The sequence below is a fragment of the Bos taurus genome, chromosome 22, assembly GCF_002263795.3.
Source record: "Bos taurus isolate L1 Dominette 01449 registration number 42190680 breed Hereford chromosome 22, ARS-UCD2.0, whole genome shotgun sequence".
Taxonomy (NCBI): domain Eukaryota; kingdom Metazoa; phylum Chordata; class Mammalia; order Artiodactyla; family Bovidae; genus Bos; species Bos taurus.
Window position 1 is genome coordinate 29094805 of NC_037349.1, and position 102723 is coordinate 29197527.

At 43.5% G+C, this 102723-nt stretch overlaps 2 long non-coding RNA genes across 3 annotated transcripts; one reads left to right on the forward strand and one right to left on the reverse strand.

The window, feature by feature from the left end:
• The first annotated feature begins 12269 nt into the window (after window positions 1-12269).
• LOC132343495 (uncharacterized) lies at window positions 12270-88165 on the forward strand. Of its 2 annotated transcripts, none has more exons than XR_009492362.1 (4): window positions 12270-14559; window positions 39188-39298; window positions 45502-45652; window positions 88076-88165. It is a non-coding gene; the product is annotated as an uncharacterized lncRNA (long non-coding RNA). The 2 variants fall into 2 exon arrangements; XR_009492361.1 differs by lacking the exon at window positions 12270-14559 and adding an exon at window positions 34530-35286.
• Window positions 88166-88377: 212 nt separating this feature from the next.
• Window positions 88378-93406, reverse strand: LOC132343496 (uncharacterized). Its single transcript, XR_009492363.1, has 3 exons — window positions 92709-93406; window positions 91001-91098; window positions 88378-89038 (listed from the first exon to the last, which is right to left on the reverse strand). It is a non-coding gene; the product is annotated as an uncharacterized lncRNA (long non-coding RNA).
• Between the last annotated feature and the right edge of the window lie 9317 nt (window positions 93407-102723).

Here is a 102723-nt window from a genome sequence, read left to right on the forward strand (position 1 = left end):
CACCTGGGACTCTGGCTGCCTTGGTGAGCCCAGAGGAGATCAGCTGAGCCAGGCCCAGACCAGTGGACACACCTAGTTTGACAAACAGCCCAGAGAGCAGTAAGAAAGGCTTATTGTTTCAACTCCTGTGTGTTAAGGTAGTTTCTTACAGTACATCTTGGAATTTTTCCTAGTAGCTGACCTCAAGTGACACTATCTCCATCCAATAGACAGGTTAATACTTTGAAGTCTCCGGAAAGGAAGAATCAGTCTGGTCTTCTTTTTCTCTAGCAGCTTGGGGTACAGATTCTAAATCTGTTTTTAAGGACAGAATTATAACGTGTACCCACATTCTTAGGTGACCAAAGTTGTCTTATATCCTTCTCATTTCCACTCTACTACTTCCAGAATTTTTATCCTAAAAATGAAACAAAATTAAATTCTTATTCCTCAACTGTACCTAAAGTATCCATATTTTTGTGTGCACTGAGAGCCTTTTTTTTAAAAAAATGGAAATATAGTTAATTTAAAATGTTGTGTTAGTTTCGAGCGTACAGCAAAGTGATCCAGTTAAATATACATATTCCTTTTCAGATTATTTTCCCTTATATGTTATTACAAGGTCTTTGAGTATAGTTCCCTGTGCTATACAGGAGGCCCTTGTTGTTGACCTGTTTTATATTTAGTAGTATGCATCTGTCAGTCTCATCCTCCTAGTCTGTCTCTCCCCTCTTTCCCCTTCGATAACCGTAAGTCTGTTTTTGATGTCTGTGAGTGTTTCTGTTCGGGAGATAAGTTCATTTGTGTCGTATTTTAGATTCCACATGTAACTGATGTCATATGATATTTGTTTTTCTCTGACTTACCTCACTTAGTATGATAATCTCTAGGTTCATACATGTTACTGCAAATGGCATTATTTCATTCTGTTAAATGGCTGAATAGTACTCCATTGTATAATGTACCACATCTTCTTTATCTGTTCATCTGTCAATGGACATTTAGGTTGCTTCCATGTCTTGGCTATTGTACATAGTGCTGCTGTGAACATTGGGGTGTGTGTATCTTTTCTGAATTAGAGTTTTCTAATATGCCCTGGAGTGGCATTGTGGGATCCTTTGAACAAGCCCAGTGACTGACTCTAAAGCCTGTGTGCCCTGGTGCTAATAACTGACTCTTGCATGACCTCCTGCCCCTGAGTTGGAGTTCTTTGTCTGTAAAATGGGCACTATAACTCTACCAACCTCCAGACGTCTTAAAAATTCATTCATTCTGTGAATATTTACTGAGGACCTCCGTGCTGCAGGCACTGTTCTAGGCACTAGGGACATACCCATGAGCAAATGGAAGAGGAAAGTTGTCTATTTTGCTCCAAAGTTTATATTCTACCAGAGGGAGACAGACAATAAGGAATAACGAGAATAAAGAGGAAAAGTATGTGGTGTGGTAGAAGGCAAATTCAGTTGCAAAAAAACAGAACAAGATAAGGTGGGTGGAGAGGGAGCTGGCAGCATGGGTCCTGGTTCTAATTTTAAACAAAACTGCTACCATAGGTCTCAAAGCGAAGACAATATTTGAGGCAAGAATTGACGGAGGTGGGAGTTAGTCTTGCTGGTGTCTGGGGGTAAAGCACCAGGACAGGGAACAGGCAGGGCAAAGACTCTGGGATAAGAGTGCCTTGTGTGTCAGAGGAGCTGGCATACCTGGTGTGGAGGGGACAGAGGTAGGGCAGGGAGAGAGAAGAGCCCCGAGAGAGGTGGGCAGAGAGAAAGTGGCCACACGGCAGATTGCTTGGGAGCCTGTAGGCCTTGGGTTTTACTCTGAGTGAAATGGGCAGTTGGGAAGGCTGTGGGCAGAGAGATAAAGCCTGCAGTTTGACCAACATGATGCTGGCATGGAGTACGGCTACCTCAAAACTCTGTAGTTAGTTTTGGAACAGGGGGTGACTTTTCAAGTTGCCAACAATGCATGGGTCTAGAAGAAAGCTACAAGGACTCTCTGAGAAACAGAAGATGGGGGCCCCTTGGCCCTGCCAGAGGCACACCAGGCCTTTGTATGGCTAATAATCCCCATCTGTCCCCTTCTGTGCCTCCTGGTATACAAACTCTGGGACAGGGTAGGCAAATTTGCATGAAGGCCATGAAACCTCTTGGGAGAACCAGGGGACCCTCATGAGGTTAAGCAATGCTAAACTCTTGTATTGATGGCATTGGTGTCATCTCAGGTCAGCTACCAGGATAGATACCAATGACTACCCGCCCCCCACACCCTGGCTAGGGGAGCTCACCTTGGGATAAGAGCTCCTTCTTGTCAGCTACTCTAAGTTTAAGGTTCAGCTCCATGAATACAGAACCCAGCTTGGGGTGCTGTGGTCAAGGGTGGCTGCACAGAGACTGTGAGATTCCCTCTTAAGACCCTGGGAGGCTGGAGCAGGCACCTGGATCATCAGGGGCTCTATCTGGGCAGCAGTCAGATGTAACACTTTGGGCAGGATGGACTTCCTCCATCAACTTTGAGAGGGAAAGCAACCCTAAACTGGGCTCTGAGTCAACCCATCAGTTTCTCCATTCTTGGGAACAGGTTTGATCCCTCTGGAGAGGTAAGGACCTGCAGTTTTTGTAAAACAGGGGTGCAGGGAGGGAAAAGGAGAGAGAGAGGCAGTGAGTATGCTGCTAGTTAGACAGGTGGGAGCTTAGGACCAACGATGTGTATAATAAGAATGGATGTGACCTTGTTTGTGCCCGAAGTCAGGACGATCCCCTTGAGTAGGAAATGGCAACCGACTCCAGTATTCTTGCCTGGGAAATCCCATGCACAGAGGAGCCTGGTGGGCTATAGTCCATGGAATCACAAAAAGTCAGACATTACTAAGCAACTGAGAACACACACTCACAAACTGCCAAATATGGTCAAACCCATTAAATTGATCAATGTTGTTTTTATTCTCATGTACCTTGTGAAGAGTGTATGTTCAGTTCAGTTCAGTCGCTCATTCGTGTCCTACTCTTTGGGACCCCATGAACCACAGCACGCCAGGCCTCCCTGTCCATCACCAACTCCCGGGGTTTACCCAAACTCATGTCCATCAAGTCAGAGATGCCATCCAACCATCTCATCCTCTGTCGTCCCCTTCTCCTCCTGCCCTCAATCTTTCCCAGCAGGGTCTTTTCAAATGAGTCAGCTCTTCACATGAGGTGGCCAAAGTATTGGAGTTTCAGCTTCAGCATCAGTCCTTCCAATGAATATTCAGGACTAATCTCCTTTAGGATGGACTGGTTGGATCTCCTTGCAGTCCGAGGGACTCAAGAGTCTTCTCCAACACCACAGTTCAAAAGCATCAATTCTTCGGTGCTCAGCTTTCTTTAGAGTCCAACTCTCACATCTATGCATAACTACTGGCAAAAACATAGTCTTGACTAGATGGACCTTTATGGCAAAGTAATGTCTCTGCTTTTTAATATGCTGTCTAGGTTGGTCATAACTTTCCTTCCAAGGAGTAAGCGTCTCTTAATTTCATGGCTGCAGTCACCATCTGCAGTGATTTTGGAGCCCAGAAAAATAAAGTCAGTCACTGTTTCTACTGTTTCCCCATCTATTTTCCATGAAATGATGGGGCCAGATGCCATGATCTTACTTTTCTGAATGTTGAGCTTTAAGCCAACTTTTTTACTCTCCTCTTTCACTTTCATCAAGAGGCTCTTTAGTTCTTCTTCACTTTCTGCCATAAGGGTGGTGTCATCTGCATATCTGAGGTTATTGATATTTCTCCTGGCAATCTTGATTCCAGCTTGTGCTTCTTCCAGCCCAGCATTTCTCATGATGTACTCTGCATATATGAGGCAGCCTTTTTAATCCCTTTATCACACCTAGCCCCCTATTTCACCCTGCATTTTATGGTATCTCCAAGTGTTAACCTGCATGGTTAGCTAGGACATCCACCATGGGGAGCTACTGAGGCGACACAAGACTGGGAGGCCCTGCTGGGGCTCTCATCAGCCAAGTTATATTGGCCAAGTGATTTAGAAGCAGTCAACTTCACAAACTTGACTTGCAGGTGGATCCCTGGGGGATATTGAGCAAATGAAGTTCTGATTCAGTCAGTAGGGCTCAGATGGAAGGAGTGCATCCTCAGTGGAACAAGCTCCCAGGTGATGCTGATGCAGAATGAGAGCATCTGTCACTGGTCGCAGCCCTGACTGCACTTAAAATCACCTAAGAAGCTCCAACCAAATACAATGCCTGGTCCCACCCCTGCAAATATTCTGATCTATTTGGTTTGGGCAGTGCCTGAGCTTTGGAAGCTTAAATAATCTCCCTCAGTGATTCTGTTGTGCAACCACGATTGCAACCTGGTGGTTTGGTCCATGCTCCTCACGTTCTAGGGCTTTTGAACTGTATAATTTATCATTCAAGCTGGAACACATTTTTAGAGTGAAATGATAATTACACAGGTTAACAGGTGCAAACTGGGATTGTCCTGGATAATTCTAATGTGCAGTCAACTTAACTGTAGCCTGGTGGGGCCCCAGCACTGCCCAAGGTCATAAAGATGTAGTAGAAACTGGGCTTGGAAGTCAGTCTCCTAAGTCTTGAACTCTCATTTCACTTCCTTATAACCTAAACTACTCAGTCTGTGAAATGGGGATAAGAATGCCTGTCAGCCCTAATCTAGGGTGACTATGAAGTTAAAAGGAGGCCACAATCCACACATATGCGCTTTAAAAGTTTGAGCTACTGTGTGGAATTGGAAGGCATTTTTATTATTGTGAGTCTGTGGTTACCAGAGCCAGTCTGGGATCTACCCATCTTGAGTTAGAGTGATCAGAGTTATTTGAATAATAAATGATACATGGGCCTTATTAGCTAAAATAATCTTGACAAAGTAGAAAAATAAGGAGACAGGAATCAGAAAGGCATTTAATAGTGTCATTCCCTGGATGGAGGCTGAGCCAAGGCAGGCTCTTAGGGTGAGTGGAGATAAGAATCTCAGAGTGGCCCACAAGCTAAATGGTAATCAATAATATTGTCTCTGGAAACAGTGAAGTTAGTGTGATACATACACAGAAGCATGGTTTGTCTAAACCATCAGGTCCCCGTTCTACACCTCTTGGATTTCAGGAGGGTGTCAGCTTGGAACTGACATTGTCAGGGTGCTGGGGGTAGGAGGTGGGAGGCTGCAGATGAAACCTCTTCCATCCTGCACATTTTTCAAACGAAGATGCTGAGGCTGAGCCATGCCGAGTGCAATACCTGACAACCAGTGATGTACTGGTGGAGCCCACACTGGGACCAAGATCTCGGGTTGCTTCTGAGTCTGTCCTGTGTGTTGAGGTCAAAAGAAATGCTTTTTTGGTTGTTTTTATCATTGTTGTTTAGTTGCTCAATCATGTCCAACTTTTTCAACGCCATGGACTACAGCCCGCCAGGCTCCTCTGTCCATGGGATTTCCCAGGCAGGAATGCTGGAGTGGAAACAGAAACGCTGGTGAGGCCCTAAATGATAATAATGACCACCATGCCATTATAAACTACCCCCCTAGACTAACAATAATCCTCTATTATCATTTAATGCCCAATATCTCTGTCTTTATGATTGGGTTATTCCCAATAAAAATTTAACTTTTCTCCTGACCCCCACATTACATTTGGTTGATAGGTCTCATTAGTCTGTTTTAATCTATAGCAGTTTTCCTTTCTTTTTTATGGTATTCATTAGTTAAAAGAGAAAACTGGGTTATCTGGCCTGTAGAATGTTCTCCCTTATAGATTTAACTATTTCTCGGTGGTGATTTTGAACATACCCTGCCCCCACCATTCCCTGTAGTTGCTGTAAACTCTAGAGCTTACCTCAGTTCAGGCTCAGCATTTGTGGCAATACTCCTTTGTAGGTGGTGCCCAGTGCTTTCCACAACATCCCATCAGAAGGCTCATGTCATGGCAGGTGGCATCTGTCAGAAATACACACTGTGGCATTTAAAAGGAGAACAGTTACATGTCACTATACAGTTGTCCAAATCCACAGAGTGCACAACACTAAGAATGAACCCTAGTGAACTATGGACTCTGGGTGATAAAAATATGTGGATGTCGTTTCATTGATTGTACAAATGAACCCCTCAGGTGGGGGTTGTTGATAGTGGGGGAGGTTATGTATACAGGAGACAGGGGTTATAGGGAAATCTCTGCATTCCCTTCAATTTTAGCATGAACCTATAAGTGCTCTAAGAAACAAAGGATACTTAAGAAATAAAAAACAAAAGTGGAACAATTGATTTATACTACTCCCAGGTTGTGGGTGCCAAAGGTGGTGAGGAGGAGAAAGAAACAAAATATGAATGGCGAAAGATGGTTGTTGCAGCTGGGCCGTGGTCCGTGGGGCTCACTGTGCTACTCTCTCAACTTGCAAATCTTAAACAAAAATTAAGGACGTCCCTGATGGCTCAGATGGTAAAGAATCTGCCGGTAATGCAGGAGACCTGGGTTCGATCCCTGGGTCAGGAAGATCCCCTGGAGAAGAGAATGGCTACCCACTCCAGTATTCTTGCCCAGAGAAATAAACAAAGCACTCTGAGATGCCTGAAGATGTGGCAGGCATGGTTTCTTCTAACCCAGTATTCATCCCTTGCCACCCACTCTTTCTCTTCCCTCAGAGAATCTCAATTCTGTGCAGGTAAGTCTCATTTGGCTACCTGGCCGGCTGTAGTCACTGTTCCAACCCCAGGGATGAGGTCCTTCATTCTCTGCCACAGCCTCCACCTGCAGTGCTGGCTGCTTTGGGAGAGGTCCAGCTTGAGCATTCAACAGAGGGAGTGCTCAAAAAAATCTCTAATGTTTACACGTGTCTTTAATCTTCACAACAAACCAATGAGACTATTACTATCCCCACTTTACAGATGATTGTGAGGCTTAGATAAGTCACAGAGCCCCCGGGTCACCAGCCAGAAGGCTCAGGTCTGTGCAGTAGCACTAAAGCCCACATTCTTAACTACACAGATGCCACACTCCCAGTCTGGCATTGCACAATTTCACTAAATTTTCTCTTTAGGTTGGTCAAGGAAATTTGTGCTTAGGGGACAGACTTTGGGGGAATAAGAGAATTTTTGACATTGGAGACACTGTACCCTATGGTGATATTTTCCACAATTTACTGACTGTAAGAATCTTCTAGAGTGTCAAAATGCAGATTCTAGAGAAGGCACCCGATCATCTACATTTTTAGCAAAACATCTTCCTTCCCTACATGAGTCTTAAAGTCAAGCAAGTTAGAAAAGCTACACCTCCTGGCATTAAAATATAGCCCCAGAAAGAGTGGGTTTCCAGACAGAGTGGATTTATTAAATCCAAGCAAGAGAGAGGGATCTTGAAATTCTGTTGATGCCCCGTTAGCCACAGGCACTGGACAGACAGTTCTGATGACACATACACTGGATCCATTTAGAGGCAGGTCCATCAGGGCACCACAGCCTTCCATGGGGGCCAGGTCGTTCTGCCTCTACCTGGTAACTAACCATCTGGTGATGAACTTTGCCTCTCAGCCCACATCTGATTGGCCACCTGACTAGGCTGTCCCAGGCAAATCCTTTTTCCCAAGAATTTTTTAATTAAAAATTCTAGACTAGCTGTTGCTGGATATCAGCTCTATAAAGTTACATGACGTTGTGGTCAGTAGAGAGATGAGGGGAGAGAGTGGTGGAGGGAAGGAAGGAGGGAGAGAAGGGGAAGGGAGAGGCAAAGGAAGGAAAAGGTGGGGAAAGGGCATGGAAATAAAAACTGGGCCAGTGGAGAGAAAAGGGAGAGTTTAGTGGGTTAAGTAGCACACCCCCCAAAAAGATATATACTCACCCAGAACCTCAAAACAACCTTATTTGGAAAAGGAGTTTTTGTCAATGTAATTATGTTAAAGATCTAAAGATGAGATAATCCTGAGATTAGGCAGGGCACTAAATCTGATGACTGGTGGAGGGAGACTTGACACACAGAGGGGAAGGCCATGTGAAGGCAGAGCAGCAGATTGAGGTGATGTGCTCTGAAGCCAAGGAATGCCCAGGATTGGCCACCAGAAACTGGGAGGAAAGGGAGGAGTGAATTATCCTTCAGACCTTCCAGGAGGAACCACCCCTGTAGACACTTTGATTTCAGACTTCCAGACTCCATAACTGTGAGGGCATCAATTGCTATTTATTTTAACCATCAAGTTTGTAGTGACTTGTTATAGCTGTCCAAGGAAACCAACTCATCTTTGGAGATTCAGACTACTAATCACCCTGGGAGGGTAAGGGAGGAAGGTAGGGGTCTGGGAGGGGAGGGAAGAGGAGGGAGAACCAAGCAGGGATGCGGGGAGCAGAGGGAAAGAGATTGTACCCCCCAACCCTTAGCCCATCCCCAGTGTCCATGCCTTTGGATGTCCTGGTTCACCTGAGGATCCAGCCTCAGAGTCCCGAGGTGTCCCCTGCATCCTGACATAACACACCTCACCCCAAGTGTCTTCGAGAGGGTGTCTGGTCCCCACAGCCTGATTCCACGATGGGTGCACAGCTGCAGCTGAGCCATCACCCAGGCACCCTAGGCTGACCCTGGGAGCAGGAACAGGGAGGCCCACAGTGGCCAGGTGCCCAGGATCAGGGTCTGTACATGTGGGATGGGTGGGAAGAGGTGAGGGTGGGGACCAGCTGCTCTTTGCCAGATGACGCAGCCCCAGGAAGGCCCACATCTCTCCCCCAACACTCCAGTGGCCTCTTGGCAAGGTGGCTTCCCTGGGACAGTTTCAGATGATGATGAGTCCCCTCCTCCTGCTACTCAGCCCCACCGAGGGCTCAGTGGTTGCCTCTGCAGCTCGTGCTGTCCGGGTTAGCGTCCTCGGTAGCGCAGTCAGTGGGAATTTCTTCCACACCTGCTGGAACGGTCTCCAGCAAAGGCCACAGGGCACACACTCGAGGGGTTTTCAGAGCTGAAGGTCCACTCTCATTCTCTCATGCAGTGTTTTTTTTTTTTACTGATGATTAAAAAAAAATAAATTAGTAAAAAAAAAAATTAATGAAACCCCTCCTGAGCGCCAGGCACTGTGCTGAATGCTTTACATGCATCATCTCAATGGATTCTCCCAACAGCTCCAGGAGCAGTGGGTGCTGTCACCACCACCCTTCTCCCCACCATTAAAGGGAGAAACTGAGGCAGATCAGGGCAGTAGAGACCCTGCCCAAGGTCCTTGGAAGGAGAGGGACACATTCGGAATTTGAACCACTGTCTGCCGTTTTCCTGCTAAGCTCCATGCGTGTACCCCTGACTGAGGAGAATCTTTAACTCCCAAGGTGTTTTCACATGCTTCTTTTTGGTTAGTAAAACTTTAGATTTTTCTCAGGGTTTTCGTTAGGAAGAATGAGGAGCTGAATGGTTCTGACCTGGGGTCCTAAGCCCCAGGTGCTTCCATCCACTCTGCACCTGCGTGTGGAGGGCTGGACAGATCAAAAGAGCTGCGAGAATAGAAGGAGGAGGCTAGAGTTTGCTTCACTCTGACTTGAAAGCCTGGGAAACAAACCCAAATGTAAGCTGATTTCTTCCCTTCCCTCTGTCCCCACAGACTTCCTGGGATCCAGGTTGGAGCCCACCGCTGTCACCCCAAGCCCTCCTGACAGACTGTACCTCCCCCATCCCAGCCTTGCTGGGGCTACAGTGGTGTCGCCTAGGGTTTCCCACATGCAGGTCGGAAATAGTGGAGTGGGGGGACCAGGCTGGAGCCCTGGAGGCTGAACCTCCTTCCAGTGTGTGTTTGTGGGAGAGGGAGGGTGGGACCCACTCTGAACTTCTCAGTAGAATTTTCCTCACCCTCCTACCAAAGCTCCTGTTCATCACAGGACCAGGAAGCCCATTTCTGCCCAATTCTGAGAGACAAAACTGGCACTGTCAGGGCCTCATGGATGAAAAGTCTTGGAGGATTGGGGACTTTCAGTGTTGGTGCAAGGAATTCACCTACAGCATCTGGCCCAGTGCCTTTTATAAAGCAGGAACTCAAATAAATGCTTGCCGATGAGCTGCTGAGACTGCCTCTACCTTGCTTTGAAAGTGAAAGTCGCTCAGTTGTGTCTGACTCTTTGTGACCCAATGGACTATACAGTCCATGGAATTCTCAAGGCCACAATACTGGAGTGGGCAGCCTTTTCCTTCTCCAGGGGATCTTCCCAACTCAGGGATCAAACCCAGGTCTCCCACATTGCAGGTGGATTCTTTACCAGCTGAGCCACAAGGGAAGCCCAAGAAAACTGGAGTGAGTAGCTTATTCCTTCTCCAGCAGATTTTCCTGCCCCAGGAATTAAACGGGTTTCCTGCATTGCAGGCGGATTCTTTACCAACTGAGCTATCAGGGAAGCCCATCTACCTGAGCTAACTTGCTTTAGTTTTCCTTAATTTCTAGGACTGTGACAGACTGAGGAATTAAGATTCATATGTATGCTGTACTCTCTCTGCTCTCTGCTAAGTCACTTCAGTCGTATCTGACTCTGTGTGACCCCATTGACGGCAGCCCACCAGGCTTCCCCGCCCCTGGGATTCTCCAGGCAAGAGCACTGGAGTGGGTTGCCATTTCCTTCTCCAATGCATGAATGTGAAAAGTGAAAGTGAAGTCGCTCAGTCGTGTCCAACTCTTCATGACCCCATGGACTGCAGCCCACCAGGCTCCTCCATCCATGGGGTTTTCCAGGCAAGAGTACTACTGAAACCTAAAACTCTAAATGTCTATTTTGTGGGCAGCATTCATCTCTCAAGCTGATAAAAGCCTCACTTCCCAAAGAGGATTCTTTGCTCAGATGTTATTCATGAGAATGAGGGTCTCACAGGGAGCATGTTAAAATGCAGATTGCTAGGATCCACTGTCTCCTCTGGAAATTTTTATTCGGTAGGTGTATTAGGCAGCTTTGGCTTGGTTATGGTGCAGTAACAAATAACTCCCCATATCTCAATGGCTTATAACAAGAAAAAGTTATTTCTCACTCACATTACATGTTGACCATAATGTGAAACAGTAATATTTTTTATTGTATCAGTCAGTCTGCCATACTTTCTTCACTTAAGGACACAGAAGAAATAGCCCCATTAGGGGACACACCACTCATATCAAAGGTGAATAATTATCTTAGAGGAAAGAAGGAGCAAATAATCATCTTAGAGGAGAGAAGGAACAGTAATACTTTCTGCCAGAGGTGGTCTAGGATGGGGCCAGGACTGTGCATTTTTAGTAGTATATGCCGGTGAATCTGTTGCAGGAGGTCTGAGGGTCACATTTTGAGGACCTCTGGGTGATCACACATTAGGATAACAAAAGACATTAGTCTGGAATAGTTTCCCAAAGCTCAGAGTTGGGCAGTTTCCTGCCTTTCTTCCTGACACCTTAATCTCTCACTGCTCCCTTTCTCCTTTGCCTATTTTATCTTAGAAGCCTTCTAGAAGCTCCATATTTAAGTCTTTCGTCTTTTATCTCATACCCCCAGCTTTGTTTTCTGCCAAATAACACAAATAAATCTGGTTTCAAAAAGTAATGCATGTAAATGGGCATGCATGCATTTATGTGTTCTCCCTGCCTGAATAGGAATTTGCATTTTAACCAGGTTATTTTCATGATGCAGAACTCCTGAGATGATGAGAATTTCATGAATGATGAGAACATCAGAGACCTTAACCAGTTGTAATGGATGGTGATATTAGGGCCCTGTTCTCCAGCCTTCTTCTCCAGAGGATGGTGCATCTCTCTGTTCCCTTGTGATTGTCTCTGGCACTACATCTGCCACCTGATGTTATAATAATTCATTCAGGTCTTGCTCTCTTGCTAGATGATGAGGTCCTTGAGGGCAGAGTTCTTCTTTCTGTCCTCTGCATGCAAAAATTATTTAATAAATGAATGCATGTTTGCTTCTTGCATATCATTACAACCCACTCTTGGAGAATTTTTTAAATTGGATTTTTTTTTTTTTTTTGCTTATGTCCTGGCATCTCTTCTTGATTCTTTAAAACTTCATTTTCCTACATGGTAGCCATTAACCACATATGCTTCTGAGATGTTGAAATGTGACTACTCTGAACTGACGTGTAAAATACTAGACTTAAAGCACTGGATTTTAGAGATTTAGTGCAAAAAAAAAAGGTAAAATATTTCATTGCTTTTCAATATCAACATCCCATTCATAATTTCATACTGATTATAGGTTATAATGATATCATTCATGTTGTGTTTAATTAAAATATTGAAATTAAATTATTAATTAATATTTAATTATTAAAATGGTTAAATCTTATTTACTCTTTGTTTCATGCAGCTACCAGAAATTTTTAATATTTCTGTATTTTTGGTTACACTGGGTCTTCACTGCTGCTCATGGGCCTTCCCTAGCTGCACAAGCACGGACTGCTCTTCATTGTGGTGCACAGGCTTCTCGTTGCAGTGGCTTCTCTTTGTTACCGAGCATGGACTCTGGGCACACAGACTTCAGTAGCTGCAGCATGTGGGCTCAATCGTTGTGGCTTATGGGCTTAGTTACTCCGAGGCATGTGAAATCTTCCCAGATCAGGGATCGAACCGACGTCCCCTGCGTTGGCAGGAGGATTCTTACCCACTGTACCACCAGGGAAGTCCCAGAAAAATTTAAATTGCATAATGTGCTTGCATTATATTTCTATTGGAGAGTGCTGCTTTAGAGAATTCTGAGTTTCCCAATCGCATCTGCAGGTTTTCTTTACATCCCTGGGGAGTGATTCACTTGAGTCCAGAAGCAGAGACTTATTTCAGGGAGCAAAGGAGCACCAGGCAGCAGCTTTTCCTTTCTTAGCCTTCGAGTCCCTTGAACACGGGTTTTTTCTTCCAATTATCTTGTGGAGAGGATGCCATCAAGCTGCAAATTCCAGCAGCTCAATCCTGTTTGAGCCAGAGCATCATTTCTATCAGTACCAGGTCTGTAGCGGACACGACTGAAGCGACTTAACAGCAGCAGCCGCAGCCGCAGCAGCAGAGGTTCCTGTCAGTCCTGGTTGGCTGAGCAGGTCTTGTTCCTAAGCCTAAAAATCCCTGTTGGGGGATGATTTCATAAGTGAGGCCGGCAGGCATGAAAAAGTTAGAGGAGAAGACAAGTGCAGCTCTGCCAGTAGAGTGGGCACCTTTAGTGGGTGGGGTGCACAATGACTGCCAGGAAGCAGGAGGGGGCTTCCTGGGAATGTGCTGATCTGAGTCCTGGTAAGGTGGATATGAAAAGTCATCTAACAGTATATGCATTTATGATTTGTTCTCTTCTCTGTAGGTGTATTTATACATCATTAAAAATTTTATATTGTAAAATAAATATAATATGAGTAAAAGTCTCAAAACATTAAAAAAAAAAAAAAGAATTAAAGCCCTGTGAAAATAAGTCTCTAGGAGAGAATAGGAAAAAAAATCTTCCATTATTTCATTTTTTAAAATGTGTCACATATGATAAATAAAATTAAATACAGTGTTTGTGACCAATGCTTAAGGTGGCCCTGCAATTCACCTCTGGTTGTGTCCTGTGTGATGCTCTCTCTTGAATGTGGGCAGAACTTGTGACTTGCTTCTAACCAATAGAACACAGCCCGGTGACAGAATGTACATGATTACAGTACATAGATGTTGCTACAATCTCTGCATCCCTTACTTGCTTGGAGGAAACAAGAATCCAGGTTGGGGAACCCTGTGTGGGAATGACACCCCATGATACCTCATGTAGTCCTCTAGGAGCTGAGGGTGGCCTCTGGCCAACAGTTAGCAAGAAACTGAAACCTTTACTTCTATTGATAAATGACAAGAAACTGATTTCTGCCAACAACCTGAAGAAGCACGAAAGCAGATCCTTCCCCAGTCAAACCTCTAATGAAACCTCAGCCCTGGCTAACATATTGTTTGCACCCTGGCAAGACCCAGACATAGGACCCAGCTAAGTCAGGTCAGGACTCCCGACACATGGAAACTGGGAGCCAAGTGTACGTTGTTTTAAGCTGAAAAATTTGTCACAAGATTGTTATACAAATAGAAAACTATTACTGCACTAAAGAAAAAAATTTAGCCCAGCACCAGACCTCAGTGGTTTCTCAGTTACAGTTTGTTGAGAGAATTCTAAAATATGAGGTCTCTCTCCTTCTCTCTCTCACACACTCACACATATGTGCACCCACACACACACACACACACAAAACTTCATGCATTCATATGGTTGATTTCGCATGGAGGGGGACAATCTCTTTGAAATTGTCAAAATATAAAATGAAACTATAAAACTATAAAAATGAAATTAATATATACTTGTAGAATTTTAGGAAGTACAGGTTAGCAAAAGGAATATAAAACCATTAATTTCTTCGGTGAAAGTGAAAGTCGCTCAGTCGTGTCCGACTCTTTGCGACTCCATGGACTGTCTGGAGAGAGACCTCATATTTTAGAATTCTCTCAACAAACTGTAACTTAGAAACCACTGCATGTCTGGTGCTGGTGCCAGGCTCCTCTGTTTATGGAATTCTCCAGGCCAGAATACTGGAGTGGGTAGCCATTTCCTTCTTCAGGGGATCTTCCCAATCCAAGGATTGAACCCAGGTAGGTCTCCTGCATTGCAGGCAGATTCTTTACCATCTGAGCCACCAGGGAAGTCCATTCCTTCACTTCTGTTCAATTCAGTCACTTAGTCATGTCCGACTCTTTGAGACCCCATGGACTGCAGCATGCCAGGCCTCCCTGTCCATCACCAACTCCCAGAGTTTACTCAAACTCATGTCCATTGAGTCAGTGATGCCATCCAACCCTCTCATCCTCTTTCGTCCCCTTCTCCTGCCTTCAGTATTTCCCAGCATCAGGGTCTTTTCATATAAAGATAACGTTGGTTTTATGCATTAATAAAAATAGATCTGGTTCATTGTAACAAAGTCTAGAAAACATTTAAAGAAAAAACTAAAGTCATCAGTAATCCTCTTCACAGAGATAATCTCTGTTAACATTGTCTTATGTCATCTATGTATATGTGCATATTAGTCTTCTCAGGCTGTTGAAACAAAATGCCATATACTCAGTGGCTTTAAGAACAGAAGTGTATTTTCTCATAGTTTTGGAGGCTAGGATTCTGAGATCAGGATAGTTGGGTTCTAATAAGAGCCCTGTACTGGGCTTGTAGACAGACAGCTACCATCTCACTGTGTGGTCGCCTGGTGGAGAGAAAATGAATTCTCTGGTTGCTCTTTTCAGGAGGAATTAATCCTGTTGTGTCAGAGTCCCAGTCCTATGACCTCAGTTAACCTTAATTACCTCCTTGCAGGCCCTGTCGTCCAATTTAGTAAATATTAGGGGTTAGGCCTTCAACATAAATTTTGGAGAGACAGTTCAGACTATAGCAGTGTGTGTACAAATTTTTTTTAATTAAAAATAGGATTTTACTATGTTCAGTTCAGTTCAGTTCAGTCGCTCAGTTGTGTCCGACTCTGTGACCCTATGAATCGCAGCATGCCAGGCCTCCCTGTCCATCATCAACTCCCAGAGTTCACCCAAACTCATGTGCATTGAGTTGATGATGCCATCCAGCCATCTCATGCTCTGTTGTCCCCCTTTCCTCCTGCCCCCAATCCCTCCTAGTATCAGGGTCTTTTCCAATGAGTCAACTCTTGGCATGAGGTGGCCAAAGTATTGGAGTTTCAGCCTCAGCACCAGTCCTTCCAATGAACACCCAGGACTGGTCTCCTTTAGGATGGACTGGTTGGATCTCCTTGCAGTCCAAGGGACTCTCAAGAGTCTTCTCCAACACCACAGTTCAAAAGCATCAGTTCTTTGGCGCTCAGCTTTCTTCACAGTCCAACTCTCGCATCTAATCATGACCACTGGAAAAACTGTAGCCTTGACTAAGCGGACCTTTGTTGGCAAAGTAATATTTCTGCTTTTGAATATGCTGTCTAGGTTGGTCATAACTTTCCTTCCAAGGAGTAAGCGTCTTTTAATTTCATGGCTGCAGTCACCATTTGCAGTGATTTTGGAGACCCCCAAAATAAAGTCTGACACTATTTTCCACTGTTTCCCCATCTAATTGCCATGAAGTGATGGGACCAGATGCCATGATCTTCGTTTTCTGAATGTTGAGCTTTAAGCCAACTTTTTCACTCTCCTCTTTCACTTTCATCAAGAGGCTCTTTAGTTCCTCTTCACTTTCTGCCATTAGGGTGGTGTCATCTGCATGTCTGAGGTTATTGATATTTCTCCTGGCAATCTTGATTCCAGCTTGTGCTTCTTCCAGCCCAGTGTTTCTCATGATGTACTCTGCATAGAAGTTGAATAAGCAGGGTGACAATATACAGCCTTGACGTACTCCTTTTCCTATTTGGAACCAGTCTGTTGTTCCGTGTCCAGTTCTAACTGTTGCTTCCTGACCTGCATATAGGTTTCTCAAGAGGCAGATCAGGTGGTCTGGTATTCCCATCTCTTTCAGAATTTTCCACAGTTTATTGTGATCCACACAGTCAAAGGCTTTGGCATAGTCAATAAAGCAGAAATAGATGTTTTTCTGGAACTCTCTTGCTTTTTTGATGATCTAGTGGATGTTGGCAATTTGATCCCTGGTTCCTCTGCCTTTTCTAAAACCAGCTTGATGTTACCCCTTAGCAATATATCTTATTTTCTCCCATCGTTCAATATTTTTCTCTACTATTTTTCTTGCTTGCATAGTAATTCCTGCATAAGAGCTGCATAATGGCTATATGTATATACCATTAATTGTTTAACCAATGTCATATTGATATTTAGATGGTTTCTAACTCTTTTCCATCATAAATGACTTAGGAGTTAATATGCTTGTACCTTAATATGCTTCATGTGGCTATACATGATTAATTCATTCAGGGTAGACAGAAGACATCACCTTGAGGCATTTATCAAAAAGGAACCACCATGCCTTTGTCTTTGTTCTTGTTGTTCAGTCACTAAGTCATGTCCGACTCTTTGTAACCTCATGGACTGCAACACACCAGGCTTCCCTGTCCTTCACTATCTCTCAGAGTTTGCTCAAACTCATATCCATTGAGTCTTTGTTCTAAGCTAAGTGATAACAGAAAGGCAGGTATTATTTGGAATTTGGATCTTGGTGTTTTCCTATAGCTTCAGAAGCCCTGAGGTTCAAGGAAGCAGTGCTATCAAGGAGCCAAGGAATTATCCAGGAGGCTCTACATGTGTGTATGTCTGCTTAGTTGTGTCCAACTCTTTGTGACCCCATGGACGATAGACCACCAGGCTCGTCTTGTACATGCAACTTTTCAGGCAAGTATACTGAAGCAGGTTAACATCTCCTCCCCCAGGGGACCTTCCCAACCCTGGAATTGAAACTGCATCTGAGTCTCCTGCATTGGCAGGAGTGGGTTCTTTACCACTAATGCCACCTGGGAAGCACCCCCAACCCTCTAGCTTCCATAAAATTCTTGACAGGTAGCTGCTTTGTGCCCTGAGGCCGTATGTGTGGAGTATGTCATAGAGCAATGCCATTGAGTTTGAGCCTCATCTTACAAATTAGAGAAGAAACTGTCAAAGATATGGTAGGGCCTTGAGCTGTGTTCTAAATATGGGAAGAAGTAAAGGTAGAAGGGAAACTATGCCAGCAAGCATGTGCCAGGCACAGGTAACCTATAGTGTTGGATGGTGTTGAGGAGATGGTTTTAGGCCAAGACTACCCTGTCATGTATGGATGTGAGAGTTGGATTGTGAAGAAGACTGAGCGCTGAAGAATTGATGCTTTTGAACTGTGGTGTTGGAGAAGACTCTTGAGAGTCCCTTGGACTGCAAGGAGATCCAACCAGTCCATTCTGAAGGAGATCAGCCCTGGGATTTCTTTGGAAGGAATGATGCTAAAGCTGAAACTCCAGTACTTTGGCCACCTCATGCGAAGAGTTGACTCATTGGAAAAGACTCTGATGTTGGGAGGGATTGGGGGCAGGAGGAGAAGGGGATGACAGAGGATGAGATGGCTGGATGGCATCACTGACTCGATGGACGTGAGTCTGGGTGAACTCCGGGAGTTGGTGATGGACAGGGAGGCCTGGCATGCTGCGATTCATGGGGTCGCAAAGAGTCGGACATGACTGAGCAACTGAACTGAACTGAACTCTTCCTTGGGAAAGATAAAGGTGGAAAAGATGAAACTAAGGAATACATTGTAGTTTGTTGAATCAGTTGTACATATACATAAATCTATTCTTTTTTGGATTCTTTTTGCATATAGGTCATTACAGAGTATTGAATAGAATTCTCTGTGTTATACAATAAGTCCTTATGAGTTATCTATTTTATATATAGTCATCAAGGTGTTTTGCTAAACAAAAACACTCGCCTCCTAAAACAGGAATTCAGCCTGTTTTTCTCTTCTTTTCCCCGCTACATAAACAAAACTGTTAAAAGCACCAGCTTTGGAGGCAGATGTTCAGAGTTAATTTCTTAGGTTTTCCCTTTGCTGGTAGTTGACTTTAGCCAGTACATCTCGCTACTTCAGATGTAATCCATGAACCAGCACCATTACCATCAATTGGGAATTTTTACAAGGTACAGATGCTCAGGCCAGCCCTGGACGTACTGAATAAGGATCTGCATTTTAATAAGAACTCCAGATGAATCATTTGCCCATTAACATATTGGAAGCGCCATTCTAACCTCTCTGAGCCTTAGCTTCCTCATTTGTAAAATAGAGATAATACCTGGGGTGGAAGTAGGGTGAGAGCTGTGAAAATTACATGAGATATTGTATGCAAACATAAGCGGGTCTTGGAGAGCCTTCAGTAAATGGTAGCTAATATTATTATTAGCTATTAAGCTGTAACAGCTCTATTTCTGCATTGGGAATTGTTATTCTAGCCAAAAATAGAACCTCTCAGGATGCCAGGACCCTCAGGGTACAGTCATTACTCGGTGCTGGGGCTGGTGGAGAAGAGTTGGAGGGCGGTAAGGCCTGAGGTTTCAGGACTTCAGAGTAGGGGAAGGAGAGATTCACCTGGCCGCTGCTAAGCAAACAACTGAGGTTCACATATTTCTGCTATGTAAACTCATATCAGGGCATTCAGGTGTGCTGAGGGTGATGCACAGCCACAGGATCAATGCACTGGATCTTCTCGGTGTGACATGTTTACTCATGGCAAGTAATTGAAAACATCATTTGCATATTAAAAACAGATCTAGAGAGAGTACATACAGTATGGTTCTATTTATAACAAGTTTTACAACAGACAAGTCTAAACAAAGATGATAAAAAATCAGAATATTGCTTGCTTGTTGGAAGGTGGGGGGATTGACTGGAAAGGGCTTGAGGGAACTTTCCATGCAATTGGGAATGTCTTAGATCTTGATTGGCATGGTGGTGATATTTGTCAAAATGCAGTGAAGTGTACCTTGCAATGAGTTAGCCAAAATTTAATTCATTTGAAACAGGTATGGGAAACAGACAGACCACAGGACCCTCCATTTTCTCTGTGTGATAATTAACCAAACTCTTATCACTAAAGGCCGTCTGCCCTAAACTCAACCTTAGCCAGTCACCTACAACCTGGGGCCAGTGGCGAAAATGCCAGGGCCAGTGTGGATGGATTGTAGGGGAGTGAAACTTAACTCACTCTTGCCCAGGGACCTTGGGGCTGGATTCCCAGCAGCCCTGGACTGTGGCTCTTGCATCTCAATGAGAAAGAATCTGAGGGGACTTCCTTGGCCATCCAGTGGTTAGGACTTGAGTTTCTACTACAGGGTCCCAGGTTTGATACCTGGTCTGGGAAATAAGATCTTGCATGCCACATGGTACAGACAAAAAGGAAAAGAAAAAAGTGGAGTTCGAGAGGGAAGCCACATGGACAGGCTCCTTTCCCAGATACCTGTTTGTCCTAGGTCACACAGCCTGTGGCTTCAGTTTGTTCCCAAATTATGATGGCTTAGCTCACAATGGACTCTTGGCAGGGCATCTGTTCTCCTCGGTTTCCCTGTTGATTGAGAATACTTCCCAGGGTGCTGCTTTGCTCCTCCTTGGGCACAAGTCCCCCATGTTTTTCCTCTCAGGACTGCTGGCCTCGCCCTGTCACTCCATAAACTTGACATGAGGCAGTCACCGTCAGACTGGGCTGTCTTCCAGTTGTCACCTTCTTCCATGTCTGCAGTTTGGCCTGGAAAGGAGCCCTGAATTCCCACCCCTCCCTCCTGCTGTGTCCTAGGCCCATCTCCCAGCGCCAGTGAACACCCTGGAGACCATACTTTATCCTATCTTCACCTCTGAGTCTTGGTCCTACAAAGAGGTTATTTTCTCTTAAGTCTTTATTTCTGGGTCTTAGGATTAACGACTTTCTGGGAGAATCAGCAGTGGGATGTCTGTTGTTTCCAGGGAAACTCCTCTTCAGCCTTCAGTGGGAAAAACCACAGAGGGTGGATAGATTATTCAGACCCCACCCCCAACACTCACACACATGCACGCACAGAAACAGGAAATGACTTCTATTCAGTGGTTAATGGTAGAATACAGGTCTCCCAACTTCCAGGCCAATTCTAGTTCCCTTGATTGGGGTTGAAATTCAGGCTCCACCCGGGAACTTAATCTGCTTGCGATGCCACTGCATGATCCAGGCAAGCCACTTAATGTCTCTGCAACTCAGCTTCTTGACAGTAATTGGGGACGATAATGGTTACCTACTTCATAGAGATATTTAGCGGCTCAATTAGTAAAAGCTTCTGAAGTGCTTGAGTCCCATTATTAGTTGTAATGGAGTACGTCTGCTGGTGTTGGCAGAGCTATTGGCTCTTGGTGGAAAATGCTCTTTCCAAGCAAGAATCAAGATGCAAACGCTAAGGATTTGGAAAAATAGGAATACATCCCAGTGCTCTCAGGTGTTTCCAGATCCTCCTTGTCATTTGACTTTTAAGGGAAAATATTGGCATAGGGTGCTCAACTGAGAAATTTCTGCCTGACAAAATGATTCTTGAGTTTATAGCCATGAATAGGCACATCATCAAAGTGACCACATTGCGTGGATTCACAGGTGTCATTTGGGACAAGAAGGTGACGAGGGGGGGCTACCCCAGGTTTTTGGAAATAAAGTTGTGACAAGAGTTGCCTAAAGTAAAATTTATACCCTCTGGTTACAGGGTAGCCATCTGTATTAGTTAAGAAACAGGGTAAGCAGCTGAACAGAGAGATTCCAAGCTTCAGTGGCTTACACAAGGTACAATTATGTCTCTCTCCTGTCATAGTCCAGAGGTGGCAATTCAGGATTGGTTGGATGACTCCAGTCTCACCACATGCCTTCCATGTGTGAGTCTGTTTCTGACCTCAACCAGCAAGAAGGGGGAAAGGAACCAGGAAGACACCTCTGTTTTCTTCTAAAGACAAGATCCAGAATGGGTATCAACATTACCCTTTCCAGCTGGAACTTAGTCTAATAGCCATACAGAGCTACACAGGAAGTTGGGAAGTATAGTCTTCCCCTGGGAAGACTTTATACTGAAAGGAGCACTGCTTAGATTGAGGGGAACAACATACAGTCTGCCGCCCTATCTTTAAGAAAGACCACGAAACTATCGGCAACTCTGAAATTAAGGAGGGCCAGAATGTCCAAAACTGCAGCTGATTCATTGGGAATCAGGAGTAGGTCTGGAATGTGATTATAATTTACTGAGTAGGAATCAGAAGAGGTAGTCAGGCTTCCTAGAAGGAAATGTGAAGATAGAAACTAGTCCCAGGCCATGGAGAAATTTTAACCCCTTAGAAAACAGTGTTCGGAGAAGGCAATGGCACCCCACTCCAGTACTCTTGCCTGGAAAATCCCATGGATGGAGCCTGGTAGGCTGCAGTCCATGGGGTTGCTAAGAGTCGGACACGACTGAGCGACTTCACTTTCACTTTTCACTTTCATGCATCGCAGAAGCAAATGGCAACCCACTCCAGTGTTCTTGCCTGGAGAATCCCAGGGATGGGGGAGCCTGGTGGGCTGCCGTCTATGGGATCACACAGAGTTGGACACGACTGAAGTGACTTAGCAGCAGCAGCAGAAAACAGTATTCGCCTATCCCCGGGGAGTTTGACCAATGTGAAAAGCCTCCTTCCAGCTGGAGGTTTGAGATTCTAGTTCTTGTTATGACTCATCATGGGAGGCCAAGAGGGAGTAGAACAAAAGAAGCTCTCTCAGAGAGTAGCTTCAGTTACTCATTCATTGAAAGAGGAGTTTCTCTACCTTTTGCAAAAGGAGGAAGTCAGAGAGGGAGAGAAAAGTGGGGAGGGAGAGAAAAGGGAGGGAGGGAGCTTCTTCCCCACTGTCATTCAAAACCTCTCTAGGCTGACCTGCAAATTTTTAGAATAATGCAATTTGCATATTACTTGAATGATAGTCTGGTTAGTGGATTAGAATGCCCTTAAAAAAAGAAAACCTCAGCAGATAGTAAAGCATTGTAAGACCCATTGCCATTTGGGGAAATTTTGCTGCTAAGATTTCTAATGAAACAGCCCTGGGATATTTTCAAAGACTGGTTTTCCCCTCAGAACATTCCTGCCTAAGCCCCTCTGCTTGTCAAAATTAGACCAGAAAACTGCTGACATGGAGAATTTATTTTAAAAGATCATAGGATGGAGCTGGGAAAGGCAGAGACTGAATCAGAGAGATCAACTTTTTTACCCAACTACAGGAAGCACCAACTCCTGGCCAGGCTTACCTGTACCCTTCACCTACTTCCTGATTTACCCCTGGATTATTTTGAGTAAATCTCAGCACTGTATCATTTCATCTTTAAAAATCAATAATAATTCCTTAATTTAACCAAGTATATCATCAGTGTTTTCCTCTACTTCCTCTCCTCCTGCCCCTTTATTTATTTTATTTTTTTATCTTTTTCCCATGGACTGTAGCCCACCAGGCTCCCCTGTCCATAGGATTTTCCAGGCAAGAATACTGGAGTGGGTTGCCATTTCCTTCTCCATCTCCTGCCCCTTTAAAATTGATTTCTTTACATCAGGATCCAAACAAGATTGCTTGCTGCATTTGGTTGCTGTGTGAGATGTCTCTAAGTTTTTATCTACTTCATCTGTTTTTTCCTCATGTACACAGTAAAGTTTCACAAGGTCTGGATTTACTGATTTTAACTCACTGGTGCCATTTAACATGTTCCTCCTCCCCTATGTTTCCTGATAATTGATTGCTAGGTCATTGGTTTCCTGATGACCTCAAGGCTTGGTCTCACACAGGTCAGATCTGTCTTCACCAGTGTATGTTCCTGCAGTTGGAGGCCCATCATGCCTGTCTCTCTGTAACAACGCCAGTCATTGACAGTCATTTGCTCAATCCATTATTTCAGTAGGTGTTTGCAAAATGTGATATTCAGATTATTTTATTCCTTCTGTGTTTATTAGCTGAAATACTTTTATAGAAGGCAGTGTTCTATCCTCAGCTGTTTATGGTTACCATGAGGAACAATTCCTACAGGAAGAACAGGATAAATGATTTTTTCCCCTTTTACTTACCAGTTTTCGGAATAATGAATTGTTTCCTTACCACCTTTCAAAAGGGCTGAGGGTTTTGTTTGTTTTTATTTTGTTATGAACTCAGGAAGTTTTACAGATGCAATGTGATGCAGTCCTTTGTGGTTCTTCTTACAAATGCTCAGACCATCCCACTGCTGGCCAGTGGAAGCTTCTGTAAGTTGACTCCTAGACTAGATGGCCAGGCTTATATGACTTTTGCCCTAGACCTGGAATCAGTCATTTCTTTAAAGAGTCTGGTTTCTCTAGTGGTAAATGGTATGTAGAATGCACCATCTGGCAATTTGAACAATTTTTAAGTAAACGTTTGTTTTTTTTTTTTTTTAATGTAGAAATAAGATATAAGCATTGCAAACACAGTTTTAATTCATGGACTAAATGAAAAAGGTCAACAAGAATGTTCCCAAATATCACTTTCCAACGGAACTTTCTTCGACGATAACTTATATCTGATCTCTCCAATGTACTGGCCACTGGGATGTGGCCAGTGCAATGGAAGAACTGATTTTTTAATTTATTTTTAAATTAATTCACATGTGGCTAGTGAATACCTTATTGAACAGCGCAGGAAATTTAGAATTTAATGATTAAATTTCACAACTTTTTTTTTTTTTTAAAGCACCATCTGAAGGAGCTTCCCTGGAGGCTCAGTGGCGAAGAATCTCCCTGCCAATACAGGAGACGCAGGTTCACTCTCTACATCAGGAAGATCCCCTGGAGAAGGAAATGGCAATCTGTTCCAGTATTCTTGCCTGGGAAGTCTCATGGACAGAGGAACCTGGTGGGCTACAGTCCATGGGGTTGCAAAAGAGTTGGACATGACTTAGGGACTAAACAGCAGCAAAATAGGCAAGGCATGGGAAGGCACTGTAAGAGAACTGAAGTACACTGTCATTCCTGCCATAACCTTCCAAAACATTATAGTAAAGGAAATAAGATGAATCCCCCAATAATTTTAATGTAACCAAAATGGTAACTGCTAGACAAACAGGAAATATATTTTGATAATCTGGTTAGGGTGGTTAGAAGTGGATTCATGGAGAAAATGACAGAAAAAAGATACATTTTAAAAATTATTAGGAAATGTAGCCTTGGTTATTTTATCTTATTTTACTTTTATTTTGGAGTTTTATCAAAATAGACTTTTTTGAGCAATTTTAAGTTCACACCAAAATTGGGTAGAAACTTACAGAGTTTTCACATAACCACTGTCCCCACACATGTACTGTCTACCCCACTATTAACATTCCCCCTACCCCACTAGTGGTATAATTGTTACAGTTGATAACAGACCGTGACAAACATCATCATCACCCAAAATCCATAGTTTACATTAGGGTTCAGTCTTTGGAGAAAAGAATAAAGACATGTATCCATCACTATAGTAGCATATAGAATATTTTTACTGTCCTAAAAATCTGTGTTCCACCTATGATTTCCCTACCCCCACCCTCTGATCTTTTTACTATCTCTATAGATTTGCTTTTTCCAGAATGTCAGATAGTTGGAATCTTATGGTATGTAGCCTTTTTAGATCAGCTGCTTTCACTGCTGCTGCTAAGTCACTTCAGTTGTGTCCAACTCTTCGCAACCCCATGGACTGTAGCCTACCAGGCTCTTCCGTCCATGGGGTTTTCCTGGCAAGAGTACTGGAGTGGGGTGCCATTGCCTTCTCCGGCTTTCACTAAGTAATATGCATTTAAGGTTTCTCTGTGTCATGGACAAGTAACTTCATTTTCTGGAACCTCAATGTCATAATGTGTAGAATGATAGTCATGACTGGCTGGTGTCTCCGGGCCTTTGCACTGCCATTCCTTGTGTCTGGATACTCCTGCCACAGAGCTACAGGGGTCACATCATGCACATCCCTGCTCAATTGCCACCTCCTCAGACAGCCTCTCTGATACTCTCTCTGACTCCTGCTCTAAGTCTTTTACAGAATTTATTACAACCTCATATTTATCACACATGGACCATGGGCTGTTTCCCCTGTCCCCTCCCAAAAGTTCAAGTTCAAGAAGGCAGGGATCAATCTAGTCTGTTCATTGCTAGGATCCCAGCTCCTAAGATGACACCTGGGACAGAGTAAACTGTCACAGAAGGAAACTCTCGAAAGGAAAATGCTAAGAAAGTCTTTTCCAAGTATAGAGAGCTCTAGGACCAGAAGTGTGTGCAGGCAGTCTTGGGGCCTTAGAAAGCAACATGGAAGGCCTGCAGGTTGAATTCATCCAGCTGATGCACCTAAAGTGTATCGCGTTTCTGAGAGAAGCAGCTGTTTAGACCCGTACCTAACCCTGTCAGTTTGTGGTGATCTCTAAGGAACCCTGCCAGCCCCGGATGGAGACAAGCCAGCTGTAGAGGATGTGCTGTAGCCAGTTCTGGTCACATGTTCCCTCTGTCCTGGGCTCCTCCCACACGTGAGCAGAAGCCTTCTCTCTACTCCTTCCCCTCATATAAAGGGCACATAGAAATCTCCAGAGATGTCATATCCTCACATCGGGACATCCCTGGATATGACTGTGAAGACCAGGAAGTTTGCTTTTTAGGGGAATCCCTGATTGTGATAAGAAGTCTTCCTCTTGTTACCTTTCGGTTATGAGTAACTCTTTTAATCATTACCTTAACCAGTTATCCTAATAGTGATACAGTTAAATATATGCTGCCTACTTTACCAATGGAGAAACTGAGGCTCTTAAAGCTTTGTCACTTGCCAAGGGTCACATACTTGGCAATGACCTCAGAGCCAGGCTCCTTCCTTGGCTTATAATTCCTCCTGTGAGTTGCACAGTTGAAGCAGAGGCTTAGAAGGAAGAGGACTGGGAACAAACACACAGTCCTTCCCTTTGGCCTCTCTTACACACAGTAAGGGGATATGTTTCCAAAAGACTGCTGGCAAATAATTTCAAGGGTTTGGCCAGCCTGAAATAACCAATCTATTTAGAGGTTTCAAGACCAGGCAGCAGAGGCTAAATAAGGTAACGTGTCTGTCAAGAGTGGAGGCCCAGGGAAGAGAATAGAATATTAAAAAACTCATGATGTCATTATCATGTATTTCTTATGCAAGACTCTTTTAAAAGTGTGCTACAAATAAAAACTATTGCTCTCCTCATCTTAGGATACAGAATTATAAATATGTATATAGTGTATACACAATTTTGGTTGACAATATGTAACTACACAACTTTGGAAAAAGTAAGTTTATTATACATGATTTTTGGGAAAAATGGAGAATTCTCAGCCAAAACTTGATGTCCAGATTGCATATGTATGGAGATTTAAGGATTTCTCCTTCAGAATGTTAAATTTTTAGTAATAAAATAGCTTCCACTTCCAAAGCACTTATGATGTGCCAGGAGCTAGGCTAGTCCCTTCCCATACTTTTTGACACCTAATCATCACCACTCCATTTCCGTTTTTTCATCTTATAAATGAAGAGTTAGAAATTCAGAGAGATTAAGCAACTCACTCAAACTCACACAGCTAGTAAGCAGCAGAGCCAGCTTTTGGAATTACACAGATGCCAAGATTCACAAAAGTAGGGAAAGTTGTACTTGCCAGTATGTTACCTGGTGTGCAGAATGGACCCAGTCATTGTAAATGTTCAATAAATACTGGAATGAAGAATGAATGAATGAGTTAATGAAAGGGTCCAACTGTTCTAATCTCAGCAACCCTGCTGAATGTCCTTCTTACTTCGCTCAGCAGGCTGTCAGCCTCATCTCGTTGTAGCTCAATTAGAACTGAGTGTTCTCTATCTGTCCTCTATCAGTTTTTGGTGGAAAGCAGAGGTTATGAAGGAATGGCTGTGTGTTTGCATATCTGTATAAACAGGTCAGGGTGGAGAGTGTGGACAAACAGTGCCGGTTCGCTCTGGGTGTGTCTGTTGGTGAGTTCTCAGGCTTGTCCCCATTGCTACTCTGGTTGAGGGAACCACGCTCTGGAACCACAGCATCTGCTAGCTCTCAAGGGAGGAAAAGAGGAAATGATGGGGCAGCTTCCACTGCAAGAAAGGAAAGCAGAAATTCAGTAAGAAACAGAAGTTCCCTGGCAGTTCCTTAAACCTAAACTGAAATTCAGTGGGGTGTGATAAAAGTCTCATACTGGTCATCAGGAGATCAGGGTCTAATCCCTGCTTGACCACTGGCTTGGATAAGTCATTTTTCTGCTTTAGGTTTTACTTCTAAGAGAATCTCTAAAATAAACAGTTTAGGCTAAAACCCTGCCTTTTTGCATTTAGAACTATGGTTGTGTTGAAGTGGGGGCAGGGCAGGGGGTATTTTTGATGATCTTACTGATTAATGAGTGGCATTTATGTATGTGATGTGGGGATCAGAAGGGGGTGTTCGATGTATTCAATGCTTAGGACCACACAAAGAGAAACTGTCCCACTTAGAATCTGGAATGATAATTAAGAACCGCTTCATTGCTAAAATACTGTGATTCTATTCTAGCCACACTCATTTGAATCATCCAAGTCACACGATGAAAAGAAATCAAACTTTGCATGAAAGAAATCGAGTAGTATGTATAATACCTTTTTAATGCCACCCAATGTACCTGACTTTTCTGAATGGCAGGAGAGTTTCTTAACCTGTAACCCATCTCCCAGGAAACAGAAGGGAGATGGCCCCAAAGAGGAAACGTCACAGGCAGTTGCTAACAGACAGGAAGGTTAGAAGCCCTTTTTGGCATCAGGGAGACACAGCCCCTCCCCTAAAAGTCTCTGACTGGGGTGGGTGCCAAGTCAGTGGAATAGAAAGACTAAAAGAGGCATCCAGAACTGTAGGCCTTCAATCGGGCCTCTTTCCTTAGGGCCTAGGGATTTCCTTCCTGGAGGGAAGGAGGGGCTAAAATACACAGAGAACAGTGAGCCAGAGAGAGGTCTGGGGTTAAAATGGGGAGCTCCGGACAGGAGGCTAAGGAAGAGGAGGCTTGAGCCGTGTGTCTCCTAAAAGATGTGGAACCAAACACCCCTCCACAGATACCTATGAGGGACATTCCCTGAGCAGAGAGGAAAGACCCCCTTCAGAAGTTTCCACGAATGAGCCGGTCTTCTCCCACCACCCAAAGCTAGTTAAACTTTCCTCTATATGCAGCTATCATCTGTGCTGTTATTTTATTGAGATATAAAATACACAAAGAAAAGGATACTGCTTCATAATATATTGCTTGAAATGCTCAAAATTCTCCAAGCCAGGCTTCAGCAATATGTGAACTGTGAACTTCCTGATGTTCAAGCTGGTTTTAGAAAAGGCAGAGGAACCAGAGATCAAATTGCCAACATCCGCTGGATCATGGAAAAAGCAAGAGAGTTCCGGAAAAACATCTATTTCTGTTTTATTGACTATGCCAAAGCCTTTGACTGTGTGGATCACAATAAACTGTGGAAAATTCTGAAAGAGATGGGAATACAAGACCACCTGACCTGCCTCTTGAGAAATTTGTAATCAGGTCAGGAAGCAACAGTTAGAACTGGACATGGAACAACACACTGGTTCCAAATAGGAAAAGGAGTACGTCAAGGCTGTATATTGTCACCCTACTTATTTAACTTCTATGCAGAGTACATCATGAGAAACGCTGGACTGGAAGAAACACAAGCTGGAATCAAGATTGCCAGGAGAAATATCAATAAGCTCAGATATGCAGATGACACCACCCTTATGGCAGAAAGTGAAGAGGAACTCAAAAGCCTCTTGATGAAAGTGAAAGAGGAGAGTGAAAAAGTTGGCTTAAAGCTCAACATTCAGAAAACGAAGATCATGGCATCTGGTCCCATCACTTCATGGGAAATAGATGGGGAAATAGTGGAAACAGTGTCAGACTTTATTTTGGGGGGCTCCAAAATCACTGCAGATGGTGACTGCAGCCATGAAATTAAAAGACGCTTACTCCTTGGAAAGAAAGTTATGACCAACCTAGATAGCATATTCAAAAGCAGAGACATTACTTTGCCAAGAAAGGTCCGTCTAGTCAAGGCTATGGTTTTTCCTGTGGTCATGTATGGATGTGAGAGTTGGACTGTGAAGAAAGCTGAGCGCCAAAGAATTGATGCTTTTGAACTGTGGTGTTGGAGAAGACTCTTGAGAGTCCCTTGGACTGCAAGGAGATCCAACCAGTCCATTCTGAAGGAGATCAGCCCTGGGATTTCTTTGGAAGGAATGATGCTGAAGCTGAAACTCCAGTACTTTGGCCACCTCATGCGAAGAGGTGACTCATTGGAAAAGACTGATGCTGGGAGGAATTGGGGGCAAGAGGAGAAGGGGACGACAGGGGATGAGATGGCTGGATGGCATCACTGACTCGATGGACATGCGTCTGAGTGAACTCTGGGAGTTGGTGATGGACAGGGAGACCTGGCGTGCTTCGATTCATGGGGTTGAAAAGAGTTGGACACGACTTAGGGACTGATCTGATCTGATCTGATGGATATACACACCTGTGTATTCACGGCCCACAGTGGGATACAGCCATGTTTATACCCTTGGAGGTACTCCTGTGCATTCTCCCAGTATATACTCTCCACCAAAGATAACCAATTTTTAACTTAACCATTAGTTAGTTCTGGAGTATCACATATGTAGAATCATACAGCGGAGAAGGCAATGGCACCCCACTCCAGTACTCTTGCCTCGAAAATCCCATGGATGAAGGAGCCTGGTGGGCTGCAGTCCTTGGGGTCGCTAAGAGTCAGACATGACTGAGCAACTTCACTTTCACTTTTCACTTTCATGCATTGGAGAAGGAAATGGCAACCCACTCCAGTGTTCTTGCCTGGAGAATCCCAGGGACGGCGGAGCCTGGTGGGCTGCCATCTATGGGATCACACAGAGTTGGACACGACTGAAGCGACTTAGCAGCAGCAGCAGCAGCAGAATCATACAGCATATAGTTTTGTTGTCTGGCTTTCTTCATTCAATATTATGCCTCTGAAATTTACTGCTGAGCCACCAGGGAACATGAATTTGAGCAAAGTTACATGCTGTTGCAAGTAATAGTTCACCTTTTCCCCACTGTTGGGTAGAATTCTGTGGTGGGATTACATCACAGTTTATCCATTCTACTGTTGAAGGACATTTGGGTGGTTCATAGATGCCATCTGGAAAAAGAATACAAAAGATGGAAACCTCTTAAGATGAAAGAAATGGTTCCCTTAGGGAATTTGAACCTGAAAGAGACCATTTTAAACTAGAGAAGTAGAATGACCTCCAGTTGTCAAGTTTACATTTTCTCCATCTGCAGAAATGGGGACTCGAGCTAAATGAGGTCAGTTAAAGGAAGATTTCTAAAAAAAATCTTTTTTGCACATCTGAGTTAAACAGTGTAAATTTTGGCCCTTTAACTGTGACTTTCTAGTAAGAATAACTGTCAAGGGCTGGCTTTAGTTATTCAGGGGGTAGTTGTTGTTGTTCAGTCACTAAATTGTGTCTGACTCTTTGTAACCCCGTGAACTGCAGCACACCAGGCTCCTCTGTCCTTCACTATCTCCCAAGTTTGCTCAAACTCCTGTTCCCCTGTGGCTCAGTGGTAAACAATCTGCCTGCAATGCAGGAGCTGCAGGAGACGTGAGTTTGATCACTGGGTCGGGAAGATTCCCTGGAGGAGGAAATGGCAACCCACTCCAGTATTCTTACCTGGAGGACCCCATGGACAGAGGAGCGTGGTGGACTATAGCCCATAAGAGTTGGACATGACTGAAGTGCCTGGGCATGCAATGTGCATTGAGTCGGTGATGCTATCTAACCATCTCAGCTTCTGTTGCTTCCTTCTCTTTTGCCTTCACTCTTTCCCAGTATCAGGGTATTTTCCAATGAGTCGGCCCTTTGCATTAGGTGGCCAAAGTATTGGAGCTTCAACTTCAGCATCAGTCCTTCCAATGTCCTTTAGGATTGACTGGTTTGATCGCCTTGCAGTCCAAGGGACTCTCAAGTGTCTTCAACACCACAGTTTGAAAGCATCAGTTCTTCGGTGCTCAGCATTCTTTATGGTCCAGCTCTCACAGATGATCCTGACTACTGGAAAACCATAGCTTTGACTAGACGGACCTTTGTCAGCAAAGTGACGTCTCTGCTTTTTAGTATGCTGTCTAGGTTGGTTATAGCTTTCCTTCCAAGGAGCAAGCACCTTTTAATTTCATGGCTACAGTCTCCATCCTCAGTGATTTTGGAGCCCAAGAAAATAAAATCTGTCACTGCTTTCACTTTTTCCCCTTTTATTTGCCATGAAGTGATGGGACTTGATCCGTGATCTTAATTTTTTTGGATGTTGAGTTTTAAGCCAGCTTTTCACTCCTCTGTCACCCTCATCAAGAGGCTCTTTAGTTCCTCTTCACTTTCTGCCATTAGAGTGGTATCAGGAGATACACCAGTTGTCTTTACTATTAAAATACTAATAACTTGAAAGACTTATAGTCAAGAGGTGGTACATCAAAAACAGGATGAGTTGTAGGGGAAAAATATTCTGAAGATGTGGAAAATCTGAGTGATGGGGGAGCAGTGCTGGGCTCACTGGGGCCTCAGACAGAATTTGAGTTGGCAGCACAACAGTTGTCAAAAAAACAGCAGCCTAATTCAGAAAGGTGCAGAATAAGTCACCTTGCAGTGGTCAAAGGCTATTCTAATTATTCTGACTAATTTCAGCTTGTTTATCTTTACAGAAATGGGAGGCAGCTTGAGAAGTTCTCAAATAAACTCAGCGACTTAAGAGATGAAAAATGAGTCCAGGGTGAACAAGTTAGTAGAATTAAGACTGCTTTTGCTTACCAGAAAACACAATTACCCTTAGAATGGGTATTTTGGTCCAGGAAGAAAGTGATGGTATACTTTCGAGGTGATGGCAGGTGTAACTCTCTCTGAATGCCTTTATATACATGACTGGAATGGTAAGAAGAGGACACAGATGGAAACTGTGTATGGTCAACTCTGTGGCACTCATGAGGGTGTGCACAAACATTTTAGCTCTCTTTCCTCTGGGCACACAGTAGGGCTGCACTTCCCTGCCCACTTGAAGAGACACACAGCCATGTGACTTGCATTGGCCAATGGCATGTGAGCAGAAATGACACTTCAGTAAGTCAACTATACTCTAATAAAAAAACTTTTTTAAAGAGGAATGTAACTAAAAAGAAAAGAAGAAATAACACTTAACAGCAGAAGCTTTAAGAACGAGTATGATTTCTCTCCAAAGATTTATTTTGGAGGGCGAGTGTCTTTCCTCATAACCACGTCACTGCAAAGTAGCTTGATTTTAGAATCCAGTCTTTCAACCAGTACACTATCATGAACTTCTGAATGTCATTGATGATGTCTTGTCACTTAAAGGAATTTTAAAAATTCTGCTTTAGCATATTGAAAGCTAAAATTATTGTCACTTATTTTAGATGCAATACTGTGGCTTTATTTTTCTTTTGGCAGAGCTTTCCCAACTAGGGTTTAAACCTGGGCCCAGACAGTGAAAGTGCAGAGTCCTATTCACTGGACTGACAGGAAATTCTTGGTAATGGTATTTTTAAATGAAGTATTATCTTTTAGAAAATGCATCCTAAAATATTTGTGGCTAAGGTATGATATCTAAAATTTGCTTCAGCTAATGCAGGGGAACACAGAGAGTGGGTGAGTGGCACCATAGATAACACATGATTAGACACCAGCTGATCACTGTTGAGAACTGGGTGATGGATATGTGGGGATTATTAGGCTTTTCTCTCTACTTTTGTGTATATCTGCAGCTTTCCATAATAAGGTATAATAAGCAAATAAGCAATAAGAGAAGGCATGGAAAAGACTGGAATTGGTATAAAATTTAAACAGGACTTTTTAATCTCATCTATGCTATTTTTAGAGAGAGCTTGATATGCAGAGTACATCATAAGAAACACTGGATGGGAAGAAACACAAGTTGGAATCAAGATTGCCGGGAGAAATATCAATAACCTCAGATATGCAGATGACACCACCCTTATGGCAGAAAGTGAAGAGGAACTCAAAAGCCTCTTGATGAAAGTGAAAGTGGAGAGTGAAAAAGTTGGCTTAAAGCTCAACATTCAGAAAACGAAGATCATGGCATCCGGTCCCACCACTTCATGGGAAATAGATGGGGAAACAGTGGAAACAGTGTCAGACTTTATTTTTCTGGGCTCCAAAATCACTACAGATGGTGACTGCAGCCATGAAATTAAAAGACGCTTACTCCTTGGAAGGAAAGTTATGACCAACCTAGATAGCATATTCAAAAGCAGAGACATTACTTTGCCAAGAAAGGTCCGTCTAGTCAAGGCTATGGTTTTTCCAGTGGTCATGTATGGATGTGAGAGTTGGACTGTGAAGAAGGCTGAGCGCCAAAGAATTGATGCTTTTGAACTGTGGTGTTGGAGAAGACTCTTGAGAGTCCCTTGGACTGCAAGTAGATCCAACCAGTCCATTCTGAAGGAGATCAGCCTTGGGATTTCTTTGGAAGGAATGATGCTGAAGCTGAAACTCCAGTACTTTGGCCACCTCATTCGAAGAGTTGACTCATTGGAAAAGACTCTGATGCTGGGAGGGATTGGGGGTAGGCGGAGAAGGGGACAACAGAGGATGAGATGGCTGGATGGCATCACTGACTTGATGGACGTGAGTCTCAGTGAACTCAGGGAGTTGGTGATGGACAGGGAGGTCTGGCGTGCTTCAATTCATGGGGTCACAAAGAGTTGGACACGACTGAGTGACTGATCTGATCTGATCTGATCTGACAAACTATGATCAGTGGTACAAATGTTTTTGTACAGCTCTCAAACTATGAATGATCTTTACTGATGACTTAAAATGTTCAGGTTCAGTTCAGTTCAGTTCAGTTCAGATCAGTTGCTCAGTCGTGTCCAACTCTTTTCGACCCCATGAATCGAAGCACGCCAGGCCTCCCTGTCCATCACCAACTCCCGGAGTTCACTGAGACTCACGTCCATCAAGTCAGTGATGCCATCCACCCATCTCATCCCCTGTCGTCCCCTTCTCCTCTTGCCCCCAATCCCTCCCAGCATGAGAGTCTTTTCCAATGAGTCAACTCTTCACATGAGGTGGCCAAAGTACTGGAGCTTTAGTTTTAGCATCATTCTTTCCAAAGAAATCCCAGGGCTGATCTCCTTCAGAATGGACTGGTTGGATGTTCAAGTTGGAGAAATTCAAATTTTAGTGTCAATAAAGTTTTACTGAAACAGAGTCACACGCATGTGTTTCTACCTGGCTCATGGCAGCTTTCACACTCTAAAGACAGAGAGAGTTGAGTAGTGGTAGCAGAGCCTGTGCACCACAAAACCTAATATATTTACTATGTGGCCCTTTACAGAAAAGTTCTGTTGTTGTTCAGTCACTCAGTTATGTCTGACTCTTTGCAACCCCATGGACTACAGCATGCCAGAAAAATTTGCTGACCTCTATTTTAAAAACAGATTTCCTCATGCACAATTTTGTTTTTAACACAAGTGAAAAGAAAAACAATATTATTTTCTTTTTTAATTGGCAAAGTAATACAAGACCGTTTTAGATGATGTAGGCTATACCAAAGAGTATAAAAAAGAAAATGAATATTGTCCACTAGGTAGCCATTTCTGAAATCTTCTTTCTTATCTCTTACCAACCAACTGTTGACAAAATGAAACCTGCTCTAATTTCAGGTAAAAGTGAGGATTGTCTTTCTGGGGCTGATTAGACAAGAACTGCAAGCAGACAGTGGCTGTAACAGAAGAGTGTGAAAGGATTTGAAAGAGGCCACCTGGGATCTTATTGGGTTTAAATTGTACAATAAATCTGACACAGCGTGTCTAAACTCAGGTATAATAAATCCTAGTAGGCGGGTATTGTAATAACCATTTAATATAGATACAAGAACTGATATTCAAGGTGGGAATCTAGTTAACAAGTTTCTGGGGGAAAAAATAACAACCATGAACACTGAGTTAACCCATGATTATACCAGCATTATTTACAATAATTGAAAGGTAGAAGCAGCACCAATGTTCATCAGCAGAAGGATGGATAAGCAAAATGTGGCATATATCAATACATACAATGTGGTATTATTTAGCTTTAAAAAGAAAGGAAGTTCTGACATGTGCTGCACCATGGGTGAGCATTGAGGACATTGCATTAAGTGAAATCAGTCAGTCACAAAAGGCAAAAAGTGTATGATTCTATATATATGAAGTACCTGCTACTGCTACTACTGCTAAGTCGCTTCATTCGTGTCCGACTCTTTCGACCCCATAGACAGCAGCCCACCAGGCTCCCCCATCCCTGGGATTCTCCAGGCAAGAAGAAGTACCTAGAATAGTCCAATTTATAGAGATAGAAAGTAGAATGGTCGTTGCCAGGGGATGGAGGAGAATGAACGATGAGGAGTTATTGTTTAATGGGTATAAAGTTTCAGTTTGAGAAGATGAAAAATGTTCTAGATATGGATGATGAGGGATGCACAACAATGTGAATGTGCTTAGTGCCACCAAACTCTACACTTTAATAGCCTTTAAAGGGCAAAATTTTGTGCTAGGTATGTGACCATAATTTTTAAACACTGACAAATTTCAAGTGGATGAAATTTGCTCATAATAGTTTGATCATAATAAGAGTACATCATGAGAAATGCTGGGCTGGAAGAAGCACAAGCTGGAATCAGGATTGCTGGGAGAAGTATCAATAACCTCAGATATGCAGATGACACCACCCTTATGGCAGAAAGTGAAGGGGAACTCAAAAGCCTCTTGATGAAAGTGAAAGTGGAGAGTGAAAAAGTTGGCTTAAAGCTCAACATTCAGAAAACAAAGATCACAGCATCCGGTCCCATCACTTCACATCTGGTCCCATCACTTCATGGGAAATAGATGGGGAAACAGTGGAAACAGTGTCAGACTTTATTTTGGGGGGCTCCAAAATCACTGCAGATGGTGACTGCAGCCATGAAATTAAAAGACGCTTACTCCTTGGAAGGAAAGTTATGACCAACCTAGATAGCATATTCAAAAGCAGAGACGTTACTTTGCCAACAAAGGTCCGTCTAGTCAAGGCTATGGTTTTTCCTGTGGTCATGTATGGATGTGAGAGTTGGACTGTGAAGAAAGCTGAGCACTGAAGAATTGATGCTTTTGAACTGTGGTGTTGGAGAAGACTCTTGAGAGTCCCTTGGACTGCAAGGAGATCCAACCAATCCATTCTAAAGGAGATCAGCCCTGGGATTTCTTTGGAAGGACTGATGCTAAAGCTGAAACTCCAATACTTTGGTCACCTCATGTGAAGAGTTGACTCATTGGAAAAGACTCTGATGTTGGGAGGGATTGGGGGCAGGAGGAGAAGGGGATGACAGAGGATGAGATGGCTGGATGGCATCACCGACTCGATGGACATGGGTTTGGGTGAACTCCAGGAGTTGGTGATGGACAGGGAGGCCTGGTGTGCTGCAATTCATGGGGTCACAAAGAGTCGGACACGACTGAGTGACTGAACTGAACTGAAGGGTATATCTTAAGCAAAGAAGTTAAAATGTGTTTCAAGAAAGCAGGAAAAAGCTCAAGAAACTGCAAAGTCTTTTGGCTGCGTGACTCATAATATTTAAAGGTGGTTACTGATGAAGGGGTGATGGACTGCCACTGAGAGTTTGCTTTCTGTGTTTGAAGGTTCAGGAATAGATCCACTTGGGAGATGAGAAACTTGATACTTCCAGTTCAGTGATTTTTATAAGAATGCCAAGAAAAGAGTCTAAAGGAAAAGTTGGAGCTGTCATTAGTAGTGTTACCAGTGACCTGACTTTTCAGTCTGCATGCTGCCTTTACAATGCTGATTTCCATAAAAATTACTCAGTTTCCAATAACCTGCCAGGATTGTGGCTACTGCACATACCATTTAAGGACTGAGTCTTGGCCCCAGCTAGTGGGCAGCCCTTAGCTCCTCCATGCCACTAAGACTGTGCACCCTTCTCTGTGAACGCCTGGCTGGTCAGTTTAGCTGGACAGGCACTTGGAAAGCCCAAGTGTCTGGTTTACTGTGGGAAAATCTGGGGGATGGGCTGGACAGCTATCATCCATGGCATCACAAATGCCAAGTTGTTTGCCAGTTGCAAATTGGAGTGGATCAGATCTTCCCACATGGGGATGAAGCACAGCCATGACCACTCCTGATGTGAAGCTGTGTGATGGACACTGATGAGGGATTTGCAGAAAGGTGACTTCTAGTTGGACCTGCCTCCCACTAAAGCATCCTAAGACAGCTGGACATGTTATTTAAGGCCAGCATCCTTTTTAACTGATGTAGTTGATTATTCTGATTGGGTAATATCCAGCTGGACCAGTTGTTAAATATTTATAGAAATCACCCAGGCCACCGATCTTCTTTAAATCATTGTTTGCCAGCAGCCTCCTGTGTCAGGGTGACACTATGCTAGGGTTAAATTTCTTGATAACTTTGCTTTAAAAAAAAAAAAAAAAAGACAAGTGGAGGCACAGTTTAACTAACTCTTAATGCCCTCACATTCAGGGTTTTTGAAATGTGTTTGCACTGGAGTTTGTTTAAAATATCAAAAGGAGAAGATCACTAGGAATGAGTAATCAGGGCTACAAAAATAGTAAAAGCTACTATTAACGGAATCTTCTGTCTATTGGGGCTTCCCAGATGGCGCTAGTGGTAAAAACCTGCCTCCCAATGCAGGAGATGCAAGAGACTCGGGTTCAATCCCTAGGTCAGAAAGATCTCCTGGAGGAGGGCATGGCAACCCATTCCAGTATTCTTGCCTAGAGAATCCCATGAACAGAGGAACCTGGTGGGCTACACAGCCCATCGGGTCACAAAGAGTCAGACAGGGCTAAGAGTTGGATACAACTGAAGTGACTGAGCACACAAGCACACTGTCTGTTGACAACTTTAGTTATATTACTTCTAATCGTTGTATGAAGTGTTAGGTCTATTTCTTATTTTACTCATGAGGGAAGCCAAGGCTGAGAGAAGCAAAGTAACTTGTAAAAAGTCATTCAGCTAACAAGTGGCAAACCCCATATTTAAATATAGCACCACAGTATTTGGTCTTTACATTGGGGAAATCACATCTAAGCTTAGCTGATGGAATGGACCTCAGTGGGTTTTGCTGCTCAACAGATCATTCCAGTCAGCTTCCTTTTGCAAATGATACTCTGATTTTCCTCTGGGGTACCCTCTTTTCCCCAATTCTCATTCCAGGTGTTGGGGAGGGGCCATGCGCCTTGAGCCTGGCCTGTCAGTGCATGGTATTTCCCTGGCTGCAGTGACTCACTGCAGTGATGCTGCTCTGGTGGTGCTTATTTTCCAGTGTAGGCAGACAGGTAGAAAACAAGTTACAAATACTGAAAATAATTTCAGTTGATAATAAGTGCTTAAGAAGAAAATAAAACAAGGTAATGAGATGTAAGAGTAACACAAGGGGCAAGGGTGGTGAGAGCCAAAGAGAGGCAGCAGGACTTCTTTTAGGTCTCTTTACTCTTCCCCCTGGTTTGAACTTGGAAAAGCAGGGGATCCCACACTGCTGGTACTTTCTTGCCCATCCCTGGAGTCTGAAGTCAATGTAGGAGATGAAAGGAGGAGGGAGAGAGAAATAGGGTCCTGGTGATGTATTTGGGTTCCTGAATCAAATGGAATGGAAATTAAACCTGCCCCCAAATTTCTGCACAAAGCAAACCTACAAATTTCTTTCTCTTCTTTTTTTTTTGCTTCTTAGGATGGTTTCATCATATTCTGTGTAACTGACACCAGAAAGAATCCTATCTCATACAGCTGAGTTTAGTCCCATTATTGCCTGGCATACGAGCCTCCTTCACTATGGGAAAATGTAAGTAAATTTAGATATATAAGCAGAATGACCAAATAGATAGATGATAGCTAGGTAGCTGGATAGACTGATGGATATAGAACAGATAAAATTTAGTGTTTGTCCATGCATGGAGAATAGGATCAGAAAGATACATACCCAACTCTTCACAATTAATACTCTGGGATGAGAAGGTGTTTCACTTTATTATGATCAGCTTTTCCTGGAATGTTTGCATTTAAAGATAAGCATATGTGACCTTTTCAGTTTGAAAAAACTATACATCTGGAAAGGTGTGGACACAGAGGTCTGTGGAATAGTCATGGGCTGAGTCCTCATCCACATGTCCAGAGCACACATACTAAGGCATCAAGGGCCTTTACTTAAGCAGCTGCCAAGAAAATGGTACAAAGAAGAATCTCCAGTCTCATCCCCACCCCTACTTCCTTTTCCTGCAGAGCTTCCCAACCTGTCTCATGTGAGGGCAGCTGGAAGATGGTAACACCTGTATTCAGTTCAGTTCAGTTCAGTCACTCGGTCCTGTTTGACTCTTTGTGACCCCATGGACTGCAGCACGCCAGGCTTCCCTGTCCATCACCAACTCCTGGAGCTTGCTCAAACTCATGTCCATCAAGTCGGTGATGCCATCCAAGCATCTCATCCTCTGTTGTCCCCTGCTCCTCCCCAGCATCACGGTCTTTTCCATTGAGTCACTTCTTCACATCAGGTGGCCAAAGTATTGGAGCTTCAGCTTCAGTATCAGTCCTTCCACTGAATATTCGGGCTGATTTCCTTTATGATTGACTGGTTTGATCTCCTTGCAGTCCAAGGAGTCTTCTCAAGAGTCTTCTCCAACACCACAGTTCAAAAGCGTCAATTCTTTGGCACTCAGCTTTCTTTATGTTCCAACTCTCACACCCGTACTTGACTACTGGAAAAACCATAGCCTTGACTAGACAGACCTTTGTTGGCAAGTAATGTCTCTGCTTTTTAATACGCTGTCTAGGTTGGTCATAGCTTTTCTTCCAAGGAGCAAGTATCTTTTAATTTCATGGCTGCTGTCACCATCTGCAGTGATTTTGGAGCCCAAGAAAATGAAGTCTGTCACTGTTTCCATTGTTTCCCCATCTATTTGCCATGAAGTGATGGGACCAGATGCCATGATCTTAGTATTTGAATGCTGGATTTTAAGCCAGCTTTTTCACTCTGCTCTTTCACTTTCATCAAGAGGCTCTTTAGTTCCTCTTTGATTTCTGCCATAAGGGTGGTGTCATCTGCATATCTGAGGTTATTGATATTTCTGCCAGCAATCTTGATTCCAACTTGGGCTTCATCCAGCCTGGCATTTCACATATGTACTCTGCATAAAAGTTAAATAAGCAGGGTGACAATATGCAGCTTTGTTGTACTCCTTTCCCAATTTGGAACCAGTCCATTGTTCCATGTCCGGTTCTAACTGTTCCTTCTTGACCTGCATACAGATTTCTCAGCAGGAAGGTAAGGTGGTCTGGTGTTCCCATCTCTTTAAGATTTCCACAGTTGGTTGTGGTCCACACAATCAAAGGCTTTGGCATAGTCAATAAGGCAGAAGTAGATGTTTTTCTGGAATTCTCTTGCTTTTTCTATGATCCAGTGGATATTGGCAATTTGATCTCTGGTTCCTCTACCTTTTCTAAATCCAGCTTGAACATCTGGAAGTTCTCAGTTCACGTACTGTTGAAGCCTAGCTTGGAGAATTTTCAACATTACTTTGCTAGCATGTGAGATGAGTGCAATTGTGCGGGAGTTTGAGCATTCTTTGGCATTGTCTTTCTTTGGGATTGGAATGAAAACTGACCGTTTCCAGTCCTGTGGCCACTGCTGAGTTTTCCAAGTTTGCTGGCATATTGAGTTCAGCACTTTCACAGCATCATCTTTTAGCATTTGAAATAGCTCAACTGGAATTCCATCACCTCCACTAGCTTTGTTCATAGTGACGCTTCCTAAGGCCCACTTGACTTCACATTCCAGGATGTCTGGCTCTAGGTGAGTGATCACACCATTATGGTTATCTGGGCCATGAAGATCTTTTTTGTACAGTTCTTCTGTGTATTCTTGCCACCTCTTCTTAATATCTTCTGCTTCTGTTAGCGCCATACTATTTCTGTCCTTTACCGAGCCCATCTTTGTATGAAATGTTTCCTTGGTATCTCTAATTTTCTTGAAGAGATCTCTAGTCTTTCCCATTCTATTGTTTTCTTCTATTTCTTTGCGTTGATCACTTAGGAAGGCTATCTTATCTCTCCTTGCTATTCTTTGGAACTCTGCATTCAGATGGATTTATCTTTCCTTTTCTCCTTTGCCTTTCACTTCTCTTCTTTTCTCAGCTATTTGTAAGGCCTCCTCAGACAACCATTTTGCTTTTTGCATTTCTTTTTCTTGGGGATGGTTTTGATCACCGCCTCCTGTACCATGTTATATACCTCTGTCCATAGTTCTTCAGGCACTCTATCAGATCTACTCCCTTGAATCTATTTGTCAGTTCCATTTATAATCATAAGGGATTTTATTTAGGTCATACCTGAATGGTCTAGTGGTTTTCTCTACTTTCTTCAATTTAAGTCTTAATGTGGCAATAAGGAGTTCACGATCTGAGCCACAGTCAGCTCCTAGTCTTGTTTTTTGCTGACTGTTTAGAGCTTCTCCATCTTCAGCTGCAATGAATATAATTCAATCTGATTTCAGTATTGACCACCTGGTGGTGTCCATGTGTAGAGTTGTTTCTTGTGTTGTTGGAAAAGGGTGTTTGTTATGACCAGTGCACTCTTTTAGCAAAACTCTGTTAGCCTTTGCCCTACTTCATTTGTACTCCAAGGCCAAACTTGCCTGTTACTCCAGGTATCTCTTAACTTCCTACTTTTGCATTCCAGTCCCCTATGATGAAAAGGACATCTCTCTTTTTGGTGTTAGTTCTAGACGGTCTTGTAGGTCATCATAGAACCATTCAACTTCAGATTCTTCAGCATTAGTGGTTGAGGCATAGTCTTGGATTACTGTGATATTGAATGGTTTGTCTTGGAAACGAACAGAGATTATTCTGTCATTTTTGAGATTGCACCCAAGTACTGCATTTTGGCTTCCCTGGTGGCTCAGATGATAAAGCGTCTGCCTGCAATGCGGGAGACCCGGGTTTGATTCCTGGGTCTGGAAGATCCCCTGGAGAAGGAAATGGCAATCCACTCTAGCACTCTTGCCTGGAAAATCCCGTGGACGGAGGAGCCTGATAGGCTACAGTCCATGGGGTCGCCAAGAGTCGAACATGACTGAATGACTTCACTTCACTTCACTGCATTTTGGACTCTTGTTGACTATGAGGGCTACTCCCTTTCTTCTAAGGCATTCTTGCCCACAGTAGTAGATATAATGGCTCATAGTTTCATTGAGTTAGACAAGGTTGTGATCAATGTGATCAGTCTGGTTAGTTTTCTGTGATTGTGGTTTTCTTTCTGTCTGCCCTCTGATCATAAGGATAAGAGTCTTGTGGAAGCTCCCTATGGAAGTAGTAGATATAATACCTCTACGGTCACTGAAAAATCAAGGCCACATGAAGCCAGAATGTGTTTCCTGGGCACTCTGTTGTCCCAGAACCTGCCCAGTTGTCCCAAGAACTGGTGAGACCAGTTTCTTTACCTGGAAACTATACACTGAGCAAGAGCTCAGTTGGTTATAAGACAGAAGCCCTTTTCATTGAAAACTCATAATTCCTAAGTTCTTCTCCTTCATGCTAATGGAAGTATATTTCTCTTGAAGTTCTGAAACTTGGCTAGTATTATTACAGGTATTTATTTTTATTTTAAAATATTCTAAGCACTCAATAATACTGTTATCACACCTGGAATTTGCTTGCAGTCTAGTAGATGCCTTTTTAGAAGACAACTGTGGCAATCATTTTGGGATTGCCTTTCTCTTGGATAGTTCTGTTAGATCATGAATCATTCCTGAATCGTTGTTGTTGTTCAGTCACTCAGCCCTGTCCAACTCTTTGTGATGCCATGGACTGCATCATGCCAGGCTTCCCTGTCCTTCACTAACTTCGAGAGTTTGCTCAAAGACATAACCATTGAGTCGATGATGCCATCCAAGAATCTCATCTTCTGTCACCCCCATCTCTTCCTGCCCTAATCTTGCCCAGTGTCAGGGTCTTTTCCAACGAGTCAGCTCTTTGCATCAGATGACCAAAGTATTGGAGCTTCAGCATCAGTCCTTCCAATGAATATTCAGGATTGATTTCCTTAGAATTGGTTGGTTTGATCTCCTTGTGATCCGAGACACTCTCAAGAGTCTTCTCCAGCACCACAGTTGAAAAGCAGTAATTCTTCGGCACTCAGCCTTCTTTATGGTCCAACTCTCACATCCATACATGACTACTGGAAAAACCATAGCTTTGACTATACAGACCTTTGTCAGCAAAGTGATGTCTCTGGTTTTTAATATCATATTCCTAGGTTAATGCTGTTTCTTTCAATTCAAGGTCCCATGCAGATTCCAGCTTTGCTGTTGTTTAAAGTACGTAACAAAATTTTATGGCAGTCTTGTCAGAAAACAAAGATTCTATACTAGAATCAGTCTCCATCACTTCTTCTGACTTAGGGGAGCAAAATTACTTCTAGGTAGCAGATTACACTTGGACCCAAAGAAATTATGTGCTAAAGCCTTCCAAAACTATAGCTACTAAAATATTTCTCTTGCAATTTTTTTATTTCATCCCTGTGACCAGAGAAAATGAAAAGACAAACTCCAACCTAGGGAAGGTTGAATAATCACAAACTCCAACTTTAAGGAATCTGAATTAATGAGATTTCCTGGGATTTTTCCAGCTAAGAGAGAACTACCACCTTCCTCCCAAGAGACTGTGGTGCTTATAACTTTACTTACAGACATACAATATCATTCCCTAGAGAAGGAATTATGGTCAGACTTTAATTTGGATCAAGAGATAAAATTAGAAAATCTCTCGTGGGAAATGTCATTATTTACAAATGTACATAATTAAAGAAAGCGGGTATATACAGAAGAAAGACATTACTGTCTGTAGACCAAAGGCTTAAACATAAGTAGAACTCCCTGGGATCTCACCAGGTGCATGCCCCAAACACATATTTAAAGTCTACAACTTGGAAAAAATAGCTTGAGGGATATCCACCAAACTGTCATCTAGGATTTTCTCTGTGGATTGGTAAGAGACATGGTTATTGAAGGATAAGTTTAACTTGATATAAAAGATTGCTGTGATGTTTGGTTCTTTAAATTATAAGTGTGATGGATATTGGTTAGGCTTCTTGGCCACCCAGCAACTAGAATGCCTATGAAATTTCCCGAGTCTGAATATGTCTAAACTAGAAACTCATTTTACAAGCCTCCCTTAGGCTTGTAACTTAGAAGGCTGATGTACCTTGTAGGTGTGTTAGAGCTCTCTGGAGAAACAGGATTAATAGGATGGGGTGAGAAGAGAGAGAAAATGAGAGGGAGAGAGAGGAGGAGAGATTTATCTTTAGGAATTGATTCCTGTACTTATGAAGCCCCAGGGAGGAGGTAATCTGTGGTTCAAATCTGAAGACAACCTGCCGGCAGAAATCCTTCATGCTTGGGGGGTGTCAGTGTTTGTTCTGTTGAGGTCTTCAGCTGATTGGATGAGGCCTACCCACGCTTTGGAAGACAGTTGGGCTTTAATCAAACTTCACTTAGCTGAATTTATTCTTATCCAAAAACATAGTCACAGAAACACCCCAAATAATGGTTGACCGAATATCTGGGCACTGTGGCCCAGCCAAGTTGACATGTAAAATTAACCATCAAAACAGGGCATGGGCATATGACCTAATCCTTACTCAAGGCTTTGGTTTGGAAGTAAGTACCATGTGGAATCCATTCTTCAAGAGGGGTGGTGGTGGAGGCATCTAGCTACAGAGGCAAAGCGGCAGCAATAGCAAGCAGCAGAGGGATCCCTACTAGAGGGGTCTTGTTTTTGTCAAGACCACTTTAGCTCGGTAATTCAGTGAATGACCCAGTTCCTTTAATACTTCATCCTCTGTTTAAACTAACTAGGGTAGAGTCTCTTGTTGACACCTGAGAAACTTGAAATTCAATAACTGTTTTATATTATTTATCACTGCATAAAAAACTACCCACAATTTAGTAGCTTAAGCAAGAATTAAACATCTTATTATTTCTCACATTTTCTGTAGGTAGCTTAGTTTGCTGTTCTGGTCCAAGGTCTCTCACGAGATTGAAGTCGCATTCTTAACCAAGGGGCTGGGGCTGAAGAACCCACTTTGAAGATCACTTATTCACAAGGTTGCTGCCTACCAAGCTGTAAACTTCTGCCACTTATCCTAAGTAAGACTGGGTCACTTTTCTCTCAAGATGGCAGATTGGGGTCAGACTGGGCTCTTGTGTGTGTCAATGGATCCTATGCTTCAAAACTAGCTATGATGGTTCTTTTCAATTCTTGTTAGCCTTTATACTTTAGAAAGTCTCTAGCTGCAGCCTATAGCAACTACTTTGTGAGTTATTCAATCATGTTCATAGATTTAGTAGCACAAATAATTGTACAATCTATATTTTATTGGTTCCTCAAGATAGCACAACATCCATTTATTCCATAAATACTTGCTGAACTCCTACTGGGTGCCAACACTGGCCTAGACGCTGAAACATTGGATTTGAATGTCCTCAGCACTGTGGAAAGAGAGCAAGTGCCGTTGTTGCAGTAGAAACACAGTTACAGCAAAACTTAAACCCTCTTCTACTTGGGAAAAAGGCCAGGAGTCTGTCTCCAAGGAGTCCCATGGGTGACTTGGGAATTCACCCAGGCTCTGGCCATGAGCTTTGCAGGCAGCACACCAGGAGCAGTTCTATGCCCCAGGGAAAACCTGCTAACCACCCTCATGACTCTTGTATAAAACCAGAAGGTCAGTTTACGAGTTTTCAAGGAAATTCTGAATATCACAGGGACCAGAACACTCATATTTGCTTGTCCCACCCAACCTCCCTCCTACCTCCTCTTCTCCATTTTCCTAGCCTCTCCTCTTCCCTTCCTTCTATTTCTGCTCTGACAAATACCTCATGAGCATGTTCTAGGAGCCAGGCATGAGGGTAAGAGCCAGAGAAACAATGGTATGAAACCTGCAGAGTTCCTATCCTCAAGTCTAGGGGGTGGGCGGAAACCTTAACTTCAATATTTGCAGAGATAAACAGCCCCTTTTTGTTTCATGGAGCCCTCTGAGGCTCTGATGACCACAAAGATCCCTGTCCTCGGTGCAATGTGCATTCTCACACACCCACAGCATCTTGCACACAGTTTCGGGGAATCTCAGTCACCTTGAAACCCAACCAGTGACCTGGGGTGCAGAATCTCCCTCTCTGTAGACAGAACTACATGAGAATCAGCCAAGTCATACCCAGAAGGCTGCTTTGAGATCCTGGAGTTGCAGCAAGGCTTTTTTGGCCATACCATGTGGCATGTGGAATCTTAGTTCCCTGACCAGGGATTGAACCCATGCTGCCTGCAGTGGAAGCTTGCAGTCTTAACCCCTGGACCACCAAGGAAGCCCTTGTCTCTCTTTAGATAGGCCATTACCTTGATTTAGTGAGAGCCACATTGATCTGGTCTTGAGATAGGTGATACAGTTGACTTTGCATATCCTAGCTCTGAACCACCATGAATAGATTAAAAGCTTAACTTCAGCAGACAGCAGCATATTCTTTGCAAGTTCTTAGAAGGCATCCTGGTCTGGGCCCCAGCAGCTGTCAGCTGGCTTTTCCAAGAGTATCCAGAAAACAGTGAATTTTTCAAAATTCACTCATCAAAAACTTTTTCAGCCTACCTTTCTCCTTTCCACAATCTAGAGCAGCAGTTGGCAAACTTTTTCTCTAATGGTCCACACAGTAAATACTTTAGGTCTCTTGCAACTGCTCAACTCTGCCGTTACAATCAAAAAAGTAGCTGCAGGTAATACATATATGAATGGGCATAGCTGTGCTCCTATAAAACCTTGTTTACGAGAAACAAGGACTGGCCAGATTTGGCCTGTGGGCTGTAGCAAGCTGCTCTCTGGTCTTGGTTAGGCTCATCCTCCCCACATCTTCTCCCCAGGCGCCTCTTGCTCTCTGTCCTTCAGTGACCTTTTTGAAGGATTCATTACCGTTGCATTTCTGAGGATTTAGAGGATGAAAATCTGTGGAAACAGCAAACGGAAGAAAGCTTTCAACAAGAAAAGATGTCTTCAGCACTCAGTCTTTCTTCCTGGTTTGTACAGTGTAGAGAAGTGGACAGGCAAGAGACGTCATGTAACATGGAAAAATATTAATGCTGTTTAATCCAGAAGATTGAAGATGCCAGCAAAGGACACAGAGTGGTTATGAGCACTTACTTACTTCAGTCAAATAATGATGACGATAACAACACAACACAACACAACACAGATAACACTTATCACATGACACTTGCACTTGCCACATGCCAAATACCCTTTGAAGTATTTTTTTAAATATCGTTAATGCTGGGTTTGCTTTCCAGCTTGTGCTGTGTGACATCAACCTTTTTGATTCTCTGCTTCTTCATCTGTTAAACCAGGGGTGTGGGGTAACCTGGGAAATGTACTCAGCACAGTACCTGGCTCCACCTACATGCTCAGTAACGGTTAGATCTGATTATTCCAATTTGTGGAGGGGCCAATCTTGGCCTTTGTAGCTCAGATCTTTCCAATGAAGCCAATAGAACCTACAGGAAGAGAGAGTCCAACCTCAGGAAAAAAACTTGGTGACTCAGCACTTCCTAGATACACAAGGTTCTGGGGATGTTGGTAGGAGATTCTAGTTCTGTAGTCAAATGAATCTCAGTTAAGCAAAGTTAAAGAAGTTTCTCAGTGGCCATATTTCTTAGAGCCCAGAATATACTATTGTGGTTTAAATCTCTAAGCAAATATTATCACAAGCAGTTTTTTCCAACTTATTTATCCACCAACAATTTCTGGCCCCCAGGGTAGCTTTGGGGATTAGTTTGTCACAGAAAATCCTATAGGAAATACACTGGGAGTTGTCAGAAATAGATTAAGAGGTAGTGAGCTCCTCATTGAGGGAAGTGTGTGAGCAGAGGCCAGATGCCCACAGGGCTGGGATGTGGACAGGATCCCAAAGGGACTAAATGAAATGAAAAGCTCCTGGCAGTCCTGGCATCTGGGCTTGTCCTGACTGGCTCTGGGAGCTCTGGAATTTTGAACTTGACTTTGATGACACCAAGAAAGAAGGATGCCGCTGGATGGCTCTGGAAGCCCCAAGTTAAGAGGTCTTGAGGAGCCAAGTCAACAGTCCTGCACTGGGGTCCCCTCAGATCTGGTCAAGGTGTGTAGGAGTCATCAAGGGCAATGAAGTCACATTGTCTGACATGTCATTGACCCTCAGGAAATGGTCGTCTTTGAGATCTGTCCTGGGTGTTCTGAAATATCAATGGTCCAGGGCTCACAGCCCTGACCTGCCTTCCTACTCTGGCTTTGCTGCTTTCCAACTGGGAGGTTCTGGGCCAATCCAGTCCCTATGTATAAAATGACACTAACAGTTGATTCCTCCTCATCCTTTGATGAGGACCTTCACCAGATAATCCTGGCGCCCCAGCCTGTCTCAGGTGGGACACCATGTGGGCAGGTACAGGTACTCCTTGGGGCACAACACACAGGGCCTTCTGTGATGCTTTGAGCCATCTGTCCTGGGGAGGAACCTCAAACCAAGGGCAGCAGGAACAGGGTGATACATACCCCAGAAGCCTTAGTCTTGGGGTGGACAGTTACTGGGAGACACCCACATCCTCCCGGTAGGGCTCCACTGCCCACAAGGTGGAGTGACTTCAACAACTCACCTTACACTGACGTGTCTTACTTCACCTGTCTCATCCTTCCCACTCCCTACTTGTTGTTTCCTGAGATCACCTCCCAAAAATACTTCTGGCATCCACATACTTTTCTGGGTCTCTACTTTGGGGGAACCCAAACTAAGATAAGATTCAGTAAGGTAATAAAACACTGCCTGCAGAATATCTGGCCTAGATCAGCACTAAATAATTAGTAGCTCTGATTACTACTGAAAAAATCAAGTGTGGTCCACCCTCTAGTCTATTACATTACCATAGTGTGTATGTACACTCCCACACATGCACACACCTGTTCTCACACCCATGCATGCATGTCCCTGTGTGTACATCCATGCATACACATACCTACAATTTGGAATACCTGAGGACTCACCAATGCATGCACATCCACATGCTTACACCAACAATTCTGAAGCTACTTGAAACCTTATCTTCTCATTCCCGCTTCACATATGGTAAGATTTCCCATGTCCATTCAGAGCTGCAGAAGCAACCTGGTTAATCCCCCTTTTTTCCCAACTAATTATGGACACACTAAAGGATATTATGGGCTAAAACTTCTCATGCAAAGAGTTTGCATTACATAAACTTACAATAACAGAAACGGTATGAACCTAACAGAAGCAGAAGATATTAAGAAGAGGTGGCAAGAATACACAGAAGAACTATACAAAAAAGATCTTCACGGCCCAGATAATCATGATGGTGTGATCTTTCACCTAGAGCCAGACTTCCTGGAGTGTGAAGTCAAGTGGGCCTTAGGAAGCATGACTACAAACAAAGCTAGTGGAGGTGATGGAATTCCAGTTGAGCTATTTCAAATCCTAAAAGATGATGCTTTGAAAGTGCTACACTCAATATGCCAGCAAACTTGGAAAACTCAGCAGTGGCCACAGGACTGGAAAAGGTCAATTTCATTCCAATCCCAAAGAAAGGCAATGCCAAAGAATGCTCAAACTACCACACAATTGCACTCATCTCACAGGCCAGCAAAGTAATGCTCAAAATTCTCCAAGCCAGGCTTCAACAATATGTGAACCGTTAACTTCCAGATGTTCAAGCTGGTTTTAGAAAAGGCAGAGGAACCAGAGATCAAATTGCCAACATCCACTGGATCATTAAAAAAGCAAGAGACTTCCAGAAAAACATCTACTTCTGCTTTATTGACTATGCCAAAGCCTTTGACTGTGTGGATCACAACAAACTATGGAAAATTCTTAATGAGATGGGAATACCAGACAACCTGACCTGCCTTCTTAGAAATCTGTATGCAGGTCAAGAAGCAACAGTTAAAACTGGACATGAAACAACAGACTGGTTCCAAATCAGGAAAGGAGTATGTCAAGGCTGTATATTGTCTCTCTGCTTGTTTAACTTATATGCAGAATACATCATGAGAAATGCCAGACTGGATGAAGCACAAGCTGGAATCAAGATTGCCAAAAGAAATATCAGTAACCTCAGATATGCAGATGACACCACCTTTATGGAAGAAACCAAAGAACTAAAGAGCCTCTTCATGAAAGTGGAAGAGGAGAGTGAAAAAGTTGGCTTGAAACTCAGCGTTCAGAAAACTAACATCATGGCATCTGGTCCCATCACTTCATGGCAAATAGATGTGGAAACAGTAAAAACAGTGACAGACTTTATTTTGGGGGGCTCCAAAATCACTGCAGATAGTGACTGCAGCCATGAAATTAAAAGACGCTTGCTCCTTGGAAGAAAAGCTATGACCAACCTAGACAGCTTATTAAAAAGCAGAGACATTACTTTACCAACAAAGGTCTAGTCAAAGCTATGGTTTTTCCAGTAGTCATATATAGATGTGAGAGTAGGACTATAAAGAAAGCTGAGTGCCAAAGAATTGATGTGTTTGAACTGTGGTGTTGGGGAAGACTCTTGAGAGTCCCTTGGACTGCAAGGAGATCCAACCAATCCATCCTAAAGGAAATCAGTCCTGAATATTCATTGGAAGGACTGATGCTGAAGCTGGAACTCCAATACTTTGGCCACCTGATGCGAAAAACTGATTCATTTGAAAAGACCCTGATGCTGGGAAAGATTGAGGGCAGGAGGAGAAGGGGATGACAGAGGATGAGATCGTTGGATGGCATCACTGACTCAATGGACATGAGTTTGAGTAAACTCTGGGAGTTGGTGATGGCCAGGGAGGCCTGGCATGGGGCAGTCCATGGTGTTGCAAAGAGTCGGACATGACAGAGTGACTGAACTGAACTGCTTCTCTTTCTCCTTTCCAAAGAGGAACCTGTCCTTTTCTGATACCACTCTTTCCTCCCTGCTTGATTTTTGCCACTTGTTAGCAGAAAGGACCAATTCTGAGACTGATTTTGTTGACAGAGGAGCCAGGAACACTGAACATAAGCAAAGAGCAGTATTCAAGACTGGAGATGTTGTGGGTTGAATAGATACTGAGAAATAATGAGGCGAACTTGGATGCTTGTTAAGTGAGCTGCTGTTAGCAGCAGCAGACAAGATGCCCCCTCTGCTCCTTACATCTCCTGTGATGGTAATAAGTTCTGTATCTTCAGCACAATTAGTAGACATTTTCTACTCATGACACTTAAGTGTTCCCAACCCTTTTAATCATCTATCAGGTCTGGGGAGTCTTTGTTAAAAACCCACCATTCATTATCACACTTCTCCATTTCCTGGACTACTGGGGCACTTTCTGGGAAGCTAAGAACATTATGACTCTGTTGGAGACAACCCCCCACCATTTTCCTCTCTGTTCTATCTCCCCTCAAAATCCTGTTATGAAGTGATGCTGTTGGCCATAGCTGCTTAGTGACTATCCTGCCCCTTATCTGCACATCCTCTCCCATGACTTGTGGAACAGTTATAGTTAATGAAGAGAGTTGTCCAGTAATAGAAGGTGACCTACAAATGAATAAAACTTATCCTTTGATCTAGTTCAGAAGATAATGATGACAAAGAATTGCCACGTAGAGTAAAGCAAATAGTTTTGTGATTACAAGGATGCACTGAAACACAATGGAAGGAGCCTGGGCCTCAGAGGTAGGTGTACCTAGTATTGAATCTGGCTGTGATAGTTACCTGCTGTCTGTATCTTGGATAATTTGCTTAACTTCTCTGGATTTCAATTTCTTTATCATTATCAGTTCAGTTCAGTTCATTTCATTTGCTCAGTCGTGTCTGACTCTTTGAGACCCTATGGACTGCAGCATGGCAGGCTTCCCTGTCCAACACCAACTCCTGGTGCTTGCTCAAACTCATGTCCATGAAGTTGGTGATGCCATCCAACCATCTCATCCTCTGTCATCCCCTTCTCCTCCTGCTTTCAATCTTGCCCAGCATTAGGATCTTTTCCATTGAGTCAGTTCTTCACATCAGGTGGCCTAAGTATTGAAGTTTCAGCATCAGCATCAGTCCTTCCAATGAATATTCAGAACTGATTTCCTTTAGGATGGATTGGTTGGATCTCCTTGCAGTCCAGGGGAAACTCTCAAGTCTTCTCCAACACCACAGTTCAAAAGCATCAATTCTTCAGTGCTCAGCTTTCTTTATAGTCTAACTCTCACATCTATATATGACCACAGGAAAAACCATAGCCTTGACTAGATGGACCTTTGTTGGCAAAGTAATGTCTCTGCTTTTTAATATGCTGTCTAGGTTGGTCATAGCTTTTCTTCCAAGGAGCAAGCATCTTTTAATTTTAAAGTATACTAGGCAGACATTTTCCTTTTTTCTTTTTCTTTTTGCCTGCCCAGAAAAATCCCATTTTCTGGTAATAGCATCTCCTATTGTTTGTGGTTCTAGTGGAGATGCTAATCATAGTCCTAGTCATTACCACCACCCCTCATGCTCTCAACAAGGCCCAGGCTTAGGCATAAAGCATGGACATATGAAATAGACAAGATCCTTTCTTAGGATTTTTACATAAATGCTAGAATAGAGACCCTCTCTGTTTCCTTTTCTGAACTAAAATGATGAAAGTCTGGAGGTCTGAGTAACAATGCCTCCAAATCCTTCTGTCCACCCTCCATTCCCTTCGCCTTCCCTCCTTTTTCCTGCTATGGGAAGAAAATCAAGCCAAAACACACACAAAGGCAGACCTGAAAAGCAGAGAGGGAAGAAGTCCCAACAACATTGTTTCAGTTTCTTTTGAATTCGCCTTTTTAACTATTACTGCTTTTTTATTTTGATTTGGGTTTTATTATTGTTTGAGAAAAAGAGGGGCTTTAAAGTCAGGAGCCAACCTTTATTGTTTTCTAGATGAATGAAATGGAGTCAAGAGAGGCAGTGCCCTTTCTCCAGCCAGCCCCAGCTTCTAAGTCAGGCCTGGCACCCAGTTCTCAGAGTCCAAGCGCACGTACATTCATTCTATCAGGCTAGTCAAGTGACTCGTGGGTTCATTGAATGTATAATTCCCAGGTCACTGGATAGTGTGTCCCCAACTTCACTGCCCGCCACATTTTTCTTTTTTTAGTTAATATATTTTTGGCTCCGCTCAGTCTTTGTTGCTGTGTGTGGGCTTTCTTGATTTGCAGTGGATGGTGCCTACTCTTTGTCGCAGTCATGGGCTTCTCATTGCAGTGACTTCTCTTGTTGCAGAGCACAGGCTCTAGGGCACACGGGCTTCAGTACTTGTGACACATGGGCTCAGTTGCTCTTGCAGCATGTAGAATCTTCCCCAACCAGGAATCAAACCCATGTCCCCTGCGTTGGCAGCCAGATTCTTTACCACGACCACCAGGGAAGTCCCCACATTCTACTTATTTTGCCCCCTACCCCTCAACAAGTCAGCAGTGTCAGAAATATCACCGTTGTGTTCATTCCTTTCAGATTTCTTTGTGCTTCTTCTGGGAATGGTAACACAGACAGCTAATGTAAACTATTTGATGAATTGCTTTTAAGACCCTCTTTAATTACAGACAAAGGGCTTCAGGATCTTAGGAGAATGGGTTAAAAAGGGAGATGACATGTGACAATGGTTCCAAAAGAAAAAAAAAAATAGTATAGAAAAGGAAGTTCATTGCTCCTGAAGGCAGACTGCTTCAATTTTATAATCTTTCTTCTCTTCCTCTATCACCATTGTCCCCTTCTACCTACATGGAGTCAGGGCTGCTGACTTTGTGGTCATTCTCTTACTCTTCTTCTGGCTGTAGATTCCACCTTCTACTTTAGAGACTGACAACGCAACTCACTCTCCCAGCTTGCTTTGAAGCTAAAGCACGGCTAGGTAGACATGAAGAGAAGTGTGGTGAAGTTGTTTCTGGAAAAGATTTTTCTCTTTAATGAAAGAGAGATGCACAAGAGAAGGTCCCCTTTATTTCTGCCTTTGAATGTGATAATATAAAGATATGATGGCTGGAGCTGCTCCAGCCATCTTAACAATCAAGAGGACAAGTCTAAAACAAAAGCCAACACACTGAGGATTGTGGCTCAAAAGAAGCCAAGAGGCAGAGTCCTAGATGACAATACTTCACTACAGAAATAACCCTGGGACAGCCCACTCGTTGGATTTCTTGATATGTAAGATAGTAAATAGTCTATCATTTAAAACACATTTAATTTGGTACTTTCTTTCCTCTAGCCAAAAATCATCCCATTATTGTGTCTTAGACTTGTTTCCAAGGAGTTTCCTTGATGGAATATACTCTTGTGTCTAAAATAGTTTTTTTCTTTGATGATGTTCTGTATTTTTTATTATTAGAATTTCTATTTGATTCTTTTTTCAAATCTACTGGGTGAATTGAGAATTTCTTGATCCATGTAGATATCCTCCACCTTGTCTTCTCTTTTCATAAACATATTAAGCATAGTTTATTATCTGTATTATCTAAAGTCTTAGCAGGACTATTTCTGCTGGCGTTGTTTCTGCTTGTTCTTATTCATGATGCCTTATTTCTTTTTATTCATGGTTATTTTTTATTATATGCCACTCATTGTACCTGAAAAATAATCCATAGGAATAATTTGAGGTCTAGGATAACTGTAACTTCCTCCAGAGAGGATAACATCTATGTACATTTGCCAGGAACCTGGGGACCTTTAAACCAGATTCAGGTTTGAGGTGCCTGTACCACCAAGCACTGAATCATGGCTACAAATTCAGTACACAAGGCCTAGATTACTTCTGGTTCACCTCTTCCCTGAGGGTACAGGGATTTGAGGGTCCCTGTTATTGAGAGGATCTCCAATTAGACTGCCATTTTGATTTCTCCCTCCCTTACTCCACCAACAAAGACCATCAAAACAAAAGTTCAGATGGCTAGAATCAACTAATGCTCTTTCTTCAAAAGTGATTTCCATGCTCTGCTTATCTGTTTGGATTCCTGTTTTCCCTTCAATAATGTCTTATTATATAATTAACTAGTAAGTGCCTGTAAGATACTCAGTTTATCCAGCAAGTTTAGTTGTTTCCTGAGAAAGGTTGGTCCTGCCGTTAGTGGAAATGGAAGTGTATCTTCGTCCATTCACCAAGTTCTCCGCTCCTGCCTAAACTGTGTCTTCATAATCCTTACCACTTACTTTTTCCTGTCCGTGGGTCTGAAGTCTACTTGCCTGTGCTGGCTGGCTGCCTTGTCCTGTTCTTGATTTTGTTGCCCTCCTGATCTCTAGCCATCATCTGCCTGATTTCTGTGTGCCCTAACCCCAGGCATTTGTTCATCCTCTGACTATTCCTGGGTTGCCTGTGGCAACTGACTTGCATACCACAACAGTTCCAGCTACTCACCCAGCTCTTGAGTCTCCAGCTCAGCTTTGATCCAGGACTTCATAGATATTTGCCAACATCATCCTTTCCCTATGTGCCTCTTGGCTACTCATCTGGCTTTGACTTTTCTGATTAATTCCCCTTCCTCTTCCAGAGCCATTTACTACCTTGGCATCACCTACCCAATTCATGGCACCATCTTGGACTTCTCTTTTTGTTTTATGTAGTTGCATTTGAGGCTGAGTCTGTTTATCTTTTTTGAATAAAGGATCACACTATGGGAACCTCATGAGTGTTTTATAATGATAATTATTTTAAAATTTATAATTAAAATTATAAATTTATTTTAATTAAAATCATTAAGTTTATAATTAATAAAATTTAAAATTATCTTAAATTTTAATCATTCTTTAAAATGTAGAAGACCATGAAAATTCCCTGGTGGTCCAGTGGAGAGAATCAGTGCTTTCCCTGATGGGGGCCTGGGTTCAATCCCTGTTTGGGGAACTAAGATCCTACAAGCTGTGAAGCACAGTAAAAAAAAAAAAAAAAAAAAAAGGTAGAAGACCAAAGTTTATGATAAAAAGAAAACTGACAATGACAATAAAGTCAGACCAAATCTTCAATTTGAATTTTGAGAGGCTATATGGCCACTTAAAAGAAACAGGCATTTTAGTATAGTGATGAAAAGCAGGCATATAAATCCAGTGGACCCATGTTTAATCCCATTTTCACCCCATTTTAGCTATTTGAATTTGCACAATTCATCCTATTCTTCTTAATCTCTATTTCCTCATCCATAAACTGGTGCTAATATTATCTTCTTCATGAGATTGTTATGGTGAGAAATAGATAAAAGACACACTTGGTACAGTTACCGCAAACAGTAGGTACTCAATTTCAGGGCATTACCTTTATCATGATTAATAATATTAAGTCTTCCCTCCAAATATTTCACCAACTGAGTTGTCATGTGTCTTCTCAACTTCCATCCCATCCTGAAATCTCCCCCATGTGAAGCTTGACTGAGGAACAGTGTGGGGGCAATTGTTCCCAAATGACCCTGGTTAAAACACATGTGTTCCCCTGGATTCATATGTGATCAGATTTGTTTAATGAGGTGACTAGTTAAATTAAGTCCTGCTTGATGAGTTTGGGGTTGCAATATGAGACAAATTATGTTCACTATTGAAAAACATCTTGGTTCCTTATGTCCGAGTCATTTTGCAGATTAGAGGCTTAAGGAAGGCAAAGACAATTAGGCTCCTACACGAGCACTAATGTGTGTGGCCTTAAGCGTTTTTGGTTATAAACATTTGTAGGGTTTTAAGGCTAACTAGGTCAAATCCAACATCCTCATTTGTCAAATGAGGAAACCACGATTCAGAGATATGAAATGACCTGCCCAGGGCCACATGGTCCATTGGTAGTAAATCCAGGACAGAAATCCAGATCTTGGTTCTATAATTAATCAGCCATGTTACATGCTAGGTATAGCAATTTAAAACTATGTCCACAAAATTTTGACATTCCTCCTTTCAAAGATCAGAGTGTAATTCCCTTCCCCTTCTAAATGTAGTGACTCACTTCTAATGAATAGAATGTGAAGAGGTGGTACCATGTGATTTCTCAGGTCATAAAAAGAAGACAGTTTTTCCTGGTCCTCCCTCCCTCTCTTAATCCAGCCACCATGTTTTGAGGACCCTCAATAGGCCTCTAGGGTAGGTCCACTTAGGGGGGAACAGAGAACTCCCACCAACAACTGGTACCAACTTTCCAGCTGTATGAGGGAGCCACTGTGGGAGCTCTGTCTAGTTCCAGTCAAGCTCCAGGTTGCAGCCCTGGCTGGCATCTTGACTGCAACCTCATGTAAGAACTTTGGCCAGAACCAGGGAGCTAAACTCCCCTCTGATTCCTGACTCACAGAGACTGTGTGAGAGAATATATGTTTATTGTCATAAACTACTAAGTTTGGAGTAATTGTTAAGTAGTGATAAATAATGAATACACCAAGCTAACTAATATAGATTCAATGCAATCCCTATCAAGCTACCAACAGTATTCGTCACAGAGCTAGAACAAATAATTTCACAATTTGTATGGAAATACAAAAAACCTCGAATAGCCAAAGCGATCTTGAGAAAGAAAAATGGAACTGGAGGAATCAACCTACCTGACTTCAGGCTCTACTACAAAGCCACAGTTATCAAGACAGTATGGTACTGGCACAAAGACAGAAATATAGATCAATGGAACAAAATAGAAAGCCCAGAGATAAATCCACGCACATATGGACACCTTATCTTTGACAAAGGGGGCAAGAATATACAATGGATTAAAGACAATCTCTTTAACAAGTGGTGCTGGGAAATCTGGTCAACCACTTGTAAAAGAATGAAACTAGAACACTTTCTAACACCATACACAAAAATAAACTCAAAATGGATTAAAGATCTAAATATAAGACCAGAAACTATAAAACTCCTAGAGGGGAACATAGGCAAAACACTCTCTGACATACATCACAGCAGGATCCTCTATGACCCACCTCCCAGAATATTGGAAATAAAACCAAAAATAAACAAATGGGACCTAATTAACCTTAAAAGCTTCTGCACATCAAAGGAAACTATTAGCAAGGTGAAAAGGCAGCCTTCAGAATGGGAGAAAATAATAGCAAATGAAGCAACTGACAAACAACTAATCTCAAAAATATACAAGCAACTCCTACAGCTCAACTCCAGAAAAATAAATGACCCAATTAAAAAATGGGCCAAAGAACTAAATAGACATTTCTCCAAAGAAGACATACAGATGGCTAACAAACACATGAAAAGATGCTCAACATCACTCATTATCAGAGAAATGCAAATCAAAACCACTATGAGGTACCATTTCATACCAGTCAGAATGGCTGCGATCCAAAAGTCTACAAATAATAAATGCTGGAGAGGGTGTGGAGAAAAGGGAACCCTCTTACACTGTTGGTGGGAATGCAAACTAGTACAGCCACTATGGAGAACAGTGTGGAGATTCCTAAAAAAACTGGAAATAGAACTGCCTTATGATCCAGCAATCCCACTGCTGGGCATACACACTGAGGAAACCAGAAGGGAAAGAGACACGTGTACCCCAATGTTCATCGCAGCACTGTTTATAATAGCCAGGACATGGAAGCAACCTAGATGTCCATCAGCAGATGAATGGATAAGAAAGCTTTGGTACATATACACAATGGAGTATTACTCAGCCATTAAAAAGAATACATTTGAATCAGTTCTAATGAGGTGGATGAAACTGGAGCCTATTATACAGAGTGAAGTAAGCCAGAAGGAAAAACATCAATGCAGTATACTAACGCATATATATGGAATTTAGAAAGATGGTAACAATAACCCAGTGTACGAGACAGCAAAAGAGACACTGATGTATAGAACAGTCTTACGGACTCTGTGGGAGAGGGAGAGGGTGGGAAGATTTGGGAGAATGACATTGAAACATGTAAAATATCATGTATGAAACGAGATGCCAGTCCAGGTTCGATGCACGATACTGGATGCTTGGGGCTGGTACACTGGGACGACCCAGAGGGATGGTATGGGGAGGAAGGAGGGAGGAGGGTCTAGGATGGGGAACACATGTATACCTGTGGCGGATTCATTTTGATATTTGGCAAAACTAATACAATTATATAAAGTTTAAAAATAAAATAAAATTTAAAAAAAACAAAAACAAAAACAAAAGGGAAATCAAAAATTTCTAGGAACAAATGACAATGAAAACTTAACAACTCAAAACCTATGGGATACAGCAAAAGCAGTTCTAAGAGGGAAGTTTATAGCAATACAATCCTACCTTAAGAAACAAGAAAAACATCGAATAGACAACCTAACTTACACCTAAAACAACTGGAAAAAGAAGAACGAAAAATCCCAAAATTAGTAGAAGGAAAGAAATCATAAATATCAGAGCAGAAATAAGTGAAAAAGAAATGAAAGAAACAATAGTAAAGATTAATAAAACTAAAAGGTGGTTCTTTGAGAAGATAAACAAAATTGACAAACCTTTAGCCAGAATCATAAAGAAAAAAAGGGAGAAGAATCAAATCAACAAAATTAGAAATGAAAAAGGAGAGGTTACAACAGACAGAAATACAAATACAGAAATACAAAGGATTATAAAAAAAAAAAGAACTTTGGCCAGAGCCAGGGAGCTAAACTCCCCTCTGATTCCTGACTCACAGAGACTGTGTGAGAGAATATATGTTTATTGTCATAAACTACTAAGTTTGGAGTAATTGTTAGGTAGTAATAAATAATGAATACACCAAGCTAACTAATACTAATATTTGACTCAGGAGTTTTTGAGTTGGAGGTAATAAAAATCCAATTCAACTAGTGAGGGGAAGAAAAAAATAATTATTATTGCTCTTGTCTTCAGGAAGACTAGAGCTAGAGCAGATTCAACATATTCAAATAATGTCATCAGATATTTTTCTCACTGTTGGCTTCTCTCGAGAAGCTTCATTCTCTCATACCAGAGACTCTTTCTGGATATACAACAGATTGACCTGGTTCAAAGCAACCCAGGCTTTCTTCATCTCCACTTAATGGCCCTAAAAGAAACAGAGAGCTTCTCTCTCCCAACATGCATGTATAATACCAGGGAAGACTCTCATTGACCAAGTTTGGTTCCCTTGGTTATGCCTGAACCAATCACTGTGGAGATGGAAATAGGGTAATGTGACTGGCTACCAGTACCTTGGCTAACTTAGGACTAACTTGCTTTTCAAAGTGTGGTCCATGGACCAGTAGGAAAACTTCTGGCCCTGTTGGAAATACCAAACCTTCCCCCCCCACTTTAGATTCTCTGAATCCGAATCCGCATTTTCTGAAGATCTCCAGGTGATTTTTATGTACGTGAAAATTTGAGAAGCACTGTTTTACTGTCATTTATTTCCCAGCAAAAAACTTAATCTCTCCTTCTCATCCCCTAGGTCAATTTACTGCTCCCTTCCCCCCATTTAGTGGTGTACTTTTGCCTTTTAACCCTCTTATATATTTCCATATGCACATCCTCTTGTCACACTTGGATCCTTAAAGACAGACTCCAATGTCTGATGGACAGTGTCCTCTTCTGAAAAAAGGGGGCAATACTATCCACTGCCTAGGGATCTCATGAGGACTGAGTGGAAGGAATAAAACACATGGGTGTACAGCATAGTTATACTGTAAATATTATTATGAGAGTGTAGCCAAACAAAAATGAGAGCTGGTACTTTTCCCCCAAACGGTCATTTAGAGAGAGAAGTCGCTCAGTCATGTCTGACTCTTTGCCACCCCATGGACTGTAACAGCCTACCAGGCTCCTCCATCTATGGGATTTTTCAGGCAAGAGTACTGGAGTGGGTTGCCATTTCCTTCTCCAGGGGATCTTCCCGACCCCGGGATCAAACAGGTCTCCCTGAGCCAGGTCTCTTATTATGTTTTCTCATTGAATGTTACCATAAAACTCACAACTACATTGTAAGAGAAACAAGTATTATGGCAATTTAAGTATTTAGACAAATTTGTAAATTTCCTCATTTAAAAGTCAGGCAATGGAACAAGGTCACACAACTAGTGGGTGAGTGAGACAGAATTTGAATCCAGAACTGTTGACGCCATAGCTCCTTTCAAGAGCTCTGCTACACCATGTCACATGATGAAGTTCCTCCACCAATATTTGTCAAAGAGTAAAAGCCCTGGGCTGAGTAAAACAAGGATCATAAGATCAAAGCCAGCTCAGGCCAAGCAGATAACAGAACAGAGCAAAGCCCAGCCTGAGGACATACTCTCTTCCTTCTTCACTGTGAGTGGGTCAGGCAGGTGACTTTCACCTCGTGTCAAGGAGGCGAAAGGACAGACAGAGGCCCTGGGAGCTGGGAGCTCACAGCTCATCGGAGGGACAGAGGCCCCCTCTCCTTCCAGTGTGTGTGGATGTGGCACCTTGCAGGACTGTACAGAGCCATATGCAATATTAAACATTTTGAACCAGGCCTACAAGAAGGTCTTTGACATGAAGACCTTCTCTCATATCAGTGTTGTCAGATCTGATTTTTTAGACAAAGCCAGAGATATGAACTTTTATGTGAAATCTTTGACTTAGAAATATTGGAGAATAACTTTTTGTTAGGTATGTGGGCTAGACATAGGGTAGGGGAGACAGAAGGTGGTGGTCGCCAGACTATAAACCCTGTCCTAAACTGAAGGGGGAAACCTGCACTGTTTCTTGGCTTTTGTTTGCTTTAACTGGTACAACAATAAATAAGAGAAAAGGGAAGGAGGAAGGTAAGTAAGAAAAATGGTGGGAAGAAGGAAGGGGAGGAAGGAAGGGAGGGAGGAGAAAATTGGTTCCTCGACAACTTGAGTCTCAAATAGTAAGTAAGGTGGAAGACCGCTTTCAACAGGGGAGGGCTGGGAGGGGTGGGAGAGGAGGCCCTATCGGTGGCTGATTGTCCCAAGGGCAGGGGCCTCCAACGGGAAGTCCCTTTCACCTCCCAGTGCTGCCAAGGGCCATCCCAGCTAATCAACTTCTTTTTTCCTATCACCTTGGAGGCCTGCTCCGGCTTTGTTCAGCTGTAATCTTTCTTAATTAGATAATTGAAATAATCATCCAATTAAGTTGGTTCACACGGCCCCCCTTACTTGAAGACTTGCTGAATCCAGCTGGCTTCTTATTTCCGCTGACTCTGTTCCTTGCCTCATGCAGGGTCTGAAACAGGTTTCAAGCTGTTTTCTTCTCTCTTTTTTAGTTTGCCGTTTTAAGTTCAGAGGAGCTACCAGTAAATTCTTGCTAATGTCAAAATAGACTCCATAGGAACTAAAAGCCAAAAGTTAGGACTGGAACTGGCACAGTGGTGGCTGAGAGGGCCAGATTCACAAGGATTTGAGTCCCTGTTCTGCCAGTTGGGTGACCCTGAACATGTGTCCTTGCCTCTCAGAGCTACAGTTTTCTCACCAGTGAAATAAGGATAAAAAGAGGACATATCTCACAGGTAGGGCTGTTGTGTGATTTAGTTGAGATTAATACAAGTGAGACCATAAGCCTTGTGCCTGACACATAGTGCTTACTACCTACATGGGCTTTTTTTTTAACATGGAAAATTATATATTATTATTATTTTTTGTAAATTGAACTGTAGTTGGTTTACAATCTTGTGTTAGTTTCTGGTGCACAGCAAAGTGTATATATATTCTTTTTTAGATTCTTTTCCATGACAGGTCATTACCAGCTATTGTAGAGTACCCTCTGTGTCTGTGTTAGTCGCTCAGTTGTGTCTGACTCTTTGAGACCCTGTGGACTATAGACTGCCAGGTTCCTCTGTCCATGGGATTCTCCAGGCAAGAATACTTGAATGGGTTGCCATTCCCTTCCCCAGGGGATCTTCCTGACGCAGGGATCAAACCCAGGTCTCCGGCATCGCAGGCAGATTCTTTACTGTCTGAACTATCTATACAGTAAACTCTTGTTGATTATCTATTTTATATGTAGCAGTTTGTATCTGCTAATCTGAAACTCCTAATTTGTCTTTCCTGGCTCCTTTCCCCTTTGGTAACCATCAGCTTGTTTTCTGTGTCTGTGAGTCTGTTTCTGTTTTCTAAATAAGTTCATTTGTATCATTTTTTAGATATCACATATAAGTGATATCATATGGTATTTGTCTTGGTCTGACTTACTTCATTCACTTATATGATCATCTCTAGGTCCATCTGTTTTGGTGCAATGATGTTATTTCATTCCTTTTTATGACCAAGTTATATCCCATTGATATATGATATGTCACAGAAAATTATGTGTTCCTAATAGCTGAAATCGTTGGCATCATTTATTTGTAATAGAAATGGAGAAGAGGAAAAGATAGAGCAATCACAGAGAGATATAAGACATAAATGATTCTGAGGATTCTTTGGCTACTTGGTACATTTACATGGTATTTATATGTTGATCTAATATCTCCATTCAGTCTTCTTTCAAGTTAACTCTAAAGTCATCTAAGAGACAAAGATAATAATAGGTTTTCCCTTGAGGTGGATCCTCTGTAAATGAAATGTAAAGCAGTATTCCCTTCCCTTTCCCATCAGAATGGAAGGTCCATGTGGGCAAGACTGTGTCTGTGTGTGCATCATGATGGCCCTAGGGACCAAAAAATAATTGTTAAATAAATGGATGTGGAGTGAGGGAGCACTGTTCTCTAAAGGACAAGCAGATCAGTTTCAAGCAGTAACACTTTAAAACAATAGTATAAAACGCATAACATATTAGCTAAGGATAGGCCAGTATTATAGGATCACAGAGTAAAATAAAGATCAGTTGACTCCACAAGTCAAATGCTCAAACTTTACTCTAACCTTCTTAAAATGCTGACCTAGCTAGAAGCCAGGCATCTGGTAACCACAGTGATCCCCTCCTTGGCCCGACCTTAGCTGTTTCATTCTTCAGCACAGACTCCTGAAACTCATTCTCTTTTGCCTCACAGGAGTCTGGTATTGGAAAAGCATGATAGGTCTGTGCAGGGTATGTTTTGTAATGCTTTTTAATTTTTTAAAAATTACACAAGCAGTATATCATTTTGTAAATGAGAAAAATGATCTTAAAGAAAAAGAAGAAGGAATTTTCAAAGATTGTTTTTTAATGATATATATATTTTTTCCTAGCGTGTACTTTTAAAAAGGAGTAATCTTCAACACCTATATAAGGCAGCAGTGTGCTTTCTATATAGTGCATTTCTCAGGCTAGCAAAAGTAAAATGTTTCTTAGCACTTTGCTTTAGAGCTCAGCAATGCTTAAGGGCTTGCAGTTCCGTGTCTTCAAACATGCTCAGGCAATCAATATTCTCCAATATCGGATGGCTGGACTTTGGCTGGAGAGGACTGTTCGGTGCTGAACATAGTGGGAAGTCAGTAAATGTTCCAGACAACTGCCTAGTCACTAGTTTTCCAAGCACGCACTTCTTATTTCTGCCTCTGTGCCTCAGTGCACACTCAGGGTGTCAGCCAGCCTCCAAGATGATCCCCACTAAACCCCACCACTTTGTATTCACATATATGTATAGAGCTGGTTGATGTAGTCATTAGGATATTGTAGAAAACGATGGAGCCTGGCTTCCAAAGCTAAGTCATGAAAGCCCTGGCAGTTTCTCCTCTGCTCCCTCTTGGGCTTCCCTCGTGGCTCAGCTGGTAAAGAATCTGCTTGCAGTGCAGGAGACATGGATTTGATTCCTGGGTTGGGACGGTCCCCTGGAGAAGGGAACGACTACCCACTCCAGTATTCTGGCCTGGAGAATTCCATAGACTGTATAGTCCATAAGGTCACAAAGAGTCAGACACGACTGAGTGACCTTCACATTTTTTTCTCTTGGATCACTTGCTCTGAGGAAGAACAGCTGCCTTACTGGGAGGATACTCCAGCAGCCTTGTGAAGAGGTCCACATGGTGAGGAACTCCTGTTAATGGGCATGTGAGGGAGCCATTGTGGAAACATCTTCTAGCCCCAGTCAAGTCTTCAGGTGACAACATCCCCAGCAGATATCTTGATTACACCCACCCTGAGCCAGGGCCACCAGCTAAGCCACTCTCAAATCCCTAACCCACAGAAACTGTGTGAGATAATATTTATTTCTGTTTTAAGCTGCTAGTAATGTGTTCTGCTATGAAAGTAATTAATACATTCACTCTCCTGCCTAGAAGGCTTACTCCTTTCCTTTCCTAATGCTCTCTCCCTCAAGGCTCACATCAAATTCCTCTTCCTGCCTGTATTCTCCAGCCCAGAAGGATCTCTCCTTCCTCTCTCCTTCCTTCCTCCTCTGATCACCATGCCTGTCATTCTTATTTGGCACTAACCAAAGCTAGAAGGAAAGACAGCAAAAGCTAAGCTTGACATCTGTTGTGGCTTTGTTAGTAGATGACCACATAATTTATCATCTATTCCGAGTGAAAGGGGTAGCCAATAATAATGATCTTGGGGGTCAGGAAAATCTAGGACAGTTCTAGGGCAAACAGCAACATTTGGTTACCTCATTCATAAGAGGTGCCAGCACCTCCCCAGAAATATAGCAAGAGAGAAAAAATTGTTCAGTAGAGTTGTGGTTTTACTTGCTCAACACTTGAATGTACCAAAAAAAAAAAAAAGTAGCTTCTTTATTTTTCCACAATACATCTTCTTCCCTGCAGGTAGTGAAGGGGGGATATATGATTTTATGCTAGCCTAGTGATTTAAATAATCTCTGGGACCTTCAGTCTTGACATGGCTGAGCAGAGAGAGAAATACAGCCAGAATTCCCAGCCCCATCCCCCTTCCCCCCGCCCCCCTCACCGCAAACACCTCAACTCCCTCACCACATGGGGGACAAGTAAAACGTGAAAGAGGATCGGGGTCTCCTTTAAGGCTTGGTCTTAGCTGCTACCTACACCAGGGACCACAGAGGAGTAATTTGTCCACCTAACTTTCTTTGGTGGAGCAATGTGGAACTGGAGCCATCTCTCACAGGAGTGGGGGCTATGCCTTGCACAAGGGAACCCGCAGAGGGGCTGAAATCTAGCCAGAGCTTTACTAGGTGAGCTGTGAGCCCGGCGGCTGAGTATGTCAGGAGGAGGCTTTTTCTAGTTTGCACAAAGGCATTCCATAGGCCAGGACAGACCCTGGCAGCACTGAGTCCAGGTTATTTGCCGTTGGCTTTACACTCTGCTTGTGGCAGCTTGCTGCTCCTGATCACAGGTTAGAGCTGCTTCCCAGCACTTTTGGCACCTCCCTGGCACCTCATCAGGCCCATGGGAGATGCTGAGTCTCCGTCCATGCCCCATACAGGCCACAGAGGGTCAGGGCATCTTCTTTAGACTGCTCTACACACTCCTTCACATACCACCTGCACACCGTTGCTGCTGGCCTGAGGGACACAGGGCTTTCAGCCAGAGGTAGGGCCCCGCCTCCAGGGCCTGGCAGAGTTCCTTGCACTGTGCCCTGGATATGTGATCCATTTACCCCGATGTTCTCATACTTTTCCCATCATTTTCTTAATGTTTCTGAATCTCATCTCCCTGGAGTCATCCAATTTTATCAATGGTCTGCACGTTCTTCCTCCTTACCACAGGGTAGCATGAACAGGTTACTGGGAATGATAAAGTGCCCTGATTAAGAGCCATACCTCTCCAGTTTTTTCATGTGGTAGCAAACACCACCTAGGAAATAATGGGTGTGGCCCACTGGGTCCTGGAGAGGATCTGAACCCCAGAGGGCTGCTCTGGAGGACTAATAGGGTCCCCAGCCACGCAGATCCTGCCAGACTCTTCTGAGAGCAGAGGGGACCAAGTCTCCTGGACAGTACAGAGGCACTCTGGTTGAAAAGCCCTTCTTAGAGCCCTCTACCTGACTTGGTGAGAAAGGAACTGAGTTATTGGGAAATACCTGCCCCCCTTCTCAGAGCCTGCCTTTCAAGGCCATTGTCCCCCTGCAGGGGTCAAGAACCTCAGCTTAGATGCTAATGATGATCAATGGCCTCTTTATTCAGAAAAATCTTTCTCCTCCCCTGAGGCAGTAAGGGTTCTGGCTCAGCCCCAGAGCAGAGCAGCACCAAGAAAACAGTTACCAGGATAAATGGCAAAGTCCTACGGTATAGCACAGAGAACTATATTCAATATCCTATAAGTGTTAGTCACTCAGTCATGCCCTATTCTTTGCGACTCCATGGACTGCAGCCCACCAGGCTCCTCTGTCCATGAGATTTTCCAGGCAAGGATACTGGAGTGGATTGCCGTTTCCTTCTCCAAGGGATCTTCCCGACCCAGGGATCAAACTGGGGTCTCCTGAACTACAGGCAGGTTCTTTACCGACTGAGCTACAAGGGAAACAATTCAGTATCCTATGATAGACCATAATAGAAAAGAATATGAAAAAAAGAATGTGTATATATGCTTATAACTGAATCACTTTGCTGTACAGCAGAAATTGACACATTGTTAATAAGATTTCAATTAAAATTTTTATTTTTTTTAAAGAAAAAATAGTTTCCAGTGGGAAACTAAAATACACAGGCATAATGTTGGTGAAATAGGATCCCTGATATAACAGTAATGATGGGACCTCCTTTAGTGGTGGTGGGGGAGCAAGGGAAGCAAGGGTTTGGGGTTGGCGGTAGCAGCACCCTAAGAGTCCCATTACCTTGTGGCTAGTTCAATTCAGTTGCTCAGTCATGTCCGACTCTTTGCGACCCCATGGACTGCCGCATGCCAGGCTTCCCTGTCCATCACCAACTCCTGGAGCTTGCTCAAACTCATGTCCATCGAGTCGGCGATGCCATCCAACCATCTCAGCCTCTGTCATCCCCTTCTCCTCTGCCTTCAATCTTTCCCAGCATCAAGGTCTTTTCCAATGAGACCTGGAAAAGACCTCCTGCCTTCGAAAGGACCAGATTTCTGTTGCCTCCAGGGCTTTTGTTTTCCTGACCGGTTTATGCAAATGAAGGGCTAGTCAGTGGCTCTGGGTGCAGCAGGAGAGGGAGCCGCCCCACCCCGCACCCGTCCCAGGCTCTCTGCCCCTTTTGCAGTCAATACTCAGGCTTGAGCTTCACCTGAATACAATACCTAAATAAAATAGGTGTACGTTTTTGTGTTCTGTCCAGCTTCCTTAACATTATGTCTCTAACACTCATCTGTGTGGCCATGGGAGGTAGTAATCTGCTCTTTTACCCTTGCTATGTATTCTGTTGTAGCAAAACACCCTCAGTTTATTTAGCCTTTCTCCACTTCATTTGGATGGCTTTAGTTCTCACACACAAAAAGGCTGCTCTGAGCATTTTTTTAATTCCCCTTTGTGGACCTCACTCATTTCACTCCTTATGTGGGATTTTTTTAAAAAAAACATTCTTATTAAAATAATTAACTTGTTTCTGATAAAAGTCATACATATTCATTTAGAAAATGGAATATGCAAAAGTGCAAAGTTTTTAAAAAGTCATCATTGATGTACATTCAATTTTGTACTTGGCTGTTTCATTCCAAATACCCTGAGCATTTTTTAAAAGTGACAGTCCGTGTAAGTCTTAGCCTCTTTTTTATTCCTTCTGCCCTCATTCCTTGTATAGCCATCAGCTGACATTCCCAATGATTCTGAGGCGGTTTTGCCCAGGAGAGAAAGGCGAGACTACAGACAGCTAGCCACCTACCCTGTCCACCCCCAGGTAGAGGCGGGCTCTCAGTCTAAAGTGAGATAGTGCTGTATTTGCAGGGCAGGTGCCTCCCTTCATCACCACTGCTCTGAGCTTTCACAAATGGACCTAATAAGGTAGAAGCACTGGCTACAAATTGAGAAGAGAATGAAAAGTGTGGCTGTGAGATTGGAAAACAGAGTGTTCACAAATAGGGATAGCGAGTGATGAGTTTGGAAAGCAGTGTCACTGCCTTCAATCCGGTGCCTGAACCATTCAGTTCAATAGGAGCCACGGATTCACGTTATCCTAACTTAGAAAATTACAGGGCAGACACAAAGCTAACAGTTTCCAAGTTCCTGTTTCTCTTAGCTCATTTCAAAATATTGGCAAACTTTTCTCCATCTCTTGTTTCGCTCATTTTTGCTAATTATGTTCGATTATAAACCTAAGATTCTTGAAGCACGTTTCTGAACTTCTGTTTCCTCCTCATCTGTAAAACAGTTAAGCTCATTTTTATCTCTTAGATCAGGGTTTTTCTTTCTTTTAAACATTTATTTGGTTGCCCTGGGTCCTAGTCGCAGTACATGCGATCTTTAGTTGCAGCATGCAAACTCTTTAATTGAGCCACGTGGAATCTACAATAGTTCCCTGACCAGGGATCAAACCCGGACCCCTGCATTAGGAGCATGGAGTCTTAGCCACTGAACCACCAGGAAGTCCCAGATCAGCACTATTGATGGACATTTTGGGCCAGAAAGTCTTTGCTGTAGGGGCTGTCTTGAGCATCATAGGATGTTTAAGCTGCATCCCTGGCCTCTACGTACCAGGTAACAATTGCCATCCTCCCTTCCCCACAGTTGTGACAAGCAAAAATGTCCCCAGATAGTGCCAAATATCCCCTGGGGAGGGGAGGGAAAAATAATCCCTGTTTGAAAAGCACTTGTTTAGAGCTGCTGTAAAGCACTTGGAAGTAGTGCTGCCGGGTAAGTGCTGGGTGAACCTTTGCCATCAGTGTTGGTAAGATCCTGGCAAGGGGTGGACTCGTAGCTGGGGCTACTTCGCAAACTGATCTGCTTGTTTGTTTATTTCATCATTATTTCTTTTTGCATCTTCCATTCTCCTGTCTTGAAGAGTATGGTTTAAAGGGTTTTTAAATTTTTTATGAAAGGTGCCTTACTTTGTGGGTACAAGTATCAGAAGTAAAACTCAGAAGTACTGGCATTGGTAAGTGGCTTTTGAAACTGGAGAATGTCAAAGAAATGTAAATCACACTCTTCCAGGAGTGTCTGTCTTTTTCTAAGAGCTTTCGCAACCATTAACTCGTTGGACCCCACCACAGAGTGTTCTAGCTGAGTTCTAACAAATTCGATCGTTTCCGTTTGCGGAAAGACTAAGCTGGTGGGAAGCCATAGCTTGGTATGAGGGATTGGGGTTGGTGTGGGGGTGTGTCTTTACTTATTTCTGCTGATGGAAGAGAGATTATTTGGTAGACTGTGAGGCCTCGGAACAGGAGATGAGGAAGAGGTGGGATGCCATTAATACTTTCATGTGGCCTTGAGGGATCTGAATGATGAGAGCAGGGTGAGGGCGAGTTAAATCCTGCAGGAGAATCCTGCTGCATCCCCAGGGAAGCTGGGGAGGGGTGTCCTCACTGTGCACCCCTCTGCCTCAGACACTGCCAGCTGGGGCTCCTGGGGCTCCCTGAACCCGGGTGCAGTCCAGACACCCTGAAGGCGGGGTGGGGTCAAGGCATTTCAGGTCACCCTCATGCTGGACTTCACTGCCACAGCAGCGACAGAAAAAACCAAGGTGTGTGACTGGGACCTCTTCTCTGATCTTTCAGACCCTCCTAGGGTCTGTGCTCACCTTTGGGTCTGCTGCTGCTGCTAAGTCGCTTGAGTCCTGTCCGACTCTGTGCGACCCCATAGACGGCAGCCCACCAGGCTCGCCCGTCCCTGGGATTCTTCAGGCAAGAACACTGGAGTGGGTTGCCATTTCCTTCTCCAATGCATGAAAATGAAAAGTGAACGTGAAACCGCTCAATCGTGTCCAACTCTTCGTGACCCCATGGACTGCAGCCCACCAGGCTCCTCCGTCCATGGGATTTTCCAGGCAAGAGTACTGGAGTGGGTTGCCATCGCCTTCTCCACACCTTTGGCTCTAGTTCTACCTGTTTGGGGCCCAAGGGCACCATCTGGAGTCCTGCCATGGCGTTACTAAGCTAAGGCCAGTCAGTCTGACAGTAATTGGGGGCTGCTGAGGCTAACAGCCACGCCCACAGACCCTCCTCCTCTGTTACAGCCACGCCCCCGACTGTGACCACACCCACAGTCTCTGTCCTGCTCCAGTCACGCCCACCACCGCGCCCATGGCTGAAACCACATGCCTGGACATTCCTCCTCACTGCTGCTTTCAGCTGAGTGGCTGCCACCAAGTTTCTGAGAAATGAGTCACAGGAGACTCTAACTCTGGGGGAAATCTTGTGCCAGCTTTATTTGGATGTTGCAAAGGCCAGTATGATGAGAGGCCAGCAGCAGTGTACCTGAACACAAAAGCTTTCAAAATTGCATTCACAACTTTCCACTTTCTAGGCGCTGCGCTACCCTCTGCGCCCTCCTCTGGGACCAGCTCCGTTTGTTCTCTTTGAGTGGAAGACAGATCAGCCTTGAGTACCTGGCACTGTTTTATATCTCAGTGTGGCATTTGGTAAGGCACCTAAAGGACCTCTGGCCTTCCAGATGCGTCTGAGCAGCCCAATAAAACTTAATTGCCCATTCTGTCCCTTTGTACCTTGGATCCTCACCAGACCTAGCATACCAGAGCCAGCTCAGCCTTGAGAACTGTGCCATGCCCCTTGGAAGCCCTCAATAGGATCTGGACTGGCTGGCCAGCTCCTCCCTCTAGAACATGCGCTCTTCAAGGTCACAGACTGTGTCTGCTTAAGTCCTTGTTTACAAGACAGAAATTGTTAGCATGCGAATGTTCTTATGTCTTCTCCCTCAGCCCACCGGAACAATCTTGTAGTTGACAACACATCTCCCTCTCGCTGAAGAGGAGGGATTCTTTCAGGTTGGTGAGAGACTAGGTTATCTGTATAATAAAGAAACTGAGAAAGGAGTGGAAAGGAAAGTCTGTAAGTGAGTGATTCTCCAACCATCTGCATTGGAACCACCTGGGGATCTTGTGAAACTGCAGATCATGATTCAGTGGGTCTGGGCCAGAACCTGAGACTCTGCATTTCTGAAGAGCTCCCAGGTGATGCAGATTCATTCACAGTAAGGGTGTAAAGGACTGGATAGCAGGGAGATTTGCACAGAACTGGAGACAGAAATTCTGTGGAGCAGCATCACCATGTGAGAGAAATGGATAGAAGAGGAAGGGGTTTTTTTTTTTTTTAAACATTGTCACAGCCTCTGTACTGGGCTCTCATCATTCTCAAGAAATGCAAGTCCATTCATTGTTTGTCAGCTGCCCATACTCTTCAGCTAGTAGCTCTCCCATGTCCTCTGACGGAATGATGAGCCAGGTACTGCCCATCCCTAGCACATGACTGCCAGAGAGGCCAATGGGAGCTCCCGCTCTGAAATCTGAATCACGGATTCAGGCCCAAAACACGCACAGTTGCAGTGTTCTCATTCCAGCCAAGGCAGCTGAGTGAGATTTTTGAACATTTTCTGCTGCCAAGAATCTTCTGGAGATACCGGGTGCCTGATAGCTGCAAGCCTGAGTCTTTAGCCCTCCCTTGTTCTAGCATACTCTCTAGTATCCGTCCAAGAAATTCTTTTTTCGTCTAGATCTGCCAGAGTCCATTTCTGTTGCCTGCAATCAAAGCACCCTAAGAGATATGCTATTTAATCAGTAGATCGTTTTGTGCTATTGTTTTAAAATTAGATTTCATTTCCTAATTCTGTGTGTTTTAATTAGAAGACCACTTCACCACTTAGGCTGAACCCATGGGTGCTGCCTTTACACTGCTTACATTTGGAGACCATGCTTAGCACTGTGCCTGAGAGAAATGCAGTAGATGCTCAATGAATGCCCATGGAAAGAATGAGCAGTCACTTTACAACATCTGCATTGAACCCTGGCATCCGTCAGCTGCTCCTCTGCCTGGGGACATGTTAGATGGCCATCAGGCACTAAAATAGCAACAGCTTATAGGAAAGTGTGTTTAAGCTTGCACCAGCAACAGCTATTAAACTTCTGACCTTTCACTTGGATTTTCTTTCTGCCTGTATTTTTTACAAGCAAAGAGCTATAGGAGGTCAAAATGGAGTGAGGTCTTTGTTCCATGAATGTATTATGGTTCAATTAAGATATTCCCACTTAAATGAGAATCATGCCTGTATTTCCACTGTGGTGTTTCCAGTTGTGGCAATTATTGCTAAAAAGAAGTGAACTGTATATGTACTATAAAGACCATTCTAGCCTGTGGAAGCGTAAAGATCTTCCCTCAAGTCCATCCCAACTGTGCTATGAACTAGTTGTCCTTGGCAAGTTATGGTCTCAGAGCCTCAGTTTCCTCCTCTGTAAAATGGGCACAGGGGATATTAGCATCTTCAATGGGTTGTTATAAGCACTGAACAGGGCAATGCATCTAAAGGATTTATCTTCATTAAGGCAATGCAAATAAAGCACTTGGAACAGTGTCAGTACTCAGTAAGTGTAGCTATTATTAAAATTTATTTTTCATCAAAGCCAGAATGTATAATCCTTCTCTCCCACTCTTAAATAGAAATCTTAAAAAAAAGCTTTTGATCCAATTATGGTAATAAAAAAAAAAAAGTATCATATACATGGGGAAAAGACAGCAAGCATACTACCACTTTAATGTTTGTCCATGGGTGTGACGTTATATATAATTTTTCTTTTCTTCCTTCAGCTTTCTATGCTTTCCAGATTCTTTGGAAATGTGCATGTACATTACTTTTATGACCAGAGGAGAAGCCCTGACAAATGCTATCTTTAAAAGAGAAGAAAAAATATTGAGGCAAAGTGCAAGATGATTTTGTAGGAACTGGATGAAAAAAAAAATCCCAAGTTAGATGGAGAAACAGATGTTTTCTGGTCAAGAGCTTATTAGGAGGGAAGTGACATCAATTTGGGTTCACATCAGCTCAAGTGGCAAATCATAATGCAAAATGAAAGTACATACAGAGGGGCTGAACCCACGCTGGGATTTTGTCGTGTGAATCATCAAGCTAGAAATGACCTCAGGACATATGACCCCGCCCCCTCCCCTCATCTCAGGAAAGCTGGCCCTGTAACTTTTCAGGACAGATGAGCAGTGGTCCTCTAGGAACTATATGTATATTCCCTTCCTCCTAAGCTTCAGGCAGGCTCAATTTAGCCCTTGCAGGTGCCCCCAACCAGCGATCTCCAACCCAGTTCTCCTCCTGCCTGGGAGAGCCTGGGAGTTGGCCCAGAGCCTTCCTGCTCACCCTGGGTCCTTCCTTGCACAAAACCTTGTCCCCCTAGACGTCAGTGATGTCAGCTGTATGATAGGGATAGGAAGGACTCAAGGAGGTAAGGCAGAGCTGGGAGTTCAAGGGGTGGGGGTGGGGGAGGGGAGGGTGGGCAGTTCTCTTCTGGCCTCAGAGCCCATGTTTTATTATGTCTATGTTACCCTGGTGGGGAAAGTGACTCACAGTAAAGGTAGCCTGCCTGCAAAAAAAGGTGACGGAAATTTGGAGTTGGGGACTGCGAGCCAATGTAAAGGCAGTTGGGGGCGAGTACTAGAGATGGAAAGAAGGAAGAGACTGAGAGGAGAGGGTTCAGGGAAAAATAAAGCAGCTCAGGGGAGTAGTGATCAGCAAGGGCATCTACAGAGCAACAGAAACCCTGACAGCTGAAGAACTCGAGGACCAGGCTGGTGGAGATTCCCTTTAACCCATCAGCTGTGCAGGACTGTTACTCCCCTCCCATTACCCACGAGCTTTTGGGAACTAGCCATGTGTTCATGGTGCTTTGGGACGTGGAGAAAGTGAGGTGGTCTGGGAGTAAGAGACAGGGGGACACAGGATGGCAGCCTCAAGAGCAATGAATGATGGTTAAGGACTAGGAAACAGTAGTGACCAAGGCTACAGCCCTCATGACCAGAGAAGGTAGATCTTTCTGGAAGTCTGTGGAGGTTTTGAAGGAGACTTGTCAAAGCACTACCATGGAGGTTGAAACCATTTCCCTAGTTTATTAAAGGAAAGAGTGATTACTGAATTCCAGAGAACTTGGGGCTCTCCAAAGGGGAGGTGTCCATGTGATGAGTGTTAGCAGAGCTAATATGAGTAGAAGTGAAGAGTATTACTCTTAGTATTGGTACTGGCATCAGTATCATTATTCCTTTGGTTCCCTCAAATCCTCAATTAGCTCCTGCATCCATTCTCTTGGGGCCAAATCAATGAACCATGCTAAGATCCTGCCTCCAGGCATGTTGATGAGCATGGCATGTGGTATCAAATTAAAAGCCCTCCTGAGGTCCGAAAGATATGCTTACTGCTCTCCCCCATCCCTTCCCTGTTCATATACCAGGTGACCTTATCACAAAAGGAAAAGAAATCGGCTTGGAGTGAATTTCCCTTCCCAAAGCCATGTGGGTCCCTAACCTTCCTAGATTGCTGCCAGCTGAAGGGTCATCTCTTGCTGCATAACTGATCACCCGACAACTGAGTAGCTTAGAGTAATGATACACCCTTCTTCTCTCACAGTTTCTGTGGGTCAGGAAATAGGGAGTGGCTTAGCTGGGTGGTTGTGGCTTGGGGTTGCTCAAGAGTTTGCAGTCGAGATGTTACCCTGAGCTGGAGTCATCTGAAGGTTTGAGACAGATGGCTCTGCTTCCAAGGTGGCTCTCTTACATGGGTGGCTAGTTGGTGCTGCCAGTTGACCTCAGTTCCTCACTCCGAGGACCTCTGCATAAGGACACTTGAGTGTCCTCATGACATAGCAGCTGGCTTCCCCCAGAATGAGTGATGCAAAAGAGGAAGGCAGAGTAACAATGTCTTCTTTTATGACCTAGCTTCAGAAGTCACACTCTGTCATTTCTGCAATATCCTATTGGGTACACAGGTCAGCACAGCTCAGTGGAGGAATATCCAAGGGCATAAATGCCAGGAAGTGAGAATCACTAGAGGCCATCTACCACTTTCAGATACCAGCTGAAACTGACTAAGCCACTATTCACAGAACCACTGTTTGTTTCTTCTTTCTACACAAACATGAAATAGGCAATTTTCAGTTGTGTAATAGTTATAATGATAATCCCACTTGACGTTCATGCAAAAATTTCATCTTTTGAGAGCTATTACTGCTCCATGCTACAGATGAGAAAATGAAGGCTCACAGAAGTAAAGGGACTTGCCCAGTATACCAAAGTTAAAAAGTTCTGGAAGCCTGGGAACTGAACTTGTGTGTTGTAGTTCCTAATCCAATGATCTTGTCATCATACCATGGCTGCCACAGGCCTCCAGGACACCACCTGTGTCCTTGTCTTCCAGGGCAAATGTGAACTGGAGAGCAGCTGTAGTGGAGCAAAGGAAATCTCATTTTTATTTTTAATTTTTTTATAACACAAATGATCCATGCTCATTTGGAAAAGCTACAGAATAAAAACGATTTTTTTAAAAATGGAAGAAAAGATTCTCCCATAATTATACCACCCAGGTCTAGCACTGTTAATGTCTTAGTGTATTCCCCAAAGAACAAAGGAAATGATTTTGAAGTACATTAACAGCATCTCCAAGGCAGACTGTGAAGGAAACCCCATCCACTTGGCTTCACCTGAGGGGAGAAAGGATGTGAAATATGACCTTGTGAGTGCGGTGGGCTGTGCGTGTGTGTTTATGCGGTGTGTGTGCACATGTGTGTACACGCCTGGTACTTTAACATCAGCACTTAACCAAGTTGGTGGAGGATTTATTACAACCTTAGCAAAGAGTGTTTCTGCAAATGAGAGGCAGGGCAGCCACGGCTCCAGGCAGCCAAGTGGCTCACCCTCTGGTTTGGCTCAAGTTCCTCCAGGCAGGGGAAGGTTGTTTCAGTTTAATTTCATCCATTTGGCTTTCTACGATGCCCACTGAGAGGTTGGGGCCCTGTGTGCTCCTAGAGCACTGCAGGGCCCCCTTTCATCATCTTCCTAACACATAAAATGTCTTACTTGTGACCAGCTCCCTTGCCTGTCTCCCAACCAGAAGGTCAGCCCTGAGGAGGGGGCTTCATCTGCATAGTTCACCTGCATCTACCTTGCAGCACCTGCCACTCTGTTTGGCAGGTTGTCACATTTCAAAACATGTCTGAATTGACTGCAGGGTTTGGGGGTATACATATGAGAGTTGCTAAGAGCATCCACAGTTTGTATCTAGAAGGAGCTGGACCCCACTCAAGCAGGCAGTCAGCATCCTAGCACCTTCTTGATGTCATCAACCCCCAAAATCCTGCGGTTACCACCTGGAGACAGAAAAGCCAGGCCTACATTTTTTTTTTTTTTGGAAGAACTGTAAGAAGTATTCTATCGAATTAGGTACCTGTTCTGTCCTCAGCTAGAGAGGTGGAATAAAATTGACTCCATTTCATCAGTCTTGCTTAGTTTTAGCTTATGGAGACTCCTCCCTCCGAGTACAGCACCTTGGAGGCAATGAGATGCAGCATCATGAGCAGCAGACTTGGAGTCAGATGACTTGGTAATCAAATGCCATGTCATCTACATATCAGCTGTGCAAGTTGCACGAGTTTGGTGACCTCTCTGAGCCTCGGTTTCTTCACCTGTGAAATGGGAACAATAACACAAAATTTGTAGTGTTGTGCTGCTTCAATGAGGTAAAAGTGAGAGTTGCTAGCACAGTGCCTTGGCACACTGTCTATATCTGAGTATATGTACTTTTCCCTCTGGGAGTATCTCTTTTAACCTTGAAAATCTGAGAACAGTGCCAGTCACATGACCCCTGAAGATTTTGCCTGAGGACTGCATTGATCAGTTTTATCCCTGGACAGCTCCCACTGAACTGCATTTCTATTCATGGACATAGAACCATCTCCTTGTGAAATTAAGAGATGCTGGAGCACAACTCCAGAAAATGAGGTTGAGTGCCATCTCTACCCCACCCTCGGAAGTCCTGGAAGCCCACTCTCAGCACCAGTCAGGACCAGCCAGAGCTGGAAAGGATACCTGGGTCCTGAGGGAGAAAGTGAGCAGGCTCTGCCTCTAGGGATCTCTTATCTTCTGCTTTGGTTGGGTTGGAGAAGTCCCTTCTGTAGAAGAAGTCCAGGTTTGAGGGCTGAAGCTGAAGACCAAGGTTTGAGATGGTAATCCCCAGGACCAGGATATTAGGAAGTGAGTTAAGTCTATGCCCTGTGGCTCCCCTGCCTCTGGACTCCTTCCCTCTCTTTGAGCATCTTTCCTGTTGAAGGGCCTCTGGGAGCTTCATGCTCCTCACTGTGGCTTCTCTTCCCATTACAACTTATCCATACCAAGTCTGACTCACTACACCTAACTGTTTTGATAATCAGATCCATGTTAAAGAGTTAATGGGTCACAGTTTATACATGTGACAACTTAACTAAGGTCTTCCTGAAGATCCCACCTACATTCTTTGGATGCGAGGACTGGAAATCATGTCCATCCTGTCTCCAGCATCTGACTGATCCAGCATCTTTCCACAGCATCTGACAGAGCAGTCACAAGGGTTAAGTATTTGTCATCTTTGATCAAGACCAGTATCCCAACCCCAATTTGTGGATGAGAAATCTAAGAATTGGAGGGATGAAGTGACTTCTTTCTCCAAAGCCTCTTGGTACCAGAACCTGGGGGTAGAGATTGGGGCACAGATCTCCTGATTCTTTTCCAGCTGCCTGTCCCTAATTCTAAAATCATCCCACTCACACTGATCTGCAGACCAGCCGCACTGGTGTCACCTGGGAGCCTTTTAAAAATTCAGAATCTCAAATCCAACCTGAGCCCTACCAAAACAGAATCTGCATTTTAACAAGATCCCCAGTTGATTCATATGCATTCAGACTTTGAAAAGCCCTGGTCCAGAACTCACTTTTTCCCCCTGATTCCTTTCTCATCATTACTTCAACTCCAACAGTCTGTGAACCTCCGAGGCTGAATTTAGCTCAGTCTCAACACACAATATGCAAGGTATCCCAGGGTCATTACTTACAGCACAGTTTTCCAGTGAAAAGAGTTCTGTCCTGTTTTCTGACATTTTTTTCCTTTGACTTATTTAAAATTCTAAAAAGAAAAGCCTCACTAATGGAGTCCTTTTTAGAATGGACAGGAGATTCTACCACCTTAAACTTCTAGCAGAAAAGGTATGATAAACACTTCATAAATAATCATAACTGGGTGGCGACATGTATGTGAAAGCACTTAGTAAATTACAAAGCAGGGCACAAATGTTACTGATTATAATTCCTAGGCTGTAGGAGCACAGAATGAGATCCTTCGTGAGCCCATTCAGGGTGAAAATATTTTTCAGGAATATGATGAGAAATTTTAAACTTTTCTAATTATTTTTTATTTTATTAGGCATCCAAAGAGCTACACTAGTGATTATCAACCCTGGCCATGCATTGGAATATTTTGGGGAGTTTTCATTTAAAAATACATGAGCCTGGGCTCTGGACCTAGATTCTCTTGTCTTGAGGATGGGACTGGGCAAGGGTCTATTTTTAAACTCTCCCAGGTGATTCTAATACACAGTGAAATTGGAGAACTGTTGAGCCGGAAAGTTGTTATTTCCAGGTTTACGGTAAATAAGTGCAAGTGAATATTTTATCCATATTTATGATATGGCTGATGTCCAAGTTTTCTAATTTCTACATCTTAATGATAATCAAACCACCAGGAGATATCGCTAGAATTGAAATACTAATGGCTACTGATTCCTAAGGGTATTAACTTGATAATGACCATTTCATTCATTGTTCATTCTTTCACAATTTCATGTCATCGGCCAGTTAACAACATTGAGGACTGAGTTAAATCCTGATTGTTTGTGTATAGACATGTACTCCAGTGTCAGCAACCAAATTCTCAAATTCCATGTAGTTTTTACTCTAATGATTAGACATTTTGACAACACAGGTTTGCAAGAATATCGATGAGAATTTAGGGACCTAAATTCTAGGGAATGTTCTTTCCTACAGTTTTCTGTTGAGTCCATTTCCTGCTCTGAAAAATGAGGGTGTTGGACCAGTGGTTATAGATATCTGGCTGACACTCAGATTCACCTGAATAGCTTCATAAAGCCATAGATGTCAAGATCCCAGAGCTATCAAATCTAGACAGCTGGAGCTGGGGAGAGGACTGTTGTAAAGAAGGGTTTTTCAAAGAACCCTGAAAACTCACTGGACGATCACACGTTTGGAGCATCTGAACAAGATAAGCTCCTAAGTTCTCAGCTCTCAGAATCTATGACATTACACCTATTTAGTTAAATTCTTATGTCAGAAGAAACCGATCTGGGGTTGAGGCCTGACCAGAGGGTAGGGTCTACAGAGAAATAAAACACAAAGTAGGAAAAACAGTAAGAGGTATCATCTTTGACTGCCTCCTTTGTGTGTCTCAAGATTTGTGTTTGTGGAGCTTCTGTTCAAGTCTTCTTATCGTAGTCATATTGCTCAATGATAAGGTTTCATCTCTTCACGTTGTCTTTAAAAACTTTTGAAAAAGGTGCCACTTGGGAACAATGATTTTATAGGGAATAGTCGCTTTCCCTGCTATCCACTTCATCTCACTTGCACTCTAAGTCTGAGTTTCATTGTGCAAAAGAATCTCCTTGAAAAGTTTGTTTAAAATACAGATCTCTGGGCCCTCCTCTGATTCTAACTCAGGAGATTTGGGTTGGGTCTCGAAATCTACATTTTTATGAGCACCTGAGACATCCAAACTGCTTTTGATCTCCCTATAAAACGTAGTTTGCAGCCTTTCTCAAACTACCCTTCAGGTAAGCATCTCTTAGGTCCTTCAGCCAATGAACGGATAAATAAAACGTAGTAAATACATACAATAGAATATTCAGTTCAGTTCAGTCGCTCAGTCCTGTCCGACTCTTTGTGACCCCATGAATCACAGCATGCCGGGCCTCCCTGTCCATCACCATCTCCCAGAGTTCACTCAAACTCACGTCCATTGAGTTGGTGATGCCATCCAGCCATCTCATCCTCTGTCGTCCCCTTCTCCTCCTGCCCACAATCCCTCCCAGCATCAGAGTCTTTTCCAATGAGTCACCTCTTCACATGAGGTGGCCAAAGTACTGGAGTTTCAGCTTCAGCATCATTCCCTCCAAAGAAATCCCAGGGCTGATCTCCTTCAGAATGGACTGGTTGGATCTCCTTGCAGTCCAAGGGACTCTCAAGAGTCTTCTCCAACACCACAGTTCAAAAGCATCAATTCTTCAGCGCTCAGCTTTCTTCACGGATCAACTCTCACATCCATACATGACCTGTGGAAAAACCATAGCCTTGAATAAATGTCTCTGCTTTTGAATATGCTATCTAGGTTGGTCATAACTTTTCTTCCAAGGAGTAAGCATCTTTTAATTTCATGGCTGCAGTTGCCATCTGCAGTGATTTTGGAGTCCAAAAAGATAAAGTCTGACACTGTTTCCACTGTTTCCCCATCTATTTCCCATGAAGTGATGGGACCAGATGCCATGATCTTTGTTTTCTGAATGTTGAGTTTTAAGCCAACTTTTCCCCTCTCCACTTTCACTTTCAGCAAGAGGCTTTTTAGTTCCTCTTCACTTTCTGCCATAAGGGTGGTGTCATCTGCATATCTGAGGTTATTGATATTTATCCTGGCAATCTTGATTCCCGCTTGTGCTTCTTCCAGCCCAGCGTTTCTCATGATGTACTCTGCATTGAAGTTAAATAAGCAAGGTGACAATATACAGCCTTGACGTACTCCTTTTCCTATTTGGAACCAGTCTGCTGTTCCATGTCCAGTTCTAACTGTTGCTTCCTGACCTGCATATAGGTTTCTCAAGAGGAAGGTCAGGTGGTCTGGTATTCCCATCTCTTTCAGAATTTTCCACAGTTTATTGTGATCCACACAGTCAAAGGCTTTGGTATAGTCAATAAAGCAAAAATAGATGTTTTTCTGGAACTCTCTTGCTCTTTCCATGATCCAGCGGATGTTGGCAATTTGATCTCTGGTTCCTCTGCCTTTTCTAAAACCAGCTTGAACATCTGGAAGTTCACGGTTCACGTATTGCTGAAGCCTGGCTTAGAGAATTTTGAGCATTATTTTACTAGCGTGTGAGATGAGTACATGATGGTGTGATCACTGACCTAGAGCCAGACATCCTGGAATGTAAAGTCAAGTGGGCCTTAGAAAGCATCACTACTAACAAAGGTAGTGGAGGTGATGGAATTCCAGTTGAGCTATTTCAAATCGTGAAAGATGATGCTGTGAAAGTGCTGCACTCAATATGCCAGCAAATTTGGAAAACTCAGCAGTGACCACAGGACTGGAAAAGGTCCGTTTTCATTCCAATCCCAAAGAAAGGCAATGCCAAAGAATGCTTAAACTACCGCACAATTGCACTCATCTCACATGCTAGTAAAGTAATGCTCAAAATTCTCCAAGCCAGGCTTCAGCAATATGTGAACTGTGAACTTCCAGATGTTCAAGCTGGTTTTAGAAAAGGCAGAGGAACCATAGATCAAATTGCCAACATCTGCAGGATCATTGAAAGAGCAAGAGAGTTCCAGAAAAACATCTATTTCTGCTTTATTGACTATACCAAAGCCTTTGACTGTGTGGATCACAATAAACTGTGGAAAATTCTGAAAGAGATGGGAATACCAGACCACCTGACCTGCCTCTTGAGAAACCTATATGCAGGTCAGGAAGCAACAGTTAGAACTGGACATGGAACAACAGACTGGTTCCAAATAGGAAAAGGAGTACGTCAAAGCTGTATATTGTCACCCTGCTTATTTAACTTCTATGCAGAGTACATCATGAGAAACGCTGGGCTGGAAGAAGCACAAGCGGGAATCAAGATTGCCAGGATAAATATCAATAACCTCAGATATGCAAATGACACCACCCTTATGGCAGAAAGTGAAGAGGAACTCAAAAGCCTCTTGCTGAAAGTGAAAATGGAGAGTGAAAAAGTTGGCTTAAAACTCAACATTCAGAAAACGAAGATCATGGCATCTGGTCACGTCACTTCATGGGAAATAGATGGGGAAACAGTGGAAACAGTGTCAAACTTTATTTTTTGGGGCTCCAAAATCACTGCAGATGGTGACTACAGCCATGAAATTAAAAGATGCTTACTCCTTGGAAGGAAACTTATGACCAACCTAGATAGCATATTCAACAGCAGAGACATTACTTTGCCAACAAAGATCCGTCTAGTCAAGGCTATGGTTTTTCCTGTGGTCATATATGAATGTGAGAGTTGGACTGTGAAGAAGGCTGAGCGCCGAAGAATTGATGCTTTTCAACTGTGGTGTTGGAGAAGACTCTTGAGAGTCCCTTGGACTGCAAGGAGATCCAACCAGTCCATTCTGAAGGAGATCAGCCCTGGGATTTCTTTGGAGGGAATGATGCTGAAGCTGAAACTCCAGTACTTTGGCCACCTCATGCGAAGAGTTGACTCATTGGAAAAGACTCTGATGCTGGGAGGGATTGTGGGCAGGAGGAGAAGGGGACGACAGAGGATGAGATGGCTGGATGGCATCACTCACTCTATGGATGTGAGTCTGGGTGAACTCCGGGAGATGGTGATGGACAGGGAGGCCTGGCGTGCTACGATTCATGGGGTCTCGAAGAGTTGGACACGACTGATCGACTGAACTGAACTGAAGTGAGATGAGTACAATTGTGCGGTAGTTTGAGCATTCTTTGGCATTGCCTTTCTTTGGGATTGGAATGAAAACGGACCTTTTCCAGTCCTGTGGCCACTGCTGAGTTTTCCAAATTTGCTGGCATATTGAGTGCAGCACTTTCACAGCATCATCTTTCAGGATTTGAAATAGCTCAACTGGAATTCCATCACCTCCACTAGCTTTATTTGTAGTGATGCTTTCTAAGGCCCCCTTAACTTCACATTCCAGGATGTTTGGCTCTAGGTGAGTGATCACACCATCGTGATTATCTGGGTCGTGAAGATCTTTTTTGTACAGTTCTTCTCTGTATTCTTGCCACCTCTTCTTAATATCTTCTGCTTCTGTTAGGTCCATACCATTTCTGTCGTTTATTGAGCCCATCTTTGCATGAAATGTTCCCTTGGTATCTCTAATATTCTTGAAGAGATGTCTAGTCTTTCTCATTCTGTTGTTTTTCTCTATTTCTTTGCATTGATTGCTGAGGAAGGCTTTCTTATCTCTTCTTGCTATTCTTTGCAACTCTGCATTCAGATGCTTATATCTTTCCTTTTCTCCTTTGCTTTTTGCTTCTCTTCTTTTCTCAGCTATTTTTAAGGCCTCACCAGACAGCCATTTTGCTTTTTTCCTTTTCTTTTCCAGGGGGATGGTCTTGATCCCTATCTCCTGTACAATGTCACAAACTTCAGTCCATAGTTCATCAGGCACTCTATCAGATCTAGTCCCTTAAATCTATTTCTCACTTCCACTGTATAATCATAAGGGATTTGATTTAGGTCATACCTGAATGGTCTAGTGGTTTTCCCTACTTCAATTTCAGTCTGAATTTGGCAATAAGGAGCTCATGATCTGAGCCACAGTCAGCTCCCAGTCTTGTTTTTGCTGACTGTATAGAGCTTCTCCATCTTTGGCTGCAAAGAATATAATCAATCTGATTTCGGTGTTGACCATCTGGTGATGTCCATGTGTAGAGTCTTCTCTTGTGTTGTTGGAAGAGGGTGTTTGCTATGACCAGCGCATTCTCTTGGCAAAACTCTATTAGCCTTTGCCCTGCTTCATTCCGTATTCCAAGGCCAAATTTGCCTATTACTCCAGGTGTTTCTTGACTTCCTACTTTTGCATTCCAGTCCCCTATAATGAAAAGGACATCTTTTTTGGGTGTTAGTTCTAAAAGGTCTTGTAGGTCTTCATAGAATCGTTCAACTTCAGCTTCTTCAGTGTTACTGGTTTGGGCATAGACTTGGATTACTGTGATATTGAATGGTTTGCCTTGGAAACGAACAGAGATCATTCCGTCCTTTTTGAGACTGCATCCAAGTACTGCATTTTGGACTCTTTTGTTGACCATGATGGCTACTCCATTTCTTCTAAGGGATTCCTGCCCGAAGTAGTAGATATAATGGTCATCTGATTTAAATTCACCCATTCCAGTCCATTTTAGTTTGCTGATTCCTAGAATGTCGACGTTCACTCTTGCCATCTCCTGTTTGACCCCTTCCAATTTGCCTTGATTCATGGACCTAACATTCCAGGTTCCTACGAAATATTGCTCTTTACAGCATAGGACCTTGCTTCTATCACCAGTCACATCCACAGCTGGGTATTCTTTTTGCTTTGGCTCCATCCCTTCACTCTTTCTGGAGTTATTTCTCCGCTGTTCTCCAGTAGCATATTGGGCACCTACTGACCTGGGGAGTTCCTCTTTGAGTATCCTATCATTTTGCATTTTCATACTGTTCATGGGGTTCTCAAGGCAAGAATACTGAAGTGGTTTGCCATTCCCTTCTCCAGTGGACCACATTCTGTCAGACCTCTCCACGATGACCCGCCCATCTTTGGTGGCCCCACGGGCATGGCTTAGTTTCATTGAGTTAGACAAGCCCGTGGTCCTAGTGTAACTAGAATGACTGGTTTTCTGTGGTTATGGTTTCAGTGTATCTGCTCTCTGATGCCCTCCTGCAACACCTACTGTCTTACTTGGGTTTCTCTTACCTTGGTCGTGGGGTATCTCCTCACCGCCGCCCCTCCTGACCTTGAACGTGGAGTAGCTCCTCTTGGCCCTCCTGCGCCCGGGCAGCCACTGCTCCTTGGCCCTGGGGTAGCTCCTCCCAGCCGCCATCCCTGGCCTCGGGTGTGGGGTAACTCCTCCCGGCTGCCGCCCTTGGCCTCCGGCGGGGAGTAGCTCCTCACGGCCGCTCATGAGCCGTTGCAGCCTGGCACTTTTGGCCGCAGCCCCTGACCTCGGACGCGGGGTAGCTCCTCTTGGCCGCTGCCCCTCGGGCACGGGGTCCTCCTGGCTTCTGCCCCTGACCTCGGACGTGGGGTAGCTCCTCTCGCCCGCGCTTGTGCGCCGTCGCAGCCGCCCGCGCTTGTGCGCCGTCGCAGCCGCCCGCGCTTGTGCGCCGTCGCAGCCGCCCGCGCTTGTGCGCCGTCGCAGCCGCCCGCGCTTGTGCGCCGTCGCAGCCGCCCGCGCTTGTGCGCCGTCGCAGCCGCCCGCGCTTGTGCGCCGTCGCAGCCGCCCGCGCTTGTGCGCCGTCGCAGCCGCCCGCGCTTGTGCGCCGTCGCAGCCGCCCGCGCTTGTGCGCCGTCGCAGCCGCCCGCGCTTGTGCGCCGTCGCAGCCGCCCGCGCTTGTGCGCCGTCGCAGCCGCCCGCGCTTGTGCGCCGTCGCAGCCGCCCGCGCTTGTGCGCCGTCGCAGCCGAAGCGAATAATAGAATATTATTCACCCTTAAAAAGGAATGACATACGGCTGGCTACCTGCGGCAACATGGATAAATATTAATAACATTATATAAATGAAAAGTCAGACATAAAAGGCAACATACTGTGTAATTCATTTATGTGAAATATCCTGAATAGGCAAACGCATAGAGACAGGGGTTTGGAGAGAGGAATGCAGAGGCAATGCCAATGAATAGGGGTTCTTTATGGGGTAATGGAACTGTTCTTAGCGATGGCTGCACACATTTGTGAACGTATTAAAAAACTGCTAATTGTATACTTTTAAAGGGTGAATTTTATGGCATGAAAATTCTATCTTAAAAAAAAAAAAAAACTCCCTAGGAGATTTTTTTAAAAAGCAGATTCCTGAGTCCTACCCAAGATCCACTGATTTAGCACCTCCAGGGCAGGAACCTAGGAATCTGCTTTTTAAATAAGCTTCTCAAATGACTCTTATCAAAGCCAACGTTTAGGAAGAGATCCTTGGTGCCCAGCAGGCCTGAACTGCCCTTCTTCATGGACTTGGATACTCCATCTGTGGCAAGCAGCCTCTAACATGACCCCTGTGGTCCCTGCCTCTGGCGTTCTGCTCCCCTTGAGTGTGGACTGGGTTTATTGACTCCTTTCTAATAAACAGAATACAGCAGAATTGATAAGACATTATTTATGATTTTAGATTTCTACCAAAAATGTATCTTCCATCCAAAGAAGATGGGTCACTGTAAACACACACACACACACACAGGGAAAACGTGATGGTGAGGATGTGGAGAAATTGGGACTTATATGCACATTTGGTGGGAATATTCAATGATGTAGCTGCTGTGAAAAACCGGATGGAGGGTCCTCAAAAATGACAAATAGAAATACTATCTGATCCAGCAATCCCACATTGGGGTATATCGGCAAAAGAATTGGAAGCAGGATCTTAAAGAGATATTTGCACACTCGTGTTCACAGCTAGGCTATTCAGAATAGCCAAGGGGTGGGAGGAACCCAAATGCCTACTGATGGATGAATGGATAAAGAAAATGTGATATACACATAAAATGGAATATTATTCAGCCTTAAGAAGGAAATCCTACCACATACTACAACATGGATGAACTTGAAGACCTTGTCCTAAGTGAAATAATCGAACTACAAAACCCCAATACTGTGTGGTTCCACTTATATGAGGTACCTAGAGTAGTCAAATTCAAAGAGACTGAAAGTAGAATGGTGGTTGCCAGGAGCTGAGAGTAGTGGGAAATGAGGAGTAGTTCAACGAATACAGAATGTTGGTTTTGCAAGAAGAAAACGTTTTGGAGATATAATATACAACAACGTGAGTATACTTGATAGTACTGAATTACACCCTTCAAAATGGTTAAGATGGCTTAAAAAAAAGATTGTGGCTTCCATCTCAGCCTTTCTCACTCCCTCTTGGTATGCTTATTCTCTGGCTCTGGTTCTCATTCAGGTCATCAGCTGCCATGTTGGGAAGACCCTCAGACATCCTATGGAGAGATCCACATGGTGGGGAGTAGAGGCCTGCCAACAACTATCTGATTGAACTTGGAGGTAAATCTTCTGAGAACTGCCAACATGTGAATAAATTTGAAAGTGGATCTTTGACACCCAAGTGGGGTCTTCCTATTAAACTTCAGCCCTGGAAAACAGCTTGACTGCAACCTCCTTAGAGATCAAAGGGCACTCAGGTAAGCTGCATGTGTTTTCTGACACATGAAAGCCATGGGTTAATGAAGACGTGTTTTAAGCTGGTAAATTTGGGGCAATTTGTTATGCAGCAGTAGGTGACTAACACACCATCCAATGCATTTTGCTCAGTTAGATTGCAGTGCAGACCCCACCATGTTGGTCCACCTGTAAGTCTGCTTTTCAGGATAGAAAAGTGTATGTATATCATGGTAGGTCAAATAGTAGAAACCCCAAAATGATCCACATCCTAATCCGTGGAACCTATGAATATGTTAGATCACATGGTAAAAGGGAAATTGCAGATGTAATTAAGGTTACAAACTTTAAAATAGATTGTTCTGGATGATCCAGCGGGCCCAGTCAAATCACATGCAGCCTTAAAATCAGAGAACTTTCTCTGGCTGGAGGTAAGAGAGATTTGGCTGAAGTCAAAGTTGGAGAGATTTGAAGTGTGAGAGGAACCCTGCCATTGCTGTGCTGGGGAGAATGTGTCCAGAATGAGATTGAATGTGGGCAGCCTCTAGGGGCAAACACCAGCTCCCAGCAAGGACTGGGACATTGGCCCTGCATCTGTCAGGGACTGAATTCAGCCAAAAACCTGAATGAGCTTGGAAGCAATGCATCCAGAATGTCTCCAGGAGGAATGAAGTCCTGCTGACACCTTCGTTTTGGCCTTGTGAAACCCAGAGCAGAGGAATCAGTCCAGCCAACTGGGACCGTGGATCTAAAAGGTATGAAAAAATACATTTGTGTTATTTTCAGTTACTAAGTTTGGGGTAATTTGGGTAGCAGTGGAAAGTTAGTGTATTTACATTCTGATATTACACTATGAAAATGATATTTATTGGCTTTGAGTACTTTCCTATCAGGTATCATAGCTATGCAGATGTTTCACAATATAATTTATCATTTTCCACTTAAGCCACTGAAGCACTCATTCACTATCTCAGTGCCTCTCTCTACGGCAGGCTTGAGTGTTCCATGCATTGTTTTTCAAGGCTCTCTGGGAAAGACACTCCTTCTTTGGGAGGCTGGCGTCTGGCTGGAGAAAGACTGAGTGCCTACTGGTTGTTTCTAAGGCTACTAATCAATACTTACCATTAGGACGACAACTCCATGCATCACTAAGCTTTGACCTCTGTGCCCCAGAGCAGTCCCAAGATGCCAATTGATGCACAGGCAATATACATATTCCTCAAATGCCATACCCGTTTCATAGACTTCCCTGAATTAAATTTTAGAGGCTTTAGTGATGGCAAAATAATGTTGCTAATGTACCAGCACGCCCAGAATATTTAGAAAGGGTGATAGGATGAAAGTAATTATGTTTGTGCCTTTTAAAAAGATGTTTTGGATGGATGCTGCATTTGGATTGATGGCCAGCTGTTCTTGTCTTCTACACAGCTGGGTGGTGCTGGCATAGACTGTCTCTTAAGTCAGCCATGAAAATAAATACATACCTACAAGCCCAAAACCTGAAAGCAAACAATTGGCTCCCTCTAGAAATCACAAGGCAGACCTAAAAAAGCCTAAAAGAGCTTTAACTGCACTTTCCTTTTGTCTATAACTTTTGGCACTTTATTTCCCCAGAAGTATGCGTTTTTCAGGGAACTCTTCCTAATGGTCTACTATCATATAACATTGAGGTCCTCTGAGTAAGAGGGGAGGATACTCTAGTGTTCCTGGATCTGGTCAAATGGGATCAATTGCCAAACAGTTGTTTGGATTAAAACCAAATGGTTAATCTAATCAGGCTTTTAAAGGGCAGTTATTTTGATTAAAGGAATCATATCTGAATGGCCTTTGGCAGCTTTTTATATCTAATCAGTGGGTCCCACATATTTAGCCCTTCTGTTGAACAAGGGGGTGTTGATTGCTCAGGTGAAAAGTGGGTTATCAGAAGAGAAGACTCATGAAACCCCACTGAAGGAAGGATAGCTGAGCCTCACAGGAACTGAAAAGCATTAAGAATCCAAAAGGGCAATTCTGTAAAGCAATTATACTTCAATAAAAAATAAATAATTTTTTTAAATGCAAAGAAAATAAAGAATCCAAAAGGGCTACTGCCTCCATCTCTTTTTGGAGCTGCCTGGCCTCCCATCATTGATTTACTCTGAAATTCTCTGCTTAATGGTTGATGTGCCCAAGGCTAAAAATTCTGTCAGCCTTGAGTTTACATCACTGCGAGTTCTGTACCCATCACCATCATGACAGACTTCATCCCAAGTCTGAATTCAGATGTGCTCAATTTTAAATTCCCAGGGAAGAAACTTATTGGCTTGATGTGGTCAAGTGTTTAGTTCTGGTCTAATCAACTGTACCCAGGATGAGTCAGGTCATGAGACATGAAAGGCTTGTTCCACCAGGTGGTGGATGGGGCAAGGAGAAAATGATAGATGCTTCCAGAATTTTTTCTAAACTGGTAATAACAGATGCCTGTTTTCTACTTCTCTTCTTGGGTGTGTGTGCTCAGTCATGTCTGACTCTTTGCGACCCTGTGGACTGTAGCCTGACAGGCTCCTCTGTCCATGGAATTTTCTAGGCAAGAATACTGGAGCATGTTGCCATTTCCTGCTCCAGAGGATCTTCGCGACCCAGGGATCAAACCTGTGTCTCTTGTGTCTCCTGCATTGGCAGGCAGATTCTTTACTACTGCACCATCTGAGAAGCCAACTTCTTTCCTTACCAGCCTGCAGACTCTTCAAGGGTAGAGGAGCTTTTTTCATCTTATGTCTTCACCACCACTTCAGCACTACTTAACTCAGTGCCTTATATATAGATGTTCTATAAGTAAAGAAAGACAAAGTTGCTCATGCCAACTTCTAGTCATATGTACTTCTCAAAGTTCTTACCATACTGGTCATAACCTATCTGAGTGTTTAGGCAAAAAAAGTAGGATCAGATAGGCTTAGTAATGATCAGATAGGATCACTCTTGCATTCTTTTTTCTAGACTGCTTCGGTTAATAATGACTATTATGTACTGTCCATTTTCCAAAGAGCTAACATAATGTGAAGTGCTTTATACATCATTATCCCATTTATTTGCTGTGATAATACCATGAAGAAACTGGAATTCAGAAAAGTTAAATAACTTGCCCAAGTTCACCCAACTCCAAAGAACTATGGCCAATTCTAAACCTAAATGTATAGCCCTGTTCTCTTAAGCACTGTCTATGCCTTCCTCCTGGGCCAGGAGGAGTTAAGAATGAGGCTGAGAGATGAAGCTAAGAGGAAAGATATTGGCTGAGTCAATGCCAATTTTGTGAACCAAACAAAGTTGTTCCATGCTAACAGGTTTTGAAAGCGTTTTGAACATGGCCTTGGGCCTTTCATGGTTCTGAGGTTTTCCTACAGCTCCTCTTGATTGAGTCTTTCTAGGTTGAGCTGCAGGACTTAAGTAATTCAACAACAAGAAATGAGTCCTCAGAATTCCCTTCCTTCCCTTTTAAGCTGGGTGAGAAGGTGTCCCTCATCTTTGTGCTTTTAACCGCTGGAAAATGTTCCAAGGAATCCAAGACAAGACCTGGGTCAGGGCTGTCATTTTTTTATTGTACTTTGCACAGTGAGAGCTGAAATCCAGGCTGCCCTCCACTCGTCAAGTCATGAATCCTGATACTAGGCTGGCTGTATTGCTTAGAGGGAGAGGTGCCCTGTTCTAATTCCAAGCCAGGGCACCATGTGGGTGCACTGTGGTCCAGAAGCAGCCTTGGATAGATTTAACATTGTTTCAGATCCTCCTGCTTTAGGTTTGGATTATGTTCTGTGATGGTGCCATTTCTGGATAATACCTTTAATCTCTGTATTGGTAAGAGGAATTCAAATTCTGTTAAGTTCTCAAGCGAAAGAGGTGTTGACATGGGTGCCTAGAACTGAGTTTCCACATGTTGGTGAGAAGGCAGGGTTGTCTCCTTGCCACTTCCCAGCTGGTCTCTCCACCCACAGCTCTAATCCAAGCCACAGGGCAATCTTAGCAGTCTTGGCAATAGTGGGGAAAGAAATTGAAAACTCGGTTAGCAAAACGACTCGCCCTGGCCTTAGAGCAGGCCAGTGTTAACCTAGTGAAAGCCTGGCTTGCCTTAGAGCTCTTTCTTTCTGAGGATACTGAAAGTACTTCTGCCCAACCCCCAGGATGCTATGGGCACAACTAAAGGATTACATAGTATTTATGGCCTCTTTTCTTTCGTTTCTAGATAATGTTAAGATGCCTTTCCAACAGGAGGCCATGATTTAAATTAGGCATGTGTGCTCATCCTGAAATACACACACTGGAGTATATTTGGAACAGAGATAAGATTTTAAAGAAAGAGAATTTTGAGTTTCAAGATCCCCTCCCACCTGCCCCCTCACCCCAGTCTCATTCAATACCTGGAGATATTTATAACACGGCATTACCTTGGTAGTATAGTGGTTAATAAAACAATCAGTCTGCAGGGACAGAGCTGGGTTGGTTCAAATCTCATCCCTGTCTCTCATCAGCTCTATAACCTGAAGCAACATGCTTAAATACTCCAAGACTCATTTTCCTCATCTGAAAAACAGAGATAATAAGTTTCTTCTCCATAACCTCATTGGGAGGTTCAGTGAGATAACACATGTAAAACAGTGAGGACAGAGCCAAGAACATTTGCATCCATAAATGACAGTTCCTCTCACATCTCAAGATGGGAAACTAAATTCTGGTTGAGAACTTGTTGAACACCTGAGACAGTTTTTGTCACCATTTTTTGGAGGTCCCCTGTACTCCACGTGAATGCTTTCAGAATTCAATCCTAGTCCTTGAAACCTTGTCTACATTGCTTCTCCTACCAGGAAGAAGTTCTGGCTACCGTGATGTGCACTTAGCCGTGAGCATGCCTCTCCCTCTTGGTCTCCAGGCCCCAGAAGTGCAGTGTTAGGCCAGTGAGCTTATAAACAAGAGTGCAAAGCTGGAAGGAATGGGCTGTCCATTGGATGTACTTAGGATGCAAAGTTGTGTGGAAAAATGAAATACTGAAAACTCAAAGCACTGGTGGAAAGAGAAAGCTCATGACAGCAAATTTTCCATTCTTAGATATCATCGCTTTTACCTCTTGGATATAGTAAAACTTCCCAGTGGCTTCTTTTTAATCTAAGGAGGCAGTCAGTGAATGCACTGACTTTGGGAAGAGGCAGCCCTGAGTTGGCTGTTACTAGGGACCTCAGGCAAGTTACTGAACTGCTATACACCCCAATTTTCTCTTTGATAACATAGGAATATTAATAACATCTATCTCACTTATGTTTTGAGGATGAATTGAGATAATCAATGTAAAGTGTGTGGCATATAGTAAGCACTCAGTAAGAGTACTTTATGGCCAGCATCATTATAATTATTGCCTACATCTTGGTGATGCCCAGTGTATGATCTGCAAGGCAATCAGCCTTCTGTCAAAAGTTGGTAAGTAAATGGTGGATGTCATATCTCTGTTGTGAATATCAACTGTAAAACTTAATTGTTCTTTTTAAACTGAGGGCTTGTCCCATTCTGTAAAGTCTCTGGTTTGCTCCCCCATGATCCATCCTCACCCTGTGAAAGGATGCTTTCCTACAGCAAACACTGCTGGTTGCCAACCCAACTGTCAATTGCCCTTTATTCTTGTAAACAGAACACCAGTTCTACTCAGGCAGCCATGTTTCATGTGCCTAACCCTGAGGGAGGAATCATGATTTGGGTAAGCCATTTATGGCTGTCCCATTTACCTTTTTCTTAACTGGTCTAGAAGAAGGCATATGATTGAGTTTCCAATGAAATATAAGGGGAAATCTCCCAAGAAAAGGAGAGAGTACTGTGGGGTGAGCCTCATTTTGGCCCCTGCTGTCTTCCTTTCTGCTTTAGGTACTGTCAGCTGAGGATGTGATGCTTGGAGCTGCAGTTGCCATTTTGTGACCATGTGGTTATAAGCATGAGGGTGACAGAGCAGGAAAAAAAAAAAAAAAAAGAGGCCAGCTTCCTAATGACATTGCTAAACTGCTAGACTGACTCTGCGGATGCTTGCTTTCAAATTTCTATTTTCGTACACAATAACTGTTCTTGTGATTTGGCCTATTGTGAATCTGATTTTCTGCTACTTAATTGATACCCTCCTTTTCTGTTTGCCAAGTCTGGAAAATGACTGCTATACAAATTTTGCCTACATATAAAGACATTCAGTTTCCATTTTCTTTTCTACATTTGGATAATCAAGTGTCTTTAAATAAATTCCACACTCACCATTATAGTGAAACTGTTCTTGAAAAGGTCACCAATGACCTCTTGATTGACGTGTCCAACAGCTTCATCTGATTTTACATCCTGCTGAACCCCTGATCCACTGGACAGCCTGACCACTTTCTTATTCTTAAAGTGAGTCTCTTCCTTGGCAGATGTCACTGCTCTACTTCTCTGGTCCTCTCTCTGTTTTCCCTTCTCTTCCTGCCCTTAAACTGTGGATGAACCCTGACATCCTGCCCTTTGCCTTTTCCTTCTCATCTTTCTCTAGGCATTTTCCCTGAATGCTTTCTCCAGTTCTAAGCCTCCACAGACCCAAGCCTCCACCATAGTCTCCAGGTGCAGGTCTTTTCTCAGCATCTACTCCACCTTTCTCTCTGTGCAAAAAATGTGCTCACTTAGATGTCTCCCAGGACTATAAACACCATATTGCTAAAGTGAACTACGTCCCCTACAAATTACTTCTCCTCCATGACACACCTCACTACTCACACCAGCCCTCAGCGGGAAATCTCAAAGTCATCCTCAGCACTCCTTCCCTCTCAACATCCAGTTAATCACAGAGTATAAGAATGTCTCTACTCTTAGGAGTCTGTGGCAGCTTCTTTATGTTCATGGCCTCCGTCTCCATTTGTCATCTCTGTATCATGAAAGCCACTCATGCGCCTCCAAGCTCTCCCCTCTCCAATCATCTGCATCATTGTTAGAGTAGATTTTCTCAAAGCAAATGGAATCATATCGCTGGATTTGAAATATTCCAAGTGGATAGATGTGTGTGTAAGGGGACATGGGTGGGAGATTGTATCAGTCCATCATGCCCTCCAAATAAAGTCCACACTGTACATTATGTAGCATAGACGACCCTTTAGTCTCTCTGGGAATAGTCTGGGATTTGTGTTTCATCTCCTACCATCTCCCTTCTACCTTCCCTGAATCCTCAGCTTGACTTCTCTTTGCTTTTACTGTGTCCTCTGATTTCATGCCAGACCCCCATTTCCCAGTGTTCTGAACCATCCTCCAGTTCTTAAATCCAACTGCATTTCTTCCCCCAAACATTCCCTGAGCCTGGGACTAAACCAGAGTTTCTCATCTTCAGCACTGTTAACAGTTAGGGTTGGATAGCTCTTGTTGTAGGGGCTGCCCTGGGCATTATAGGATGTTTAGTAGCTTCCCTGGCCTCTACCCACTAGATGCCTGCAGCTCCCTTCTCCCCACAGTTGAGACAAGAAAAACATGTCTAGAGACTGTAAAATATTCTTTGGAGGAAAAAATGCAACCTTCTGTACCATTGAGAGCCATTGAACTAGATCAGGTTTCCTTCTTATCACCCCATAGCTCCCTGTTCTTTCCCCATTGTAACACCTATGGCACATTTTTAGAATGACCTCTCTGACTGTCTCATTTGTTTCAACAGACTTTTATCTCCAAGAGGGCATCTCACAGGGCCTGTCCCCAAAGAGGCATGCCGTGCAGCTTCATGAAGGAGGCGGCTTCATGACGGGAGCCACCTTGCCTGTCCTCACCCTAGTGCCCCGTGTGCTGCTAGCACACGGTAAGGCTCACAGATACCTGTTGAGTGAAGGAATGACTGAACAATCCCATTCAAACACTCTTTCCTTGGTGAAACTTTTGTCAAATATTTGAGTGAATGTTAGAATTTTTTTCTTCTCTTTACCCTATAATATTGTATATGTGCCCCAGCACTTATTCCATTGGATAATAATTACAGCCAACTTGTTAATAAATGTTAGTAGAAATTAAACCATGCCCTCTCTCTTCAGGCCTCTTTCCAGAAACAGAAAAACTAGGTCCATTCCTATGCCCAAGAAATGCATGATCTCCCTTTTCCTTAAACAGGCTACCCCTGTTCTGCTCCTGGCAGCTCTCAGCCACACCCTCCACACATGCTCATCCATCTTCCTTAGCTGACTTCAAAGAGAAGGACAGTCTCAGAGTTGCTGAGAATTAAGAACCGACTTCTACTTCAAGGCCCCATCTTACCCTGCTCTTCTCTGATTGTGCTCCCAGCTCTGGCAGTGAATTCTGAGAGGTCTTAATAACATACGGTGCTCGCTCATAGCCTCTCCTGGGGATGGGAAACATCACCCCTGCAGCAGGCCCACCACCTGATGACTTGAAATACAAGAGGCTACAGTGGGCGCCTCTGGAAAGGAGCTGTGATATTATTCAAGTAAACCGACATTCAGACTGGTTCACAGTGCTTTTCAGGTCTATTATATCCTTCTACTTCTCTCTATTGTATTAATTTTTGAGAGCTTGATATTGGAACTCCAACTAAAAATCTTAATTTATCATCTTAAAAAAGTAATTGTAATATATACTGGAATACATGTAACCTTGTTCTGTATTTTACAAATCTCCTGAAAATGTGTCATCCTACTTCAAAATTTGTTAAAAACTAAAAACAAAACAAACAAACAAACAAAACCAAACATTCAAAACAGGGATCAAAAGGGAGAGCAGCCTGCTTGGGCAAAGACAGTAGGACTCAGAGAAGAGCTGGGTGGTTTTTCCTGCACAGTAGATGGTTAATATGCATTTTTAAAAATTCACAAAGGCCTATAGGGAGAAGATGCTGAAGTTAATATTTACATTTGGCATCCAACCCTCCACATAAATACGGGGCACGGGGCCCGGTGTTTGGTTTGAGGTCAGCTCCGTTTAAACAGTCAGGCCAGGTGCAGCCCCACATGCTGGACCTTTGAACTCAGTGTGTTGCAATCCAGATGTTCGGCAGAGGTGATGGACTTGGGTCACGGACAGTGAGAGGGTGTGCAGTGTTCTTCTAGTATCTTCCACAGGGAGCCCTGGACAGTAGACTTGGCCCTGAGCCCACTTTCCTCGCCAGAGTCAAGAAACAGTAGCAGCTGCAGTTGTTGCTAGGGATGAGGGATCATCCACTGGGGAGTTGAGATAGCCAGGAGGGGGAGGGTAGCAGGAAGGAGGTCATGAAATTGACCGTGCTTAACCACTGCCCACGTTTGGATTACTTGGAGACATTCTGCAACAGGAAAAATGTTAGGCTTTTAATGACAGCCCTGACAAACATGATCCTTATGACCAAATCAGTCTCAAAAGCAACTGATATCATTTATTAAAGGAGGATTTGCCAAATTGCATGGTTCTTCTAGGGTTTTCCAAATCCCACACTTTGCCTCAAAAATGTGCGCAGAGTGAGAGGGGTTTGAACTTTTTGAATTTAATGCAAAGCACATATGTTGTTTGGGTTTTGTTTGTTTGTTTGTTTTTGCAGTTGCAAAATATGTTATATAAAAAAGAACCGTATAGCAATAAAATGGTAATGTAAACACAAACCCTCCAAAAGGATGCAACATATTTCTAATGAAAGGAAACAACCACCTTCGCTTGATTCACACAAAAATAAAAAAATGATGAAGAGGGACTGTTTCATTCACAGATTGTGGAGTCCTACTCTTTACTGCTCTCTGAATGAGTATTTTTGAGGCAAGACTTTAAAAAACAGGAATTTTCAGAATGAAGGAGCTCCTGGCATAGCAGAAAGGATGCTGATGTTGGCAGCCAAGCAACTTGAATTCCGGTCTTGACTGCTGACCCCGTATTTCCTGGCTTCCAACCCCAGCACTCCATTCAAAGTGCTCTTGTCAAGGGTACCAGTGACCTTCTAATTGCTAAATCCAAAGGGCATTTTTCAGTCCACTTCTGACCCGACCTCTCTTCAGCAGATGACATAATTGCCCACTCTTTCCTCCTTGAAATCCTCTCACCCTGTGCCTTCAACAGCACCACCCCATCCTGGTTATACTTCAGCTTTGCCCGTCAGCTCCCTCTCAGACCCTCTCTAGGCCCTTCTCTTTTCCACCAGTGACTACCAGCAGCTGCTGTGTGCTCACATCACACAGAGCTCTCTTGAGTCTTTTCTTATCAATGTTTCAGTCTGGGAGCTAGGACTTAAGGTTCCACTTTACAGACAAGGAAAGTAAGGCTCTGAGCAATGAAGTAATCTTCACCCCAGATCACGTAGCTGATAAGTAGCAGGACTGGAATTCCCATCTAGGGTTCTTTGAATCCAGACTCAAATTCTAAACTACCACACAGTCATTTCTCTTCCCCAGGCAGCCCCCTAAATACTGCTGTTCCCAGACTTCTGTTTGGCCCCTGTTTCTTCTCTCTGCCCCATCCCTGCAGCCTTCCTCTCACAGCCCCTCTGTGGTATCTTCAGCCAAAATCTGTCCTCTGATCCACCTTTCCAAGATTTCTCTGTTTGCATGTGCCACAGTCACCTTGTAGAGGTGGTGATGGTGAACTCACTAAAGGCCACTCCATTCCAGATGTTTAGTCAAAGCCTATGGGTTCTTTAAGGAGTGGGTGCATGACCTGATTCTGCCAGGAGAGAGTTCTGGGAATGTCTAGGAAAATTTTTTTTCCCTCTTAAAGAGATACATTAAAAATGGTTCCTTTTCTTCTTCTAGATGTTGTATTCCCTCGTAATACTGGAGTAGTGACAACCATCAGCAACCATAAGGGAAAGATGGAAACTGGGTTCTTAATAACCAGTTGATGGCATCTAAATTGGACAGGGGCTTCCAACTATCTTAAATAATACATTTTCTCATTGTTTGTACGGGCTTTTCTTTTGTTGTTTTTGTTGTTGCTACTTGCAGCCAAAAGCATCCTAAGTAAAACGTCAAATTCATCATATCCACAATTCAACTCATTATCTCTTCCTCCAAACAGCCTCCTCTCATAACACTCTATCACTGTTAGTATCACTATCGTTGACTCATTCACCCGAGTCAGAAAACGGGACATCATCCTTAATCCTCCCTCTGCTTCACTCACAAAGTGCAATCATGAATTAAGTCCAAGAGATTCTACTGTTGAAAATCTCTCATTTTTTCCTTCCCATTAACCCTCTCCTGTTCTTTTCTTTGTCATTTTACTGGTTAATTGCCCCCTTTCTCAGTCTGACTCAAGTCACCACCATCTATACTACTCTCAAAGAGAATTTAAAAACTCTGTACTGATTCTGCAACTTCCTTGATTAAAATGTGTCAATAGCCTACCCTTGTCTTCAAGATGAAATCCTTCCAGTCCACATGGTTTCTTAGATGCTTCAAGATGGGGCTTACTTCTCTGGACTCTCACTTCAACCGCTCCACACATGCTCTGAGTTCTAGCTCACTCATGTCTGTGGTCCACTAGCCAAGTATCACTGCATATTTGGTTCCCTCGACCTCAGATGTCCTCCCTGACTTGTTTCCCTAGACAATCCTGGCTGGCTGGATGTTCTCATGCACCTTACTTTGTCACTAATAGAACATAGCAGGTGTGCATTTCAGTCGTGTGAGAACAATATCTTTCCTTATTTTTATCTCTGTCTCCTTGATTTTAACCTGAGCCCCCATGCCAACTCAATCTCGGTCCATTTGGTGCTTCCCCTTTCTCCAGTATTTTATCCAAGTTCTAGACTGCCTGGTGTGAGGGTGCTAAGGAACGTGACTCCCTGGTCTCAGGGCATTTGTTCATCACAGGTTGCCATAGAGACATCCCTGGTTTTCTCTTCATGGCCGCTTCCAGTCTAGGTGTTATCTTGGCAATGCCCGCTCCATGCTGGGTCCCTGGAATCTCTACAAGGTGGCTTTTGCTGTATCTGCATAGATAGCCCCATACCTGCTCTGAGATCTTGCCACCTTCCTGGAGGTCTGCAGACAGACACCCCTGCTGTTCGGCCCTTGCCCTCTCCATCTCGTTACCTCTTTGCCTTCTGTCTCTCCTGCGGCACCTGGGAAGTTTTCTTGTCTCATAAAAACACTTCCAAAGACTTCCCTGGCAGCCCAGTGGTTGAGACTCTATGCTTTGAATGCAGAGGACACAGGTCATGGCACTAAAATTCTGTGTGCTGCGTGGTGTGGCCCCCCAAAATAAAATAACACTTCTGTCTGCTTTCTTCTTCTGAAGATTTGCTTATTCCATACTTCCCCTAAGCTTCCCTGGGAACATGGAGAGTTTATAATTAGGGAACACAAGAGACAGAGACTGACAGGCCTTTTTTGCTTCTACTGTGTCACATTGCTTCCTTTCAGATAGGGAATTAACTGCTTGGGAAAGGGGGAAATGCCAGGAGACAAAAGAACACAAGGACAATTACAATCACCTGGCCACCGCCGCCTTCCCCCACCCCTGTCATTTTCTGCTCAAGGCCTATTTCTCTCAGCCCATGCATTCCAGCAGCTGAGGCCTGCCATGGCCTCTCTCCCAGGGTTGTCAGCACCTGAAAGCTGGCGCACGGTGGGTGCCTTGTAAATAGGCTAAAATCTAAAGCTAAAAGTAAGAGTGATCTTTGGAGTCAGGGAGAGCCGAATGAGTCCTGCCAGCTGCCTTCCTTTTTGTGTGACCTGGAGCCAGTTACTGCATCTCTGTCCATGAGCAGTAACCACGGGGAGGCAAGGGTGTGAAGAGGAGATGAGAAACAGTGCTCCTCAAAGACAGTGCCCCTCCTCCTAGCCTGCCCAGATTCTGGCTGGACATTATCATCTCCCCTCAACCTTCATGTGGCCCACACTTCCATATCAGATGCTTCTCCTCTGCAGATGCATTTAGTGAGACCATAGCTTTTTGTCCTGACCCCTCCAGGTGGGTCCCTCCACTCCTTCCAATGAGTGACTTTCAGGATTCTTGAGTTCCAGGCATTTAGTTTGTGATGAAGGATAAAGAACTTGGAATTCTGGTTCTGCCACGCCCTGGCTGTGGGAAATTGGACAAGTTTCTGAGTCTCAGTTTTCTCATCTGGAAGATGGGAATGATGATAACTAACTTAACCCAGGCCTCCTGGGTTCACATCCCTCTGTGTGTGTGCATGTTCAGTCACTCAGTTGTGTCTGACTCTTTGTGGCCCCATGGACTGTAGCCCGCTAGGCTCTGCTGTCCGTGGAATTTTTCAGGCAAGAAGACTAGAGCAGGTTCCCATTTCCTACTCCAGGGAATCTTCCCCAGTAAGGATTGAACCCGAGTCTCCTCCATTGGCAGGTGGATTCTTTACCACTAGCACCAAGTGGGAAGCCCCTGCCACTTTCCAAATGCGCAGCTCAGGACAACTGACTTTTGTCTTAGTTTCCTTGTGTATAAAAGAGGCTCCATCACAGACCCTTCACAGGGTTTTTGTTAGCATTCACTGAGTTAAAAAACCTAAATTGTTGGGAATTCCCTGGTGGTCTAGTGGTTCAGACTCCACCACCCCCCACCCCAAAAAGAAAAACCCAGAAAATGAAAGCAAAACAAAAAATCTTAAATTGTTTACCATCTCAACTGTAAGTACTCTGTGTATGTTGGTTATTATGATCCTGCCATGGCCTCTCTTTACTGCCCACAAACTCATGACACTATATTAGTCTGCTTGGGCTTCTATAACAAAAATACCACAGATATGGATCAGGGCATGGCTTAGACAACAGAAATGTATTGTCTCACAGTGCTGGAGGCTGGAAGTCCAAGATCAAGATGTTGGCAGGTTTGGTTTCTCCTGAGGCCTCTTTCCTTGGCGTGCAGATGGCTACCTCCTGGCTGGGTTCTCACCTGACCTTTCCCCTGTGCATACACATCTCTAGGGTCTCTTCCTCTTCTTACAAGGACATTGGTCAGATTGGATTAGGGCCCACACTAATGGGCTCATTTTAGCTTTAATGCTGCTTTAAAGGCCTCTCCAAATACAGTCACATTTTGGGGTGACTGGGGTTAGGGTTTAACACATGAATTTATGTGGGGGACACAATTCAGTCCATGACAACATGTAAATAAATCCCACCATTACATGTTCTGCAGGGGAACCTCTTAATCTAATTCTTGATAATGAAGTCCAGGGTGTTTGGCTTTAGGGGATTTCTTCTGTGGTTTAGTACTGAGAACCTGCTCTCAGAGAAGCAGGTTTTGAAGCCCGTGTTTAAAACCTGCTCAGGGGTCTTTGACTTGCCTGATCTTCATGGAGCATCCTTGTTCTGAGGAAGAGGATGGTGACTCACATGGGGATAGCTGTGAGGACCAAGGGCGCCACAGGGGTGAAACCCTCCATAACCTCTGCAGCCACAGGTTTCTGCCTCTGCCCTAAAAAGCAAAACTAGATGGTTTGTCTTGACTCTCCTTTCCATCCTCAAAATTCTATGACTGTGATTCTAAGGGCGGAAA